Source organism: Onychostruthus taczanowskii, unplaced genomic scaffold, assembly GCF_017590055.1.
Source record: "Onychostruthus taczanowskii isolate IOZ18803 unplaced genomic scaffold, ASM1759005v1 scaffold1, whole genome shotgun sequence".
Lineage (NCBI taxonomy): Eukaryota > Metazoa > Chordata > Aves > Passeriformes > Passeridae > Onychostruthus > Onychostruthus taczanowskii.
In genome coordinates, this window is record NW_024496525.1 from 1,482,287 (window position 1) to 1,626,465 (window position 144,179).

Here is a 144,179-nt window from a genome sequence, read left to right on the forward strand (position 1 = left end):
TTTATTACATTGTGCAATTTTTAACTTTTTAAACTGCATGACTCAGAAAACATTTAAATTATGAACACTTCAAGGGAAAAGCTTTAGTAATAAAAACAGAATACCAGTGACTTTCAAAACAATTAACTTGAAAAGGTCAGAAATATTCTAGCACTACCCTGCTATTGAAGGTACTTAACAGAGCCTTTGTCAGCAATCCAGGCTGATGGAATCAACATTGCTACTTTCTGACTTTTCTTCAATTCACTCACTAACAATTTCTAGGCTACTTCAGAAAAATACAATTTTGTAATATGAACAGAGAAAATGCATCAGGTGTGTGTAGGTAATGACATTTATACTACTGCTGGTCTTTCTACACTTCAATAAATTTTCACCTTTATGTTGTCTCAGATGGAAGAGGTCAATTCAGACATGGAAAAAACAAACTGGCCTCTGTTTTTCAGCTACTACAGATGCTTTACTTTGTCCAAAATCTGAAAAGAAAGCTGCTGCAGTCTAAATAACATAGATGAAAGTGACCTTTGCTCAGAGGACAGCTATTTATTATGTTATGAATGCAAAAATCAGGGGCTTTAAAAGACAGAAGATCAATACGATAATGCCCAGTCTCAAAATTCGCACATTAAAAGGCATCCAAGAAAAACTACAATTAGAAGATTAACAAACCTTTCTTATCATATCACTCTGATACAGGAAGAATTCCCATTCTTAAACTTAGGGTTGAAAAAGGGTCTGTCCACACAAATGAGAAAAAAATGCTGGGACTGTCCTATACAGAGAAACTGAGAGAAAATCATCATTTTAGCCCCTACTCAGGCATAAGTTATCTAATCTTATGTATTATCTTTGATTGCAAGATTCCTAGCATGGAAGAAGCAAAATATATTTCTTTTTACTTTGAGTTATTTATCTGCAAAGGTTTATCTTCATTACACAACAGAAGCAACCTTGAAAGCTTTGCAAAATCTTTGACACTTTAAGTGGAATATGCAGCAAAAAATCCTTATTAGTATCCCAAATAAAGCAGTTGAAAAGACATTCAGAAAAAGAACTTAAATGAAAACCTGGCTTCACCCGGAATATTCCTGTTGACTTAGTGAAGCTAGGTTTTCACCCATTCATACATCAGAAAATACAATATCTGCCTATGACCATGCCCAGGAATATCTTGTTTGCTAGATGAGATAACAGGGAATCTTGTGTGCAGAATATGGGATATTCATAAAATAAACTTGTATAAATTACAAGTTCTGCAGAATCTAACTAGGCTTCTTTCCTCTGACATTTATGGGTGTCTATGATATCCTCAAGTGGAAGACACCAAGAAATACAAGCAGAATTCTGCTAACACAACACAGTGTATATATATTTGTTGATTATATGTGTATTGTGTAAAATATTGTAACAATATATGCTAATAAAAAGGAATTATTATATTTTAAACCAGTGAGGATGACCAACAAGTAGAATATTACATGGATTCTATTAAAAAAGTTATTTCTTCAATTCCCATTTAAAATTTATTTCTTCCAGAGAAAGTAAATCTGGGCATTGAAGCCATATCACCAGTACATTGCTATTAAAATTACAATGACTCAATGCATTCAGACTATGAAAAAAGTCTTAGACTGGGTTTAATTTAAAATATACATATCACTGCTGTATCAGAAGCAATTTATAAAACTGACATCAGGGATGCTACCTAACAGTTGTTTCTTTTTAAACGATCTCACATATCCAATTTTTGTATTCTCTAAGGCCAGAGCTCATGCCAAACATTTTTACATAGAAATATAATCCATACCTTGATTTAATTCAGAAAGTAAATATAACCTGTTTAAAATTACCAGGATTGGTTTTCAGAAGGTTTTCTTTTTGGTGGTTTTGGTTGATTGGTTTTGTTTGGGTTTGTTTTTTGACATGAACGCTGCAAAAAGATTACTTTTCTGAAAAGAACAGACTTATAAAATTTAATTATGTGAACAGTGCTAGCTAGAATCAAGCACCAGCAGAACCTATGGAACCTTTATATTACATAAATACATTTTGAGCCACAAAGCTACTACAGTCTATGTGTTTATTCCTCTTGAACTTCACAGATCTGTGCAGCCCTAGTAATGCATATGTTTGTGTTCTGACTCAAATGTATAGATCATTTTCCCAGAAATGCTGAAAATGGACCTAGAGAATGACATACATATCCTACTTTCTTCATCTGAAAGCCATACACACAGCTTTGCTCCATGTCACACTAATATCCAAGTAACAGGATTATTACAGAACTTGTAAGTCAGTTGTAACAAATGACTTGATGATTCTCAGAGGCAGGCAAGTTAATCATCAACAGCTCTGCTTTAACGTCAGTGCATTAACAAACAACAAATAAAACTCTGAAACAACTGGCCCTTGCTATTGCTGAGGATAAAAAAAAAAGTTCTGATATAAATGATATGCCTAAAATGCCTCTTAAAGGTCTCTGCAAATTCTTAGGTCAGAGTTGGTTCAGTTACACCTGACCAAGCTGTAGAGAGCAGAACAAACCCAGCCGAGGTAAGTGCAGCTGTGTGCAGCATGTGCAAGGCCTTATCGCACATCTCCTTGGCTAACCAGACAACTTCCTTGCTTTAAATTACTAACTGCATCAGGAAGAGGGTTTATTCCATCTACCTACTTGCAAATGTAATCATGTCATGCCTTCTATGCATTTCAGAATAAATGCAGAAAACATACAGTCCCCAAAAATGGAGAAAAATCTGCACCATTGGCATTTCTGCAGCTCGTGATTTTGCTTCTCACCAAAGTGCATTGCAAATGATTACCCAATCAGTGTCAGCACAGTATGCATTTTTTCATAACTTGCTGTTATTTACATTATGCATTACGCATTATTAACAAAACTTAAAATACCTCCATATTTTTCCTCTCAAACATTGTCTATTTTTAGGGCCGTATTTCCTCCAAAGTTCACAATAGAGACTGAAGGCTGAATAAGACAATGTGCTAATATAGTTTCAGGTCATTGTCATAAATTCTTTATCATTCACATTCTGAACCGCATAACAGAAAGAATTTATGCATCAATTATTCAGCCTTCACAGCATCTGTGTCAAAATTAGAGGTAAATGTAAATTTGCCTTAATTAGTGCAGAGTATTACACCAAGCCTCTCCATATGTATATTTTCTCTGCTTAGACTTTGTCAGGCATTTCACCAGTATCTTTCATTACTAGGCTGCCAAATATCATCCAGTAAATAAATATGGGAATCCTAACTGGTTTTGCCCAGTGCTTTGCCTGCATTTTCTATTTCATAGATGCTAATATCAACAGAATTGAAGATTAGAGTGTCAGACATCATCAGAGACAACACCTACCTTCTGAGAATTCTCCACCTTTAGCAGTCAGGGTCTCAGTCTTCTATTTTGTGTAGCTGTGGGTTAACAGAAAAATAAATTGTCTTTTTTCATACAAGGATCTCATTGAACACACTTTAAAATAAGAAGCATAAAATTATTACGATATATATAGCTGTGTTTACTTCTTTAAAAAATTTCAAAATACTGTGCTTATTATTTACACTGACTAAATTTAAGATCCTGATTTTTTAAAAATCTAATTACTTGCAGAAGTTTGTAATAAGAGTTTATTATCACATCACAGCAGCAGCACGGACTTGCAGCCTTTATATTCAGCAACCTACAAAAACCTCTTTCTGAAATGCAAATTAAGTAAGAGAAGTAGTAATTTGTAACATTTTATAATTCAATGAGAATTTTGAAGTATTTACAAAAAAACTGTCTCCTGCTGCAGGCCTTTGAGCCTGGAAAACTTTAAAGGTTGGTGAAAACAATAAGGTATTAAGTTGTGAGGAAAAAAGCCTAACACACTACAAAAATCTAACGTAATGGAAAATGCTAGGCAATTTAAAGAGATGGTTCATTATCAGTGCTTCTAATAATTATTCCACATTTCTTATTTTGTTTCTTTCATAACTAAATTGGTAGTTCACTGTTCATTTTTACTTTCTGCCTAATGAGGTCTATTCTTCCCTTGCAGCCAAAAAAATTGAAAGTCCTTTAGAGGTCTTATCAAAATATGTACCTTTTCAACTTCTAGCATACACGCAAGCTTATGGTAGAGTAAAAGAACTCAGGCTTTTCAATGTAGTGTAATAAATAAGCTTTTGGTCCTTATAACTATCAAAAAAAAAATCTCTATTCTGAAACTGTTATTTTATACTTATTGATGAAGTTTATTTGAGATTTCCTTGAATGTGCTACAATCTTTTAAAGCACTGATATATTTTAGTTGTATGTGCATACAGTTCCCAAAACCCAAAGCCAAGCTTCCAGGTGTTCCTACAAGGGCAAAATAAAAAATAAATAGGTTTTAAGAACCTATACTCAGCAAGTTCTTTGAACAAACATGGATGTCACAAAAAGCCTTCCCTTTTCCCTTCAGTCGTCTCACAAAATGCCATTATCACCATTCATTAATATGTTGTACCTTTAGTAATTCCATCAAAAATAGCAATTGCTCTGACTCCTGTTACAGGAAAAAACAAGTACACCAGAAAGTTTTAAAATTAAATTTCAAGTGGTCCTTTCAAGAAAATTCCTTAAACTCTGAAATGCATGCTAAAGAGCTCTGTGTTTCTTTTTACATGATTAGTTTAAATTTTAGCTGAGAGCAGACAGGAAGAAGATAGTTAGTGCTGGAACATTTACTCTGACTCAAATAGCGAGATGAGTGCGTATGTTAATACTGTTGAAGACGAAAAATTTGTGAAGTGGAAGGAAGGAAGCAGCTCCATGAGTCTATGTAGACAGTAGCTTTGGATAATGATCCCAGAATTTAGCATTTCTGGCTCAGGGAAGCAAAAAAATATGCAACGAGGAATGTCAGAACTGCTTAAATCTTTTGTCTCAGATGCATTATGTTCAGTACACAAGGAAATTTAGGGCAATACCCCTGTGGTCAGGAGTATCAGGAAGCACAAAAAACACTGCACACCCCCAAGCATGTTCGTCAGCTGCATCATTCAGCTAACTCAGAAGCAACCTAATGTGGAAGTATCTACAGTTAATGTGTGATCAAGCTACACAAATTGTAAAACCAATCTGGCTATATACAATTTCTTTGGTTGGCTGATGCCTTTCCAAGATCATGGATACAGACCATAATTTTTACTACCGGACTATTTTCAGGACTATACTGGGGACTGTATTATGCAAGTCTTCATCAGTAACAATTTCTTCTAGGCTGGCTGCCATCAAAAAGGGCTTTAAAAGCAAGGCAGATCTCCTATATGACCTTTTCTCTGAAACACAAGGGCTTACGACAAGCTGCTGTGATAACAGAGCAGAAGCCACCACTAACATTGCTCCCAACAAATGCGCTATGATGATTAAGCAACTTTTCCAGCCTATTTTTGAAAGATCTTTCAGATTGTTAAGGTCTTGTTTATACCTTCACAGGCAGGCCTCAGTGTGTGTCCTTGGTTAAGGAGGATATTCCTTTTGCTTTAAAATATCAGATAGGTTTCCTTCCCTCAAAGTCTTCCCCAGATGAACAATCTCAGCTGATTCAGCATGGCCGATTTTTCAATCCCTTAATCTTCTTCATGGCCTTTCCCTGGACTCATTCCAAGTCCACATTTTTCTTGTACTGTTGAGCCCGGAACTGAATACAGCATTTCAGATTTGCCCTCAACCTGTGCTGAGTACAGGGGAATAATCACTTTTCCTGCGGAGAATAATTTCCTGATGCAGTCTGAGAAAAATGCTAGCACTTGTTGCTGATTCATTCACCTTATCATCCAGCAGAACCCCCAGGTCTTTTTTTGCCAAGCTCTTTTTCAGCCACTTGGTTTCCTGTGCTGCTCTAGTGATTGGGGTTGCTTCTCCCCAGGTGCAGAACTTGGCTCTTCCCTCTGTTGAACTCCACTAGATTCCTGGCAGCCTATTCTCTGGAATATCAGGGGGTAAAATTGAGGTGCACTCTGCCCCCATCATCCAAGTCTTCTATGAAGATGCTAAACAGTATTGCTTCTAGCAGTTCTGGGAAACACCACCAGTGACCAGATTCCAGTTGGACTTAGTGCTGCTGATGAAAAAGCTTTGAGCCAGCAGCTCAGCTAATTTTCACTCCACCCCACTGTCCACTTCTCTAGTCATAACTTACTCTGTAAGTTTGACTTGAGTATGATTTCAGACTCTGTCAAAAGCTCAGATCAAGATAAACAATGTTCACATCTCTAATTTTATCTTCTGAGCCAGTCAACCTTGCAGGCTGTCAGGTTGGTTGAGCAAGAAAGTCCTTTTGCAATTGCATGCCAGCTCCAAATCACATTCCGTCATTAATATGTTTAGAAATTGTTTCCCTGATTATCAGCCCCATGGATTCCTTTCCCTTGAAGCAAGGCTGGCCAGTTTGTAGCTCCCAAGATCCTCTTCCTCAAGGATAAGAATGACATTTGCCTTCTTCTAGCTCTTAGGAATCTCCCCCAAACACAATGACTGCTGAAAACCAATTAAGAGTGAGCTCACAAAGACATCAGCCAATTCCATCAGTGCTTGCTGTCAGGTCTGCTCATGGACTTGTGGATGCCCAATTTATTTAAATCTTCCCTAAACCAACCCTCCTTTACTACAGGTAAGTCTTCCTTGCCCCAAACTTTCCCACTGGTCTGAGACCAGCGAGACACCAGTCTCACTCAACACATTTCCATTTTAAATGCAAGAAGGTGTGGCTGTGTTGAACCTGTCAAAGATGACAGAAGATACCAGTACTCACAGTAGGTGCCTGAATTAACCTTGGATGGGGAATTTGCTAATCCTGCTTTATGCCAGATCAACCTGAATGATGAATGCAACGATCAGAAACTGCAACACAGCCGCAGTGAATCTTCTAGAACATATTCACTGCAGTACCATTTGAGTCCGTGAGACCAAGGGAAGAAAACTGATTAGCAGTTTCATTTCCTCTGGACTGAGGTTATGATCAGGAAATAAACCCTCGGTGTTCAACAGTGCAGAGAGAATTGTCATGCTCAAATTATGTTACCTCAGTGGGCTCCCCACTTATGCTATAGAAAGGAGTATCACTAAAAGAAGAATCTTGTCTTTGTCAGGAATGTAACATAGCAGTGCTTTGCAGAAGAGTTATATGACTTAAATAAAAATTAAATAAGTAATTAAAAACTTGGGGAAAAATAGAGAGCATATAAGATCTCAGGAGCCTTCTGTGGCAAAATGGAAAACAGATTTTGCCTAAGGGAAAAAAACCCACACAAAATTACTCCTTCTATAAGGTTTTCTGGTTTGCAGCAGAAATTTTTTTCATGCTCTTGGGATAATCATAACATTATTCAAATGGTGAGCATCCAAACAATTAGAAACAGGGATAATGGAGCATGCTGAAAAGTTTTGTCTTACAAGGATTCACCATCAAGGCATAACAGGTCATAAATGACAGGTAGCAAACAAAAAGAAAACTTTTTATCTATACTACCTTATCCTTGGAAGAGTAACAGAAAAATGAAGTACAAACATAGGGAAAGATTCTATTCAATTAAAAACATAACACTCATTAAATATCCTTGAGTTCCCCCTTGGAATTTATTTCCTAGAGAGACAGTTGTCACAAGTAAACAGACTTGAGAAACTCCATTTTTCAAAGAGCACATTGACTTCAGATCTCTGCACAGGACACAACACTACTTGTTAATTTCATCTGCTAAGATGTCATTTTTCTTTCAAGGACAAACAAAGCAAACCATACCTCCCCCATGGCTATGACATATTAATTAACCTATCATTTCTAGAATATAATAGCTTGTCAGCAGAAATTGTGAACTGACTTCAATAAGGTTCCCCATTCCAGATGATAAGTATCTTTAATTAGTATTTAAGCACTACTAGGTAGCCATATTTGGATGGTTCAAACTGCTTTTATTAGGCTTGATAGCCATAAGGAGTTTAAAAAGAGCACCTCACATTAAACTTTGTCTTCAAGACAAAGTCTCAAAAGAGCGACTAGCAAGTTCCTGCTGGCCATCTTAACAGTAATTTTTTTCAAGTGCACCTACAATTATGACTTCAGTGTAGGTGTGTTTAATCTAGAATTACATTGAATCAGGAGGTGTAATCAGGCTATAAAGACTTTCACTTTACTGTGATTAGCTGCTGTTTCCCTCCCTGGTGTATTAAAACTATCTGAAGGATATCTGACTGCAATCCACTGAAGTACTGGCAACAGACCACTGAGAAATGGATATACATGATGAACAGGACTTTTCCTACAGCTTCACCATCTTCCAGCAGTTATGGACTAAGGCACTATTACAGCAAAATTCAATTAATTTATAATAACGCAGCACTAATGATAATGTTTTCTTTTTCTCTGAACATCTGTCATGAAATGTTTTCATCCTCACTGAACATTAGTCAAACACCTGCTTCTTTGAGCTGTGATGCTGTGGGGAATCATTCTCCAACAGGGGTTTACTATGTGCTGAAATGGGAATGAGTATCTGTGCCTTTAATTAACATAGAAAACTAATAATACCAAAATCCTCTAACATCTTGTGGAAGCTGAAACAAAAACTTAAGTTTTCTTTCAAACTGAGCTGAACCACTTGAAGACATTTCAAAATAAGGATCAAGACCAATTATGAGGGGTCTCGTATCAGAAAGAGAGTGCACTATCATTAATCTTCAGGGCTCAGAATTCCTCCTCCTCTTTGTCTTTGACACATTTCATTTCCTATAAAATCAGGACCCAACCATATTGGAGTAGTTTAAGTGCTTGTGTTTTTACTTGGCACATGCAATTCAATCTGTATTCCCCATTCTCATTCCTCGTGTATAAATGCTACCTTGTTTTTACAAGAAATTGTCAATTACTTGGATTGCAAATAGATAAAATGTACATGACCACACTTAGAAAACAGTAATATTTTGTTTAACAAAAAACTTATTAAATGATTACTGTTAATAAATGGTGACACAGTATGAACTCAAACATGAGGTTCTTACGTTTCACATATTTTAAGGCTTGTATTACACACTGTAGGCTGAAAGCTGAGTTAGTCCTGCCACTGACCTAATCTAAATGATGTCAGGGCAGCTGCAAATAGAGATCACCACCTGGTGACATTTTCATGAGTAATGTTTATGACCATTAGCATTTTTCAGAATATATGTGCTCAAATTAGGCACATTTCCCAGCCATTACAGCCTTATCAGTGCCAACTTCTGGAGGCCAACGTGGCTCCTGAAAATAGAGAAATAAAGAGAAAACCATAGTATGCATAAATGACAATGCAGCTGAATAAATGATAATGGAAAAGTAGTGAATCAACCTGAATATGAGACATTGTTATAACTTCAGCCAAGAAATTAGCAAGCTGCAGTAGGTGGTTACAACCATACCTACAGGGAGAGCTCAGCTCCTGCTCCTTTATCCCCTTCTGGAGTGAGACTTCTGAACACCAGTTTTTTACAGTAAGCTTCTCCATACACACAAAACCCCAAGGCCCTCATCAAAGACACTGCTACACTTCAACTACCATTTCAGATACTATATTGTCTAAGTGCAGCCTCCATCAAAAAACAATTCTAGCATTATTTATGCACAGGCTATTGATACAACCACTTGGAAAACAAATTTCTGGGACTTCTTCTCTAACCACAAGAATACATGGAACAGTGCTGGATGTGAGGGTTTTATTGCACAACAAAGCAAACTGCTAGCTGAGTTGTCTTTAGTACCTGTCCCCTAAACTTGGGGGAAAATTAAACTAATTTTGACCTGAAACAATTAAATTCTCCAAGGGGTAACTGTTTGGGTTTCACTAATTTGCATTGTTTAATTCTGCTGAGCCAGAGAAGGGCTTTTGTAACTTTTCTCAGCTATATTACCACACTGCAACAACAGCTATGGACAGTGGGTGGCTGGTGCTAATGGACATAAGGCTTTGCAGTAGTGCTAGAATCACTGCAATTATCCTGAGCTATACCTCGTATCCAGTTCAAAATTTTGAGACCTGCAGTTCAGGTCTCCTTAGGGCCTCATGCTAGCATTATATATAATTTAATGCACAAGGAAATCTTACACTGGTTTCAAGAAAATAATTAAGCACGCTCCAGTTCTGGTGAGATCAAAATATAAAACTATAGGGATCTTGGAACCAAAAGAATTGGGGCTAAATGGTAAAAACATTAATTATTCACACTGCTATCTGCACATTTAGAGTGGTCAGCATTGTTTCTAAATACCTGGACAATAAGGGAAAAAACCCCAACATGAGTGACTAAAATTTTCTCATAAAAGGACTCAGTCTGCCCTAAGAATATTCTCTCAAAATACAAAGTATAAAAATAACATAGACAAAATTATATATAAACACATTCTAGAACATGGATAAATAATCTTTAGTCAGTGATGGCTAAACCAGAAAACTGTCACTATGAATTTGGGAAAACTGTGTGGGGAAAAGCATTGCTAATTATTCCATCTCTTAATAAGGCTGTAAGGGAAAGAACTGTCAGACAACTGATCTGGTTTTCTCGCCCTACACCCTCCGAAAGAGCTATTACAGTACAAGTATGTAGTGGCTGATAACTAAAACATCCATGACACCTCATACTGAAGAGCAGAATAAATATATAACTCTCAAGAGAAGAGCAGATGCACAACTATCTCAATATTAAAACCCTAATAATTAAAAATACGTACCCATAAAGTATCTTATTTTTTCCTGATGTCTTGCTACAATGTGCCCTCCACTGGGGCTGGGCAGGTGTTCCTGCACCTAGATCAAGGAAACTGAGGCTCTTCAATTCCTAAGTACACTTCAGAACAACATAAAGGAAACACTCTTTGCTTATTTCTTTTTCATTATGGAGTTCATGAGGTATAAAGAAATACAAAGCAAGTGGAAAGCTGGGGAAACTGGAATACATTAGGGAACAGCACACTATGAACATTAATCTGTTAGAGGCAATTAACTTTTCTCATTCTTAACCTGCTTATTCCTATTCAGATGACATTTAATTTCAATCAATTAGTGAGGTAAGCAATCAGTTCTTTTTCAGAACTGATGGAAGGAATGTCTTCCATCAATCCCAGAGAAATTGTTAAAAATATTTTGAAAAAGGTCTCTAGAGAAGTCTATGTTATTTTCTTGTCCTGGCCAATGAGTAAAGCTGGTGAAAATTTTTGGACTTGCTTGGATTACAATGAGCAGTCCTGTCCTTGATCATTCACAGCACTGCACTCCACTCATATCTAGCTTGAAATTTTCTGGTATAAACTGTAAGACTTACAAAACTCTCAAAAGAGACAAAATATGAACAGCTTAATTCAAAACCAAGTCAAGGCTACAGTCATTATGACACCTGAGCTGTGTATATTTATCAGTATTTTTTGCAGCTTTGGTTAGGATTCAATGAAAATTTTGTAATGATGAAACACAGACTATTTGCATGTGTCTAGGGCCTTCTGAAAACAAAACTTTCAAAATCTCTTCTACTGCAGTCTTAAAAAATACATATCACAAAAAGACAAAGAAAGGAAACACATGCATGAAGAACACTGCAAAGAAAAAACTTTAGAAATTTTAATAGAGTGTAAGACAAAGGATACTGCCTTTTAAGGGACAGAAGACTCTAATTATTGGCACAAAGTAAATCCTTGGAGTGGTCCAAAAGAAAACTATGAAGAAAATTACACTCATTATCATCAGAAGATGCAGTTAAACAAACACCTTTATTTCCATATCTAGGGTTTTTTTTGTAAATATTTTTCCTGGTATTCGATTAACCTTTACTTGAATGTAGCCTGTATAGATCAGAAATGCATACAAGAGCAATCTTCCTAGATGCTGTTGAAAAATGTTACAGCATGAAACAAATACTTTGTCATCAGTCAGAAAATCACTGTTTCCCCCACAAAGCTCTCAGATAATTTGAACTACCCTGTGGACTATTTTTCTTGTCTATGAAGAACTTGCCAGAATAAAATGCTTCAGCTAAATTTCTGACATATTCCAGTAGCAGGAGAACTTTAAGAAATGTTTCCATCAGCACACCTCCCTGGAATCGCAAATGCATCCTCAGGGAAACACGTATTCCAACAGCCTCTGACAAAAGGCTTGTAGCCTTCCCTTGTAAACAGATACATCACTGAACAGTTCTACTGCTGAAAATAAGGATCACTCATCTAAGCAATTTTCAATTGTGATTCCTGGAAAAACATTTTCTCTAATTGCAAGCATGCTAGAGATACTTAACTTCAGTATCGATATGATAACATGATTATGCTCTCAGGCGTCCATTCCAGAGCACTAATAATAATGTATACAGAAGGAAAAATGATTTATGGAATTTGGAACATCCTTGTCTGCTTGTGTATATATTACTGTACTGTCATACACAAATAGAAGCTTGACCTATGTGAGGAATTCTGAGAAAGCATTTCAATATAAGCATTTTTGTCCAATAACATGTTCTTAAGTGTTTTGCAAGACTCAACTACCCTTTGAATATGTCTCCAATAGTAAATGTAGTTCACATTCTTGATTACTCAGCCACTGAGTGTGTGCCATGATAAGCAAGTGGCAGACTTCAAACTAAAACTGTTGGTCATAGATACTGTCCTTTATTGAAAACATCCCAGTTGAAATGGACAGTGATTTCACAAATCATTTGCCAGCCATACTGCTGTGCAGTAAACACTGATACACTCTGTACTTCCTATGACTTGAAAATTATTAATTAACATGACACATCAATGTATTGCCTTGTGCACAAACAGCTGTTCCTACATTTTCCAGATGAATATACTTAAAGTTTTATCATTCATGTTATATACCGCTCACAAGTAGTGATCCAAAAACCTCAAGGTACAAAAATACTAAATACTCTAAGAGAACATCAAGGTAATCTTGTAGTAAGATAAAAAGTCTTGAGATTAAATTTCACAGAGCTGTTCTGACAGGCAGCCAGCACACTAAAGAGTCTGTCCAGCTCCACAGATGCAAATTAATGCCGATTCCTCACAGATAAACTGCAACTTAGATGAGCTGTGAAACCAACAGGGGAAAACCAAATTATAACCCTGTGTATTTCCACTCTGGCACTCTCAGTACTCTTTCATGCAGTTCTACTCTCGGGAATTCAATAAGCTTTCTATTTTCCATTGTTTGCACTAGGGCTAAAATGATTTACTGTTTCTACAAAAGCTTTACTCCTCCTAGAAACCTTTTTGTCTATTGTTTGGGGATTAAGAAGTCTGAACAAAAAAAAAAATTTCCTTCTGAGAACCTAAAATTTAAAAATGTGATATATAGAATATAAAATATGATGAAAAATTTGGATGTGTTTATAATATCTTTGCATTTAGTTTTCTATTTTCAGTTTTTGTACATATGCAGGGGTGTTTTGAGATATAAAGGCACAGAGTAGAAGACCACTCTATGTATAAGCAGAGACAGGAAGGCAATCAGTTGAAAACAAAAGAAATTTGCAATAGGAGTAGGAAACCTGCTGGAGAAGTTATTGCATTAATGAAGACATTGTTGTGCTTTGTACCAGCAGCATGCTAAGAAAACTTATTTACAACTCCCTTTCAGTCAGACAACACTACTTCCTTGTTTCTAAATTCTAAAATTACTTCAAGCCAGATAAAAGAGACTTGGGCAAAAAAAAGTGGCCATGTTGAGAGAAAAAATTGTATCACACGGAATTAGCCCTAACTGGTTCTTGTGGACTCCATACATCTGCTGTCAGGAGGGGTCACCACTCTTTCTCACAGTAAAAAGAGACAGAAGTATTTTCAGAGACTTAAAGCTTGCTTTCAACACCAAATTTTGGCAACAGCTAACAGGAGTAAGCTACTTGCTACAGGAGCAAAGTTAAAATCTACCTTGTGGATTTGTATGCCAGCAAGGCCAATCACAGCCACTTCAGAAATAAAATATCTGACTCTTATCAGTAAAGAATGATATTATTTTCTTCTTTTCCAGCCACTGTGTGTGGCTTCACCAAAAGGAAACCCTTTAAGAGAAACTATTAAGAGGGAGTAGCATCAACAGTGCACTGAGGAAACCCAGACTGTTTTACTACAGAGGCAGTGCAGCAGAAAACCTGCATTAACACAATGCATCTTATCAGAAAGGAGAAGAACGTTCCAGAACCAGTGTCCATCCAGCATGAAGTCACAACAAAATAATGTCTGTCTGTTAAACCAATCCTGAAGGGGCAGTCCAGGAAGAGAAGAACAACAGGACCTTCAGTTAATTCAGTTAAAGACTGGCACACCTTTGTATCAAGCCAAACATTACCTTGGTTGCATCCTGGTCTTCTCAAGGCTTCTTCAGATGCTTCAACAGATTTTATTCCCTCGTATAAGATACATAACTGTCTATGTGTGCAAGAATGAAAAAGGGCATGAGCAAGCTCTAGACATTTCACCAAAAGGTGAGAAAAGCCTGTTATTCCAATGGCTCCTTCACTTACTCTACTCAATTTTAAAAGCACAGAAATTAAGGATATACATTCCTGCTTACTGCCAAAATTATCATTGACTGGTATATACCAGATGAATCAGCATGGAAATGAACCTGTTTCAATTGACAGTTAAGTAGATTTAGTTTACACATGGTCAGTTATTAACTTCCAAGAGGAGTGAGAGCACAAAAAGTACACAAGATAATTTCTTAAATCACTGTGCTATTTCAGAACCAAAGATGCAAATATCGATGACAAAGGTCATCAGCATGTAGGAGATATCTAAGATAACTTCCTGAATCTGACTTCTGATACTTGGATTCCTTGAGAGTTAAGTATTTTTTTTCATACACACATAATGGCAAATAAGCAATATATATAACTGAACAAAATAATAATGATACATAAATAAAAGCAAGCACTACAAAATCATATTGAATTTAGCATTATAGATATAAATGTTTAAGCCATTTTATGGCTACCATTATTAGTCATATTACTGTACTGTCTAGGGATCCTACTGAATGAAGAATCCCACTGAGACAAAGAGGTGGAAACACAAAAAAAGGCAACTCTTGGATCATAAATCGTATAGTTTACACATTGAACAAAAGGAATGAGCAATACACTCAGAAACATACAAACAAGCTAATATGAATCAGTGGATTAAAAAGCAATCATAGCACATCACCAGCCCTAAGGAAACACATTTTGAGCAGGGAGATACATTGCAACTATGAATTTTTAATATTTACAAAATTGTTCTATTGTTTATAAACAAAAGGAACAGTTAAGGGAACAAATCTATCAATCCTGTATCTATTATGTAAAGATTCTCTAGCCCCTGTATAATCTCTACTGATTTACATGTTAAAAAATGGTCAAGCCAGACTAACAAGCTTTTTCTATCTTTGCTGAATAACTGAATCTAATTCATAAGCAACCATCATTTTAAGAAAACCTAACACACAATCTAAGGCGAGAATGAAACTAATTCCACAAGTCTGAACTTACTGTGTATATCAATTTATTCTCAAGTGAAAACAAAATTTTATAGATCTTAAAACTGACCAGAGACTTAGAATTATAAAGAGAATCATCAGAGGTTTTTGGTCTCTTTCCATTCTTCCAGTCTGCTACTCCTTGGAAAGGTGTCAGCAAATACACTTGGCTTCTTTAAGAGACGGATCTTCTGTGGACAGCCAAATTGGACAGCAATCTCTACATTCAGTGGCTTCTCACAGCTGAGCTGCAACATCCCCATGGCTCTGCTTGCAGTGGACTAATTAATGGACACTAGTGCAGCTGGATTATACAAACCCCCCCCCCCCCCCCCCCCCCCAACCTGCCAGAGAGGAACAGTAAAACTAAGTTAATAAAAAGGATTCCAAGGCTGAAGAGTAGCAAATTATCCGTATGGTCCTGTAAAAAGACTGCATCCACATTGTGTCTCTTGCAAATTAAGCTGCAGCCAAAAATGAATAGGGAATGCTATGAAAATACATCCTTCATCTGGTTGAGATACTTGTCATGGTATGAGGTGTAAATCTTATTATTAAAGGCATTTCTATGCCTTGTAAGCCTTCTAAACACTTATCAGGCACAGCAGATTATAGTGTTTCCTCTTTGAATTCTTGACTATACTAATGAGGGACAACACAAAAACGCATTTCTAAAATAGAAAAACAAAAATGCAAATATGCCAGAAATACAATTTCACTTGTTATTATGAAACACCAAATACAGACTTGTCCCTTGGAATCCTGGTCAAGTAATGACCACTGGGTAGAGAAATCAAAATATGTGAAGTAGAAAGGTGTGACGAAGGTTCAAATAACCATGGTTGATCAAGATCAGATACAAGGAGGTGGAAGAGCTAATAGAAGAGCAAAAAAAGTCACCGTCTTCAGGAAACATCAATCTAGCTGCTTCTACTAAAATGGTGCAACTAAAGTATGTCTAAGACAGTTAAGAGGGATGGGATGAGGTCTGTTACAGTTCTTGAAGAAAATATAGCATGTTAAATATACTAAACAAAACCTTGAGTCTGGATAAAGTGGAAAAATCATGCAAAACTGAAAGTAAAACCAGTACATGTAGCCAGCAGCTATAAAACATGTACAGTGTAGTGCAGTAGAGATGGCTCCTTCCCTTAAGAGCACCTCCCAAGGAGCCAGCCTGAGTGTGACATTAATTCTGAGCAATGGCAAAAACATTTTTGTGCAAACAACTGACATGCCTTTGCATTAATCCAAACCTGTTTGAATTGCAGTGGCATTAGGATTCTGCTGACAGGCTGAGTCAAAGGAAACAAGCATAAAAAAATAAAGGGATTCCACTGAATAGCAAATATCACCAGCATTGTCTGTGCACGGTACCAAAAGGGCTAAAGACCAGCAAACATCAGTGGAAAAGATTCAGCAGTAATGCTGAAAGACCTCTGCCTCATGTACCTAGATTCCTAATAATCTTGTACACAGTGAATGCAACCAGTGATGCAAGCAAGCAGACAAGCAACTCTTTTTTACAGACTTGGGAATTTTTATACTATCCTCTTTTTTTGTATCACGCAGTGCCACATTTCACACTTTTTAGAAATGAACAGATTACTATGAAGTCAAACACAACCTGTATGCATTTCATATTTGTAAATAACTTCCTTTGCTTCAGTCTTGCTCCAGGTAAGCTTGCAGGTAGATGGGGAGAACCTTGACAAAAGTCTAGAGACTACAATTACAATTCTAGGGGCGCCTTAGGGAAGTAGAATTTAAGTGAGCTTTAAATGCAATTTTGATTCCATAAAATAAGAAAACCAAACAACCTGTTAAGCCCCTTGACAACCTGCTCCCATGCCACCAAAACAGGAATGACACTGAAGCATAATAACAACCAAGAATCAGAGTATGACCATGATGTTTGTACACGTCTCAGACTGGTATTAGGCAAAATCAAAAGGAAGGTTGCAAATTCTATGCATGATTTCACTAGCAGAGGTGCTTAACCCAGTACAGAAATGTTTATGTGTGGCTTTATAAGATGATGCAGCAACTCATATTAAAAAGCACCGTATCATGTCTTACTAGACTCTCTCTCCTTCCCATTTCCCAAACTAAGCAATTTTTTTAAATCTGGGTTCCCCAGTCACATCAGAGATTACATTGTGAAGAAACAAATTACTGGGAAAACCCAAGTTCCATTCACTGTTATAAAAAGGTTCCAAATGGTAGGTGCTACTCCACTGGCATGAAGAAAAATCTCCCTCCTCCTATCAAGAATTTGTCATGAAAATCATCCACTTATTTTCTATTATGTTCCTAGCTCAGAAGACCCTTATTTTATAATTGCAAACCAAAGAAACATAAAATCCATTATGAAGGAAACATTTATATTGTGAATATCTCTCTGTAAAAAAGGTATCATCAGATCTCCTTTCAGAGAATTGGTAAGGGAGAATAATCTGTTTTCCTTAAAGTTTTCTTAAAATTCAGTGACAGAAGGGTTAAACAAAAGACTTATCTGAAGGTAAACATAAAAAAAGCATGTAAAAACTTTGAAATAAAACATCATCCTTCATGAACAAATCTATAATACTCAGCAGTTCACATGGGCAGGATGTTGGTAGAGAAAACTTGTAAATCCCATGCATCTGACCGTGGGCTGGCCTGAAAATCAAGAACTCAGATCGGTGGTACATCAGTGTCACAGAAGACCACTTAACTGAATCACTCAAAATAAATTTCTTAGCTTCCAAGCAGCGTGTAGAATATGAAGTTTCCAAAGATTACGTGTACCTGAAAAGTAAGTTTTTAGAGACTGTGACAGTGATAACGTAAAATAGCGAAGAACACAAGAGCACTGCTTGGATTGGGTTTTATGTATGCAACATGCACACACACACACTCACAGTTTCTTAAAGAGAAAAAATTTAATTATTCAGCAGCTGTTTAAGGGGATACGAAGGCTTGTTGTTTTATGGATATCAGAGAAGGTGTTTGGTATGCAGCAAAAATGACTGGATTGCTGCAGTGCTGCAAGGTAAACAGAAGAAACATGATGTATGCTTGCTTCCTCACGAGCATTCTGGCTAGTAACTTAATGAGTTCATAGCCTTCAAAAGATTCGGCTTTCTCCCAGGTATTCAAGACAAAATTTTTATTTCCTATTATTTCAGTTTTCTGTGAGCTACAATAAGAATCTGGGGGTCTCTTTTCCACATACCCATCGATCCTCCTATATTACCTGGACCCCACTGTACAGCGAGAATAAAGTCTCAAATATTCATTTTGTTTAATATAAAACAAAATCAGCTTTAATGTACCAATGTCCCAGGATTCCAAAACATAACTAATTGGTAGTCTTAAAGGAAACAAATCTCTAGAAACATGCATCCAGCAAGCAGGGTATTGCTAGATTTCTTCCTCTGAGAAGTACTGAACTTTGAGCACTAGAGGATCATGTGACCCTGGGGAATAAGATCATAGCATCTACATTAGTACATTTCTGAATTGATAACAGTAATGCTGTAATTTTGTATAATTTCATGATCATTTTCTCAAAGATGGTGACCTAAAAATTCATTAGGTACTTAGAATATGTAAGGAGGCATGTGTACCTTGCCAATGTTTTGTCAGATACAGTCTGCTGAGGAATTGCCACATTATATAGGTACAGCTTCCACAACATCAGGGTTTTCAGTTCTCTCACTACCACACCTGTTTTTCCTTTGGGCTCATCTTAGATATTCTGTTATTTCTCTTCTTTCATTGTATTTTTAACTGAGTTACCTAACTATAGGAAAACTTTACTGTCAATTTATTTATGAATACTATTTCTGAATCACGCTCTAAGAAATGAGCTAGAAATTATGGGCTCTGAAGCTGTAAATAAACAGCTTAAAAAAGAAAACATTTTCAAAGTCTATAAATGTATACCAATTAGCTAATGTAGTATTTGTGGAGAAACAATTAAACTAGTTTTTTTTTTTAAAAAAAAAAAAAAAGCATTGACCTAATTGCTGTGGAAGAAATATTCATGGATTTCTATTTTTTTTCAAGTTGAAAAGGAAAGTAGCAGTAGCTTTATATGGACAACTCAAAATAAAGTAAAAAAAAAAATTATTTAGCCTACATTCGTACCTCTGAAATATCGTATTTGCCTGAATTAGTGGAATATTTACCAGTATCACTTAGACAAGAAACTTAAATAAAGCTGCTTCCTTAGCAGCTCCAAAATACAGAAACATCAGTTGACTCTAGGCATCTTTTGTCGCAAAAATTCATCTTTAGCACTTCCTGGCTGCTCTTACTAACTTTAATTATTTTCAATCAGTCTTTATATCTCATTTGGTACCTAAGGTCATTTTCATTGATATGTCTATTTAGCACTATGGTAAATGTCTATTTTTTCCCCCAGAGATTTTCATCTTTGATTTTGTTGTTCTTTTTCAAGATGCAAAGTAATTTTTCAGTTGAGGGACATATTACTGAAGGGGATCTACAGGATCAGTCCTGAAAGTAGTGTCAGGAAGTACTACTTTGTAATTCCTTCACATACCAGTCCAGTTCCATCTCAGCACTACTTCAATTGAAAGCCTGCTGCTGAACTGCACGTTGCCAGAGATTTCCTTTTAGTTTTCAGCCTAAAATTTATTCATGGTCAAGTGCATCCATTCGCTATGTAAACACTGTCCATGGTCTATTCATAAATATAATTAAGCATATTTTTGCTTTGTTAAGGTCAACTAGCCATGCTGTTTTAACCTTTACTCATGTGGCATTTCCTCAGCCTCCCAATAGTAAACACTTTCCACTCTCCAGTAATCCAAATTGGATTGCACTAGAAACTATAAAATGCTATTAAATATTCTTTTTATTTGGAAACAATCTCTTGTCATCTTACATATTATATGTATCTATATATACAACCATCAAATCTATTAATTTATTTGTAAAATTATTTTATAAATTATCTCTCTTCTTAATGAGAGCTGACTGGCAAGAGATTTCAAAATAGTAAGAAGTACTAATAATCTTATGACATGCATAAAAGTTCATCCTTGTATAGTTTCTTGTAACCTACTATTTTTGGGTAAGCTGTTAGATTTTTTTAAAGTACTCCAGACTGACAGGTTCTATAAATGGGATAACCTGAAGTATTTTACTTAAAAGTAATTACAGTCAATGCCAAAATGCTAAGTGGCCATCCATAATACCCTAAATCCTGAATTATTTTCAGAAGAGAAACAGAAAATAAAATAGTGTCAGAGGGTAAATGTAAGCAATTTAGCCACTGAAATAATCCTGCTGCTACTGACTGTTCACAAAGCTGAGCAGCACTGTGCCCTACGCAACTGCTGTACTACACAAGCCTTTTAAAATTCAATGAAACTCTGGATACCTTTTCCTTCTTTTGTGGATTTTGTGTTCTTGGTTTTTTCAATCAAAGGCAATGTCCAGAAATTACCACTACTAAAGAATCTGTTCATGGCATTGTTTACAAAAGCTCCTAAGAGACAGTGACTACTTGATTGTTGAATGTAACCTTTATTTTATTAATGATGAGAAGTAATCAATGGAATGCTAAAAAAAACCCCAAACTTGTAAAGAAATCTAGTCTGAAATCTGAATCTGTTCTTTGAAGCAAGTTCAGTGGTCACGGTAACACCAGATGAAAGTGGACTCTTGCCCATTGTGAAACAGGCATGGCTCTTCTAAAAAGGTCACAAACTTTTCAAATATAGGCACCATGTTTCAAATTTTGCACATACAAAATATGTTCATGTCACTCAAATTACACAATGTGGCAGTGTTATAAGTCTGAACATTATTGTCAATTAATGGCGGAGAAAAGAGCCCAGAGCTCACGTAAGACTAATGACCGGGACAACTCCTGAAAAGAGACAAGAAGTATAAAACAACAGTTTTCCTGTTGTACGTGGGTTTGTGTGTGCATGTGTGAGAGTGCATATAACAAAAATGTTTAAGAGTAAGTTCAGACAATAGCTCATCCACTTCTTCTCAGCTTCTTGTCCAGTTTCATTGCAAAGGCTTTGATTTTAACCGCATGATAAAATGCAAATTCGAATCCCATAGAAACCAATAGTTAGTGTGTTGTTGACTGGTTTGAACCAATCAAAACTGAGTTTTCTTATAATAATTGCTGAATGTCTTCCTTTTAATCTACTTGTCAGCCTCTGGGTATGTAGGATACTTGACTGTCTCAATTTTCTCCTTAACTTTATAGGATGGGTACAGGCCTGTTCTTCCTAATTTCCTATTGATGCCTTTTGAATAACCATCCCAGTGGTTTCCAGCTACTCCAATTATATCTCCAGGTTCCATAGGAATTTCATCAGCAGTTCGTGGATGATGAGCATAAATAGCAATCTGGTTGTGAGCATTCTGTCCCCCAAAGTAGTAGATATCGTCCAAAGAATGGAAATACGCCGAAGCATCTGGATGCAGCGTCTGCATAATTTCATAGGCAACTCGACAAACCTTAGAAATAAAAACAGAAGTCATTAATACTGTGTGTGACTGAAATATACCACAAAAATCAACAACCAATGTATAATAACACTTCTCAAGAATGTCAGGGTCTGGAATGTCTGGGCTAAAAAAAAACAATTAATCAACCAAACAACAAAAATAGCCCCCAAAAAACTAAGTGAAACCAAACAAAAAATCCCACCAAAAAAAACCCCCACAGAATCCCTGCATATTTGCTACTAAAAAGCATGAAATTTTGTAGAATCTTAAGCAGACCTCTGGTGATCAGATTTGGCAAACAAATAAATAAATAAATAGATAGATAAATAATTAGCACAGTCTACTTCACTATAAAATGAAAACATCTATATGAACACTGGCAACTCTGCTTTTTAAAATTAATGATCTGTAACCAATCAAATGTAAAAGCAAGTAAATTTTCTTTTTCTACTACTACCACAAAAAGTGTATTTTACTTCCCTTTGAGCCTTTAGAATTTACATTTTCAAATTTATCCTGCAATAATAGGCCTTGCATTAACTTTTCTAAAGGAAGTTCCAATTTTCACAACCAAGGAGTTCCACAAGTCCAAGGCTTTAAAATGCTGTTTATATTAGAACACTGATAGAATTGCTGGCAACTTAGAAGACAAGTAAATGAAACTGAATTCCATCAAGACAGTAATTATGTCAGTGAGAATAAAGATGCATTTTTACTTGTCATTGTACACCATTTTATGAAGGGAATTTTCTTCAGACTGAACACATGTTCCCTCATCAGAATTATGTTGCATTTCTGAGTTACCAGAAACACAAGAGCATACTACTATATTTAAAAAAGCTTTTTCAACAATGGCTAGAAGGCTCTTCTCTGTCAGGAGTCTGACTTAGCTGCTGTGGGTTTTCTGATCCCATTATCATATCTTTCTCTAATTTCGTGTAAGTTTGATAAAAGCTGATTAACAATATAGCAGATTTCTTCGACAAAAAGAAGCATTTGAGCTTTCTCATAATTTTCAGTCTATGTTAATATAGTAAAGCTTGATTTTACTTTTATTTTCTCCCTTTGAAGATACAGTGAATAGAACTTTGATCAGTCATATGAGACATATTTGTACTTCCTTAACTCCTTTGAGAGAGGCATTTGCTTTAAAAATGTAATAGATTTCCTTTTATCTCTCTGCATCTGAACTTTAAAATAACTTTTGAGAAGTACCTTTCAGAAGATTAGGCTGAAGTTAATTATTTCAAAGTACCTGTTACACATCATAATATAAAAACAAGTTTGATTACCCATATATTTTGCAAATACCCTTTGCAAAAGGCTATTTATTTTATATCCTCTGTGACTGTTTTTGTTTTGTTCTCTGCATGTGTGTGTACCCCAGGAAGTAGAAATACATAATACACAGTATAAAGATTTTACATCTTTTCAGTAGAAATGCTTTAAGCAAGCGTGTCCTGCATATCTGACACAGAACACTCACCACCTTCTCTCAGCAATTGTTTTCTTTGCAGCACCAAACCTGGGTGACTAAACTGTAAACTGTGAGGACAACAGGCAGAACATCCACATGCAGAAACATAGCTGAAGCCAGACTCCCATTTTTTATTCCCAGATCCCATGTTCTGCAGCCTGTATACTTACTTGTACAATGAAAAATACAAAGACTAATAAATTCTGGAAGGAAATGAAGTTATGTCAGTCAGAGAGAGCTATGATTTCATCTACATGAAGAATGACAAGACAAAAAAAATTCTTTGTTCTAATGTGTAATCTTAATTCTCTACCTACTGTGTTATGATTTGTGTAACTCCCATGTGGTTTTCCTATAAAATTAAATTAATCTATTCAATTAATGTGACATTACTGAAATATAGTACCAAGGTAGGTTGTTTCCCTTGACTCTCCATTACATGACAGGACTACCTCCTTAACAACAGAATTTTAAGGAAATACCTATTCTTCAATTTCTACCAATGTTCTTTTAGTTAATTAATTTTAATTCATTAATTCCCAATTAATACAGGGGAATTCTTGATTCTATTCACATATACCAACATTTTTTCTTAATACCTCTGTAATGAAGTTCAGAATCTTTTTGGAAAAATGGAAAAAATAGTCAGCATGAATTGATTAATGAGAAAGTCCAAAACCACAATAGAAATAAATAAGAATACATTTTAAACCTTATTTTCTCTTCACACCTATTGGACAAAAGATGGCCATTAACTGCCTTATTTTGCTTACCTTCAATGCCAAAGTAAATATCAAATAGTTTATTTAATTCATGAAAGGACAAGGATAGCAATTCAAATGTTAGAGATAAGAGAATCAAATTTAAAACTCCTTGAAAGGAAACTTTATGAATAGTGGGAAAACTTGTAACATTAGAAAAGCCCAATATATGAAGATTCTGTAGAGATCCATATCGTTACATGCCCAGAAAAACTTGTATAAAACTATTTTTGAGGAGTTTGAATTATTACAGCACAATAAATTGCCTAGAATAAATTAACTACTGGACCAAATTCATAGTCCAGCTATTGACAGTAACACTGTAATACTGGATCTCCTATACTTTAGTAGAATTGCCAAATGCATGGCATAACCAAATACGTTATCCAATAAACAAGTCTATTGCCAAATGCATGGTGAAAGAGAATGAGAGTGGAGCTCAAAACACCATGTACCTCAAAGGGGGTTCTGTCAGGTACCCTGCAGAGGTCCTGATCAACCTGTATCATATCACCTTAACTGTGTTGATGTATTTTAAACATATATTCTTCTTTCAGAATGACTCTAACACTTAAAATTCGATTACAAAATATTCTGGCCAAGCCATTTGCAGCTATATTTAAATTACATTTATACGCAGAGTTTTATTTAAAGCAAACGTTTATCACTTTTAACACAGATATCTGAATATAACAATAGCAGAAAATGTTACATTTGAAACATACAGCTGTAGGTTTTGTTTCTTTCTCTGTGATATGCATTCAGAGGATGTGCTTCAGCTAAATCAAACATTATTATTAAAGTGGATGGCTCCTCACAGCTCTTCTAAGTGAGGATTTTTACTTTGGATTTTACTCAGGTCCTTGGTCTGAAGCAGCCTGTATTAATAACCTTCTAAATATGCTATAAAATGTCATCTCTCTCCCATCTCTTACAGGATATGGTGAATAGTAAATAAAGTGTATGCACAAGCATGATTGAGGGATAAGAGGCTTTTCTATACTTTTTGTAGCTTTGCTGTCTTCTTCCTACAGCAATTTTATTAAGAATGGTGCCTGTCAAGGTCAATATATCACTGTATTGACCATCTATTAATATTAATATTGTTCTTGTTCTCTATTTGTCATTACAGTGCAGCAGAAAATTTACATTTGAGGCTGTGGAAAACATTTAGTTTTTAAGTGAATTTTAACTTTTGAGTTTAGTATCCACTTCCATGTAACAGTACAATCATGTGTGATTGTGTCACCTAAGAGAATAACGACAACAGCAAGTAAAAACCACTCAATCTGATAGAAATCATATCTTGCCATATGTGAATTAGGTGGATCAGCACATTAGCCACATTAGCTTGGTAACTTTTTGCTGTGCTTTTTATCTTAAAACAAATTTTTATAAAGAGAAGCATGAAGAAAATTAAGATTTAGAACTGGTGCATATAATCAACATTGTCTCTGCATTGCACATTACCTGGGATGAAAACGTACAGACCAGGAAGTCTGCCTGAGACAAGAAGTGAATGTCCAGAATGACACCTCTTAGGGAGTTTTCAGTGTATCGGTTATGGAGTCCTGCTGACCAGGATATGGAGTTATCACTGATAAATTCATAATTTGGATACCTGTGAAAATACAATACACAGTTAATAGCATTTTTCTGTTTATCTTTTTTTAAGAAGCATTATCTCTACTGCAAGATAGGGCTGTTAATTCATTTTAAGTGAGTCTCTGCTTTACAGGAAATTAATTACAATTTTGCTGAACCCTCTGGAATGTCACCGCTGCCTCCAAGCACACCCTCTCTTTATCTAGAAAAAATAATTAAATAAAAAGATCCTGTATATCTGTCAGATATATAACAAAGCAGAAGTGAAAGACACATCAGGAAGTATATACCACATTCTGTGAATGATGCTGATTTTAGATTAAATATACTCAGACCACCAAGTCTTCTCTATTGCTAAATAGGATATGGGATTCTGACGTTACTAGGCTGCACTTACTACCATACTATGAGATACTGACTGGGACACTGTGCAAAAAAAGCCAGTCACCTGTGAAAGGGACATATTAAATAAATACATTTAAACTAATGAAAATAATTAAAAAGGTCTTTCACAGTTCTTAAGGCCGTATGGAGAACAAATTTTGCAATTCACTGGTCAAAAGGAAATAGATTTAAAATTCCATGGCAATACACTTTTCTTGACTTATTACAAAAAAAATTAGTACTATTGTAAGTCAAAAAAATTTTTTTGAAATAGGAAACATTAGTTTATATCATATTAAAATAGATTATTTTCTCACGTAACAATAACTTGAAAATTTTTTTAAATCCTTTTTTTTCCGCTCTTATGGGAACAGGAAAACAAGAAATCAAAAGAAAGTGGGGAAGAGAGATAGAGAGAGTTAAAAATCTTTCCTCCCTGCACCTAGCAGCCTCAGAGAAGGGTACAAATCAAGCACAGTTATGGGACTGTTTCAAGTTTCCATTGGTTTCAGAAGCTGATCAACTTGTTGTGTAACTACAGCTTATCATGGCAGGTGCAAATCAAGGTGAATCCCAGGCTCCTGTTCTCAATTGCTAGGCCTGTGGAAGGGTCCACAACAGGCACTGAAAATTTTCTTCCCTCTGAAAGAAGATTGTGAGTGCATGTGTAAACAGATTGAGTAAGAAATAACGCGTTTTCTCAGGTCTTGCTCTAAAAAAAGTTGGAAAATATATGAGCTGTTCATCAAATTCTAGTACTTTGAAAGACTGCTGAATTCTATACATCAAACACACTATGACTTGGGGTGTGGGAAGGGTTAGTCAAACAGGAGATAGTAGAAAGGGAGAAAAGACATTAACCTGCTATTGTGGAAGAAAATAAACAGTAAAAAAAGGAGAAAAAAAGAAAATACAGATGACTTTACAGGAAAACATTCTGGAAGGAAGAACGTGATTTGTTGAATTTTTGTGCTCATGTACAAAAAAAGGATACCTAAATAGGTTCATATGCAAATCAGAAATATATTCAATATGGTCTCTTTAAGAATTTATGTATATATCATCTGTATTATTTTGAATACCTTAAAGAGTGAGGATAGACTCTAAGTAGTATTATGGACTAAAAATACATGTACTAGACATTCAAAAATTTGCATGTGAAAATGATTAAATCAGCCAAAGAAAAAGCAATTTACACCATCCCTAACACATCACTTACGCAAGATAAATACCACGACCTCTGCTTACCAGAAGCTGTCAAATGCTTTAATCCCCTGAACATTATAGTTGTTGAACTCTCAACCCTGCTACTCTCTACTAAAATTGTTCTACATGATCCCATCTCTGAAAATATATCACTTCTTTCCTTCTTTCGGAAATAGAACACAAACACTCTACAAACTGTTGGTAGTGTCTGCACTATCTTTACTACTGTACTTGCAGTTGGTAGACATCTGACTGCAAGGGAAGTTTCTGAAACTTAAGTCAAAACATTTCTGTTTTTATGACTATGATTAGTTTAAATACTTTTCTTGCTAGAAACAACATGCCTATTCATGTGAATGTTGGCTAAATTTTCTTTACTTAAATGCCAACGCTGTTTGACAGCCAGTCAGTCTCTTGTAGAGAGATACAGTACCTAGGACTTACTAATATTATTGCACCAAATAATGAATGCAACATAAGCTACTGCAATGTGACAGCTGTTTCTATCAAAGCTTGGTAGCTCAATGTGACTAGAACATTTTTGTCAGCAGCGTAAAACAATTTATATTTGATTTCACAAGAAGAGAAAGAAAAGCTTCTTTCCTGCCAAAACATGACCTTAACCTGCCTTCAGAAGCTATTAAATGCCCAAACATCAAATTGCATCCTGCCTTGTGTGAAATCACAAGAAGTTTCAAATGCCTTCTACTCAAGGCATCTGAAGCTGCAAGCAACAGTAGGGTGCCAGCAAGGTAGGAAATTATGTTTCAGTGTAAGCTGTGACCTGAAAACCCAGCAGTAACGCAAAAAAAATTCTTCAATACTTACAGATTCTATGCCTTTTATGAAGAAAACATGAAATTAATGCTGTATGACTGAGCTGTATCTTACCATATTAAAGCAAAATTGTGAATTGGAATGGACTTGAGCTGTAATTCTTAATAAAACTTGGTATTGTTTTACTGAATAAGCTACAGTTAGTTTTTGTTGCTATTAAAAACTTGAGATGATAGGTTTACACAGGTAGAGCATCCCATTATTATTCACGAAAAATGCTAAGGTTTGAAAGTTAAACAAGAAAAAAAGAAAAATGCATAACTAAGACTGTTACATCAATATTGAATTCTGTTATGTTACAAACAATACTTAGAGTTATTTAGGACAATATAATGAATTAAATATTATAACCTCAACTTTGTATTACCTGTCTTTTCACTGTTTAGATTTGCACTTTAAATGCTATAATTGTTTTTGCTATTGTTCTTGCCTTTACACACACAAAAAAGAATTAGGTTGCCATCACCTGGAGCTGAGTATGTTCATTTAGTTTTCACAAAACACCATAATTCTACACAGCAGCCTTTTATAAATATGAAAGAAAAACAGAAACAGCACAGTTGAAATAGACAGGTTTTCAATGCTGTAGAGAATTATTCTACTACAAAATAACATTTTCTCCTTACCTTGCATATGCCAAAGAAAATCTGTTATGTAGTATGTTATCTTACATATTTTTCCAATAACGTCACCAGCAATAGAACAGTTCAAAAATTTTCCACTACTGAGTTGCTTTTATTTTAGAAAGTATTAATCAGTTAATTAGAAGTATTAATTTACAAGGAAATACAGGCCATCTAGGAGTAAATGAGTGTTTACTGTGTACCCATGTTCAAGAGAGCTAGAAAAGGTTACAAGGTAAAAAAAAGGGACATAGACACTGTAATAAGTTGAGAATCCCTATATTTAATAACAAAATTATTCAACATGTAGGATGAAAGTCTTCTATGTTATCACTATAGAAGTCCTTCTGAAAGAGGGAAGAGCTGCATCATATGCTTTTCAACGCACTTACAAAAATTCCTCTGGCAACTGCTCACATTTTTTGGACGGGTTTTATATACTTCTTAATATATTAACCAGGTTTTACAATATTTCTAAACAGTTTCTTTTTAATATGTATGTTCAATAATAAATGTTGTGTGCTTATTATTTATATTTACATTCTTTATATGTACATTATTTTTATTTACCTTCCTTCTACAGCATTGATTGGTTTTTACATAGTCATAGGCATCTTGCTCAGCTCTTCTAGATATTTAACATTAAGCTTTGAAAAGTATACTTGGGAGAAAAAAATCCCAAAAAGGCATATCTGAGAGAAAAATCAAAATCACTGGAAAATTAAATGCAGTCTTAACTGAATAAAGGATTAAAAAAATTATACTAGAACTTGTGGTGTACAATAGTTAGAAATTGTTAAGCTAACCGGAAGGAAGGAACTGTAATATAAACATAATTCATCTTACTTGGATTTTGCCTCTTGCAACAAGGAAGGGTCATCTGTAGCCAAATACACTCTTTTTTTATCAACATGCATCCTCCGAGCAAGAAGCTCAAAGCGCTCTTCCACGTGTACCATGTACTCTTCAATGGGGTGAAACGCTGCCTCGGTCCCCACTTTGTCTGTCCTTCGGACGTGAACACTGGAAAAAGGGAAAAACTAGGAATTATATTTACAAATACTATACATAACTTCAGCAAATGAAATTTTAGACTGAATAAATACATAACATAATGAGGGATTAAAACTCATCCATGTCCATCATGACACACTGACAATATGAAGTCTCTTCTCAAAAGCAAATATAATAATCTGACAAGGAAGGCAACGGGTAACTGAAATAAAGGAATGAAAGACATTGAATTATAACATATAAGGTGGCATTCCTTTTGTGCACAAGGTTAAGTTATCTACTGTAGAGAGATAATGATTGATCAATACAGGTCAAAAGGAAAATAGGAATATTTGCATCATATAATGCATAGTTTGGATTAAGGTAGTTACAAATGCATTTTTTGACCTCCTTGAAAGGTAACAAGTCTCCAGACACAGCAGCAGTGAGGTGCCCTACTGGCTCAAGGTCAAAAGCCAACTAACATTTGGACAACCTACTGTGTACTCCTAGAAAAAGAAAGTTTAAGGGCTGAAGGAAATTCTGGCAAAGGAAGAAGACTAGCACAGCAGCAGCTACATTTTTCAGACTACATGATGGAAAAACCTTTCTCCCACAAGCTGCTTTTTACTGCTTTTCTTCCTTCTCCCCATATCTCTCCACAAAGACCTTTCCAATTCATCATTATAGCTGAGAAACAACAACTTCAAAAACACCAGCAGGGAAAGGAAAGGCACACAGCATGTTCACATGTAGCCAGTGATAAAATTAGTTGTGAATTGTGGCACGTAAATTACAGGCTTAGCCTTTTTTCCTCAATGTAAAAGCTACAGGCATTGGAAAGAAGACACAGACGGTAAAGTGCCTGGAATGTAAGATGTAAAGCAATTACATTAATGAAATTTTGTATTACCAGATGTGGAAGGACATGTTAAAAAAACATCTATTGAGCTGCCTTTTATATATCTGTCCAACTGCAGGTAGACTAGTGTGCTGAAGAAGTACTTGTAATCAACTTGTATTATGCCCAGTTAAAAAATAAGAGCTTCATCTAGAAATCACCCTCTCTCCCCACAAAATACTTAGAGACTCTGATTAGCATCATAAAACAATTTTTCCTGAACAGGAATCACTACATACACATATTAAAGGACAGACAGTTAAAAACAAAACTAAATACCCACCCGATCACTGGATGTTTGAAACCAAGTTTCCTTGTGGCTTCCTCTATTTCTTTTTCTAGCCAAGGCTGCGGACGAATCAAGTATTTCACAAACTGTGAGACCCACCACACTGCAGGATCACCATGTACACGAATTAGTCTATCAGCCAAGTCTTCAGGGACAGCCAAGGGCAAATAGGGTGGCCGTGGGTGTAAGCTGTCAACAATGGGAAGTTCCACCACCTGAACATCCTTATCATTAGCCTCACCTGTTTTAAAATACATATTAAGATTAGTCAAGTAGTTTACTTTATTAATAAGCTTTACCATTGGCAAAAAATATCCCAAACACATCAATACACCTGTATCTTCAATTTCAAAAGGACGACCTAAACCTTGCTCTACTTTTTCAAAAACAGCATTAAAAAATCTAATAAAAATCATAATTTTAAATTAGATTTATATACAAGCTGTATCTAACAATGACCTCAAGTAGAACAAAATTGAAGGTTCTTGAATTCTTAGCAGCTGGCAGTTAATAAAATATAAAATGTGTTCCTGCTTATATATTGATACCTTCTTATATACAACTATACCACTACTGTGTGCAAAGTCTTATCTGGTTATCTAAAATGTCTAAAATTCAGTTACTTGTTTAAAAATTAAACAAATATTTTAAGGCATAGGAAATCGTTAAAAAAATAACTACAGCTCTGCTGCTATTTTGACCCCCTTTTATTGCAATAAATTTCAGACATCATTATAACCACTGAATTAGCTATTCTGTTGTTAGAAGAGGAGAAAGACAATTCCTGTCTTCAAGAACTTAAACTACAAAGTAGTAAATTAAATAACTATAAAGTAGTAAATTAAATAGACCACAGAAAACACAAGTACTGTATAAGCATGTGATGTACAGACAGGTAAGAATTTGTTATGTTTTAAATATTAACTACAGTAGAATATACAGATGGTTTAGATGGGATTTTAATTCAAAGCTAAATAGCCACCAAACATATTTTAAGAGTTTTTAAAAATTACACAAACACAACAGTCTCCATAACTGATAATTCAAAGCTACGTTCATATACTGAAATAAATTATAATACATGACAAGATTAAAAAAAAGCATTACATTTTTAAAGCATTGAACATTTCAGCTAATATTTCTAGTGTGCCCATTTTCTCCAAAATAATGTTTCCATTGTCTGCAGTATTTACTAGCAAAGATGGTTAGTTCTCCCTTTAGTGCTTACCAGCCAGGAAAAAAAAACTGCTTTAAATATAAGCAAATCAAACTCATAACTTTTGATGACTAAGTAAATCTTAATGCTGAAAAAATCAATTCAAGGAAGGAATAATTAAGAGTTTAAGAACAGTTAAAGATCACAAAGGTTAGAACACTTTTGCAAGGCTAGTCAAAATTCTGCAGTAACTCTCTGAGATATGGTTATTTAAATAAGGAATGTTTGTTATGATTCAGGTAGATTTTCAATTCATTTTTACCAGATTTGTAAATCCATCTTCTAAAATGTATCTGTATGTCAGTACTTCATCACTGCACTGTATACCATCACTCCAAGGGATTCTTTAGAAGAACTTCCTATACTACAGGTATGGATGATTCTTTATATTTCAAGAAGCCAGTTCATTTTTTTTTTTGCCATCTATTAAATCACACTCACAGGATTTAATAAAAGTTCATAAATTCAGCAAAAATATTGAGCATTTAAATCTTCTTATAATATGATGGATAATACTTTATTATTACGACTTCAGAAATCTGCAATAAAGAAAAGCAGCGTGAAGCCAGAGAAGTGCTAAATCTGGTGCAGATGCGAAGTATCAGGCAGAAGTTTAGACAATAAATGTTTAGCTTGAGAATGGTATGAAAGAGTTCTTGAGGTTCCATGACCTTTTTCCCCTCAGCCGAGAATGGGAGAAGAAGCAGAGTGGCAAATAAAACAATAGAAGTCTTAGCCAAGGCAAGAAAGAAAATACTTCAATCTTAAGTTACAGAAGGAAATTTGCTGAAAATCTTTTGAGGGGAAAAAAGCAGGTAATGTGAATTTGCATATAAAAGGTAGATTTTTTAAGTACAGCATCACTGACAAGCTTTAAAACTTTGTAAACAGTCATTTGTAAAGTCTTGCTATTGATAAAGCTGATCAAGCAATCTGACCTACTATTTGACATACCTGCCCTGAAAAGCACTCAATACATTGTTCTGTCCTATTTAAAGGATCAGTGTTCTTAAGGTTTTGAAGAAAATGAGATTGGCCAGAAATAACTAGGAAAACTCTCAGCATATATAGCAAACTATATTAAAGTATACCAAAATCACAGAATATCAAAGAAGATTGTGAAAAAGAATCAGATTTCAGCTTTCAACTCTGTGTGATATGTTGTTTGAATAGTAATGAAGTTGCAAATGTATTCCATTAAGGAAAAACAATTTGATTGTTGAAAACTACTAGGTCAAGTGTTGTCTTTAAAAAGAATTACTAATCAAATCATAAATTTGGTCATGGCTATTTCAATGATGTTGCACCACGTTAATTGCTTACGTACAATTATCATCTGCTGATGTATACGTGTAGATATGTGTACAATTGGAAACCTTATGGCAACTCTCTAGATTGTATTACCTATATGATCATATCTGAATGAAGGAAAAACTCCCTATCAGTCTTCATTCACTTTTAGAAGTATGAGATAGTAGATACAGCACAAGGAAAACTTAGAGCAACTGTTTGCTTTTGCACTGGATAAAACCAGTGTAGAGTAACTCTTTAGTAGCCCTGAAGGAGTAAACAGTCCCGCAACAGCCACACAGGCAAGAGACAGCATTCTTACCTGATCACTTTTTTTTTTCGTGCAATATTTCCTAATAGGCAATGAGCTTGTCCTACTTTCAACAGGCATAGTTTAAAAAACTGCTATCCTTTTTTGGACAGCAGGATATTGTTTTATTTTACTCAGAAATAAGCTGCAATCAAAATCAATGATACAGGAGTTAACCAAAACTCAGATCAATAGACAAGCAGATATATCAGAAAACAATAAGTCACATCACTGATTCAAATGAATTTTTCAACTGAAGATAATGAAACCAAGTTAAAAACACAGAATGAATTCTTAATCCAGACTTCAGTTGTTAGCTACATTTTCTCTAATTTGTAAAATGTTTGAATTTTTTCTACTTCACAGATGCATTTTGTTAAGTAACAGATAAGTGATAAAAGGTAATAATCCATACTAATGTTTACATATTTTTCTCATGTTGGTAGTTTAAATCACAGCACCATCATGTCAATCAGGTCTGATTCCCTGCTCACTGGTGGTACAATTTTGATATTTGATATAGAATTGTAGAATTATTTAGGTTGACATGAAAGTTATACATAACTTACATGTCAGTAATACTTCAAGTTTCTTCTTATGATGTGATTTATTTCACTTTGACAGTTGTCAAAATTTGTCACTATAATTCTATTTACAGCTTAACTTTTATATGACTCCAGGTGCTATTTTTCAGTTTGGAATAAGATTAAAAAATTGTCCTCCAGAGTTCTGCAACTTAATCCTGATTTGGATTTCATTCAGTGAGTAACCAAAGATTTAGTGTTTTTGCAATAGTCATAAAATACTGCCATATTGAAAACAATAACTCTTAGCATAACAGCATACTCAGGAGGAAGGTCCTGGACAGAAAATTATTTTAATTCAGATGACCTATGCCAGTTGTACCATCTAGCCCTTATTTATTACCAGTTTTTGGATATGTTCATCACTAATACATCAATAACACAGTTTCAATTTTCACAACACACAATGAATACTTTTTAAGTATTGAAATGAGCTCTGTGTGTTATAAAAAGCATAACTTAGCTTCACTGCAGTATCCCAATGTGCCTTAATCACTTTATAGCCCTCGGGACTTATATAATTTTTGTGATTTGGCATAACCTTACCGTCTGAATACTTCTCCAACTTATTCTAATTTAAAGCCCATTTAAAAACTTTTGCTATTTGTATCTTTCTTATCAACTTCTTTTGGAACCATGAAAAATGTTGATTTGACTCAAAAAGACCTTTGGAATTTTGTCATTTTAGGTAAGCTTACTTCCTGCCATCTGAACATTGGTTCATACCTGCACTTGAATGGGCATTTTCATTGGGTGTTGATTAATTTCTTACCTGAAAGGAGAATGACATTTTACCATGCAATCACTACTATTAGTTAATGTTACCTGAAAACCTGTTTGATCATTCACTCTCCTGATATTTCAAAATTCATCAGCTAACTTTAATTTTTTCAAGAAGTCCTTAAAAGTATGCCACAGAACACCATGCTAAGGACATTCCTGTCTTGTAACTGAGAATTTCAATTTAATTTCAGTTTGTCTTGCTAGAAACATGACTGAATAAACTGATGTAAAAATGTAATAGCTTCCCTGCTTTTCTGTTTCTACAATATACTTAATTAAGTTGATATCAACTTGCATAGACTTATCACAGATCTACTTAACCAAGCTCTACAGCACAAAGACTGACTGCCAATTTGGAACCTTACGCAAGTGAAAAACTCTAAATTCAACTCAGCAGGAGATATGTCAGAGTGCTGGGAAAGCTGTTTGACTAGCACAGGGTATGGTGAGAGGATTGTGCTGAACTCTCTCGAGGCTCCTCAATGTCCTGGTGGTTCCTGTCATGTATTGCAAAGGACAGCAGGTTCAGGGCTTATCCATGATACTTCAGTGCTTTTCACACACAGTAAAAAATGAAAACTGTGCAAAGTTATGTTATGTTATGCTCTTCATGAATATATAGTACCTCACAAGAGCTTTATGCCATGGCTGAATTATAAAATGGAATTGCCATTAGGTAAAAATCATATTTTTCTTTTAAACTAGTCAATGTAAAAAACAATTCATGCATCTAAATGTTTTTTTTTTCCCTAAGTTTTTGCTTTGTACAATTTTAATACAGAAATTTTGAACTTGGTTTCTGAATTATTTCTCACTAGTGTTCCACTTACTAAGTCTTTAATCATCCTTTATGTAATCAAGCCTTTTAAGGCAGACAGGTGTTGAATAAATTTGATGAAATTCTGATTTAAAGAAACTGAATATAGTCCTTTTTTCCCCAGGTTTCACATGCCACATGGATAGTGTTGTCGCATTTGTCATCCCAAGGAGCTGAATCTCGATACCTTCAGGAGTGAATAAACCAAAATGTTTCCAAACATGCCAACATGCCTTCTATTACTTTTCTCAATCCAGCACTTCCAAGGTTTTTTTCCTGCACTCTTTCCTCTCCTCTACAGCACAACTCTTGCAAGTACCCTCAGCTGCTCTCATGTCTCTTACCTCTCTGGGTGCTGTTTGCGTGTTGAAAAGCAGCATCTGTGATCAGTCACTGCCTCTCACTTCCTCACAGACCTGAATGTCGACTTCAGTGGCTCTTTACACACACCCAGTCTACCTATTTTGAGGACTTCTGGGAGACCTTAACAAGACCTATTTATTTTAGTCAAATTTGGCCAAAATTCATCCAATATTCAGGACTCAAACCAAGTTAGGCTTAAGAAGAAAAAGAGCAGATGGAAATGTAAAGCATAATGACAAAACTTTTGCTCTCAGAAAAAACTTGTCTAAAATAAATCTGCAAAGATATTATTTTATCATCTCCCTCCCAAAAAGTAAAACTTTAATGATAGTCTTTTCTGCTCCTGCAAAAACTGCAACTTCCAGAGCTACCGAACTACCAACATGTCTTTGTAACACAAGTGACAGTCTTGCAATAGTATTTATTTTCCCATGTTATTCCGGTTCTTTGATAATCCTACCTATATTCAAAACCATAGCACAAAGATGAACAGTGCTTGCTGTTCTAACAAATTATGAGATTCCAGTAAACATTTCCCCTTTTGACCTGATGGAGGCCTCAACTGAGTGTAACAATTTCTGCATTTGCAATAGCTCTGTCTCTCAAAAAACAAAAGCAGTGGTGCCTTTAGAACCTACATTCCCTTTTCAGCAGCCCAAGTGAGCTGCATTATGAAGACTGCATTACATTTCTGTTTCACTCTATGAAAACTTCTCATCATTTACCAGAAGCTTTGTGCAGCAACTGCCACATCACTTTGAGAGAACATTAAAAAGTAAAGATTTTTCCCATCCTCAATTGTTTAGATACCCAGCATGTCAGCTGGAAAGTTTACAGATGAAGAGACTGCAAAAATGGACTTCACAGAACAGCCAGAAGACCATCAAACTAGGTAGAAATCAAGAAGCCTACTAGCAATTTTTTTTTTCTTTTATCTTTATCTATTCAAACTGCTTTTGAATAATGACCTATTTCATCTAAAGAGCCAATATGAAAGGGGTACCTGTTAAAGTGGAGCTCCAATTCCCTGGCTGCTAGAAAATATCATGAAATATATTTGCAAAGGCAAATACACTTTTACAAATGCAAAAGCGTTTTTCCACATTACCCAAGTCTAGTCATTCAAGTAAACAACTGATGTCTTAAAAGTAAGATCATATTTAAGGATAGTTGAAATTACTCAGTAACACATAAAAAATATCATTACAGTTATATTGAGGAAAACCAGTTTTGGATTTGATTTCAAACAATTGCACTGAAGCTTATTCTCTATTTCAGTCTAATGTTAATTATTATATATTTGAAAATAGTTCCAAATACTTGCTTTGAATATTAGGTTATCTTTCCTGGAAGAGAAAATAGCTTATTTTTACAATAATCCTTCAACAGCTTTTGCATGCATATGTTGACTGGAGATGAACTCAAGCCTGTAACAGGCATGTATAAGCATGTAAGAAACAAGACAACATGCAGACAGTATTTCATATCTTATGACCTAGAAGTTTCCAACAGGTCATGACAATGGAGCTTAATGTTTGCAGCTGCCTGTCCAGGCATCTAATGGAGAAGCACTCCCAGTTTAGACAAGATATTTATTTACTGTCCTTTTGAGATAGTGGTTTATAACTCCCAATCTTGTATTGTTCTAATTTAAACACTTGGAGGACTCCTCTTTCAATGAATTAGTAAAAGTATCTCCATATGCAAGTCCAGATGGAACAGAGCTCTCAAAGTATTTGTAGACAAAAGGACATTTTAGTTGCCCATAAATAAAACAGGAGAGAATAAACCTTCCATGTTGTCTGAGATTCATAGCAGTGAGGCACATGTCACCTTAACAATGCATCTGAAAGAAACAAGGATGCATTCTACTTCATACGGTCTACCAACATGAAAGGAGAAAATCAAGTGTAAGCCTCCAATAATGGAAAAGGAAATTTTTCTTATCTTCAGTCATAGGGGAAAATGTAAGGGAAGCATTAAGAAAGATCACACAGAAATAGAGATGCTTTCTTCATAACTATTACAGTAATAAACTATTATTAAATTGCACATTATTAGAAAATTAAAACCACTACTTTAGTTAAGGGTACTTGCAAAAAAAAATACCTGTTTTGTTCAGATTTGTCGCAGGATTTATGTAATATCAGATAAAGGAAAACATCTTTCCTAAGATTTCTCTACAAAACTTAAGCACAATCACATTTACAGACATGTAGTGCCAAAAATATGGTATTAAAGTAAGTATATTTTTTGCTTTTAATAAAAATATTTATTGTTTCATTTGAAATGCTAAATTAAATTAAATGTTACAATTAATGTGGGTCTCCAAATATGGGTAGGAGATCAGTGCAATAAAAGGCAGCTTTTCTAATTTCATATCTGTTCACAACACTAGAAATAAATCACTGGGCTGAAAGCCTAAATATTAAGAAACAAAAATATAAAATGTAAAAAATTATTTCTGCCTTAAAGGCTTTAGTATAACTTTTAGTTATTTCACATGGTGGAAAAACTTTATTCAGAACCATTTGCCTATAAGAAGCTTTTCAATATGACATTTTAAATCTAGACAAGAGACAGATCTTGAGAATTAGCTGACATTTTAAGGTTCTCTTTTAATTCATTACTCAACCACAAAAAGATAAAACCTTTTAGGCCTTGGTGAAGTTACACTGAAACGAATGAAACACCCAGCCTTGTGCTACTGTAAAGAACTAAGAGCAGCTGCATGAAGAGGAAGAATGGCTACCAAAATAATTGATATATTCCCAAGCACCAGAGCCATAACCCACAGTACTGGCACTGCTCTGGGATATCTCCCACCTGGAAATGGCAGTAGTTGTTTTCAAGAGGTAGGAAAGGTTTGGATGACTTGAATTCAACTCCACACCTGCCAGCTCAGGTTACCCTTGTTTAAAGGTTACTTAAAAATAGGTAATAACCAGTGTAATACATTAGAAAGTTATTCAAAACTTGAATGCAGGTTCTAATTCCCCAAAAACCTAACAATGCTTCAGTTTGGATTGAAATTTATGCAGCCAAACAAAAACTCAGATTAACATTTCAAACTTTGCAGTCTGAGACCTAACTTACTTAGTTTAACTCATGCCATCGCATCATATTAAAAAAAAAAACAATAATTATTCTTTTAATTTGAGTACAAAACACATTATTTTTCCCCACTGTGCACGGTTCAGTACAACTTTTCATGTAAAAAGTTTTTTGAAAAAAGCTTTTCAAAATAAAAATCAAATAAACTCTAATATTGAGCCAATTTTTAGCTCTTTTACTTATTAAACAATCCTTAGAAGGATGACAGTTAAGCAAAAACATTTTTTCCAGTTTGTAATGGACATTTTGTTTACTAATTTGTAATTTTTCATCCATGACTTAAAGCTCATGACGAAAGTCTGCAATTAACCACTAACCTTCAGGTACTAGTTTTGCTACTACATTGTGGGGGGCAACATCAATCTGTTAGGAAAAAGGGAAAGACATGCTTCAAAGTGTAGTAATTCATATGAACAGCTTAAGATCTGTGATTTAATATGAGATTGATTATTCCTACCACTGAACAGAACAAAGCCAAGAATTCTTTTCCCCACCTCCATGCAATCTTTGGATTTCTAAGTTTTCAGCTTCCCGTTATCAAGAAATGTAGGGAAAGAAGCCCCTGCTATTTGGAAAGTAATTATCTTCAGCCAGGGCACATTTAGGTTACCTTCTTTCATTTCAATACAGTTAAAGAATTCTCAGGGAAAATAGTTGCTAATCTGCTTATGGTCCTACCCATGCAAGGAACTATTATCAAACACTCAATGACAGAAAGAGAACTCACTGTATACAAGCCCAATGCTTCTGCTTCTTGAGCATTTTTTGATAGATAGCACAATTATATACATCAACCCTTAAAGAAATCCAGAAATTCCTACTTCTGCTATCAGAAAATTTACTGGACAATAGCTGTATTTAAATGAAACTATTTCAGATTTATCTCCCATCCTGTTAAGAGATGCCACTGACATGCAAAACAACTTCCAAGAACACCATTCTTTTACCAAAAGCAGATTTGATGCAATTCCTCATATAATTAGATGAGAGCCAGCGGTACATTTAGGCCACATAAATGGCTTAATTAGGATCAACTTGGCATGACTGATTATAGCATGAAAGAACACACAGATGTATTTTGTTACAACCTCCTTAAAATACAAATTAATTTAGTTTAGTATGGCAGATTTGGGACTGCACAAGTGAACTTCATGACACAAGTTGTAAGACAATATTAAAAATATCATTACAAAACAAACAAATTTTAAAAACCTCCATACCCACTCCAAAAACCCAAAGGCAAATATTCTTTTGGTTGAAAATCCCCAAAAGAAATAAAGCTAGTTACAAGAAAAGACTGCATCTCCTGTAATTCCAATATCAGATCATCCATTTTTTTTCTTTTCTGCTTCTGCAGCAGTTGCCATAATAGAGGTCAACAGCAGCAGTGAGTTATTGTTAAAAAGCAGACCTCATCTCTAATTAAAATAATCCAGCCACATCTTTGTCTAAAAGTAGAAATATTTTGCATATAGAAATACCTATAAAATGTGGCAGGACCAGCTTTTAAAACTTGCTTTATTTTAGAACTGAATTATGGTTTTTAATCTCAGACTGTAAGGCAGATTTTTATGTCCTTGAATCAATGTAGGTCTTTCTCAGAATCCTTTCATAAACAATATTCACTTTGAAGATCAGATAACAGAAGTAGACAGTGTCCTGCAGCCTGTCTTTGCTCGGCACAGTGAAAATAACTTCTTGCTATTATTCCGTGACCCTCCACTTAGACATGAACAAGGATCACACATACCTCTCGTAGGCCACTGTACTGCTCTGAAAACTCAGACCTACTTCATTAGAATTCCAAGGTCCTTTAAAAAGAAGTTACCACTTCCCAAATATATTTCTGTGTTTACATAGACAAATGTCTTTACACAGAGTATCTTACAGGGCACCTTGAAGACAAAAAATCTACACAGCATCAGTAGCTTGATTTCAAGATTAACACAATTGAAAAAAGGGAAAATTCAGAGAGGTTGCTGTTCCACTCTGTTCTCTCAAATCACCATTCTCCAGCTTGCTTCATAGAAATGGAACTTCTTTGAATTAAAATGTAACTCATGAAGTCACTGTATAAACACAATGTTAAGAATTAAAACTAGAAATTAATCCATTCTTTCTGCAAATTTTTATAAATAAGAGTGAGATGTGGGAGCAAAACATAATTCATACAATTGCATGCAAGTTAAAGTGGTTTTTTTAGGCCAATACTAAATATTCAGCTATTTCCACAAAAAACTACTGTCAAGGAATATCGAGTTCATAGAGTGAAACTTCTTAATTTATTGCAATTAATTCTGTACAACTTTTTATGGTTTGACTTTGCAATTTTTATTTGGTCCTTTTGATTACTGTTGCCAGATAGACTTTAATAAATTAAACATTCATTTTGTGTACCCACAGTATCCTCATTCTTGAATTATACATATAAACATATTAGCTATTTTAAGTTTGTAGTTCAATTAATACTTAAAAGCTGGCACAACCAACAAATGAAGAGCTCTGCCATTTTCTCCCCTCTGGGTATCCCTTCCTCAAAAGCATTAATTCATCAAACCATAGTTAGAGGCAGCAAAATCAATATTCAAGGATAACTGCAGGAAACTTTGTTTCAGGTTTCCTTTTTCAAGTTATCTTTCATCTTTCTGGTTTTTAGGCCTTATGGGAAGGAGCACATACTGTTATTTAAATCAAGTAGATGACTTCTTTACCTCCACATCCCTTCATTCTCCAGCTTACATGCAGATATGACTTCTAACAGAACATTAATCTGTCCTTCCTATTAATCTGTTTTATTTTTCATTTATGATTTTTTGGTCTGGTTATTTTGTAGACCTTTTTCAATTTATTATTGGAGAATGCCACCATAACATCATAAATCAGCAAGCAAAAAATTGTAAGAAGAGGCTCCATTTCAGCATGCAGCAATGATAATAACATTATAACCTGGCTAACTAATTAATTTAAAGAAAATGAATCAAAAATTTTGTGATAAATATGTCTTCACAAGTTCTCTACGTTTTGGCTCCTATTACTAGTAAATCATTCATGCTTCTTATAAAAATTCCTACCTAAATTATTCATAAACAGTTTGACCATAGATATCAAAGGAAAAACAAACTACAAGCAAGATGCAATTACAGGCAAGATATCATTTTAGAACTAAGAAGAGCATATATACAACGATCTCTCAAGATTTTTTCTCTAGAATGACAGTATGAGTGAAACAAAGGACAAGGAAAACTTATGCCACAGTGTAAAACAACTGTTGTTGTATTTACAGAAGTCTGCAATAGAATTCTCAATCATTTCATATGCTTAAGCCAGAAAAGCTGAACTTGATTCCAGAACTACCACATCAAACACAAAGAACAACTCCTGCAAGACATGACGTGGGCTGAGCTGACCCTTAGCTCCTCACCGATGAGAACACGCCTTACTGATCTTCTGCTATCAGGCAAATATCAGCTTGCTCATTCAAAGTCACTCTACTTCCCAAATCCCAAAAACAAGCTTAGCTTTTATAACTAGTTAGGAGAGGACTGGACAAAGAAAATTCCAGAACTATAGATATTCTCAACTAATATAAGCCTCTTAACTTTGGAGAAGGTATTACAGTCTAAATTGTTAAAAAAAAAAATTAAAAATTATTCAGGTCTGTAAATTACATGAAAGCATCTCTCTTAGAGGATACATTTTTCTGACTTGTTGGCCCATTTCCATAGCTTACATTGAACACTTGCTAAAATTATTCATTTGTATGAATATTTTTGAAACATAATTAAAAAAAATTAAAAATCCCTACACTACATAGGAGAAATGTTTTGTTTATGAAAAATGAAAATTGATAGATGTCAATGCACTTTAATACATTTATTTTGCAAATATAGAAAATCCCATGCTGACTTCAGAATTTGTAGAGAAAAAAAAATATTAAACTTGTAGTTTTGCAAACAAACCGCTCCTAACTAGAGCTAAGAATTTCAGACTTATTCATCCCTGAAAAAACAGGGAACAAATAAACAGATATACAAGTAAATTTAAATAGATTTTCACTAAAATATATGACCTTTTGAAGCCATGCGTGCATGAGTGAACTGTTTCCCAGCTTACTGTGCTCAAAAGCTGCTCACAAAACTGCTGCATCTAAATTCTGGAGTCACATAGAGGAGTCCACTGAAAGCCATGTCCAGACTGCAGTCTCACTTAATAACTTTGCCAAACACAAATAGAACTTCGTCTGGAGTTCTCAATATCTGTTGTCCATCTATAGTCGTTTTTATAAAACATCCAACCATTTCTAAGTAGCATTTTTTGCAAAAAAAACCCCAAAAAACTCATTCACAAAACTCACTAGAATTCTCAAAGCCAATTTTGTAGCATCTTGGAGCTCCGAAGAACAGATGCTATTTCAATTCGCAAATGCTGTTACAATGTGTAAGCATGCAAGTTTACATGCAATCTGTAAAATGGATTTTGTAAATCTGATTAAGTTAATTTCAGACCTGTAAAACTTTAATAGTTACTTTAAGATTCCATATGCACTGGGTATGCAGTGTCCTAGTGAAAATACTGAAGATGTTGATATGTTTTGGCTACCAATCACATGGAGAAAGATGTCATTTAAAATAAACATTGTTTACTTAGACACAAACAAAGCTACCTGATCCTCCAAACATCAGTGTCCATGCTGACCCTTAGCTCCTCACCGATGAGAACACGCCTTACTGATCACGCCTACTTACTCTAGGCAAATTGTTCAGTATGATGTTAGAATGGACCAGCTTGCTGATATGCAAATAAAAATTCATATTTAACATTGCAATTGTTTTTATAGCATGAATTTTGGATCTGTTCAGCTTGCATTAGGAGTCCTTTCAACTATTTTGTTGAAATGTTATGTTTATTTTCTTGGGGTGTGACTATTGGATACCATTTCTTTTATATTCCTATTGCTTAATATTATAAGGAAATATTCCTTATGTCTTGAAAAGTTTATTAACAACAGCCTCTATTTAATACTCTCCTCCCATGAAAACTAGATTAATACCTGGCAGCAGCACCCTGCTGAAAAATTGTGTCTATTTAATACTCTCCTCCCATGAAAACTAGATTAATACCTGGCACAGAAAGCAGCAGCACCCTGCTGAAAAATTGTAATTCAAGTCTCAAATACTAAACTTTTGTATTATAAAAACCACCAATGCAGAGCTATCTTATGAAGGAATTTTTTTTTTAATACAGTGGGCAAGTAAAACGCAAAAGGTGCTTACAAACACAGCTGCAGTCACAGTTATCATGCCCCACAGAACACAGGAAAGAGACAACAAATTAATTCAATGGGAAGAAGCCGCAGAAAAGCAGGAGGAGCGAAGAGGGCGGCTCAGCTTACCTGACCAGTGGCCGGTGGTGGAGCCCGCCCTGTCGGTGCAGGTCTCGCTGACGGGCCGGAACACGGTCTCCCAGCCGCCCGTGGCGTAGCGCCAGTTCTGCGACTCCAGGATGAGCGTGCGCTGCGTGCCGTACGCGATCATGAAGCAGTACACCACGTGGTGAAGCTGGCAGCCATAGCCACAGCCTTTGTTGATGTTACACACAAGTTTCTTAGCTTTGCTGCAATCTTTCGGGTTCTGTAAGGATGGGTGAAAAAGTGGAGCTGAAGAGAAGATACGCCAAAGGCCTGCGTTTTTCTGAAAATCTGGCAAATGTCGTAAATCACGTTAGCCACCCTGCTATAACACAACTCCGACTAAAATGGATGAGTAAGCTTCAGCTCCATGAAAATTTTATGTGAATTCTTCACTGCGAACATGAACAGTTATTGAACATACTTCACTATCCTAATATAAAACAGAATATATTCAAGATTTTAAATTACTTTCTCATTTGTAAATCTGTCAGAAAAAGCCAACATTTGGACTCCCAGTTCATCATCAACACGATTCTCAGTGTTAGAATGCTTTTTCCTTTGGCATTGTTTCAAGTTTGTTAGTTCTCTTTCAATAAGCATGCATGTCATCCAATAAAAAAAAATCCACCTGTCTACAATGTACAGAATAAAACAAATGGCACAGAATAAAACAAATGCTTATTATAGGACTGCTTCCCAGGCTAGCTGACCACACAGTAAATACTGAATATAAAACATGTTCCCAAGCAGATTGATAAAGGACAGAATTTTAATCTGCATACACTTTCTATAAAATAACATATTTCACTTCCACAAACCAAGAAACCACAAGATAGGAGGCAAATGCCTACATTGTATGAATGCTATGTTTAAAAGTAAAAACTGAGAAATATTTTTATGTATGTGGAATTTTTAGGTCTGTGGGTGACACAACACCACAATCAACAGAAGGTTTTCTTTACGTAAAAGATAGTATTTTTTTGTATGTATTCATACTTGCAGGGCTCTAGACATAGCTCTAAATTCCAGAAAGGTCTTCTACAAAATCTCCAGGATTAAAGTTTCACATAAGGTGCAAGAATACTAATATTTGAGAATTAATATCAATTCTGTTTCTTTCACATCTAAACTTTAAATAAAATTTCTGTAAATTTGCAACAGTCAAATCAAATTTTCAAAAAACAATGATCCCTGTCTGAAGAACTGAGATCCCTCCTTCAAGTCATCTTAAAGATAACCTGAATATTCTGAGTCCTAAAATACTTTAAAATAAAATTAATTTGTGCATTCAGTTACGTAAAGGAGGGGAGGACAATTCAGATGGAGGAGGGGTGGAGGTAGGGAATAATAAAACATCCAAATCAAATCCAAAACTCTAGAACATGTGTATACAGCATTTTATTTTTTTCATTTTAAATATATCTGATTCAAAGCCTAACTAGGTATGAAAACAATAAATGAAATAAAATTTTCATTTCAAATTTTTATTCCTCAGACCAGTGCTTTTGTCATCACAAATTTAATGGATAACTTGAGACTAAATCCAACAGGTATCTTTTGAAATTATAACAAATGTATTTCCCACACTCTTCCAGAAGAGAAAGAGGGCCTTTCTAGAATTCTGTACAAGTCCACACAGAAAAAATTCCATGAAAAAATAACTCTTCATAGTATAATTATCAGCAGTATTATGTTTTTATTCTTACTATTATCATTAATATTATCATATTTTGCTTAATTTCAGTTATTAAACTGTTCTTATCTCAACCCACAGTGGGTTTTTTTTGTGGGTGGTTTTTTTGTTCGGATTTTTTTTCCCATTAATTCCCCTCCCTGTCCTACCAAGGAGGAGGAGGAGTGTCTGAGGGGTATTTGTTGCCAGCTTGGGTAAAGCCACAACATCATTATTCTTTTTGAAAGGGATAATCTCTGTGAATGTTTAGAAAATGTCCTTAGATAAAGCTTTCTACACTTGCCATTACCTCCAAATGCTTGTGTCCTCTAAAATGAAAGCATTTAATCAAAGGCATATCTGCAGTACTGTCAGGGTATGCCCTTCTCACTTTCTTTCATGTAAATGCAAGCTTCATATAATAGCTTATGAACAATGTTATGGAAATCAAGTAGTAATCACAAAATGAACTGTGACTGCTTACCAATGTTAATATAATGCACTTGGGTTTTACCATAATTTATAGACTTAACTAAAAACTATATATATTAGTATTAGTTTGTGACTTAAGCTATTTAACTAATTTCTTTATGACTGTTGGGGTTTTTTTTTTTCAAATTGCTATACTCAAGTAGCAAAAAAACAAAGCAGTATTTGAGCTTCAATTGTCTATTGAGAATTTTAAAAGAAAAAGAGAGTAGAGATACTTGGATATATTGCAGTTTCAACTGGTGTTTCCAGGAAAAGATGAAAATACTAGCCATTGATAGGGAAGAAAAGTTACATTTCAAGCATCAGAATACCTTGGGTGTTCATAACCAAAACTGCCAACTAAAGCAACCGGTATTGAGCTGATAAAGGATAACAATTTCAAAAGCAATGAAGACTGACAAAAGAGTTTTCCTCCTGGCACAAAGTCACAAAAAAGATTATAAATCCCTGATTTGAGTGGGTAGTACATTCTGTTCTCAACCCTAATGACACTGCTGATCACACTCCTATCTCCAGTTTAATGATCTATATAATCAAGAGAGGGATGAAAGGGACCTCCACGAATGTCAAGCCCTGTAATGTAATAACCATAAAACTTCAGTAAAAAGAAATAAAAAAAAATCCCAAACAAAAATTAAACAAACCCACATAATCCCAAACAAATAAAAAAACCTACAGCTGACCAATTACACAAAACATACTTCAATATACAGAAGATTAGATCATCAAGCCATTCCAGAGTTTACACCTTTTATCTTCCTCAGAATAACTTCTATGAACAACGCAACTGAAAAAATTAACAAATTTTCAGAATAGCAAAATGGTTAGAATTACCTATTTCTGTAGAAGAGAATACCATTTAAAATAAAAGTAGATTTTTGTAACTAGCAAGATGGATTTCATGGTCTTTGATCATGAAGAACATGGGCATATACTGCTGCTCTCTCAAAATTCAGGATTTCCACTGTATTCTTCCATGGCTCGTGGTTGGCCTATTCACAGAAAGCAGGCTCAGGTGGGAATGATATCCCAAGTGCTGCCTCAATACCTCACCTTCTTGCAGTACATTCAAGTGTGTAGTCAGCCATCAAAATGGCAATGGCAAACTGGCCAAAGTAAACCCTGCTCCTTAACATACATTATACTGCATGAGAAACTGCTGTGTTGTTAATGAAGTTAACACAGTTCAGAGAAATGTACTTAATCCAATGAATCACAACAGATTAGAGTGGAGTGGGAAAGCACTCTGCTACCATTTACTGAGTAACCTCATAAACACAGTATGATGCTCATTAACAAATTTGTTCTTTTTTTATATTTTCAACAGATATTTTATTCTTTGATGCTACACAGTCTGCTGGAGAAGAGAGTCCCACCCAAAATCTTTGTAAAACCCCATTTTTTTGAGAAATATGTGAAAAATTGGTGTTTCTCATCCTAGTTATCAGAAATGTAGTTCATACTATCTTCTATTCCCCTTCCTTTGTGATGCTATTTGTAATCCTTCCTTTTCATACCAGCTCCTCTCAAGACTTTGGGGGCAGAAAAAAATCCACACAAAGAAACAAAAAAACCAAACCACCCGAAGTTTCTTCCAGCTGCTGGAAGAAAACATTCTTCTTTCCCTAGTCAAAAATAGTAGGTATTTGATTTGAGAACCAGAGCTCTCAAACCTTCCTCTAATATATATTCCTCTAGTTTGCACCTACCCTCCTGTGACACACAAGTTTCAGCTGAAGTGAAACATCCCAGCATGCAGATGGACTTGAACACACTGTGTTCCTCAGTCCTAGAAAAAACCTCACACAGATATCAGCAGCAACCACACTTCCTGAGGTGGTTATTATACTAAACCGTATGATATACTTTTGACTTCATTGATTACAGTTGTAGGGGGCTGCATCCCATTGCATGTATGCAAAGTGCACAAAGCCTTTTTAATTGTTGTTGTCATTTTAGCATGAGGACTTTTATTAGGAATATGAAACAGTAATTTTAATGTGAGGGAGGGGATTTAATACACTTTAACACAGAAAAATCTAAGTGACACATTAAACCACCAAAAATACTGTGAAGTCCAGAAAGCTCAGAAAAAAGTTGTGACCAACTTTCTTTTCTTTGCATACATACAAAGCCCCAGCTAAACAGTATGGCAGAATATGACCTGAGTATGGCAAACTATGACTAATATAATTGATCTGTTGTTGAGTACTTAGTAACCTTTCTCACCTGATTGTATTTTTAACCTTCAAAGATGAAGAAAAAGTTTTAGTTTCTTTTTAAATCAGTGGCAAAAATATTCTGCCATTGCAAGACTGCATGCTGAATCACAAACTTCCTAAAATAAACAGAACAAAAATAGGCACAAAAGAGAAGGGACAGAAAACTGCTGCCTTCATAATCAGTTATTCACTTGATTACAGCACTACAGGTGCTCTTATCTGACTTCTCGTGCACATTTTCTTCATCTGTTTGATAAAAAACATCTCTGAAAATAAGGCCTTTTGTTAAACATAAAGTCCTAGCTTTTTAAATGTTGCTCCAACTATAGGAAACTAGTTACATGTAGCTTCATTAAAACAAATTTATGGTAATGTCATCCAAATGAAGTAGCTGTCATCACTATTCACAATCATTCAGCTAAATGACTTCCCAGGGAGATGTCCCAAAATAATGCAGCTGTCAATGTTCAACACGTACCAGAAAACAGCTATACAATACTTTCATACTTAACTAAAAAACAATTACAAATATGTCCCATATAATTCTTTTTGGCACCGACTTGAGGGGCAAGGGTTGTTGAATTTATTTTATTTTTAATACAGTTTTATTATTAATAGAGGTATATAAATGTGTGTAATTTTGAGTCACTCGACTGCTTTACATTGGTGTATATTTGTTAAGGCAAATAACTTTGTGATCTTGCACAGTTGTATTACTGAATAGGACAACAAATGGATAGTGAAAGACAAGGGAAAGGTAAAGAAAGGCTACATTTATCAGCATGAAAAGCAGTTACAGTATACTATTGCCAAACAGTGGTATCAAAATGAAAAAATAAGGAACAGTTCTCAGAAAGGAGTTGAAGAAGTACAATAAAGTGATGACTCCTGCACAATTTAGAGATGTGTTTTCCTCAGAAGGGTGTCTTTTTTTATTTAACTAGCAACAAATACATAGCTTGGTCACAGAGAGAGTTCCAACAGCTGAACTGTGAACCAATAAAAATCTGAGAAACAAATTCAACTATTTACACAAGAGAAAAGATCAGGCATTAGGAGTGACCATACAAAACAGCTGGACATATGCCATAAAAAATAGACCAAGTTGGAATAAAATAGGCTACATTAAATATTTTTTTGATCACTACATAAATAGCTGCATGCATTCAGTCATGAGAAAAAGTCCCAACACCTTCAGATCAAGATTTACTTAGATTTTATACACACACACACAAGAACATATATTAAAAAGGTCTTATCAACTCAAAAATATGCGTATCTAGAGAAGTCTCAAACATCTGTTGAAAGAATCTAGGACCAAACAACACACTACACAAGCACTTCAATTTTGCTTCCTTATGTTTTCAAAAATGGGCTGCTAGTTAAGAAGTTTGATACAAGGGCTTTTAAATGTTGTTTTTAAAACCATGCAAACATATTAATGAATTTGGATACTCTAAAGAATAGAATTTAAAAAATCAACCAGACAATTATCTTTTACAATAAAGTGAAGAATTCAAACAGGCAAGTATAGCCCAGTAAAAAACATGAAGCCAAAAAAACCCCCACAAAGAAACAAATAAACCAAAATGACCAACAAAAAAAATACAAACCCCAATGATTGTCTTGGAATATACCTTGCACATACATAAAAAATAATGTTTGAAACAAATGTAATAATTTATTTTCTACATAATTCATTCATATACCAACATTCATTTCAAACTGTGATGTAATTATTCTATTGCAAGGTTTTAGCTATGTATATAAGAAGAAAAAAATGTTTATCTTGATTCAAAAGCTCTATCCTCTTACCTGCAAATAAGTTATTCTTCTCTGTACCAAATCTGTTAGATCTTTGGCCTCTTTTTCTCGCCAATCTCCAGCTCCATCTGTTTGACTGAGGTAGTACAAGTCGGTCATTATTGACCTATAAACAACAATGGAAAAAAATCTTAACATTACTAATTTGGAGCAATAAATTAAGTCAAAGCCAAATTAAAGAGATATTTCTACTGCAGCTTCAGAATCAGTTTCTTCATCCCACCTCCTACTGCACAATTGAAACAGCAGCCAAGAGAGACTGACTACGTCCTTCATCTAACAAATGTTCCACACCCATTAGCAATTAAAAATTAAAAATTCTAAACAGACTCGTGGCCATTCAAGTCCATACTACAAAACATGAATTTTGAGGAACTATCAAATACTAAATTGAGATTACCTAATACATTAGAGCTTCTCTTCTTAGGGTTATAACATTTCATTGGCTAAATAAGAGAATAAAGAACTTATCATCATGAAAATAAAAATGTTATATGACATTTGTTAAAATTTGCAGATAAGTCAAAATTACTGATTTTGTCCAAACAGTGCCACCTTGGAAAAGATTTTTTTTTTTAAATCTCTGTGGCTTTTGGAAAGAAATAGAAAACTAGAGATAAATTATGCAAAGTGTTTCTAGAAATGTTAATGGTTATTCTAAAAGTAAAAGATGGCCCAACTCAGAACCAGTAATTTCAAAGTTGGTTTCATAGACTGAGAATATTTAATATTGCTAAACATTTCTCCATAACAGTGCTAAAGTTATAAGTTTGAACCACTTTTCTTAATACTTTCATCTGAACCTCAGATGCTGCTTTTATTGCCTGAAATTCTTGATAAACCGAAAGTTTGAGCACTAGAAAAAGAAGCAACAGAACAAAGGCAGAGAAATTTGGGAGGTGACCAAAAAATGGTGTGAGGGTAAGAAAAACACCTTTCATAACAACATTTGAAGTGGTCTTGTCAAGCTGCTGGCAGCACTTGTTAGCACTGGAAGCACAAATCCAATTAGCCAAGGCTACCCCTTATCCATAACTGAGAGGAGCAGGCTGCGTATCCCTACTAAGGAAACTACTTCAATGACACAATATTGAAGCAGTAAACATTGAGATAAAGATAGAGCTGCCTTAATTTTTTATCACCAGAGTTATCAGAAAAACTTTTCTTGCTAATTTAATAACTGGATTTATGGATTTGTAATTTTATTCTCATACACTCATTCTGGTCTTTATCCCCATGCTTCTACACAGGGTAACAGAGACACTGACTATAGCATCTACTATTATTTTATTAAATATTTTACCCAAATTATTCAGCAGCAGTAATCCTCACCTTCTGTCAATCAACTGGCAGAACCTTATCTACATTCTAATCTGAAACTATATAGACTCGATTTTCTTTTACAAGGTAATTGAGCTTGAAACACCCTATTGTGGCTTTGCATAAAAATTCATTTAAAGAACCACCGGGTAACTAGCTTTAAATCAGTAACTATTAAAGACACATAATACAGTATCATGCACACAGAGTTTAAAGAGAATTAGAACAGAACTAATGATGGACAAGTTCTAATACAATGCATTATATACAGATTACTGAACAGATAAAGAGTTTGTTCCTCTTTCCCTGTTTATAAAAAACACATAGGCTAGGAGGCATACTAGAAAAAGAAACCAATGCATTTTCTTGGGAGCTTAAACATGTTTTTCCTCCCAATCAGGATGTAACAATGTTGGGTGTTTAAAGAAAAAATACAAAGTTAAGGTTTAAACATTAAATATTTTTTTTAATCCTCTTTCATTAAAAGCAGCTGTGCAACCACATAGCCAATTTTAAACCATTTTCAAATGCTCTTTCATTAGCCTTAAACAAGTCTTTTAAGTACCTGTGATGGAAGTAATCAGTTTACTCTCCCTATTTAACGGAAATATATTTCTGTTAAATATTGAAAAAAAAACAAAAATACAAAGTTTACCAAGTGAAAAACAACAATTAAAAAATTTTGTCAGCTCTTAAGTAATTTTTCCTATTTCTACAGAAAAAAAGTGTTGCCCAAATTTTATTTTTTATATTACTGGCTATGGTGACCACAACAAAGAAAAGGCAGTAGCTTAGTTTTTGAGGTAAGAGAAATGAGTGTCCTTACACAGCCTCAATGACTCACCACATTAACTAAAGGCAGCTTTGCTCAGTAGAAACCATAAAAAGTATCAAATGATTTGCAGGAAATGTTACGAATTCATGAAAGAGTTTTCAGACAGTATCCATAATCCTCTTTAAAAAAAAAAAAAAATAAAACCCTGAAGTAAACCAGGAAGTGAAAAATTCACAGGTGTTATCACACAGAAATTATTAGAAGGTAATGCTATTTTAAGACACAGTCACAGAGCCCTTTTTTCTTTGATTGTTACTGCTCAGAAATGTGCATTTTCTAGCTACATCTGCTCAGGTTTTTTGAGTGTGACAGATCACTGTGATAACTTATTAATACAGATTCAGAAGAGACACAAATACCAGAGACCTGGGTCATGCTCTGTGCCAAGAGTTAAAAGCGCAGGGAGAGGTGATCCGTGAGCCCAAGATAGCTCAGTGCAGACAAAGGATGAGCCTGCACAGGGTTATTAGAGGCTACTGCAGGTGGTGAAATGGCAGCAAACTTCACACAGTGGCAATGCAGATATTTACTGCATCAAACTTGGTCTTTCACTGGGCTACTAACCAGCAACACCAACTCATTGCTGTTGTTGCTTCATATCATAAAATAAATCTTGGAGCTGGACTTAAAAGCATTTTTTTCCTGGAAAGCAGAATGGAAGAAAAAATCTTGCTATGTTTAATCTGTATTTGATTGCCAAAATAAAGGGGGAAGGGTGGGCATTTTTAACAATCAGTCTAGACATTTATTCCAATCATATGAAAAAATTTAAACCTCCTGAAATTTTACATCAACAAATAAAAACTCAAAGGGAAATGTGTAATTCAAAGGAAATAATGTGAAAATTTGTCCAAACACTGTGCATCAAATGTTGGCCAGTTACCACAAAATCCCTGAAGACAGCTACTCCCCGGGAGAAGGAAAGAAACTAACTCAGTAACAGCCATCTTGCAAACAACTTTTGTCAACACAGGAAACAACCATGACAACTAGAGGACTCATTTGCTCTGTTTTAATAACTCAATATCAAACAGTCTTTCCAATGTTTAGATGAATTTACTCTCAACAACCCTCTTCCCTATAGCAACTATGAGAATACAATTATGTAATTCTCAAGGAAAATCTAGTGTTGGGCAAACAGAATCAGTACTGAAATACTTGGCAAAAACATAGGTGAGACCAGCACTGCCCTAGAGAAAATCCATACAGCTCCTAGGGCATAGCCAACAAACAGTGATTAAGGCATCCAACAAAAAGCTACTCATATAAGTAGTAAACCATTTGCTTAGCATCACCAAAATTAACAAAGAACTCTAATGCTACTTGTCCAGAACCACAGAAACTAAAGTTTATCATCTCTTAGAAAGCAAGTCTTAATCTGTGACATAGAAGGCTTTCCTCACAAACAAAACAAAATAAGTATGAGCCTCTTTCCTTACATAGCTGTCTCACCATTTGATACCCACCTCTTTGTTTTCCCACATAAGGACAGCATGAAAAACTCCTTGAAGTACTTATAATTAGCACTAATCTTTCTAATCCAAACAGTAGATTATAATATATATTAAAATTTCTGAGATACCTTTATGTATATTTATGTGTGTGTATATCTATAAAAGTAAGTAATACCAGCTGCACTTGCAGTGTTCCATTTATCTAAAATATAACTTTTTAAGACAGCACTGTAAACAAAAGACCATTTGGCAACAGGCTTAATTCCTTTAAAAAAATTCTCATGTGCACATGTACTTAAAATTCACATGTACTTAAATTCAAAAGTGCACATGTACTTAAAAGACCAAACCAAACCAACAAACAAAACAGGCAGTAAGTAAAAAACAAACAATAAAAAACCCAAACAAACAAAACCCTAAAACAAACCAACAACCCCCGCTCAACAAAAAAAACCCAAAAAACAAAAACAAAGCAAAAACCTGTGCTTCTCAAAGTGAATGACAAACATCTAATTTGCTCATTCCAAACTTATGCTCTGTTCCTTTCAGAGAAGTGAGCAGATGGACAGTGGGGAGGGAAGATGAGACTGCTCCTTCCCTGGGGAGGTACTGTGCATTGGAAGGGCAAAGAACACCCCAGAGACAGCAATGCATCACATGCCAAAGGATGTGCACACAAACTGGGAATTTTCCTGCAATTCACACAACAAGACTGAAAGATTAAAGGGAAAGAAGGAGACAGCTTGACCTCAAAGGTGCAGGAAAAAACTTCCTCAGGACTAGAGGCAATCACATTGTGCATTCTGCAACACAAGATAATTCTACTGCTTGAAGGCAACATTGCAAATGCACCAGGAACACAGGCTGAATATCTTAGAAACATTTTTTATCTGTTCTTTTTCTAATGCAATTCCTTTGAATTTCTACACTGTATAAACAGATTGTCTAGATTTGGTTTAATAAGAACTAGTTTATGCCTGTTTGATTTTAGCTTAAATTGCTTTATTCTTCTTTGAGGACGTCACCAGATAGGAAGGTCTACACAGCTTATTACAAAGACTAAATACACTTCAGATTATTCTATATTTAATAACCATCTTGACAACTGAAAGAATACTTGTACAACACCAAAATTCTTAGAGGGAAAAAAAGGAGCAGTTGTGATTGCTTGCATCATACACAAACTTCTTTCAGTACCACAGTGAGATTCATCTCATAACTTCCAGAGGTCTACAGGGCAGTTTCATAACTCCACGCAAAGGAGTTTATGCACCTCTCGAACGGGTTTCACCTCATCCTGAAGTATAGTGACATGTGAACATAAGGGTGTCAGAAATGCAGAAACTGGAAAATTAAGACATAATGAATTATAATCATTGGTGTACAGTGGAAAGGACTAAGGAAAAGGACTCATCCTGGGAGGCAGCAACATGAGAACCTTCTGGCACCAAACACACACAACATTATTCAAGGTTTCACTGCGGTGACTGCCTCATTCTGGCTTTACAAACAGAGCAATTACATGCACATAAGTGATCCTGTTACCATGGCAAATGTAAGAAAGTCTGGTATTAAACTACTTACTCCAGTTTTAGCAGAGATAGTTTAAAAGGTACATAAGAATCCATGACCTAAAGTTCAAGAAGACCAGATGGAAATAAATTCTGTGGAAAATAAATATTTCTGAGAGGAGATAACTATTGAAACAAACTGCACAGGAAAGTGACACTTCTCTGCCAATTCACTGTTCAAGTGAAGATCTCAAGTCTTTTGGAAAATTCCGTTTTAGCCAAGCACTACTTTTATTTCAGTCAAATATATAAAACTGCACTTGGCAGAGAACTAATTGGATGAAATTTAATCATGTCTTCTATATAAATAATAACTCTCAATAATTGAATAGTCCCTTCTCGCTTTCAACTCAATCAATCTGTGACAAAATGGATTTTGGAATTGTGGAATATTAAATTACAAAATTTAATGGACTATACTATTTTCCCATATTAATAATCAAATTCATATTGTCTTTCTGTTTTAAATAATGTTTGCATTATTTCTAAGGAATTTAAAATTCTTACGATTTTTTTCCCTTTACTATATTATTATTTTCAAAGGCTCTTGCTTTATTACAGATGTTCACATATAGAGATCACAGCTTTTTTCAGGGCATTGATTTAAGGTATTGTATTTAGTTAATTCAACTATTTTTGTGTAACTGTTTACTGATGAGACACAAACTGTCATTGCAATCCTGTTGGGAACAGAGTTATAATATGCTTAAAGACAGATGTCACTGAATTTTTAACAGTTCCTGGATTAATTTTGTTCAGCACAAACAAAACTCATACAGAACATTTTAATATAATACAAAAGGTACTCCAACAATAAAGAGACCTGATGATTGACAACAATGAAAAATATAATTGCCACACGTCTTTGAACAACACAGTGACAGTTAAATTAAAGGTCAGAACCAACGAATGGAAGTACCTTTCCTGATGACCCAAATCAGACAGAAATTCATCAATGCGTGTTTGCAGCTCACTTCCTTCTAGATTTTTTAACTTCTTCAGTTCACTCTGGAGGAAAAACCAAAGTTCCTTAGCCCCATTTTCAATCCTCCTTCTCAGTATTTCGTGGTCTTTTCCAAGGCCTTCAACTATTTAAAAAAAAAAAAAAAGGCATAAAAGCATCAGTACTTGTAGCTGAATTACTTGTTAAGAAGCCAATACATCTGTGATATGAAATACCAAAACATCAAAACTTGTTTTAGAATTAAAAGAAAAATTATCTACCAACCATCTCCTGTCTGCTTCTTATAGTTTTCTATCTGTTCTTTGGCCTTTAGAAGTTGCTCCTCTAAAGCATGTACCTTTCCTGCAGCTGGTCCCTGATCAATGGGACCATCTGGTATCCTAGGATACAAAAAATAAAGAAATTGCATGATTTATAAATAGAATTATTTGATAAATTATTTGCATTAACAATTCAGCTCTCCACTCATTTTTATTTCATACTGTTGTACTGATAAACCTTCATCACATTTCCTTAAAACCAGAAGAAATTAAACATATTAACATAAAGAAGATTTTAAAAGCACAATCCCATAGGAGAAAAACTGTGCACAACACAGCTGCAAGGAAATGCAGCCTGATCCTACAATGTGTTGCTTACAAGACTTTCACTCACCAACAAGAACAATCCAAGGCTCTGCTTGTGAAAATAATATGGCAATTTAACTGTTAACCTGACTGGCACCCAAACAAAGCCATTCTGCTCTTGAACCCTGGCCACAACTTCTAGGAGAACCCGGCCTCCAGCACTTGATCTCCAGTTAAGTCTTCGTACACATCCACACAGGATCATTTCAGTGTATTGCCTGGACTCAGAAAAAGATCCAACCTTCTTAAATGTACCACTATCGTGAATTTTTTATGACAATGCTAGTATTCTAAAGTGTAGATCACCTAAAAAACCACCAGCAATTGTAACACCCATCTGTTAAATTTCTGATATGTGAGCACAGGAGAAGTATGGAAACACATATCCTGAAATCTATGAGCCATAAATCTGCCTTGAGGGCATTACTCAGTTTGTTCATCATCTCTACTTGAATCCATATATTAATAAAGCAAAATTATTAACGTTTAAAAATTAGATGCTAACTTCTTCTTGCCTTATAAATTTAATGCAGGGAAAATAAAAACCTTTTTCATTTCAAGAGAAATTACCCTTCTGGTTAAAAATTATTCCACATTTTATAAGGTTTTGTAAGAGCTGACCCCAGAAAGAAAAAGAGCAAGCAGACGTGCAATGGGAAGTTTTTAGAACTGCAACAAATACAGAATTCTTGCAGAACATGAAGATTCTTCCTTCATAAAGGAATACAAGCTTAAAAAGAAACAGATATTCTCTCCACACACAAACACACAGAGTTTCACAGCACCATACACAGGAAGAGTCCTTGACAGACAAAAGACGCCTCTGGCATAGAGAGAACAGTGGTTTGAAGGAGCACCTTCCCTGTAAAAAAGAAATGAAAGCATTCTAAATATCCTACTGAGATGCTATTTCTTTAATGTCTCTCAAGTCTGGATAACTAAATGCTGATAAAATTTCAGGGACTGATGAAAAGTTCATTTTCCCTGGAACAGCTGAAGAGAACAAATACCTGATGTGAGCATCAGAAAGGTGCATCACTTGAAGCAAAGCATTTAAGCATCTTTTTTCAGAAGGGAGCAGGAGAGGTGGAGGAAGAAGCTACATAGCCTGACAGAAATACAGTAAAAAAATTCTGCAGTCTTAAAGCTTCCTACTAAAGCTATCGTATCCCTATCCTACTAGGGATAATTAAATTACTGAAAAAAATATGTGTGTTCTAAAACTACAATGGTAAACAAAAGGGAATTATCATTAACTGTTCATACATCTGCTTTTTCATGCACTGATGGAACAAGCAGTCAGAATTGTGTAAAATATCCTAATCTTAAACATGTCAGAATTGTGTAAAATATCCTAATCTTAAACATGAGCACTCCCTAAATATAATGTTTCAACAATCAATTTGTACATTTGTTTCTGCAACAAATGTGTTATATTCTACTGAGATAGAGGAATGGATTGCCATGTACAAGACAATACAAACAAGCCTTTAAAAACTATATTGAAAAACATTTACATTCTTACACTAATTTCAAACCACCAGATGGAAATGTGTTTGTGATCTGCCAGCTTGGTACCACAATTGGAATTGTGAAGTAACAACTAACCACAAAATTACCAGAAAAAAATTGAACCGTTTATCCCATACAAGTCACATACCCTAAAGGTAAGTCTGTGAAGAACAATAGGGTGAAAAGATAGAAAATCATTACCATAAGAAGTCTTGAGACACTGCACACATCCTCTTAGCATAAGTCTCTAAAGTAGCAATTAGAGAATCCTACAGAAGGATGGTTGTGGATGATATGAAAGAGGCACAGTAATGTTGATAATTTGATATAATTAAGATCTTAAAAAGAAAAGTACCATTTTGCCATTTAACATTCATCTTGCTTTGGCACACTGCAATAAAAATTTTTATTATATTTAGACTGTTAGATAAAAGAGCTGGGAGGGGGGGGGATATTCTCTAAGCTAGTTGCTTAGACTTCCAAAAATTACATCTTTTTAGGATGAAACTAAGATAGCTTATTCTTTTTTTCAGTTGTATCTCTGCATCTGTTACCTCATCAGATTTGGAATTGCTGTCTTCCTCACTTTCATCCAGTCCCAAAATTAAGGAAAAGATTCTTCTCTGCAACCAGCACAGCTTGGCAGTTATTACCCTCTACAAGTACTTCAGCTGAGCTGGATATAACGTTTGAGGGAAAAGTGTTTGAATTAAAATCCTTGTCTAGTCTCATGGCATCCTGTATGCAGGTATTCTGTATTCTGCACATCCAGTGCTGAATATCCTACTAATTATGCATACTCATGAATAAGAATGCATATTGAGAAACAGGAATTCCTATGGGAAAAAAGATTCTTACCAAAGTCCTGACAACTATTTTACTCCTTAAAATATGAGAAGTGAGTTTAAAGTAAGTTCATCTAAACTAAGATGATTCTAATCAGTAATAAAAAAACACATCAGAAAGCATCTAGTACAGACTATCCTTCACTTATTACTATGGTAAAACTGTAATTAAGTTATGAACACAAAATAAACACCACTATAAGCCACTTAAATGGTCAGTCAAGCTAATAAATGAAGTCTATTTCAATTTTCAATAGTTACAAGGTGTGATGTTTGCATGCTGCTTCCTACCATCTGATAGCAAATATAAATTATCTTTCCCATAACAACTCATCAAACAAAGATATTACTGGATAACTTTAAACATCAAAAATCTTATGTTGTAGGGATAAGCTGTTTCTGCCTTGTCCCTTGTTAGTAATCCAGATTTAAAAAAAATAATTCTGTGTACATAATCCGTATGACTGAGGCCACTTCCTCATCACCTTTAGATGCAATGACAAAGGGGCAATGACAAAGCAATGGATCTCTAGTCTGGATCTCTGAAGGCAAAAAGAACCCCTTAAAAATTAATCATAGTGACATTCAATTTAGCTAGAAGAACTGCCATACTGTGTAAAATAATTGTAAAAATAGTTTTTAAAAACCCATAAATTATAAAAACCATTCTAACCTTTTCCTATTTCCAAGATATCTAAAAGGTTACAATAATTTATCAGCAAAAGGAAAAATGTAAGATTTCACAAGTTCATACTCAAATATTTTCTCATTCTTTCATTTATGTCCAAGTTCTTTGTAAGGAGCTGGAAGGTTTATAACTGACTAAAGCCACATTATGATTGCCTTTTCCCCTCTCACTTTTTTCTTTTCCCCAATAAGAAAATCATGTTCAATTATTAATGATCACTAGCACACACAAAGAAAAAGAATACAGGCTGTCACTTCATCCTCCTTAGATAAAACCTCCTCAGTAAATAAAACTGAAAGAAAAGAGTCAGTGTTATCTGCAAATAAAAGGCAAGCATATCCCTTATCAATTTAGATCAGCACAGCCCTGATCAGCACTGATTTATATCCACTGCATGTCTTCCTTCCCTTAACTCAGAATTGCACAAAAAACAAGTAAAAAGAGCAGAGGTGGCCACCATTTAGTTCAATTATCTTTATTCTTCCCACAGTGGCCTGTGCAATACCCTCAGCTTCAAACTTGAGCTATTTTAAATACATAAAGTAGGAAACTGTACTTTAGTATTTAAATTTTTATCAACCCAAACCTATTCTTCTATCCAAGCCTCTTTATTGTTTTCTACAGGTTTAAAAGACCCAAAAACTGCCCAGAATAATTGACAGAACTACTTTAAGAGAGTTGCTTATGATTAATTGATCTTGAGTTTGGATTCTCCACCAGCCTCAACACCAGCTACATTAAAGCACCTCTAGTGCTCTTTCAAAATTAAATCTGATCTCTTCTTTCTGAAGCTACACTTAGAACTGTAAGAATAATGTGTAGGTGTTTGGTTTTATGTGTTTGATGACATTTTGCCCTTTTCCACCTCTGTTCTGCTTTATAACACATGCTTTTAATTCAGAGTAAGAAACAGGTTACCATATTTATCAAAATAATTGCACGCTCTACAAAATGCAATATTTAAAAGACTCTAGGAAGCAAATATAGTCCAAATGTGATGTAGTCATAATATGAACACAGTATGAATCCATTTAACAAGATTCTCTATTTTCCTAAGGAGAACTCTGAAATTACTGCTTCCTAAACTGCCAGGTTTATCTTCAATCAAAATACCCTGAAATAAAACATTTGACTACCACCCAATAATACATAAAGAAGCACATGAATACTATGAAGCATTCATGTATTGCAAAAATAAAGAAAGCCTAGGATGAAGGCATACACAGCTTCACAGTTTCCATCCAACAAAATGGGACATTACAAAAGGTGTAATTTACAGCTCTCCTATTCCTAAAAGCCTTGTATCAACCATATGCAACAGGGACAGTCTTTAGAAGTCACATCATAATCCTAATAGTAAGCAAAACTTTTAGGTAAAACTACTGGTTTTAGGAAACAACATTATGTAATACTTTGATTTGATCATTACTTCCTCTCAAGTTTCCCTTAAATAACTACAAAAAATATAGTAAATATTTCCAGTTTTGCAGTCACACCTACTACACCTGTAATAAGTGTCCTTGAAAGGGCTCTTCCACGTCTACTGGATATAGAATAGTGAAAAAACAACCTATAAAAAACTCAGATTTATTATTATTTTACACTAATGAAATCTAGAATGCTTCTAAAATCAATCCAGATCTGCTCACACAGTATTGTTTATAATCCTATACAGACTATGGTAACTCTCCCAATGCACTACATTACAATATTCGTGCACATAATTTCTAAAACTCAGACACTACAAAACGCCTTTAATTCCATTTATCTTCTGCTTCATTAACATACATCTGTGCCTCTTTCTAGCCCACAAGCAAGGTTTTTACAAAGCATCATACTGGCAAAACTATAGTAACTTCTCACCTAAGGCTTTTTAAATATACCATCAAAACTATGTGGTACCTGATCCAATTTCAAGTAATCAGAAGTGCAAAACAAAAGTGTACTCAGTTCCTAAAGGAATTTTTTTTTTATTTCAGGCCATTTACAAAAAGATGTGACTGTTTCAACTTGCACTCTTGCAAAAGTACTTCTTAGAAAATAAGTATAAAAAAATATCCTCACCAAAAATCCTTGCAAAAATATGAGCTACTCTTAACCAATATGGGTAATAAATTAGAAATATTTTAAAAATCATAAATTCATAAGAACATATTTTTTGAAATCAAACATACAAACAGTTGCAGTGGGTGGGAACCAGAATAACCCAAACAAGTACCTACCCCTACCCTACAACTCTAATTCTATTCCTTACACATCTTGTGTGAAAAGAAGCAAGTAGGAGAAAATTACAAAATCAATATCACAGAGGAAAAAAGGGTTAAGAAAGATTTTATAAAACCTTTTCATAGATATGATCTTTGTCAAGTTTGAATGGTTGGCGTTGCATGCACACAAGGTATGTTTCATAGGGTAGATTTTTGGTTTTCTTTTTTGTTGTTGTCTTTGGGGATGAGAGGCTGTTACATACTGACAGCACAGAAGGATTCAAATCTCAGGGTGGAAAGATCACTTCTTGTCATTGCATATTGGCATTCACAGAGAGATGCAAACAAGCACAGTCCAGCTCCTGTTTTCAACCATCCCAGAAGACCGACGCTTTTGTCAGGTGATAAGGAAGAAGAATCTCAGGAACCCATTATAATGGGAAAGTCCAGTCCAGGCAATTCAAATGTACTGAAATGCATTTTACCATTTCAATTAACAATTAAAGATGTGATATCAATTTTCTATAACTTCAAAATGGAAATTGAAAACCAACTTACACTTTTATTAAACTACTAATTCTTGTAACCACACCTGCCTTTTGCCCCTTTCTACCTGCCCTAGCTAGCTATTATTAATAGCACAACTATTCATTATGATAATTTTCTAACATCCACAAAACTTCTTTGCCCACCAAGTTAAATTCTATTAACTTGGAGCTTTTTACCAGGCAAAAGTTTTATCTAATAGTACCAAAATACTTTCACTAGTATAGTTAAGCAGATGTTTGTCTATTGTTCCAATTTTACAGATAGACACTTTCATCTTGTATAAACTCCTCCACAAGTAACTTTAAGATCTTATTTTGAATATTCCTAATTTCAGGAATTATCTTAGCCCTGTTGCATACCATAATATATTCTCTGGCTTAACCACAAAATTTTTAGCGTGCTGTTTTGTTCTCTAGATACAAAATCTAAGTGGAAAAGGGCAGCAAAACCAATTTTTTACCTCATGCCTGTTATGAGCTCTGTTGATGTAGAGAGTGTTGTCTTACTACTCAGATTTAACTGACACTATCAGTAATTGGAGTTTCCAGTACAACACAAATATTCTAGAAATTAAATCATATTCAAATAATAGTTCCAGTCTTTCTGTCTTTGATCAGTAAAGCCTACAATTACATCTTTACTTTAAGATGTAAACTGGAACAAAAGTAATATTTTCTGTCTAATTGGATCTCTGAAGTTAAGAGGTGTTTTGTTTCTATAATGTATGCTCACAGCAGCAGTGATCTCTTCCAGGACACAGAACTCAATCCATGGACTGCTGGTTAATGCTTCATTTTAAACAGACACACTGCTACAAAACTATAAATGGGACAGTTTTAAAGCTAACAGCTATTTTCAACACAGCTTATTCTGCCTGGCAAACAAAGAAATGAGATACTGAAATTCTGTACCACATTATAATACAATACTTTAATAACACAGGCTGACCAGGATATTTCTAAAACCTATTTGTGATGTTTCTATGTAAACACTACCAAGGATTTGGCACAGTAAAAATAATGAAAAGGCCCTATATTGTCATGCATCATTTCCCTCAAAATCCAATATTTCACCAATCTCATGACTTCCAGCAAAAAACTGTGCCTGAAGATCTTCCAGTCTCAAGCTGGCTCACTCCTGGAGAGACTACTGAACCTGGCTGTTCAAATGGTATTTAAAGTCATTTAGGGTTTCTCATGCCAGATTCTCCTGTGGTTATGATATACAAACACTCTGAGGAACTTCTCAGAAATATTGTTAAACAACATATTTCCAAAGAAGCTGAATGGAGGCCAGTGAACACAGTTTTGCATCTAATTCCTGCATCCTGACACCTTTAATGGAATCATAGAGAAGGAATGTGGAAATACTGTAGCATGTTTAAAGTAGATATAAACTGAGGTTTTTCTTTTCATAAAGCATGGAAAATTATCAACAGCATAAGCTATTACTTAAACCTTGCCCACCAAAAATGTAATATTTATCTGAATCTAGATCTTCCACTAAACGTTAGTGAAATATTGAAAGGTATTTAGAAAAATCATGACTGCCTAAAATTTAGTTTAGCCTCTACTTAGCATCTCCTGCCTCTACTGCCTCCATCTTGAGCAGTAAACAGCACTCTGCCACCAGTAAAATCATTTAAATCAGTTACTCTCTTCTAGCCACTGTGTAATTTGAATGGGCTATATTTCAATGACTGTGCCATTGTAAAAAGGAGATGATCCTACTGTTTTACAAGAGTTTCTACAAGTTTAGCAGCAAGGCAAGGAAGAAAACTTAAATAAAAGAATTTGTATAATGCAGCAATCTATTGCAGATCATCTTCAGCTAGTCAGCATTTATCTTCAACAAGCTGTACAAATGTTTTCAGCAATTTTAAAATGAGCTCTTCCAATTACTGCATGCAGAAGTATAAAGAACTAGATGTTCTAATTTGTATGAATGTCATAATAATTGCACTTGTTTGAAGTTGGCATTGAGGGGTGAATCACCTACAGAACTCTGTTATTGCGACAGTAACACTTCCACACCATTAAATGACTCTTAAGTAATGATTACATTAGACCAGAACTAAATGTACATCATTTATTTAAAGGTTTTGCAATATGTTTTCATCTACTTATAGCACAGATTAAAACATATATACTTTTAAATGTAAAATATAATTTTGCAAAAACTCCCACAAACAACCCTTGCAATTTAAATTCCACTATTTCATATTTCAAACATTTTCTGAGCAGTTTTAATTACTTTGAGATCCTACCTGAGAGATTCTGCCATGCGCCTTAAGTCTTCATTTTGCTGCTTTAACCGTTCCAGCTTAGCAAGGATCTTGGACAGCTCCCGACTGGAGTGATCCGGGTGCTCGCTATCTCGTACCAGGTGCCCACCAATATAGAACAGCAAAGTTCCCCAGGCAAAGAGGATGAGCATAATCCAACGCCAGGAACCAGTCCATGGCCGCATTTTCAGAAGTTCAATTCACTCCAGAGCTGCTTCCACTCACAAAATAGCAAACATTTTCTTAGCTTGTACAAAGGTGGACAATTCCAGCTCCTCTGCTTCAACACATTGTACCAGAGAAAAATTATTTTCAGTGTTTGTCTTACTGCAACTCCTTAAAGAAGAATCTTATAAGGCTGTACATAGAAAGCATTAATATTGCATCATTCTTCATTTATATTCTGTGGGGGAAAAAAATAAAAATAAATCTGAAATTATAATTCTGATATGTAAAAACATAGTGGACTGCAACTGAGCTAAATGTATTGTCATTAAAATTCAAGAGTGACAATAGGCAACGTTACTGCTTTCTGTCACAGAGACAAAGAAAAAAGCTTTTAACTTTCCACAGAACATTATGCCGAATTCACGAATGAATGATAAAGACTATGCAATTAATCTTGGCTTTGAAACAGACAGAAGAAATGCTGCTTTTTGTAAGAGAAATATTTACCATTTCATGTGTCATTTCAGACTTTAAAATAGCTTATAAGCCACTCTGGTACTTAAAAGTCACTCTTTTACTATCAACAAATAGCTTTTATTTAAGTACAAATACAGCTTCAGTTTTTTCACTTTCATTACCTTTCTTCTCTATTTTTATCATGACTGCCACTCTAACAAATGCGTTATAGCCGTTTTAACAGTATATTCTGTTATTTGCATGCATTTAAAAATCAGGCAGGACTTTAGAAACACTTCTCTGCTGCTGCAAAACTATCAAAACTATTTTGACAAGTTGTTATTATTAAAACTATTAAAAAAAAAGAAAAAATGCTCCAAAGGTAATACCTTCTGTCACAAAAAAAAACACCATGCCATTTTAAAAAATGCCAAATCACTTCACCTCATTTGCTACTTGGAAAAATATCATTCTACTAGGGAACAAATTTCCTCATCTATCTAGATCAAATTTTAACTGACAGCAGGTCCAGAGTCTTCTTTAAGTACTTCTCCCCTCTCTTCCTCTTTCTCAGCAATGTAACATTTTTACCTTTTTAAAGAGCACATATATGCACATATATGCCATTCTGACACAATTTTCAAAGTAACCTATTTTTTGAAATCTCAAATCTCTAAATCCATGGTATTTCCTCTGAGATACCATCCACATCTACCTTCTCCCAGATTATTCTTTTCTGTTTGATCCTTCTTTCACCTTCTTTTTAATTTCATTTAGTTATTTTACTCTGTTCCCACTCATTTGAAGTCTAGAGCAAAATCTTCCCAAATTGCAATAATTTCCAAACCCATCCAGTTATGGAAATATGCCAGGAGCACACACTTCCAGATACAGTAACTCTAACCTTGAAAATGCTTGTGTGAAAATGCTGAAAAATTTCTCAAGTTATCTTGAGAAGAGGGGTAGTTTGTATACGTCCTAAGAGGCAAAAAAAAATCCACTTATGACTAGTAAGATGGGGCACAATTGTTTACAGAGTACTTTGCAAGCAGTCTGTTTTTCATAAAATATAAGCTTAAGCAGACTCACAAATCAGGTATCTTCTTCATCAGAGGCAGTGTTGGTCTGTCTCAAACAACAGTGTTAGCAGATCAGACAATCAAAAATCCACAAAATTGATATAAGAAGTCATCAGGAACAGATGGTATCCTTCCAACAGTTCTAAAGAAGTTAAAGAATGTGATAGTTTAATTATTAACAGAGGTGTGCAACCTCTTACTCATAACGACTTTGTAGCAAAGGAACGGAAAATTTAAAACATAAACTGAATTATTTCTAAGGTCTACAGCATAGAACCCTGCAATTACAGACCAGGAAAAAAACATATTTGTGTCAGCCAAACTGGCAGAAATAATAAGATGAAATAAATCTGCAGACATAAGGATGAAAGTAATCAAAGTAAAAAAGTACTAACATTACTTTTAGAAAGACAAATTGTGCCCCATAAATTTATTAAAGTTCCTTTGAAGATGTAAACACACACACAGGCAAGACAGAACCAGTTCTAATTGTTACACAATTGATTTGGTCAATGTGAATTTTCAAATGGCATTCAACAAGATTCCCAAATTGTTCCAAAAACCTAAGCTGGATAGAAGAAGAAAGATTGTCATGTGAGTGCCCACCCCATTAGAAGAGAAGGAATGTACAGTAAGACCAGACAATCAGTTTAAGTGGAAAGAGTGAGTAGGGACCTCTCTGAACTCAGGGCAGATTCTGTACAGCTTGACATATTCCTAAGTGTTTGGAAGAAAACAAGGTGAAACATGAGGTGAAAGTCTGATAGCAATGATCCGGAGGTCATCAAGATGTTTAATGAGGAAAAAATCAAAAATGGAGAAAAAAACAGTTCATCAGTGTGCAGAGTTGTGTATAAATGACCTTTGGGCCCATTATGAATGGGCTTTAGCTGGAATTGGTAATTCTATGAAAAATCAGTTCAGCATTGGGTTAAATGCAACGAAGTCCTCACAGGTTTTATCAGATTTCTATCAATCTCTGAAGATGTCACTGTTCTTTTCGTAAGTTAGGTCACAGTAGAGTTAAATACAAAGTACAGATGCCAAACTAGCTGAGTGAATAGGAAGAACATTCTGAAAAGAACATTAGAAAGCCTGTATCTCAAATGTGGTGTATCTAACTGCACATGAGTTCCAACAGCACTTAACTATCAACTCTGTACTGTAATGTGGTTTTCACACTAATTCTTTTATTTCATCCTGTTCTGGAAATGCAAAATGTCAATGTATTTGACATTTTGTCAAAGTATTTGACATTCTAGGGATGAGATATCCAGTGTCCCTGGATGTGCCCTCCCTGGAGGAGTTCAAAGCCAGGCTGGATGGGACTTTGAGCAACCTGTTCTAGTTCTAGTGGCAACCCTGATCATGGAACTAGATGATCTTTTAAGGTTCCTTCCAACCAAACCATTCTATATTCTGTGATTAATTATTTCAAAATTCACAGAAGATCTTTATATAAATCAAAACAAAGGAAAAATCAACAGATTTTTAAAACTGTTCAATTTTTATAGCCTGTCCCGGGTTTCTGAAAGATCTCCACATGCAGACACCACATATGCCACAGCTATCTGCCTGACAAAGTCAAGATGTAATGTCAATATTTATACTTGTTTAATTTTCCACAGCTGTTCATGAGGTTTCATACTGTAAACTAAGTTCAAGACTGCCAAGATTGAAAGTATGAGCCTTGAGTTAGAAAAACGCCCCACAGCAGCAGCCCACAAATGCAGCAATTCAAACCCGTCACGGATCATAACATGGCTATTAACACCATCTGACAATGAACATCTAAATAAGAGTCCACCAAACTTAAAAGGTGGGGCAGAGCAGTACCAATAAATGTATTTTATTAAGCAGGAGAAAGAAAAGTACCTAAATAGCAGTCGTTAGTGTTATTATAAATTTATGCTATAATTATATAGTGGAGGTCCTTTATCTGAGAATATTATGTTAGTTTTATTTCACCAGAGAAAACCATGAATTTTAATTTAGTAGTTAGTTATCCCCTGAGATTTACCAGGATTTCTTGTCTTACATTTGATTAGATTTACCCCTAAACTTGCATTTTCCAGGGTATAAATACATTACATAGCATATTGGTGATTAGCTAATTTTTTTCCTTCAGTTTTAGAATAGTTCTTGTTTCCTTTCTAGGGGATCCTGGGAATGGTTGACTACATTCTTGCAATGTTGCTCTTTAAAATAATGTTAAAAAAAATCTCTCATGTCTTTCAAAAGGCCTACCCTGGATATATGAAAAAGAATGTGTTCCTCTATTCTTCCCAGCACCTCTAGAGCACTCTTTCAAGCTAATTTTCTTAACAAATTTTATCACTACACACAGTACCCCTCAGGTAAATCATCTCCCATTTTAAGAGCCCAGCTAGCAACCACAGAAATCCCAGTCACAGGTGCTAGGTATGGATGGAAAGGGAAAGCCCAGTACAAGCAGTAGCTTCCATTAGTATAGCAAATCAAAGCCAGCTTTAATGTCAGTATCAGTGTGGGACTGCAGATGCCACAGTGATATTGGGAACTTTCAGTCATCCCTCAATGCGTGCTTGTAAAGACACAACTTTTAGCTGCCATGAAATAAAGCAATTTGGTATGACATTAACGGTGCAAAATCTTCCATATACAACATGAAAAGGTCTCCTGGTTCCATGAGAAACAAGTTAAAGAGACTACAGATATCTATAAAATTTTCTCAACATAATGAGAAATAAACAGCACATTCATGTTGATTAAAATGAATGCTTTTTGGTTTTAAATGTAGAAGTTCTCTATCGCTCCTTACAAATTGATTTTTTACTTCAGCTACTAAAGACATCAAACCAATATGAGGAAAAGGTTTTGTAGAATAAGAATGAAATAACATTAAAAGCAAATGCTGAGTTGAAAGCATCACGTACAGTAAGCTATTTTTCAGGTTTAATTGAATCTTGTAGGTTTATTACAAAAAGTCACTAAAAAATGTGCAGCATTATCTAATGAAACAAAATAGGTCTGGTAAGTAGTGGCTACCATAAATCATTGGGAATACATAATGTTCAATGCATCAGTTGAATGAAAAATAACACTGTGAGAAAGGAACCCAAGTTAAAATTTATTCATTGTAAGTGCATAGCACAGAAAATGTGGTTAGTGTCACAAACTTATTTAGACTCCATGAAGAGAAGAAAGAATATTTGCCTAAAACAAGGGTTGAAGCCTTAACTGGGAAATCAAATTGTGCATGCTACACATGTAAACCACAGTTGATTGTAAGAATGTGAAAATGTTTTGTTGCCAAATTAACAGGAAAAATTCGGCTAAAAAACATTGCTGCAATGGAATGCACTGAATGACTAAGTGAAAACAACTAAATGAAGCATAGCACCAATATCTTAATGAGAAATAATGTGCATCCATGTTGAAGTCATTTTGCTGTAGCAAAAATGATTAATCAAAAAAAAAAAAAAAAAGAAGAAAAAAATACTACCTTTCTTCATCTTGCTCCCACAAAATCTTCAAGTTATTTTAAAGTTTTAAAAGGTACTTAAGAATTAAAAAAATTGAATAGCTCAATACTATATAATTTCAAATGAAAGGACATCTTCTATGGCTTAAATAAGGTTCTTTTTCATGTACTATTTCAAACATGCTTTCAATAGTAAATTCAGTGACGCAGTGTATATTTTCTCCTTGTGTATTTTCGCTTCCTACAGAATTACGGCCTCAGAATAGCATTATGATTTTTCTTGGCAATGTACAGTTTCAAGTTATTTTAGATTAAATTCAAAGCAAACCAAGCAAGTCTACTTTTGGCTCAACCACCTACCAGCCTAGGAAAAAAGTGAACCTTATGTAAGCTGAAAAGGAGAAAATTACTCAAAAAGTAAAACACGCACATCACTATAGATAACATATACAGGACTGTATTTAAGGCATGTACATCACCTAAAATTGTACAATGTACAAAACATGAAATTCATTCCACTCTAAGAGCTATCACAATGACTTACCACTAACTGAGAAACACTCAAAAACTATGTTACACCAGACATACAACTTAGATTGAACTCTCACAACATTGTTAGTTTCCCTTAAAAGTAAACTTAAACTAGTATTTTTAAGATTTCATATTTTTAATACTTCACTAACAAAAACTACCTTCTTAGGAAAGCATTCTACTCTAAGTAATGTTAGCCTGTTGTGCTCTCATAAAAATGAAAATTAAAACCAACTTTCTGATTCCAGTTCCTATTTAAGAATCATGTGATGGCACAGCCTCTGACAAAGGATTAGAGCCTAAGGAAATAATCCTTTTAGGATATTAAAATAAAACTAAGGATCAAAGGACAAAAGTAACAAGTAAATCCTTCTGTAGTGTTTGATAAAAATAAGCAAACCTTACAAATATTATTCATGGTGTATGCAATGCATTCTTTATGAAGACTTACACAGTAATTGAATCAAAATTCTGCATGTAACACAAGGCATTGCTGGTGTCTCATATGAACCGAATACTTGCTTTTCCCTCTTGGACCTGCCTAGTGTGATGTATCCCAAAACAGGATTTCTCTTTTCATGGCCACATTGCTCTGGCAGTCAGCAACCATTTTACAAGGACATAATATATCCAAACCTTTTTGCATCTATCTCTTTTCAAATTTACAAGCTCCTATGTTATATACAGAAATTCCTATTTTTCATCCTTTTTATGTTATTACACTTTATCCCATTCTACCACTGCAGTATACCATGTAAAAAACTCTTGTACATTTTTCTGACCCCATCAGAAATCTACTCTATTTTGTGCCCTATATTTCATTATAAACTATTATATTTTGTGACACTGTCACTAGTGAAAACATCCAAGATGAATAACACATGTAATCCACTGCACTAACAGGGTCTCTCCTCCAGGTTGATACCCTTCCTTGCAGCACAAGTCCCTGTCACTTCATCCCTTCAGCTACTTCCTTTTCCAACAAATTATTCTATTTTTCATCCACAATTTCTCTCACTCGATACAGAAATTTCCATGTGCCAAGAAATGCTGAAAGGGATACATATACATTTTCTCCCCACCTGTGTTTCATTTGGAAATTGACCCCAGTGAAACAGTTAGTAAGTACACCAAAATAACGCAGATCAAAAAATCTTTGATAACAAATCTATGCTGCATTTATCTAATTTCCCATTTATATGTACCTCTACTTTGTTAACCATCATTTCTTTGAAATTTTTCTCCAAGCTTTGCACACTACTGTGATCAAGCCAGGACTGGTAATTATTTCTAATTCTAGCATTCATATATATCAATCCCAAGAGACCTTTTCCCATTTAGTTACAAACACTTTTAGAATCGTGACTGGAAACAATTTGGAAAGCATTTCATTCATCTATAACTCTTTAATTACCTTTATTAACATACAAATTATATCTATTGTTTTCTTCAACCAGAGAACAGAAACACAATGACAGAGCATGTATTAATGTTTGTGTTCTAGAAGTATCCAAAATGAAGTTCATGTAGTTTTCTAGTCAAGCTCACTGGTTTAGTTATATTTTTTCTCCCCATAAAAACTATCCACTTCCTCTTTTTTCTGGAACAAGGACATACAATTCGTAGTATTCCATACATACACTTAATAATTGTAGAAATTTACGTCTTTTTTCTTAACTTCTATTCACATATATCACATATATCAGAGGCCATGAGTAGACATAATCATTAGACTCACTCACTATTTACTTACACATCCACAGCTCCCTCCTTACTAGTGTTTCTCTCTGTAAAAGTCTAATTTTGTATCCGTACAGATTGCTCTGAGCAATTTGCATGATATTCTCTTATACTTGTACATGAATAAATACGGTCTATGCATCTGACACAATCTGCAGATTACTCCCAAATTAAACATCTGAGAAGAAGAGGTGGTACTGAGAGACTTCTTTAAGTGCGTCAAAGCTCCAGGTCCACTCATTTGGTTAGAAAACAAAAACTTAACCAATCAGAACAAGCTTTGGAGAAAGACACAATGTGATTTATCCTTCCTGAAATTTCACTGAAGAGGTTCTGCCACAGAATGTAGAAGCTAGATGATTTTTCAGACTTAAAGAGATTACGAAGAAGGTAAATTAAGAGGACTTTAGGAATTAAAACTTCAAGTCTAAAAGCAAGATTATCAACTTGAGAAGAGTTATCTGAAGATTCATTTAGAAGCTTTAGCACAATACAAAATATAATACAGACAAAACATTCAAAGCAGGGGAATGTAGGGGAAGATTCTGGTATTATTTTGGAGCTTATAGTGTGTATTTGATGTAAAATGCTCAGCTGAGAAGCCCAGAAACTATTTTCAATTTAAAAGGCATTTTATACCTGAAAACAACTTTGCGAAAATTTGAAATGAAAACACCTTCAGAATGGAAGGCAGAGGAATAAACAGACAAATATTCAGAATGACCAATTAGTAATCTTGTGCCAAATTTATTCTTCTCTTATGAAGTCAATATTTACTGATGCAACAAAAATAAATCAACAGGATGAGCACATATAGAATACAAATTAAGAGATCATCAACAGCTCAAGAGTTGCTGCATTTTCAACCGAAGTAGCATCAATAAATTCCCTAAAAAGACTGATGATCAGCAAAGACATGACAGAGATCACTAAACCAAGGTGGCTACTGCTTTTTTCAAGTTCTTAAGGTGGTGTGTAGCAGAAAAACTGAAGGTGAGAGAATAATAAATGCAATTTTCCTCACAAGTCTAAATTCAATCAGAATCATGTAGGAAAGTAATTAAGGAATGTATGAAATTATTTCCTATAAGCCTCCTCCTCCTTCTCCATCAGTGATCCCTAACTACAACAACACCTGGGCTGTTATCAAGAATAATAAACTTTGAAGCACTGAACAAGGTCTTAGTTCTTCCAACCCAAAATAATTTCTAATATTACTTTCTATTTTATTATATTCCTTTACATTATCTCCTTGCTGTTCAAAATGGTACAAATTACCCAGGTCATTTCTTGATTTTTATCCTTCACAAGTCTAAATATCCACCATTAAGAAAAAAAACAGAAACAAAACCAAAACAAAATGAAGCCAAAACAAAGAAAAAAAATCCCACAAAACCAAAACCCACATACTTAGGAAACTTCAGATCAATAAATCAATCAGATGTTAATGGAAATTATTCCTCAAAAAAAAAAAAAAAAGAATGGTTATAATAAATACAAATGCTTGATGGCAAAATTTTTTAAAAAGTAGAAAGTAGAAAAGATTGATTCAAAATATCTAGAAAAATAAATCTGCAGAACAATTGCAGTTGTTTCTTTTTCATGATCAAATAACCAGTTCATTATTAAAAATTCCCCTGATAGCTTATTTTATACAACATGTTACATTGGAATAAATTCCGTGTATTCAGTATATGACATGGTCACACTGGTGAAAGTGCAGCAAAAAGTGTCAGTGAAGCCTTCATCCCAGGAGTCTGGGCACAGACTCAGGCAATGCACTCCAATCAACCCTACCTTGATCACTGATTGGGCTGGAAGATCCCCAAAGAAACTTCCTAAAGCCAGCTATGATGTGATTCCATGAAATAAAATAACTTTTACAGCTTTTGGTACGTAAAAAATATTATTCTAAAAGGCATAACATGCAAACATACAATGTATTTTATCAGTCACATAAATAGCAGTACATTTTAAAAAATCCTAACTTCACAACACATACGAAGAACAGCTTACCCTGTCCGTGACAGAAGGAAGGAAACACAACTGCATCATGGAGGTTGGAGGATGACATCTAATTCCACTGTTCCGTCAGTCAGTGAAATTAGTAACTGAAAGAAAAAAAGAAATCCCTTTAATTTCACATTCTGTAAGAACAACTTCCTTTTGATTTATCTTCATCATAACTGTGAGCAAGAATCTAATGTTTTCTTTTAAAATACCACATTTTCTACTTGTTATTTAGCTAATCACATATTATCCACAAAGATCAATCACTCAATCAGAATATTTTTAACTACCATCTTTCATTATATCTAGATTAAGATACAGTGTTCTAGCAACCAAAGAATTAAATGAAAGAATATTTTAGTCGTTGTATTGATTTTATGAGTACATTATACAAGTCAGTCTCACCAGGCCCCATTTTCTCTTGTTAATATTTGCCAACTTCAAAATTATGTTTGAAGTTGATTCATTAATATTTACAGATACCATCAAATTTGCAGCTGAAAGATGTTATACATGTTGAATGAAAGATATAAATCTGCATAATCAATTAAAGCAGTTCAGCCATTTAGCAGTTTTGTCAAATAATTGTTTACCCATCTCTAAGCATTACTCCCTGATCAAAATATCAGGCAAAACTTTGAAATGGAAAGAAATAAAAAACAAAATCCAAGATAGAATATTTAACATTAATTTTAATAAAATTAATAGAAGACTATTCATATATTCTCTCACATATTTTATCATTTATGTATTTTTATGATTTATAAAAATTATGAATATGTTAAGGAAACCTTGGAAAAATTTTCTTTCAATCAAAATTCTAAAAGTCACTGGAATAATCACTGGAAAAATCACAGATCTGGAAATTTGGAGAAAACAAAATACAAATAATTTGAACAGCTCTTTAAAAGTATTCCATAGCAAAAGAATACAACTTCCAAAATTTCAAGGGAATTCCTGCTATCTCTCAAAGAAACATAAGCTTTCTTCATGCAGACCAAGGCTTAAAGGCACTGAATTAACTGTGAGCAAGTAGAAGCAACAGTACACTCACAATGATAATGTGGGCAGAAAAAACCTTGTAAAAATTTTTTCCCTTTTCTTCTTTCTTCCCTATTCACTGAGTTTGCAAAACTTAAAGTGTTAATTATCCTAACTGTTACTCTAATAAAACGGAGCACTTTTTCAATTAAAAAACATTTGGTTTCCTTTGAAGAGCTAATTACATAGAGAACGCCTAAGGTGAACCACATAAAAATTATGGCAAATTCAGGGTCCTATGCCCCTGTAGTTACTAAATTTTTTTCTACTGGAAGAAAAAAAAAAAAAAAACGAAGCACACACACACACACAGTAACAAAAACCACAATGCACAATGGAGTTAAGTACTAATCCTACTTCAACTACATAGCTTCTGGTCAGAGATAAAAAGCAAACACCAATTTAGTTACTTTTAGTATCAGAGACCAAATATTCCTCAAAATTATGCTACATGAACACCTAATGGTTCAGTTATCACAACAGCAGTGGCTCAGAGGAGTCCATACCCACAGCACTTGGGGGCTTTTAAGCTAAACCTATACATAGAACACTGACCTTGAAAGAGTTTATCAGGAGTTAGGAATCTAATCAGAAGTAATTACTTTTCCAAACTAGATAAAAGAATCAACAGTACATCAACAGCAACAAATACAGTTTGAAAATAATAAGCACTTCTTCATATTAGATACAGTAATAAATATAAGCGGTCACAGTTCTTGTAACATATTACATTTAAAAGCTTCAAAAAAGATACTGTAATTTCTCTTTTTTTTTTTAAATCAATGTAATTTTGAACAAAAGAGGGAATTGTACCTTAAAAGAAAAAGAGCAGCGTACTTGACAAACATACAAGATTTTCTGTCAAACAGACAAAAACTTATTGGTGATTCTTCTTTTAGAATGATAAAGGAGTCAATTACAGAAACAATGCACTCCTCCTAGGAAATTACATATATGGTTTCATTTTAATAAGTAATGGATAAAGCTGTCTTCACTTTTACAATCCTTTTAAACTACTAGGATAATGTATTAACCAGAAGCACAGTGAAGTGAGAAGTTACCTTTGTTTAATCTGAACTAATGAAATGTCTTTGTAAGATAAAAATCACCTCAGAAAATGAACAGGACAATCACACGATAGCAAAGGTTTATTTTCTCTTTTTTACTTACTGTATTGACTCCATAGAACCCTATTCTAATAAAACCACAGTTGATGAATAATAAAAATTCAAGCCTCTAACATGAAGCATGATCTTCCTCCACAGTAGTAAATTAATAATCTACTGATAATCCTTGCAGAAGCCTCATTCCAAAAAAAAAAAAAAAAAAAAAACCAGGAAGAGAATCTTTGGAAGCAATGAAGTAAAAGAACAGACTATGGAAGTTAGAAGGACATAACTTATGTGTTATAAAAAGAAAGAATTTGTGACATTGATTGTTCGCACACTTGCAAATAAACACATAAAAAACTGAAGATTAGGAGTTCCACCTGGATAAATATGGCTCATGAGGTAGGAGAAAGTAGCTCCTAAACACGTAAGTGCAAAACAGATGAAGGAAACAGGCACTGAAATAGATGATTTCATTAAGTAAAGGATTCCCAATTGCTTATTCCCTTTTAATTAAAGCACCAAAAATGCTTTCAAAAATATATAGTAGTTGAATCAAGAAGCTGGACAGAATAGGGTTTTCTGCCCTGCATTAGTCATTTGAGAGTTAAGAAACAGAAATGGTGCATCCCTTTCTTAACAGAACTTAATAGAACATTTGCCTCCCGTTTCAGTGCTCATCTGGGACTAAAGTACAGCTGCCTCTTCTTGGGGAAAGTGCACCTTCCTATCAGTAGAATAATCTGGATGCCCCGGGAAAGGAACAGAGAGGGAGAAAAAAAAACAACCTTAAGGTAATATTTGACTTTTCCATTCTTGTTTCTGCTGAAGCGCTCCACTAAACTTTCCTTTCTTTTGCACTTGCTTCCCCACGTCATTCCTTAATGGCTGCAAACATCAGAAGCAAGATCAGAGGTAAGATCTTTTCTCTTTTGGCTGGCATCAAAGCAACATGCAAAAATCTAATAACCAGGAAACTTAACATCAGTCTGTTCACAACTCAGCTGGATGTTTATAAATCAAGATGAAAGACAGGCAGATGAGAGAGCTGCTGAGTTTGTAATAGTTATGCAAAAATGCATGACACTTGGCAGCCATAAGAAAACTGAAGTGATATTTGCAACCAGGAGGTTTTGCAAAATCAAAGCATAGGGAAGGCTATATGGTATTCAGATGCTGGGGGTGGGGGGAAAAATAAACAGTCACAGAACTGAGCTAAAAGACTTTCTTCTTATATATGGCAGGCTTGGAGACTGGGTGATTTGACAGAAATGTGGAATACCGTTTTGAGCGGGCCACATCAGGGAAAGAATGTCAAATGGGATCATTAACTAAATAATCAGATTTGCTTTTTTATCACCATTTTCTAGTTCAAATTGAACCACGTTTTATGCAGTACTTTTATTAGAGCAAGACAAAATTTAATGCGGATTGCAAACAGTATTATTGCCATATGATAAAGAAGCATCTGCCTTAACTTTAATTCCACTGTGCCAAAATATGCGAATCTTAGCCTGCAAAAATTTCCCTTGGCACTCCAGTTTTCTTTTACTTGGGATACAGTACTTTACACACTAATAAGCATCAAAAAAGACACCTAATGAGCTAATTCAAGTATGGGAAGCAATTTACTTGCATTAGCATACAGGTTCATGCTGTCTAACTTACACTGGTTTACAGCTTTTGTAGAGCTCCACGCCACCAAAAGTTGATTGCTTTCTGCATGTGATCCTCACCATCACCATAGCTCAAGTGTACCACTGATTTAAGATCTATTCATTTATTTAAAAGTGAAGGAACTGAAAAACTCAGAGCACTTTGTACAATAGTAAGGCTAAGAATAAAAGAGAGCTATGAAGTTGCAAGTCAAAACCTCACATAAATGCTGCCAATGCCTTTTCCTCTCAAAATTGGCATGACACATTATTAAAGAAAAATGACAGGTGAGTTTAAAACTTGCTGAGTTTAAAACACCTTTGAAAGTATTAGTTTCTTGCTTAGCTCCTGTTATGTCCTTTTAAACGTAATACTTTAAGTTTACACTGTTAACCAGAATTACCATTTTTATTTATAACAATGCATAAATTTGCTGTCAAACCATGGCGAGTGTTAGCAACTATCAGCTTTAATGAGTGAGCTATTTTTTTTTATTTGTAAGGTGGGATTTTTGTGTCTCTGTGCCCAGATATATATAACTTTTTCTATAGCAATTAAAGCAAGCTTGATTTTTTTTTTTACCAAAGAACACTCTATTTTAAAAGGTAAACATTCTAAAAATAAGATTTTAAATTCATTTTCCATGTAAGGTCTGTAATTATTAAAGAAATATTAGTACGTTAGAGTAACAAAAGACTTAAAAGCTAAATTTGGGTAAGTTCTCGAAGGTAATTCTAGTGAAATCCCATTCAAGTATTCCAGACTGATAATAAGTAACAAAATGCAGGATTTTAAATCACCATTTGAATCAATTTGGAAGTCAAGCACATGTAGGAAAAACCTAAAATTGTAATTCTTACTGTTTCCTAAGTAAACCTACACAGCCAGAGAAAAAGCCATTTCTTTCATAGAATAATTGTGTATAAATTCATTATTTGTGAGAAAAGCAGTATTTTCCTTTGTGGTGAACATGATATAATAAGGATGTGACTATCATAGCCAGCAGCTCCTATGTTTAGCTGCTTTACAGCAATATCACACAATTCCTTAACTTGCAAGTTAGGCTTTTCCCAACTACTCTTTTATAATAGGTATTACAGTCTTGCTCCTACTCTCAGTGTAGGCTTTTTCTAGCCCTTCAGCTTCCTTCACTTCTGAATAGCTCAGGCTAATTTTAGCAACAGTAAGAAGAAAAACATCAAGGATGCCCATTATTCCCCATACTGGAATTTAAAAGAGCTCTCCATGGTTCTGAGCTACCTCCTAGCAGAGTCACACACACTCCACAAACTCTTTTTTACTCGAGTCTGGCTAAGGCCCAAAAACAGATAGTAGGCTTTTGGTTTATAAATCTTTGTATTCTTTTTAAAGCAAGCAATCCTGCTTTAGGAAATTGAGTCTCAGGATGGAATTTCCTAGTAATTTAAAAGAAAGTCTGGATGGCATTTAGAGTTCAGTTCCACAAGGTAGGGGGGCATAAAGGATCTACATCTCTAGCCCTTAAGTTACTCACAAAATCAAAAAGCAACAAGAAAACAAGAAAATCAGTCTGCTCCCCCACTTGAAAATTGCAAATGAAGATAACAAATGGCAGCAGTAATTAGAAGGCAGAGGCTACCCTATCATGCTGCATTATACACGATTATCTACACAGAGGTAGGCAAATGAGAAACTTAAGTGAAACAATGGTTTTTGAAGTTGGTTTTGCTAAAAACAAAATATTCTAGACTGACAAGTAGATTCATACAATCATAAGAGTTTTTAGGTAGGAAAAGACCTCTAAGATCATGCAGTCCAACCATTAACCCAGCATTGCCAAGGCCACCACCAAACCTCGTCCCAAAGTGCCACATCTACACATAAGTACAACAAACAATTTTTTTAATACTTTGAGCACACTCGGCTCCCAAGAAAAGGGGACCTCAAGAAAACTTTGACAAAATAAATGGTCCCATAAATAGATGATACCGACATCCTTCTTAGGTGGAGACTACCAGGGATTCTAAAGGACAGAAGGCAGGTTATAAGGTAAGGTATAAAATATCACCTGTATAAGATAACAAGCTGTTTAATGCTACTGAATGCTCTGTGGTGAAATGACTGCTGAGAATAAAGACAGAACTAGAAACCTAGGTCGTCTTTTCGAAAACACTGGGAAGGAGCTGGTGACACAATCACCAGAAGCAGCAGAAAAGAAGTCCGTGGAGTACAATTTAAGCTGCTTTGTAAAACATCAATGACCAAGTTTTTGCTCCCCATGACACACATAAACCAAGCAGAGAAGTGGTGATGAAGCTTAATTAGAAGATACTAAAGTCTACAGAAATTTTGAGAAGTCAATACTTACATGCATAAAAGCTATAGCAAATATTTTTAAAGCACAGTGGAACTGAAAGACTTGACACAGATGCCATAAGTGCAAATTATGTTTGAGATTATTATTACAGCACATTAAATGCAGGACTACAGCGGGAAAGTTAAATGAAATAAATGCACTCACAGTTACTAGAAGGAACTTTCAATGCCTACCTTGAAATCTTTATTCACAAAGAAGATGACAGAAGAATTCTTGCAGCTAGGAAACTACAATACTCATCAGAAACAATAGGCACATCAATCAACACCAGATGCCGGGAAATAAAGGACATTTTTTTTCTGAGGGACGTCATGCCTCAGAAGGTGACTAACTTTTATAAACTAAATTAGCATGGAATTAGGGAGACCTGGTTGATGTAAAATATTAGGATTTTCAGAAGGAGCTACTGGATTGTGAAATTCACTGTAATTAAAATGTTTTGAGTTTAAAGAATTTGATTTGTAAAAGACAGCAGACTTAGATATTCTTTCTACAAAAATCCATCCGTGGATACTATACTGCATCTGTCTTAGAACAACTCAAGTCCTGGAAGCTCAGAAAGTAAGCTAGAAGGGTCATGGCTACTTGCTTCCACTTCTACAGATAACTGCTCCTGACATTTGAGTAGGACAGGGAGCCTTTGCAGACAAAAGCTCCGACCACATTGATTTTAAATCTGACTTTTTCTGACTGGATCTTATGTAGGCATGGTTATTGCTTCAGTAAGTGAAGGAAAAAAGTGAAGAAAATTGCAACAAAATACAGTAAATAAAGAGTGTCACAAAACTCAGCCCATTCTGATAGAGCTCTGATACTGTTCTTAAGAGTCTTCAACATATCTAATATAATAAACTTGAACTTCTGAAGCACCGGTTAGGGAGAATATTTTTACAGCAAGAATTTCAAAAGCAATTATTTAGGAGTTGGCTGGAATGGTACAGTGCATGTGTACACATTTAGAAGTAGGTAGCGAGAGCTGAATTCTGCAGATATACAACAAACCCATACTGCTGGAGTATTTAGGGAAAACTTTTTCAAAACTAAGCCTTACCAATGTCAATGTTAATACACATTAAATATACATAAGAGAAAATAAATTTTACTTTTAAGATTGCTTTCTCTCAAACACTTCTTTTTAGGAAAAGCAGCAGTAAAACATAGAAAGAAAGAAGTCACAATGTGTGACCAGTCATGTGAAAATGGAGAAAGATGAGACAAGCATTTCTACCAAAAAAAAGTTATGAAAGATACTTGGATGGTAAACTAAAACATGAAACATAACATTTTACCTGTAGTTTATAAAACAATCAGTATTGGAGCGTAGAAGAAACAAACTTACTATGTTTTGTCTGTAACTTTGTTCTAATCAGAGAGCTTTCCATCCCTCATAAAAAATTTATTTTAAAATCCCAATAACAAGTTTTGTAAATGCAGAGATTACTATGTTCTTCTACAAACTAACAGAGCATTATTAGGACAAACACAGTTAAAGGCTCCAAAAAGCAGTCTATTAGGAAAAGAAGATTGAAGAAATTTTGTAATTGTATGTGATTTTTATATCCTAATGAAATCTGTGCATGTGAACACTTTGTGTTCATGTTTAAACTTAGGAACCTCACCACTCATCTGTATATGGACTACTTAAAACACAGGCAGACTGCACTTTTCAGAACCGTGTAATAAACAAGGGCTCACAGGGTGTCACGTGCTGCTGCTGGTATAATTAAGTCCTTCTGTATTCAAAGGACTTACTGTTCCTGCTTTGCACCCCTAACTTAGAGCCTGATCCTGCAACCAGCGTTCACAGAAGCACCCATACACATCCAAAGTGTCAGCTGCAATCAATACAGGAGAATTCTCAGAAACAAAACACAAACCCATACCACCTATGTGATTTCAAACGTTTTCATTTTCTGAAAACTGGTCTCAATTATTGCTAATCGTTTCAGATCCAATCATCAGTTCAGAGGAAAGCTATTCATTTTTCCTTTTTTTAATTTACATATATTTCTGTAACTGATGTCAAATAAATTAATTATTTACTAAATACACTTTCTGGAGAGGGAAAAGCCCACAGAATGGCAACACCGCCTTCTCAGGACAATAGTGCCTCACCCATTTTCTAACCACATTATACAGAGGAAAAGAATTAGATTGCCAAAACATCAAAACCCAGAGACTTCACTTAAAATATAGGCAATCATAAAGCATTACATTTCAAGTCAGAGGGGAGGAAAAGTACATTTAGATAATACTAAAGCATGTTTTCGAAGTTCAGGGAACTATATGTTTTAAATTTTAAAAATTCTTTATGTTTGCTATTCAGATACTCCAGAAGTGTAGTATATAGGGAAACATGGACTGAAAATTGGACAAATAACACTGATAAAGTGGTTATTTTCTCCCTGCACTCCATCCATCACTACACAATACTACCAACATAACTAGCACTGGAATTCTTACTTCAGAACAGATTCCTTATGCTCAATTGAACTTTTCAGATATACCAGCCCTCCAGCAGCTTTTGCCTGCTGCATATAAATGTGCTTTCATAGAGGCTGAATCAAACAGCCATCAAAATTCTGACTACATTTTACAATCTGTAAACAATGGTAAATTTTAAATCTGTAAAATTCAATCTGTATTTTACAGATTTAAAATCTGCAATATAACCTGTATTTTGCAATCTCCTTTTTCTCAACCTCTATAACTTGCAAATATCGACTTGTTTGCAAAGACAAGAGAATCAAAATATAATTACAGTATTTCAGATGCAATTCTAATTCTGTCTCCTCTAATCACAGTTAATTCAAATTTAATATAAACCTAAATAATCTTGGATGACATACATTTGCTGTTTTCAGATTTTTCATAAAGGCACCAACTTGAAATGCAATACTAATATGAACACACTGGTGTCCAGTTTTTAAGATGCTAAGCAATAATAATAACATCACCTGAGGTTGAAAATGTTATAACTGGCTCATCTGAAAATAAGTTTCATGGTCTGTTCAGCCACCTTTCCAGGTGTTGACTAATTCCCCATAAACGATTTCAAGACTGTTAGTAGCAGCCACTACATTTATTTGGAGTAAAATCTTAGCCTTTTCCTTGATGAAGTTAAATAGCTTGTCTGGCAGAAGGAACGTTCACATTGAATTTCTTGCAGAAGGTGTGCAAAATTTTTCAATAACATTTCTCCTTTTTAACTTCAGAACAAAATGAAGGGATAAATTCCTTCAATAAACTATACACCAAGGTTAAACAAGAATGCTGTGCCTTTCATTTGCACCTAGAGCAGCACCACTAATTAATACTCTCATTGCTATCTTGCCTCTCACTACCAAAGTGTTTGTTCAACACAAGTGAATGATAAGTCTTTTGCTAGTCAGTAGAATTCTTTAGCAGTTTAAAATATTTACAGGTCTGGTTGCAAGATATTCTACTTCACAACATAACCTTCACTTTTCGAAAGCATAGTGGTGATGGACATCAGTTTCCTTATATCAGGAGGTTAAAACTAATGCAAGCTTTCTTAAATAAATGAAATTTTAAAAAACAGCTACCAGAATATGACAGCGAGATGATTTTTTCTATCTACTTACTAAATATATTTCAAGTCAATATTAAAGACAGGAATATTGAAGGAAAGACAGTCAAGAATAACCAGACATCTATTAGAAAATTTCACATCCTGTTAACTGCACTAGCCCATGATGTGTTTATTAGCAAGATTAGCTAATTTTCAAATACCAGACATGTAGCAAAATATTTTTGTTTTCTTTTGAAAAACAACAGAGTGGTAAGCATACAATTTATGGTTGTAAGCATTTACTCATTATTTCACAGAAATATATAACATTACAAAAAGGTTCCCTAATGACATACAAAAAGAACCACCACTTCCTACTTCTATACAACATCACTTATAAATAGTCTAAAGACTTATTAATTGATTTCATAAGACTTCCCTAAGAGAAACTCTCTATGCAACAACTGATGGAAGAGAAATTTCATACACTGTGTTTATCTCACTGTGATTTACACAGCTGCTTCCTGAGATAAATAAATAATTTGGATCCAGAGTTGAGCTTAAAGATCTTTATTCATTTCAGCCATACACAAGAAGTTAAGCTTTTTTAAAACAGCATGCAATGGAATATGTATTTTAAATATACTAATAGTATACCTTGTTTTTTACAGTAATGTTGGTCTAAGATGACGATGAAAGTCTAAGATTTTCAAAAGGTGATCAAAAATTTAACACTGGTATTTTAAAAGAAAACCACACAACCCTGATTTGCTTTAAATGGATCCATTACTAGACACACTGTACCAAGTAACACATACCATGTATCTTCATGGAATGCTACACGCACAGGTTCATTTAGTACCATTCACAATTTTTTATTCAATACATGACCACAGGAAGAGCTCTTCCCAAATCTCAATAGGTACTCACTTCCAGCTTCCTTCACTCCCCGTGTATATTAGAGAAGCACACACACACAAAAATAATTAAAATGAAAACATTATGCCAAGATTATTTGGTCATAAATACAATGCTGAAGTGTCCTATATAGGTTCTATCCAGAAACTCTCAAGAGACTCTATTTTCCAGACAATTTATTCTTATGATGAAGTACACATGACCCAGCACAGGCCCTTGAGCAGGATAAGATGAAACTTTGCATTACACTGTTACCATTACAAAAAATAACCATATATTCTGGTTTTTTCTATTCCATTATGGGGCTACAAATTCACAAAAAAAAAAAACCTGTTTCTCTTTTCTCCCCAAAATTTCATTTTTCTAAAAGCAATTGTTGAAGAGTGTTGCCAAAAACGGGCAATTTAATTATAGTTTATTGATAAGGTCACCTCTGCATTGGCTCTTCTGCAACATACCATAGTTGAACACACATCCAATAACTCTTTTCATGGTTGTGTTTAACAGGAGTTAAACTTAGAGATCTTTTAACTCAAAGACCATCTTCAGAATTCTTGTAAAATAATGTTCCATTAAGTACAGCACCTTCCAGTTTCCTGGTGTCGAGACCAACATAAGCATCATTTACACGAGGAAGTCAGTTCTATATATGCAATCAAAAGGATCTGATCCTAGTACAGAACTATAGTCAACTAAGATGAAGGTGTAACCTGTGAAGGAATCACATTTACAGGGAGCGATGTGGGCCAGCATTTTGTATTGCTGTTGAGAAACGTTTCTCACATGCAATAGAAACTTTTGGAACAATTTGGCTAAGGTTTTTATTTTTTTGTTTTCTTTTTTTTTTTTTCTCTCTCTCTATTTTTTTTTTTTTTTTGGGGGTTTTTTTTTTTTTTTTTTTTTGGTTGGTTTTTTTTTTTTGGGTTTTTTTTGTTAGTTTGATTGTTTGTTGGTTTGGGACACTTGAATATTTTACGTGTTGAGCTGACTCTTCTCTCCTGCCCCATTCTCTCAGATATTCTCTGCTTGACCAAAAAAATTATAGATCAAACACACTGAAATGTTAGGATACCAATAAAAAGGCATGAAAATGGATGTTACATTACAATCACACACTGCCAAAACATTCTTAACCTATAGTTCTGAGCTTTCTAGAAATGAGAATCATTATTTTAAAATGTTTGAGGAGACTTATCAACAAGAAAATGGGGGAACAGAAATCAATTCTAACAATAGATAAAGAAAAACATTATGTTCCCACAAACACTTTTTAACCAGTTCATCCAAATAATTCAAAAAATAATATATCTGATATTAAAAAACCACAACATTTTATGAATTATCTCATTATTAGCTTGGTATGAAATAATTTGTCTTCCTTGTTTGCTTAGGAAAAATAAATTTTTATACTTCATTCCTTAATCTTGTCTAATTAAATGACAGGTGGAGAAAGATAAAACATGCTCACACGGCAAAAAAGTCTAGAATCCTCTCCACAATTTGACTGCATGGACTGGGCCAGAGGAACAGAGGAAAAAAAAGGTAAAATTCTTCTTGCCTTGAAGAACACTGAACACTCTTAGAAACAGAATTGAGAAATTTAGCAGCTGAAGAAAGATAATCAATTCATAAACACAACAATCTTACTAGATGAAAGAAACACTTGATTACTCATCATAACAGGCCAGGAATTAGACCATAAAAAGTTACATCCTTAAGCAGAGTACCAGAATAAATTACATTTTAGAAAAAGTACTCTAGATGTGAACAAAACAGAAAGCAGAAAAAGTCGTACTATGACTGCTAAAAAGGACATAGATAATTTTTTTTTAATTATTTTCTGTGTGCATATGGATACATGCTCCTAACATGTCTAAAGAAACGGCAGAGTTTAAAATACTGTTGAAATACAAGACAGCAACAGAAGTAGTTGGCCATTACTTAGTGAGCAACTTCATGGAAAGAGCACATACATGCACAGAGTACTGAATTGCATCAAAGTTCTGATTACTTTCTGTATCAAGCTATCAATTCATTTTTCTGATGCTTCTTTACAGAAGAGATTTGAGTCTCAGTGCACAGAGATCTGGAGAAAACCCATATATTTTTAGGAAAACACACAAAACCTACTCATTATATTTGGCACACACCAGGAAAAGATCCCATTCTCTCGGCCATCCACTCCATCTCTAGATGACACGTTTACAACAGTTACAGCTACTCAATTATGAAAAAGTTGATGCAAAGGAATAAATACAAGACAAATGGAAAACCCTCAAGTTCTGCCAAATTTAAGGGATTTGCAGAGTTCAAGACTGAAAGATCAGTGCTCCAAAAAGGCATGTGGAAGAAAAAAAGCTGAACAAGAGGTGGAAAGCTTACGTTAACATACTCTCTGAAGTCTTTAGAATGCATGAACTACATTCCACTAATTTTCTAAACAGAGCTCAAGTTATCAGTTTTCTTGACCTTGCTTCAAGCTATGCTTCCTGCTCTAGTGAGACACCAAAACATGAGTCCACTCTAATATATGCTGCTGTAAAATTCTCCCAAACTCAGAGATTATTTTTCACTGGTCACATCCTAACAACATTCTCTGGAATATTGCTATTGGACTAAAGAGCCAAAACTAAATACAAGCTGCTAGATGAAAAATCTAGGGATCAGTAGAATACTTCTGATTTAGTGGCTTTTGACTTCAGGTGTATGCTTTAGAACAGTTTTCAGAAATATACCATTTCAAGTAAACACTGTAGCACTGTTGTAGAATGAATGTTAAATTTTCGGTTTTTGCAAAATAACTTGCGAAAATATCTTCCAAAAATATTAATTTTTCCCATCCAATGGAGCTTAGTAATTCAGATTAATTATTTTATATCAGATCACATTTTAAGAAGCACGTATTAGTTAACAGCAACAACTATTTATTGAAAAACAGAGATTTGAGATATACGTAAATTAGTTTCCTGGAATATCTGGAACACTAGGATAAAACGTTATAAAATAATACAAAAACATGTAGATCAGCAAACTGAAAACAACTAGATAAATTGTTTGAATGGAAACAGTGGGACAAAATTAGTGCAAACATTTTTAATATGAACATTCATTTAAAATAGAAAGGTTTTAGTAACAGAAAAATACAAAGATCATAAAATATTTTTTAGCAAAATAACTTAAGAACCTATTCTAATAATATTGCTACATTGGAAGAAGTTTTATTCCATTTACTCTTTATTCCAGAAAGCATTAATTGTCATACTGCTGCTAAGAGTGGCCCATCACAGCACACATATACTTGTTTTTGTAAATATTCTGGCCCCTGTTCACAAGATCTTGTAACCACAGAAAGGTGCACAATACAGCTGACATTCCAGAGCCTTCTTTGTCACTGACTATGATGAATGAATGGTTTTACAATGCTCTGTGGGATGCTAATCACAGCATTCAGGAAATTATGAGGACTCAAGAGTCCACTTCCCCCAACTTCATTAGTGGCTTTTCAGTGTCCCCTTTATGAAATACATGTGGCTCATCACACCAGTTTTCATTCAGCCACTCTCCAGAAGATACACGAATTCTTCTCGGAGGAGTGTTATGAACACATAACAATAGCATACATAATTTTTCTGTATTTTTTTGACTGCAGCAACTACCAAAACACATTGAAATGAAGATAATCAAGAAGAAAGGATGCATGACACAGATGGTGCACAAAAACCATCAACTGCTTCAAGTGTTCACTGACCACCTGCACAGTGCTGAGTGGTGCTTTCGGGTCTGTGAGTAAATCTCCGAGCTGTAAGGTCACTCAACTACAGTTACAGGACAATCAGCAATCTCCTTGCACCCTTCAGACTATGTTCATGCCAAACACAACTGCACATAACGCTGATGACACAATCCAAGTCATTTGACAACGGTGCAAAATGGAAAGATTGCCCACCAGAAGCTTGCAATTCCAGACTACTATCTGCTTGAAGGGAAATATAAAGCAAATAGCTATTCTCATACATTTAGAGACACTAAAAACATGACCTTTGCCCAGTGCTGCAACTGTAACATGCAGGAAAAAGCACATTTTAACACACGAGAATTTCTATACTGTGATGAATCAAGAGAAGAGAGATATACAGTAGTTCTGCCTTCCTAAGACAATCTTAAGTTTAGAGGAGAAAGGAGTACTTTTCCCTGGTAAAAAAAAAGGAAAAAAAAACCAAACAAAAAAAAACCCCAAAAAAATAAAACCAAACATATAAACAAACAAACAAAAAAAAAAAAAAACAAAGAACAAAGAACAAAAAAAATAATATTAATATGGTTGGGAAGGAAGGTGCAAAAAGCAGTCTTTTAAAGAAAGAACTTTGTGAAAACATTAGCATATTTCCTGGAAAGGAACCTGTTGGAAAGCCAACATTCATTCAGAAGGATTCTACCATTAGCTCGACAGGTGAAAAATCTATACACCATCTAGAAAGGAGAAAGAAGTAATACAACCACTGCATAAGAAGATGCAATACAATGCTTGAAAATGCATTTGGCTGGCAGAAAAGGAGCTGGTAATGCCTTGAGACAAGGATGGATTTCACAGATTTATATTCCTGTTACTGTGATACATTGTATTTTACATGGTGTTTGTGACAAAAGTGTTACCAGTAACAGGCTGACTTGGGTAAAGGTGTATTAACAGCCTGCTCCCAGAGGAGCACAGGACACAGGGAATTGGGCTGGGATTGCTCAGCAGTAGTCTGTAATATCTTCATTTCCCGAGCCACAACATGAGGTCTCAGCTCCATCTGCAAGCCCAGTGGCAATCCTTGCTTTCTTTCCATCTAATGTGTATATTCTGCTATACTGTCTTGCTGCACTCTAATACATCATGACTACCATCTTTGCTTTGTGAGCCAATGATCACACACTTTCTCCTGTTTCTTGCATCAGGACCACACATGCTCTCCAAGAAAAGGCACACATTTTACTAAAACCATACATGAGGTTCAAGCACATTGAAAGAGAAAATGAGAGAGAACAAATGATTCCCAGATAAATTGCTCAACTACTTGGTTACCAAACGTCTGTTTTCAGCTCTCACCAATGCCTTTTCGTTTAGGATTAAAGTTCACATCTTCAAAACTGCTCAAGTAACACTTTAACAGAACAAGCTTCTTAAATCTCTAAAATGAGATATACTTTCCCAGAACCTGCATTTTTACAGCTCTCCTCTAAACCTCTTAAGACTATTTCTGACTAATCTTAGGAACCCCAAACTAGCCATTATACACTCACCACAGCCCATTAATATTGTATACAGCAGTTAATATCACCTCCCCTACATCCCTGCTACTGCCCGTGTTACTCAAAACCATTGTCTCTAATTCATAAGTGCAATCTACAATATTGGTCTCTAGACCTGAGATCACACATTTGGCTCTATCCAAATACTTTCCAGTTCAACTTGCCAAGCAATTTAACAGTTAGTGATCTCTTTCTATCAAATTTAGACATTATTAGGAGCAATGTATTCTTCCCAAGAGCTAAAGCCAATGACCAAGAACCTCCTGCCATGTAGCAATGAGGAAGCCTTCCTTAGAATTTGAAAGTTCCCTCTTTACTGACAGGTTTTTGGATTCATTAACCAATTTTAATACAGTTAACGTGAGTTACGACAAATATGCTTAGGCAAAATCAATCTGATTAAGACAGTATCATTAGGATCAGTTTCAAGTGAATCACCCTGCAATTAACCTCTGTCTTGATTAGATTTTTTTCCACATACTGGCAAACATCTAATTTTTCTCATTCCCCTTAGACTTGGCTTATTTCAACATTTGTTTAAGAACAAAAGAAGTAACAAAAAAACCCCACCAAGACTGAAGTCAAAAAAACAAAAAACAAATTAAATTAAGATTTTCTTACGCTAGCAGGATCTGCTAATTTCAGGTGTGTTTATTAGCCACTATTTAATATAATCCAAACTATAAAGAAGTACTGAATTATCAATGTAGTATAATTACATCATTAAAAAAGAGCAATGCCAAAACAACTGCAGAATATTTCTATACTGTAGATGTCGCCTTGACACTGACCCACATCTTGTTCTTCTCCCCATGACAACTACAATTTCTTTCACTCAACAGCAAAAAGTGTGCAAGACTATCACTCCCTCTTACCATTTCATCTAAAAATTACAATATTAAATAAAAATTCATAACTCACAGATACATTTATCCCACATACACTATCTCTCTGTACTTCATACTATAAACAAAGTTTTAAAAACCTGTGATGTACATCCTCATCTATTTAACTGAAAGAACTTGTGAAGCAAGTTGTGAAACTTGTGAAGCTTGCAAGTTGTGAAACTTCTTCCCTATTTCCTGATCTTGTCCTGTTAAACAATTTGTCATTACAAAAGTTTAGTTTCACTTAACAGACTAATCCTAGACATTTTAAAAGGTATAGACTAGCAACGGTATTTGAAATTTGGCTTTTCAGGCACTGTAAAAATAATACTAATTTAGAGCCAAATAGTATCCACCAGGTTATCATGTCTAGTTTTTTTTTCAAATTTTCAGTTTATATTTTAGATTTGGACTATTTAAGTTTAAAATTAGATGCAGTCAAGATAAAATGTTACTTGGTCCACTGAAAGAAGTATTCAAGCTAAAAAAAAAAAGAAACACTGCAATATGCAGAAAGAGATCCTATGCTCCTTCTCAGCAACATTTGCAAAGCTGTTCTCCCTATGCTTCATTCACAAAAGAGAGAGACAATTAAGGGGGGAAGAATTTTTGCTCCTTAATCAGCCTCTTATTATTTCAACCTCTCTTCACAGGTCTTGGATCAAACCTTTTATTCTCAATACTATTTTCTCCTGGACTCTCCACTTCAGCAAGATAATTTTGATTTCTTGGTGTGCATTAAATGCATGGTTCCAAACTGGACACAATGACCCAGCTGACTCCATTTCTACCCTAGCTTGTGCAGAAAGATCTACATCAGTTTTACAGTGCTGAATGACAGCACTTTCATTTATCCATCCTGGTGTGATGTTACATTCTCAGAACTACTTTTGGTGCATGATACTCTTGATTTAAGGTAGCTCTTAACCCTCAATTTCTTTCTTCAGAACTCTCAGCCATTCCTTATCCTGGACTCCCCTGTTTTCTTTTCCTTTAATTTAAAATCAGGATTTTAAATTTGCCCTTAATGGCTTGAATCCTGTTTTTCCCTGCTCATTCTAATTTCTTGCTTCGTGTTAAATTCTCCTCCAGTCTTCCAACCTCTCTGCAGTGTCTCAGCCTGGTATCATTTTTCACTGCAGTAAAAATGTGTGTCAATGGATCCATTAGCATCCTCTTTTCTTGAAAAGAAAAACATAAAAGACTGTTGTTTGTGCCTCTGCATCAGAAATGACTTATCTAGAACACATTTTTAATAAAGAATATAGTTCAGAGAGACAGAGAAGCAGGAAGCAATCTTTCAAAGAAGAATCCAAGCTAAATGCCTACCAGGATAGAAGAGCACACTGAAGCCAAATGTTAGAACAAGAAACACTTTGCTGATCCTCAGGCAAGAGGGAACGTAGCAAGTAAGATCAGAGATTCTCCAGAACCACAGAGGCAGAGTTCTAATAAAATGGCAGGGCTAAATCAGCAACATACCCTCCTGAAAAGGTATTTTCCATCAGGAATCATACACTGATCTATTTAGATATGTTGAAACAGAGAATATGTATCTGACATTTTAGGTGCCCTTACAATAAATAAAACTCAAGATATACAGGCCTTTTCCAGAGATTAGTTTATCTTGAAAAGCCCATTGCAGATTAATCTAACTTACAGAATATCCAAGAAAGGATAAGAAAGTGTTATAGAATGCAATAAAAAATGTTGATTTTATCTTTATTTCTCAACAAACTACAAAACAGCAGTTCATAGATGGAATGGATTAGACTAAGTGTGAAATATGATTTGGGGAAAAAAAAAGGAAAGGCTACCATGGAAACATTTTTATATCTGAAAAGAATCAGGAAAAAATATCAAATAAGTATATGGATGATAATACAGTCTCCCCAAGCCATACTGTGATAGCAGAAAATAATTCCAAATGCAGTCTATTACAAAATCTGACCAGAAGCAGGAATCCAACACGATCCATGGATTGCATAATCAATATTACGAGGAAGATTTCACCTCACTGTAGCGCTCAGTTACTTGTGTCAACCCACCAGCACGACCTAGATCTTACCTAGACACTGAGCCCAAATCTGCTTTCCTCCACTGCTCAACCTCCCTCTGTAGCTGAGCAATGCATATACCAAACCCCTGGCTTAACTATAGCTCCAGGCACTGCAGTTTATAGACCTGCTCAAATCCTTTTAATTACCCTCCCACACAAACTAAACAGAAAAGGCAAGAAGAAGTTTTCAACCACTGTGTCTCTTTCTTGCTACAGAAATGAGCACATCTCTGCTAAAGACAGTCACACCATCACCACAGCTTCCGGACCAAGCAAGGTGGTGTGAACACAGAACAACAGGAAGTACAGAAGCAAGTGATTACATATGCATGCATGCCTGCAAGCAGGCTCTCACAAGGAAACAGATCTTAATTTACAAAACTTCAAATTAAGATACAAATTGTTCTGTTACATAACATCATGTACAAGGGACCAGCAAATTCTGATACAAGTGAGGTTTTGAGAAGTCATGAAAGTTCTTCTACCTTTGATTCATTTTCAGAGCCTGAAGCACACATATACTACACATGGGGCTGGACAGTTGGAGCATGGGGTGGGGGAAAGACTGTTACAGATTTCCTAGTTACCTGTTAGGATTTTTTTCCCTCTGAATCATTGTTTCTACTCCACATCAATAAACCATTCTGACTAACTGCAATGGCTGGGTGGGATCTGGCAAGATTAGCCACTTCTAGTCTGTGAAGCTTCCACAGAAGCCTGTTTTTCTCCGAAGTCAAATCATGTATTCCCAGCCTAACAACTTCAAGCAAGTGTTACCACAAACTGCTGGGCAAATCCACTGACTGGCAGCTGCCTGAAGGGACAGGTTTATGCTCCCACACAGCCACACTTTGCTCCTGCCTGCAGAATCTCTCTGCTTCTTCTGCACCATTTGGACACTTCTTTGAACAGTCATCTGAGCTGATCCATCCCAAAAGCCAAGAACCAAAACCTTTCCTCTGGATTTGTGAGGTAAATCAGTTAATTTGTTTCAGTAGGAGTCAGAGAAGTATGCTGGGTTCAGGAAATGGAAACAAGTCCTCTCACCAAAAGGAAGCAGTCAAAACAGCTAGCCCAGTTTCAAGACACCTATCTGGACAATTGGAAAGCTATCACCAAATTCTTTGTTCTGGCCTGGCCAGAAGGTCCCTAGAACATTATCTGAAATCCCACTTTCGTTTTCTTGGTTTCTTGTTTGTTTTTGGTTTTTGGTTTTTTTTTTTTAATAAACCATTCATTAAACTCTACAATACTACAGTACTTCTAAAGTTATAAATGCACAAAATAAATCAAAATAATTGAGAGCACTTTAGATGTTGCCAGCTTGACAACCACTAGTGAAGTTGGGTGACCTGTAAAAGCATCAAATCTGCAACATATTTGCTTGAACTCTTAGTCTAATTTGTTCAATTGTAGAAGTTTAAGAAATTTTCACAACTTTCTTATCATAGTCAAGAATACTGATCATAACAGTCTTTTCTACAGTTGCATCAAAAAAAGAATAATGTCACAATATGCTTGGTTTTCAAGTTCACACCCGGATTCATATTTCAGTGAAGTTCACATCATTCTTTAAGCATTCTTCTCAAAATGAAGAGAGTTACCTTTCTGCTAAGTTTTATTTAAATAAAAAAAAATGTGTCCTCAAACATGACTATTATGGTACTTGCCCAGACCTTCAAAACCATAAGAATCTGAAGCACTGGATCTGGGATATCCAGAGCACACAATACTTTCCTCCCACAACACCTTAGTTGCTTATAACTCTTGAAAAACTTCATGGAGTGTGGCCTGTGCGCAGCCTCTGCAGAAGACAAGCTTACGTCTGAGAAACACATGTGACATCTGCAATAGAGATGGAAAGGGCCCAGAAATACCACCACAGAAATACAGGATTTTGTACGTAAGACAGAGGGTACATAACGAACCTACCAAAGAATTTATCTTTTCAGAGATGAGAGGCAAAGAGGAGAAGGGAGAGAAATAGGTGTACAGAGAAACAGTGAAATGGGTATCTGACTGACCCACTTTGTCAGTGATCACTGAAAAGTGAAGGACCTGACTGACCTCTCTTTTGCAAAGTTTCCTCTTCTCAGCTGACAAAGACTTATCAACAGAAGAGCACTTTCCAATTGTGAAGGCAACATCATAAAGGATGAGATGTACTTACAAGCAATAATTATTGTTCAAATTAATACTTTCAAGGATTCTTCTTCCTCACTTTCATTTTGAAGCATAGGCAAGTCTCTGAAAGTAGAAGAGGAAAAGCTCATTAGTTTTTATCACAGAATCATTTAGGTTAGAAAAGACCTTGAAGATTCTCAAGTCCAGCCATAAACCTACCACTACCAAGTCTACCACTAAACCTTGTCCTTAAGGGCCACACCTACATATCTTTTAAATTCACCCAGCCATGAAGGCTCAACAACTTCCCTGGGCAGCCCGTTAGAGCACTTGACTACTCTTTCAGTGAAGAAAAAAACTGCTTTAAACAAAATCTTACTTTGTGGTTATCAAGGCAAGGAGTTAGTCATTTCCTAACAGTTGTCTCACTAATTCAGAACGGCAGCACACTACAAAACTAAACGTTGATTCCTGGCCATTTAAGAAAAGCAATCAAAAGCTGCACTATCAGACTCTGAAACAGCAAGAAATTTGTTGTTGAAAAAGCTTATTTGTGAACATGATGGGAAAGGGGAAGGAGAAGGAAAGGGAAAGGGAAAGGATAAACAGGAAATCGACTAAAGCAACAATAGTACCAGGAACAAAGGAAAAAAAATATAAGTGCTTCAGATAACTGACTTTTACTGCAATGAGAATTCGACCAAATTAGTCTTATTTTTGAATGAAAATTAAGTGATTTTCTATTTCAAAGAGAAGCTTCAGCAGCTGTACTGTTAAAGGTGAATTGGCAACGTTAAAGCTGTCAAAAGCATCAACAGTGATAAAAAAATCTGAATTCTCTGTTTTCCTATTCATGTAATAAATTGTTTAAAGTAATCAGCACCTACAAAGTCAGAGCCCATGAACTTCCAAAAATTGAAAGCCTGAGGGAAACAGGGAGATAGCCTATTTTCACTTCTATTTAAGATTGATAGTCTGGGTCTTCTTTGGCTAAGGCACTCAATGAAAAGGTTATAGGTTTTGCTGTGATAAAGTATCTCAGAAACTCTAATCAAAATAAATACCACCCAGTTGCTCCATGTATAAAAAGCAAAATCAGAAAAAATAAACTCATTATTTTATTGTAGCTCTCATCAAATCAGCTGCACTGCCTGCTTCACAAAAAATTGAAAAATTTCAGCTGAAGGTGACTCAAGAAGCCAAGCAGAACAAAATTCAGAGTCCACATGCTGCAAGAGGTAGCCTTACAGGGAACATATTACCGCATGGTCTACAATGATGCTTAGTCTTACTTTTGTATGAAACATTAATGATGTATTTTCTTACAAGTTCATGCTTCCAACCTCATTAACAAGTAGAAGGTAGCACATTATGTGAGCCATACATATGGAAAAATAGATTTAGACAGATTGACTCATGGTAAACATGAAATAGAAACATTTGCATTTCATATAATGAAAAGAACTATTACTAAATTTACAAGTTGATTTATTTGTAAGCAACAGAATTGCAAGCAGTACCAAAAGGCCTTCCAGTCCTACCAGGCTGGGCAAATCACCATGCCCTACATTACTAATAGGACAGAAATAAAGCTCTTTGGGATTCTTCCCACAGTTCCATAAAAAGAATACAGCCACTTTACATAAATTGTGATTATCTTAAAACAGCCAGTCTACTCTGAAATATTCAAAGCTATCAAAAAGTTTACAATTTTACAGCCCAGTATTGCTAATCAATCCCTGAGATTTTAATTCTATTCATAATGTAAAAACTGGAAGCATTTAAAAAAATCTTTGCATTTCTGCTTCAACCACCTCAAGATTATTTACAAATATCACTCATTAGACAGCAGCTCCTTCCAGATAAATTTGATCTCTTACACAGATCTTTTTGGAGACAAAGGTCATGAAGTGAACTTATGGATAGAAAATTTTAGTTATATGCCCAGTTCTGACTTTAAATTGCTGGGTGCACAAAGACTAGTCATTACCTTTTTTCTCTTTTTCTTTATTTTTTAATTAATCTATTTATTAAAAAAAAATACATATATATATATATATATTCTTATAAAGGATTCAATAATGTCTGCAGTGTTCAATCCAGTCTCCTGCATGACAATCAAAATCAAGTTCAAAACATTTCATCAACACTTTTCATGTAATTTAAGTTGCATTTCAAAAAGACACAAAATTTGAAGGCACAAGAGCAAGGTAATAGAGTTCAAGGATGCCACGCTTTAGTGATTGTAACTACAGATATGTTCGACAAAAAATACCTGCATCATCTTAGGAATACAGAGGGTTGCAGCAAGGAGGAAGAAAAAAAGGAAACACTTTTCCCATCCTTTCTCCATTTGACTGGGGCAAACTGATTTAATTCTGAACAGAGACACTAGACGCATATGCCAGGCCAGGACTACTGTCCCAATACCACAGGACAAATCAGATACATCACTCAAAATCCCACCTTTAGAGAATGCAAATTGTCTCTGCTCGGAAGAATATAAAATGTGCACTAAGAAGAGAAAAAATAAAAACAATAAACATTGCCTTCAGATATGGACAGGATACCAGTGGTAGATCTGAGGAACAGAATTTGAATAAAATCCTGAAAACTTTATGACAAATAACAATCATATATTTCCTTACCTGCTCTATCCTCTGAGTCCAGGATCAACCTCATTATCTTACACAGTATTCTTAGATAAATACATAAAAGATCATCTTGAGCCACTAAGTTTCTTTCTCCCCATTTCTGGGACTAGACCTCATCCTCTGATTTTCAAACCTCATCCTCCGATTTTCAAATACGATTTCTCCATAAATTTATGCCTCAGATAAATTTATTTTCAGATGTTTCTCTGCCATATATGCCCTCACACCCAGTAAAGACTACTGTTATTTCTTCCCGGGTCCTACTTGCCAAATGCTTTCTTTCTCCTTTAAGAAGACAAGTTCAGCTTAATCACACTACCAGTTCTTTCTTATCCAAATGACTTACTCTTTTCTGAGTGTGACTGTGATCAGAGCTAATGCCAATCTAAATGTAAATCAACGAATGCTTTATTGGCTGGTCCTAACAATCTGTTTTTAAAAGCTAGAAGCCAGCTGGTGTGGTTTAGAACCATGTTACTCTCACCAAGCCACATCATCTGAGAAGGAAGCGGATCAGGAGCTGGGTCATACAACAGCAATCTGCCCCTGATCACCAGTCTGGGTCTATCCGGAGTTCTCACCAGTGCTCAAGTATGTGAATTTGCAACCTATTTTTTATTTATTAAACATTTTCTATTACTCCAAACACATAAATCTACTCCCAAGCATGATAATTCCTACCTTCTCTAGTCCAAGCAATTTCTGAAGCACACAGACCAGCTTTTTAATAAAGTCACCCACATTTTCCACTGCCAGCTCTACAGTTTCAAGTTTCAAGAGAAGTGACTGAACCAATGTTAGGGAGAACACTACATGAAAGGAATCTGTTTTAAACAACCTAAAACATTTAAACACAACAAAACCACTTCCAACAAAAATCAGTACATTTGTAGAAAAAAAAAATAGAAAATTATTCCTTTTGTAAGCCCAAGTGAGGCTCAGAACATGATTTTTCCAGTTTTAAGTGATAATGTATGTTTCTAATGGAGAAGAAGGCATATAACTGAAAAAGTGAATTTCATTTCTCCTATACCCATCAATCCATTTGCCTGGTAGCACTGCTAATTGCTGGTACTAAGCAAATTTCCTTATACAAATATGGAAAGAAAAACATCCCACGGAGACAGAAGGAAAGCTAATCTTTTTAATGTATATATTTAAAAAAGTCATATAGGGTTTTCTATATACATTACATAATGGTTTGGGGTTTGGTTTTGCTGCTTTTTTTATTCAGAGTCCTCACTGCTAAGAGCTAAAAAAGCTGGCATATGCAAGGTACAAAGTCAAATCATCAAACTTCTACTGCACAGAGAAGCAGCTCCCAGGAATCATCTGTTTCGCAGAGAAGGGCGCAGGATTCTTTCTGCAGTTCAATTTGGTACAGGAGATTCCCCTTCAAATAAGCTTTGATTACCACTGGTTTGAGAAGGACATAGAAGTTGGTCAATGAAATTCCACTTTCAGTCAAGCCAGATCTGGGAGCATTATTCCTCCATATTCATCAAAATAAGCAGAAAATACAAAGATCTCCCCACACTTGTTTTTCTTTGTAACACAGTACTTTGCCACTTTGACCTTGTTCTAAGAGCACACCATTTTTAACAGCACAAATAACATAGAGGAACAAAATTTATTATCATTAAGTGCTTATCCTTTAGAGAAGAAAATATAAAATAGTTGCTTTAAGGTACAAAGGTTCTTTGTGATATTGAAATTTTGACACCTAATGGTTTTTCAAGGCACAAACTCAGAGCACTCTACAAAACGGATGCAGTACACAGAACAGTGCACAATCTGCTGACTTCATTCATGGACGTATTAAAGGGCCAAATGAAGAATTAAGTTACAAAATAACTTCTCAAATATAAGCACATTTTTAACCTATCCACCTGCCAGGAGGCAGGTGACTCAGAAGGTAATAAACCTATTATTGCACAGTTCTCAAGTTCTTTCCTGCTTTTCTCCTTCAAGACACAATGGCCCAACCACTTGACTCATTTCTCCCTTTTATTTACATGGCCCTAGCTGACACATCCCATCATTCCTGGAAGACACATCACTGTTGCTCAGTGTCTGCAGGCCTACATTTTTCACTTTACAGAGTTTTCTGTATGCTAGAGTAACATTGCTAACGCATTACACTATTGCATGTGTAGTGCAAATTTGGGGAAAATTTGGAAAAACACTTCAAGCACTGGACCTCTTTTCGTTCTCTCAAATCCAGGAAAACATATGCTTCTTTTCCCCAGAGTTCCACTTTTTCTCAGCCATGTGAAGTGCCATCTGTGCTTCCCAGCCTGGCAGGCTAAAACTCTGCTGTCATTCAAATCACCAGTGAGCAAATTAAATGCAAAGACTGTCCTCTTTAATAAAATAACAAGACTTACGAATGGCAACCTAGATCACAGCTCCAAAGGAATGAGTGGCAAGTGTGGGTAGCTAAAGGGTCACAGGGAGGAGAAGGTGGCAAACAGTAGAATATCTCCAGAGCTTCTTTGCAAACTTCTGTTTCTCAGCAAACTAACACAAGAACTATGGGAATAAAAAAAAAGGTGGCTGCAAATCTCGGAAAGTAAACAAAAATGTAACTCAACTGACACAACACATCTCCTGAGATACTCCATCCTGTTAGAAGGCATACTTGGCTCAGGGAGGACAGATAGATAGGGTGGGGCAGGAAGACTTCTCTTGAATATCTTCAAATTAGTCTCCTCTGAAATACAGAATGTAAAAGAAGCTAAACACTCCACATAACATTAGAATGGGGAAGTTACAATGAGCAGGAAAATGTAGACCTTCTATAAATTACCAAACCAGAAAATTTAAGTGGATGAGGGAGTTGGATGGACTGTTGAGATTATTTATTTCACTGTTTTGTGGGGTTTTTTTGGTTGTTGGGTATAGTTTGAGTTTTTTTCTAGACAGCTGGCAGAATCATTCAAACCATAAGATTTAATATTAATGATTCACAGAGTTAGGAAGCAGATCACAGATAAAACTGAATTAACCTCTAGCTAGTAACTGGCTTAACTATTGCATTTACAAAAGTTAACCTGAAAGGTTACATCAATATATTAACGACTAAAACTTTCCCAGACACTGAAATGCAAATCATCATGTCAGAACAAGTCCTGAAATACTTTTGATAAAGGCTATCTGCACTCTCCCAACCTCTGGGAACAATCTGAGGGTTATCACATGGCTGGGAAAACTTCCAACAGCACTGCGCACACAGCTACCTGTTTTAAGGCTGAAAGATTAACAGAAAGGACAAATCTCAATCTGTGCCAGCTGCCCTCAGAAACAGACAATGGTCCACTTTATTAGTGATGATGCAGTCAAAAGGGATTTGAAATCAAACCAGCTTAAGGAAACTAAAATTAAGTGCAGATAAAGTCTGGAAAAGTACATTTTAAAAAAAGAGGAAAAAGTAGTAACTATCTTTAGAAATTCAACCAAAAGAATGAGAAAATTTAAAGGAAAGAAAATCACACAGAAAGAACACTCTGTAGACACTGGCTAATGAATGAAAAGACTGAAAAAAGCTGTCAGGAAAACCCAGTTAAGAATGTTGTTAAGTGAGAATACAGTCAACATATAGAAGAAATAACAATCTACAAGCTGAAATGCTGGCAAAACTCATTCATTTAAAATCAGGTCAAGAAACAATTTTTTTTTTAAAAAAAGGCTTTGAATTTGAGGGAGGAAATTGTTCATTCAGCACAGCCTCATTTTTATTTGTTATCAGTTGCAGTAATTAGTTCAAAAGAGAAAGTCCATCCTACTAAAAGACAATGTTTGACAGTCACAGGGAAAAAATCAGCAAGCTTCACAGAAGAAAGATAGTACCATACATTTCACTGAAAAACAACTGTGATGTTGAAAACACAACACAAAGGAACATGGCTGTAAGCCAATAAAAAAAAAAGTCTTATTTGTTTCTGGTTCATATTTATATAAAAAAGGTAGAGAATCTTGCTATTAATTTTGCAGAATCATTTTAAACTGTGGAATTTTAATTAATACTATCAAAGTTCTCTCATAAAGCAGGTGAAGTTTTTTAAAAATTAAAAAATATACACCTTACACTACAAATACCAGCTACCCCTACAAATACCGTTACTCAAGTCTTTTACAGTCAGAAAAAAATTCTATTCAAAGAGAGGTGGACACACAAAACGAATTGAAACAATTAATTTAGTAAATTAAAAGAAAGAAGCCACATTTTTTATTGTGCCTCAGATGCCTCACCATTTTGTTTCTTCATTTTTTTCTACCTTCTGAAAAGGTAAGTTCTTCAAACCTACCCACAGTGAGCACATGGTTTGATTTTGCTATGGAAATTATACTAGGAATTCGTATGTCATTTCATCTTTTCTTTAAAGCTTTTCAAACAAGAACCAAATAAAAATCATAGCACTTTATTTCAAAGTCTATCATCGATCAGCTTGAGTGATTCTGCTTTTATTAACTGACTGGTCAAGTAGCAGTGCATTAACAAGATTGTGGTCAACCTCACTGCTGTGACTCAGACCCATACCAGCAGCTGAGCAGATTTCAAAGATAGTATCAATTCTGTACTGCTGCCACTGCTCCTCCGTGGGAAGGGTAAGAACAGATGCAAGCAGCATTCAGCAACCAGGAAGCTCCGAAAAAAAGAACACACAACACTGCTTCCCTTGAGAGCAGTGCAGCTTCATGTTTATCAGACATGGTAAATGTTCATGCTTATCAGAGAGGTTAATCAAAGGTAGATCTTCAAACAAATCTTCAAAAAAAGTCAAGACGACTATCAAATTTAAGATTTTTGGAATTAAGATCAAAGAAGTGGTCAGGGATTTTCAATAACAAAATCTGAAAGGCCTTTCTGCAATGTCTGTTAGGTGCCTGATAATGAAGGAAGCTGAAAATCTGTATTAAATATAATTCCATCAGTATTCATATTATACAGAAAACCCATGTAATTTATATCATTCGGTGCAGCGGAAAATGCCTTTGAATATATTCCTTGATACTACACACCAAGTTTTACAAAACCTAAATGTTAGGGAAAAAAACATGTACTAATATGAGAGTAAATTTCATTTCAGAGAGATTTGAGGTCTTTTAAGTTGCTGGTATTTGAAAAACTTTTGACATCTTTTCCTTGAGCAGGCTTCACCACAAACAGACTAAAGCAGCATGATACTAAGAGACTATTCCTTCAAATGTACACTTCGATGTTCCTCCTGAAGTGGTTGTTATTTTCCTATCTCCCACTTTTACTATCCATTGTATAACTTTCTTACTCCTCTCATGCTTAACTTATGAAATAAATATTTAGCAAACTATACATATGTCCTTCCAACTTAGGGATAAAAAGCAAAAATGTTGATTTTTAATCGAGCTGAATTTCATCGCAAACTATACATATGTCCTTCCAACTTAGGGATAAAAAGCAAAAAAGTTACATGTTGATTTTTAATCGAGTTGAATTTCATCTTTTTTTTTTTTCTCTTTCAGTTTATACTGTATGAAGGAGAGCAGACAGACACTGCAATAAATTTATAATGGGTTAAAGGCTCTACAAAAAAGTGCTTCATTCACACCCAAAGCAAGTATAGATTGGTAGTTTCAAGTCAGGTTTCCCTACAATACCCAATGACTGTGGTACAAGCCACCCTATGTGACCAGCGTAATCTGGTATAACTACATATTTTTGTATATACCTCTGCCTATATGCACATAATATGGATAAGTTTAATCTACACTATACATATAACCCAGTTTTCAAACAGCAAAGAACTTTATAAATTGTACCAAGCACCCCTTCTGTTTCCCTTTGTAACGGCTGCATCATTTAACCATAGATCACCCTTTCCCATTAGTCAAGAGATGCTGGCAGACACCAAGCAAAGAAAACAAGGCAGTACTCAAACACCAAGAGATACAGAATCATGAAAATGGGGTTTCTGCTAAATCCTGATCCCAATACAGGACAGTGGGAAAAGAAAAGGTAGTATATGGAGGAACTCTGGGAAACATGAAAGAAAAGACATTAAGAAAACATAAAAAAAATGTAATATGTAATCTTAAACCTGATATACAAGCAAAATTTGTAGCAGCTTTCACTGTACATTTAGTTTTACAGAGACACAGTTTGACATCAGTGCTGTCCATCATTGAACTCATTAGAGAGCCTACTGGATAAAGAAAGACAAACTTGTCACTACACTTCATACATTTCCATCAGGAAACAGAAAGTCTAAAGCTCAGAAAGTGCAAGACAAAAGACAGATGAGAGACAAAATGTTTTGCTGAAGCTCAAAAACTAATGAGTCTGCCTTCCAAATATCTTTTCTCTACACACTGTACATGCTGTCACCAATTACACATGTGTAATTACTGTAATTAAGGGGAGACAGACACTTGTAATAGTACAAATGTCATTAGAAATCCGTTCAAATGACAATATTCCATGTTGGTTTACCATTGTTTATTCTTATATACTGTCACACTGTATTTTTTTATGTTAGCACATACTAACTGCACATCTGGGACTATCTACCTTCAAAATAACAGTAAGTCTTCACACAGCATATCCAAACACAGCTGAAGAATTCTCAGATGGGAATCCATGGTTCAGAGCATTTTTTTTATCTACAGTCACATTTGACCTAACATAAGAATAAAAAAAAACCATAACAGAGTCCTGAACTCTAGATACAATTCAACCCAAGTGATGGCAGTTAATAAACACCGTATTAATGAAATCTTTGCAAACAAAAACCAAGAAAATAACTGTCCAAAGGAACATTTCAAATGCTTCCATTTCACAGTACTAATGATTTTGAAAAGAACAGTTAAAACTATAACCTTTTTTGATAAGATATGTTTAAACCACAAAAATAATCAATTTCCTTGTGGTTGCTTCTTCCAGGGACAGTAAGAAGTTAAGTACTACACAACAGTAGAAGACTTCAAGAGAAAAGCCACTAACAAAAGGTTAGCAATCTAAAGATTTCCTATTTGCTTATGACTTCAAGGAGGTCTTGCATAACAAAATGGCACAGAGAACATTAGGTACACAAGCAGGTTTCTACTGTCCTAGAAGTCAGATCACAGTAACCCCTTTAAGAAACAAAAAACTGGCTAAATATGCTTGACTTACAGTTGCCAGTGAGTTTTACCTGCTATTTACAAACTTCTCAGCATGAAACAATTTTCAGGAACACCCAGGTTGCACCTTTGCTGTCTAACATGGCATGACCATATTGCAGCATTTCACATCAGTGTCACAAGGAAATATATTTAAATGAAAATTCAGGAACTGTGAAAAAGTGTTTCTGTATTTACACTAGCTATATGAACACAAAGAAAGTCAGAAGGCCTGACTCAGCATCAAAAGGCCTGCATGCACCTTCAAAATAGCACTGTGAAATAAATAAGATACAATTCTGCTTACTATTTTTCCCACTTATTTCCAAATATAACCATGTAACTGACACCTTGGTTAACATTTCTGATGGAACACTAAACTCTTACTTCCATTTACTAGCTCAGATTTTTGAAAGCATAAAAATTAGTCATATAAATCTATAAAATCAAATGGCCAAGATTACTCATTTCATTTTCTAAACGATCTCTAGCAAAACACCTCTCCTATGAGAAAAGACTGACAGATCTGTGTTTGTTCAGCCTGAAAAAGAGAGGGCTTCAGGATAACCTAGTTGCTGCTTTCAGGTAGCTGAAGGTAGTCCAGTGAAAAGTATCCCTGGCCATGGCAGGGGGGTTGGAACTGAATGATCTTTAAGGTCTGTTCCTACACAAACCATTCTATGACTCCATAACATTCAGGATATCAAACCAATGCCTTAATCAGCATGGCATGACTTGAAAACACCTGAAAATCTGAACTATATTGTACCACAGTCAATTTTATGCTCATCTTCCAAATCTCTCCTCTAAGAAGAGGGCTCTCCACCAGACAAAGAAGGATGTTAGGTAAGCAGGAGAAAACATGGAATCAGACAGGCCAAAGTACTACAAAAGGCATCCCCAAAGTTAACAAACATGAAAGGACCAATCAAAGGTCAGATGGGGTGGAGAGGAAATACACATCACATCAACAAAAAACTGCAGCTAAAAAGGACTTAGATTTAATCTTTTCCTAGACAACTGATGTTTGACATAAAAAGTTGGATAAAGGGGTATTTTAACCACAGGTGAAACCCGTAACTGTGAACAAACCAACACTGGAGACATGCATGCAGTTAACCAATCCACTCAGCAGGCAAAAAATGTGTCAGTTCCCCTTCCATTCTTGTGAAGAATGAGCAAGCCCACCCCAAAGAGCCACAGCAACCAGACTGATTCCAGACTGATTCAGTTGGAATAGTAAATGTACTCACAATCTGCATAAGAACACGAAAGGCACAGTCTTGGAAGTCGTAACTGAAAATACAGTTGTTCACAAAACTGTGACTGTCTCTTCAAAGCCAGGACAGCAGGATCTCACCTGCTGCAGGACTTCAGGACACAGTGCATTTGGAAGAAAGCAAAAATCAATGCTCTGTAAAACAGTATTTCAAACTCATTCTTTGGAAAGCCTAGCATCAAAACATCCCTGGTGAAGAGATACCAGCATAGCCTGCTACATCTCAACACATGGTTTTATGACCCTATGACAGATTTCAGTCCTTGGGATATTTCCTATTCTTGTTCCAACAGCTTGAAGCAACTAGATGTGTTCAGTGTGCCTAAGGATAAACTCTGAGTGAATTTGTGCACACATAGAGAAGGGTCTTAAGAGCAAGCGAGTACAGACCATGGTCTCTCAGCTCTTCTGTAGACACAGAATCTGCAGAATTTTTAACATCACCTATGCATGATGCTGCAGTACGTTGTACAGGAAAATCAAACAAGCATTTTAAATTATGCTGATCTCTCTGTATCTCATATGTACGCCTGGCTCCTTGAGAGACAAACATTTCTCTGCTCTACTTATACTGAATTCCTCATCTGTTGTAATTAAGTGAAGAAGGATAAAAGGGCTTTCTCACATGCATTACAAGGATCCTGCTGCCACTGTAAAAAAAGTTACCTCAAAAAAAAAAACAACAACCTGCCAGGGGTCATCCCCTGCTCCCTAGGAAGTACACAAAGAATATATCTGCAGAATTTGAAAATACTGTCACAGGATGTAATGTAAGCTGCCAGACTACCAAAATTGCCATCCATCTTTACAGCCTGGCAGAGCAAACTCCAGAGTATTGATACCTAGTCCAGCACCACCTCCTTGACGTTAAAAGACAAAAACCATAGCAAAGAGAATGTCTAGCAGTGCAGTCCAAAATCCAGACTGCTGAGTAGGCATCTGCAATGAAGAATAACTCAAGGAGAACATCTTTCAATGCCACTGAATGCCTCCAGTGGGCCACGTGAAGAAAAAGGTGTAATTCATGCTGTCCTAGCTGCTATAACTTAAAAAAACCCCAAGCAATAGACAGATCAAAAAGTCAGATTCTGTACTGTTAAAAAACAAATTCCCAAGAAACAGATTTAGTTATTGAACAGAAATGTGAAGATATGCATCGAGAAGACTGTAAACTGTGAACAAGTCATTCTAAACCTCAGACTACAGAAAAAGGAAGGGCAGAGACTATGTAAGCATACTGAGACACGGCACAATACCACAAATGTATCTCAGTGAAACCCCCAAAAGTAAGGAAAACATTGATGTTTGGTTTTAAATTTTTCTCCTGTATATTCAAATCTTGCCCTAAATAAGAAATAAATGCTTGCCTAGGCAGCTGAGAGAAACTAAAGACATAGGTGCCCCACCATGAATGGTTTTATACAACTAGGGGTGGAAGAAAAACAAAAAGGCGGCGAGGGGGACAGACACATCAACACATTACAACCACATGACTGTGTCCTTGAGAGGGAAGAGTTTTTGCTGTTGCTGTGTGAGCACTGATTGTCAAACAAAGGAAGTTGTTTAGCAAGCACCCAAAAGGAGAAAAAAATATCAGCTAACTATAGCATATCAGGTATACTACATGTTTTATCATCATAAATAGAGGCACAGAGGTAAAGGCAAAGGTTCCAGGCAATCTGAAAAACATTCTGAACTTGGTCAAGAGGATTTTTCTTTAGAGGCAAAGGGTTTTAAGAAGAAATTTTTGTAACTGAATACATTAATAATTTAAACAAATATTTTTACTATATGTTTTATGAAGTCTTCAATAAACAACATATTGGATAAATACTTTCTTTTATATTTATTACAAACATTCAAAACAAAACTTAAAAAAAATACATTCCAAAAAGCTTAACAAATATACTGGTAGCTATACAAATCGGATTTACTTTGAAAAGTTACTGTGTCAGTGCACAAACAAACCATGGTGAAGTACAACAAAAGTAATATAACAAACCAAAGATGAACATTGGGAGGTTATGGGAAGAGAATTCCTACTGCTCTTCTACAAAACCTTTTGTAAGAGCAATGCTTTGAAGAAAGAGTTTAATTCACAGCAAGTCAAAATTGATGTCCATAAGATATTCACAGCAATGTTCCACAAGCTTCTAAAGAGTCTGTAGAATGCAGAATTAATAATGTCATGGTGATATTTATTGCTATTAACTGCCTCACAAAAGAAATTCTCTAACATTACAGAAAATTATTCATCATACTATAAGATTATGAAGCAAACATATAATGAAAGCACACTCCTAAAAAGCATTTACATTCAGAATATTGCTACCACAAAGCAATTGTAGCAGCACAAACTTCATCAAGCTCTAGAATGACCAATAGATGAAGTATTTATTTTTACCATGTTATATATTCTGAAAATAAATTATGCACATTATGCTTATAAATATCTAATATTTGAAGGAACCAAATACAATCATTTATTCATAGAAACTATGCTTTGCTACAGAAATCACCATTTGTTTTAGGGAGGATATCTAAAGAGGACAGGTTAGCACACACAAATGAAGAGGCAAAAACCTCAGAAAAAGATCATTCCTCATATAACATCTCATACTTAAATAACAAAGAAGAAAAATAAATTTTAACTATACATATACACGCAGTTATTTCACAGTAGTTCTCTGCAACAGGCAACTCTTCTGATTTGAAGACTTTTAGCCAAAAGTCTTCCAAAACAGTTACTGGGCTCCTTGCATCTTAGGGCTACATCTCTTCCTTTATTTTCCCCACCCTGAGAATGTGGCAGGGGAGGGAGAAAAGAGCAGGAAGAAGCAATAACCATCTGAGGGATCTAGTATATAATATTTGGGGGTGCGGAGGGGGTGGAAATCAGAATTGATTGCAACTGATTTAACAGGTTGTCAGAAAATCATCACCTTGAAATGATGCATTATAAGCTACATAATATGAATATACATACATATCATGACAAACGACCAAGAGAGATCACCAATTTTTTAAGGTTGACAGATACTTCCTTGTACAAGAATAATTTTTTTAGTTTAAGTTGCCAAAGGCTTTTCAAGATGAGCCATTCTGTGCAGGTGTCCATGTCAAAGCTGATTCAAAGTTTACATGATATGCAAAACATATTTTTCCTCCTTCCAAGGAAAGCTACATAAAAATACACTTTTGCCTCATTACAAAATGTTTTCTTCAAAAAGTCTAATCACTCATATGCTTTAAGCTCTACATGCATCTTTCTAAGAGACAGCAAAATGCTTACCCTGACATACAAGTGATGCTTTTGTCAAGCTCACTGTAATGTTACTGTTACTGATTGTGTTTTGATATGTTGCAGCTGAGCCACCTACATATTCTGTCTGTACTTATTCCATTCCTGTAAGGCTTCTGGGAACTAAAGATCCACAGCTGTAGACTCACAGGATAACATAACCTAGAAGGGATCTTCACATGTCCCTCAGTCCAATCCCCCACTCAAAGTAAGATATAATGAGCCACCTACATATTCTGTCTGTACTTATTCCATTCCTGTAAGGCTTCTGGGAACCACAGCTGTAGACTCACAGGATAACGTAACTTAGAAGGGACCTTCACGTGTCCCTTAGTCCAATCCCCCGCTCAAAGTCAGATATATGAATGGGTTGCTCAGCTTTCCTATTTGGATCCTGAAAACCTCTAAGACAGAAGCTACACAGCTTCTCAGGGCAATCTCCTACACAGCTTCAACAACCCCCATGGAAAGAGTTTTTCTTTATATCAAGCCTGAACCTTCTGTGTTTCAACTGATGAACACTGCCTCATGTCCTCTCCCCAAACATCTCAGTTAAAAAGCCTGACTCCACCTTCTCGGTGATGTCCTCAAAAAAAACCAGTATGTTGTTGTTTGATCCCACTGAGATCACCTGCTTCTCCAGCTGAACAAACCTATCTCTCTCAGCCCCTCCTCACAGGACAAGTGTTCCAGCTCCCTAATCATCTTGGTAGTCCTCCACCAACCTCACTTCCATTTATCAATGTCTTTCCTGTATTGAGAATCCCAAAACGGGGCACAGCACCCTAATGCAGTCTAATGAACACCAAGTAGAGAGCAACAACCACTTCCCTCCATTTGCTGGCTATGTTCCTTCTCATAGAGTCCAGAATGTTGCTGCCCTTCCCTTCATTAGGCTGAGAGAGTCAGGGCTATGGAGAGTGAGAGGGAAAGGAAGAGGAAAAGGAGAGAAGGCTCCTGTGAAACCTTATAGAGCACTTTCCAGTACCTAAATGGGGTCTACAAGTCAGCTGGAGAAGGACTTCTGACAAGGACATGTAGTGATAAGGCAAGGGGAAATGGCCTTCAGCTGAAAGAGGGAAAGTTTACATAAGATACTAGGAAGAAATTTTTTACTGTGAAAGTGGTGGAACTCTGGACCAGGCTGCCCAGCGAGGTTGTGGATGCCCCATCCCTGAAAGTATACAAGGCCACGCTGGATGGGGCTCTGAGCAACCTGCTCTAGTGGAAGGTGTCCCTGCCCATGGCAGAGCTGCTTTCCAGCCTGTCAGTCCCCAGCCTGTATCACTGCAAGGTGCTTCTCTTTCACCAGTGCAGGACTTTGCAACAGTTCTTGAATAAAGCTCCAGATGGGCCTCGTGTTCACAGTGACAAAGTCCCCCTGAATGGCAGCCCCATCATCAAGCACAACTGTCTCCCCCCAGTTTGGTGTCATCTGCAAGCACAAGAGCATACTTTGTCACTATTCAGCACAAATCCCTGCAGTACCCCTCTTGTTACCAAGCTCCCTATATGACACATTAAGCACTTCTTTCTGAATCCATCCATCCATCCAACCAGTCCTTTTTATATCTTCTAGTTCTCCAGCAATCTGTAATGTCTCCATCCGGATACAAGAATATCATTGGAGATTGAGTTGAAAATCTTGCTAAAGTCCTGGAAAATTAAATCCACTGTTCTTACCTCTTCCAAATATTCAGTCAGCTTACCATAGAAGGCAATCTGCCTTGTCATGCATGATTTACCTTTGACAAATCCATGCTGATTGCTCCCATTCACTTCCTTCTTGTGACCAGAAATGTGTTCCAAGAAAACCCATGTCTTTATTTTCCCAGGGACAAAAAGGAAGCTACCCAGTTTGTAGCTCTTTGGGCTGTATTTTGGCCTTTTCTGTAGTGTGCAACATATACATTTTTTTCAGCCATTGAGAGGGTCTTCTGGTATCCAAGATGCTATGGAAGGACCTCACTGTGACACTGGCCAGCTCTATCAAAGTTCACAGGTACAGTCCTTCTGGCCCCATGCACTGGTAGGATTTGAGTCATCTCAATAACCCCCACCTGAATCCTCAGCCACTGCTGGCAGCTGCTCTCCTCAAACCCTTGTTAATAAGCACAGAGGCCTGGGAGATCCTGCTGGTGATGCCTCACTAAGGAACAGAAGGATCAGGATACGCCAGCCTTATCTGGATCCACCGTCACAGTGGCACATCACATTTCAAAAGAAGCTCGTATTTTACTTGTCCTGCTTTTCACTACTCAAGTGCTAGAAGAAACTCTTCTTGCTGCCCTTGATCTCCCTCCTAAGCATCATCTCTAGGTGAGCATTGGCTCTCTTGATGTCATCCCTACATATCAGAGCAATTTTTCTAAATTTCTCCTTTGTAGCCTGTCACAGCTGCCCCTGTTTGTATATCCCATTTTTGCACTGCAGTTCAGACATGAGTTCCCCACACAGTCAAGCTCATCTCTTGATAGGCCTGCTTGCTTTCCTGACTATCAGGATGGATCACTGGCATCTAAATTTATTCTCAATAATACCCCTGCTGGATTCAACAAGTATGAAAACGCAAGCTATCCATGTAAAGAAAAGGGTGGAAAAGAGAGGAACCAATAAAATTTGACTAAAGAAAGAACTGCAACGTGGGAAAAAGCTGATACAGTTGACACAACGAACACAATCTTGAATTTGGGATAAAGACCAAGTCTGTGACAGCTGGGAAGACAGGCAGGAAAGGAAAAAAAAAATCAGATGAGGGAAGCCATGAAGAATGAAGCATAAAATTGAAGGGGAAAAACTACAGAAGACAGAACAGGAGCCAGTGGAAATGCACAACACAGAGAGGAGAGATCCTTTTTATGACAGAGAACTGGATGTGAAACTGAGGGTAGTAGACAGAAATCTGAGACCAGCAGACAAGACTGTGAAAAGCTAGGAGTGATTCAAACAGTGAAAGAAACTGGGATAAACAATTTATTAGTTAGAACCTCTATGCACAGCAGTACTGGATGTCAGATAGAAAGCCCTTTAGCAAGAAACAAACTGTTTACTTGGGGAAAATAGAATTGCAATAAAAAAATCAGGATAGGGCAAAGAAGATTAGGACAGGGATATCACACAAGGAATAAGCAGAAAAATCAGCATCCAACAGAATATGTTCACTCCTAGAGCCTGGAATAGAGCCCAAGATTACAGAGTTTCACCTCTACTTTCAAACACTTCAAAATCTCAGAAAACATCAAAATCTCAGAAAACATCATTTGGAGCACGGCTGAATTACAAATTACTAGCATCACATTCCCAGCTAGCTCAAGTGGCATAAATCTCATGGCAAAATAGACAAATTTCAGCATTTTTAAAGACACATATGCTATATGCATATTAGTCATATGTGCAATCCCACAGGACAGAGGGTATCCTCCTGTCCATCATGTTTTCTGACTTTTTTTTTTAATCTAGAATGTTGAACATTTTGCTTATGCGCAAAGAATTTCATGGAGTTTTAAACAGTTGACTATCAAAAAACCTAACCATCAATTAAAAAAAGCATATATAGTCACATCACTAAAATTAAAGGTTATTTGATCTTGTTCTCTGTGCCCTTGTGCTCAAGGTACTGTTGCTGTGTTACTGAACAACGTGTTAGAAAAAAATAAATAACAACATTATATTATATAATATAAGGACCTTGCCATATGCACTGCAAATGTTGGCAACTGTGTTGTTAATAAGACAGGTATTATAGGCAAAGTGAGGGAATTAATACTGTCCTGGAAATTATTATTTTCTTCTTTCTTGCACACAAATTATCTTTAAAAGAAAAAAAAATATATCAAAAACTTCAACAAACTTTTAATGAGCAATCCACTCTTCATCAAAATTATGGACTTAGTACCTTGGGGTTAACACTGCAACAGATCCAAGTATTTATACCTGCAGTCTAAATCAACACACACCATGCTACAAATCAAGCAATGAGGTCTTTTCCAGATATGCATTCATGGATCCCTGTTGAGGCGTTTATTAAAAACAAGCAAAAAAAGCCAAATTATTGTTAGTAAATTAGACCTTTATGGGAAAACATCTTAGAACACATAAATCATTAAAACACGGATAGATTATTTTGAAAAATCATATCATAAAGGTCCTAAATTGGATATTCAACACAAAGGAATACATAATATATCTCTGGAGATTTATGTGAAAATATTACTAGTGAAACTTGCAGGCACTAGAGACTGAAGGTAATGAAACAGCAAAAGAGGAAATTAAGAAAGTACAGTATGAACAGCACATAAACAAATATTGAGGCCACACATTATTTGATACCAAGAAAAAGGATTCAGTATGGCACACTGAACGCCATCTATGCCATTCTATGCTATAAACTGAAAGCAACATTGCAGGGAAAAATGTAAAATTTAACCCTACATTTATGGGCCACATTACATGTCTACAAGAATCTCTGATTCTGCCATTTCATGATGTGTAGGAGCTTGATCTTGCAACTTAGAAGTTCTTTGGATACAGTTTTTGTTGCACAATAGCAAAACACACACTGTATTTCCCAAAAAAATAATCACACATTACTTCACTTGCAGATGATTTTCGTCATACAAGAGATGCATATTAATGCAATCATACATAGCATGCATCATCTATATTTGTTTTCCTTATTGTATTAGAAGCATATTCTACGACCAGACAACAAGCTTTAATAAAGTCACTTTTGCTTTGACACTAGCTCCCCCTCCAGACCAGCCTAAGATTCTATAATGAGTTTTTACTTTAATTCTGACTCTGCAACAAGATATAAATACTCGAATCCAAATCTCCTTCTTCTTTATCCACTAAAATGTCAATGAACAGACTGATCTGATAAAATATAAATAAAATTATAATTTATTATTTTTACGTGCATACATTCCAAGCCTGGGAAAATGATTTGGTTTAGAGAAGATCTGACAGATAAAGCAGCTATTCCATACAGCCACACAAAGACAGAAATGGACCAAAAATGAAATTTTTACACTGTGAACAGTGTGCAATATTTGTAATACATAAGCATTCAATTATATCATCAAGTCTCTGTTTGAAGTCTCAATAAAGTGATCATAAACCACAGATGCCAAACCAAAGCGAAGCCCCTATGTGGTTCAGTACAACCTTCACCCATTCACTTAAGGTGAAGTAGCTCCATTTCTACTCCAGCAAGTATAGCTAACTTTTTTTTTTCTCGTATTACCTAGAACTAGTATATTCTCAGTTGTTCAGCTAATGAAACCACCAAAATGTTAAACAAATGTAGACAATAGACTAAAAGCGAAAGAAAGCTGCAACTTGCAACTGATCTTCTGTATTTCCCAGTTGTCAAAAGTCCTGGCAGCTACATCACTGAAAGAGTGAATTTGCCTGATTCAACTCTCCAAGTTGATTCCTGCCTTTCCCTCATTGTTGAACTTTTTGCTCAGAAAATATGAGTAATTAATTATACTTCCAACTTTGAAAAGGGCTGTCTTATTACATGTAGTTGGGAAAATACGCAAACTTTGCAATATGCTACTGTGCCTGCTTAAGGTAGATATACATATAAAACCCTAACAAGCATCACTAAAAATCTGTCAGTAAGCATACCTGCAATAACCGGAGAAACAGACACTACTGGAAATACATCAAAGCAGAGTCACCAACTCCTCACAACCAGTTTTCTCTAATAATGAAAGGAATTGTAACAGTCATCTGTAAAAGCACCTCAAGCACCAGAGCACAGGCAAGTTGGCCACTTATTTGCCTTTGCAGTTCAGAGTTTTCTGAAGTTTTTGATGACTTGCAGTGGAAAATTACTTGGAAAAATAAATAAGATTAATACTATAAAATCAAGAAACCTTTTCATGCTCACTTTGAAGTATTTACTCCAGTAACTTTCAGGCCTAGACATTAAGATCCCGTACTTCGGGATAGAAAGAGTATGTGTGTTTACATATATATATGTACACATGTACACTGAAACATACAATTTTCAGCTGATGTGTATGTTTCAGTATACAAACACACACAGAACAAGAGGTGCCAAGTGCTAATACAAGATCGCAGATAAAGTACACGATTGTTGTGAGCACAGGGTTGTTTGCCACATCCATGTACACACAGCATGTGCATCACAGCCTACCATGTGTGCGTTGAAGGCGCAAGGACAGCAGATACTGCCCCGAGGAAGTTACAGTCTTTCAACAAGCAATTTTACAGCTCATGCCTTTGCCCTTAGGCTTCTTGGTACAATCTGCACCACAGCACTAGAGTTTCTGCCTCTTGTACCCTCAACCAGGAGCTTCTGGAAGCAGAGGGTCGCTGCCTGGTCTTTGCAGTGCATCAAGAACACAGTGCGCGCACTATTTACACACACGTGTGAAAGACCTGAGCATACATACTCGCCTAGGGGTAAATCGCCAGAGCCTACCAGTAACAGGATCCACGACCAAAGCCAGTTGTGCCGAAATACAGGAAAGGTCGCCGTGGGAAAAGCCCCAGGCAACAACCGCCGGCTCTGTACCCGTGTCAGGCAAGCACTTCCTCGAGCTACCGGGCGGCCCTAGAGCGGGAGGTCCACAGCCCACGCTCCCCGTGTATTCCTCCCTGCCAAAAGCAGGCGTCCCCTCGGGCGGCCGCAGTTCCCGGGACAAGCAAAGTTGGAGGCCGCCCCCCGCGCCCTGCGGCCGCGGCGCACGGGACGGCGGCAGCCGCGCTCGGCGCTGCGGGAGCCCCGCTGCCCGCGCCGCGCCCGGGGCAACGCCGCCGCCCGGGGCTCGCACGCATCTCCCTCCCGGGCCCGGCCCGGCCCCGCCGCCGCCGACGGTGATGCCCCGGCCGCTATCCGAGCCCCGGCCTCCCCTCCCTCCGCCGCGCTCTCCGGCGGCCTCAGGCCCCACCAGCGACCCTCAGGTGAGGGAGCCCGCGGGGACCCCGGCACACGGCAGGGACCGGCCCCCTCCCCGCCATCACCACCCCGGCGGCGGCGGCAGCGGTTGCTGAGCAGCGCCCGAGTCGCAAAAGCGGCGGCGCCAGGCCCGGGGGAGGGATGGGGAGCGCCGGCCGGAGCAGCCCGGTCTCGCCTCGGTACCCGCTTCCCCGCCGCGGCGGCTGCCGCTGAGCCCCCGCATCCCCTTACCGGAGTGCCGGCGCCGCCGGCGGAGCCCCGCATCGCCGCGCGGGGCTGTCCCCGCCGGGCGGGGGACCGCGGGAGGCGCGGGAGCCGCCGCATTTACCCCGGCGATGGGCGAGAGCGCGGAGCAGCAGCGCCCGCTGAGCGCCGCCGCGGCGCTCCTGCCTCCCGCGGGGGAGCGCGGCGGAGACGGGGCGCGGGGGCGGCGTTGCAGGGCACCCCTGAACTGCCGCTTGATCCCGCCGGGAAGGGTCCCTGCCCCGGCGGCTTTGTCCCCGGCAGCGGTGCCGAGCCGTGGCAGGGCCGCCCGCAGCCCCGGCAGCGCTGCTGCCGCAACAGGCTGGTCCCGCCCGCAGCGCCGGCGCATCCTGCCCGGGAACAGGCTTAGTGGTTTTAATGCAAAGATCCCTAGAAATCTCACGAAATTTTCTATAGTCGGAGAAAAAGGAGTGCTCTGTGTCTGCTGGGTGACAGCGGGACTGGGGAGAGGCCCGCTCTCGTACAAGCACCCTTGACTGTTCCGCCTTTGTGGCTTAACAAAACCCTTCCCAAAAGTGCACATAAAGGGGTGAACTCGGATGGATGCGGAGTTTCAGGCGTTTAACGTAGCTATAATTTCCTAAAGATTCCTCTGGGGAAGTCACGTGCATTTGAAAAGTTTGCAATGTGCTCTGGTAGTGTTTCAGTGCGCTTGGGAGACGAAACGGCAGAGGGGGGAAGGCAGCATGAGAAGTAGAAATAGTAGTAGGAGTATGCTCGAAGACACTGTGATTTCGGTAAAAGCCAGAGCTGGTAAGGATGGATACTTTGTAACTATCTCATCCTTTTTGCACCCCCTCCCAGAGCTCAGAAGAGCTGTCCTGCCTATTGGTGTTATGTCCTGTATTCCGTCACACATGTCTTCCCTGGTTTATTTCACTAGCCCTCTTGTTGGTTTTTGTTTTGCTGGTTTTTTGTTTGGTTTTTCTTCCCCAGAACTAGTAAACATTCACAACTGTGCTTGTAAGGTGTGAGACATTATGCCAGTGTCTGTTGTTTTTTCTTTTTTGACTTGATGCGTTCTGGAACAGCTGCGAGCTAACGTGGAGCTTGGGGCACAACCACCACCAGCATTGTCTGGGGGATGCCAAGAAGTGTTACAATATTCTGTGCCCATAGCAACCTTCCAGAGCAATCTGGAAATGCAGAAATAATTAATATATCTTTTTTCCCCTAAGGTTTTGATTCCTAACTGACAATAATAAAGATGAGTTGAGAAATTGAGATGATAAGCAGATTGCTGATGGTTGTCAAGTGCTGAGTGCAGTTGCTAGCTCCTGTGACTGCGACAGTTGTTATACTACTAACAATTATATTGCTTACAAATTTAGTCAAGGATTTATATTCCAAAATCCAGTACATTTTAAAAGTCAAGGTACATGCAAAAGGGCCAAAAGTGTGTGTAGTTCATGGAAGGGAAGGAAGCCTCCATGCCTGGAAATATTCAATGTCAGGTTAAACGGGTCTTTGAGCAACCTGATCTGGCTGAAGATGTCCGTGCTTATTGCAGGGGGTTTGGACTAGATGACCTTTAAAGGCCCCTTTCCAGCACAAATCATTCTGTGACTCAAAGCTGATGATCCAGAAACCAAGGCATGGCTTTCCGAATGATACCTTTAACTGTATGTTGCCTTTGCTTGGAGGATGTCACCTAAAGAAGGATTCTAAAAGAAAGAAAAATTGTTCAGGAGACTTCTGAAAAGTGCAGATCTTGTGGTGGGTCTTTTCTGTCTGGTATATATAGGAAAATACTATTTTCTAGACATAAATCTGATCACTAACCCACAAAATATTAGGGTACTTTCAGTGCAAACAGTTATTGGATACAATGTTTGCAAACTGGACAAAAATCAGGCCAAAATAGATGGGCTCTTTCATTGATACACTCGTGGTGATTTCAGTGGTACTTACCATGGTGTGAAATTAAGTTCATTTCAAGTGATTGTTTAGTGCAACGAGGAAACTACTGCTGGTTTACTTGCTTGCTTTCAAGCCCATGATATTTTGTGCTACAGGCATATGATCTTAAATTGAAGAAAATTACACAGTACCATGCCCAGTATCCACTGGAGATACCAGTGGGTAAAATGTGATCGATCTGTACATAACTTGTACAGTTAGGAGTTATTTATATTTATATTGCAGTTCTAACCATGTTATAGCACCTACTGCTATCAGCCTCATTTTTATTTTGAGGAATTTGTGACCTGAGCTGTGCTAAGCCATGAACATAATGGGAGAAAGAAAATTAAATTATTAGGGAGAGAGATGAAAAGCTAGTGAGGGGAGTGCTGTCACAGAGCGCTAATTTTTACAAATGCTAAATCCAGCAGGTATGTACAATTTGAAGTACATTTCCCAAATTATACTGAAATGCCAGCAGCTAATTTTATTTTCACCACAAAAAGCTCATTTTTAGGTGCAGAATGCCTCTTGTGACTCCAACAGGTTCTTCATCCCATGACCAAGGGGCAGAGCCTTAGTTTGTTAGTGCTCTGAAACGTTTGGGAAGGGAAATTTACACTAGAATATGGAACTTTTCACTACCATGGTTAGGAAATTAATTTTCTTAAACAATTTTAAGGTGGAGGTTTCTAGTGCTAGTTGTGGAGTGTACAGTTTCTAGTGCTCAATCTTGCAGCCTAATGAATCACTTTTACCTGATACAGACCCAAAATCTGCTGGAGTCAGCTAATTCGTTCCACTTGGCAAAAGGTGGTAGCACTTTTACATAGCAGGTGGAATCTCAGCAGGGCAACTCTAGTTTCACTTTGATGAGACATGCTGCCACCTGTCTCAGAAGTTCCTCTGATTAGCAATGTGAGTTCAAATGGAATGTAAAGGTATTTTGACTTTTTCCCACAAATGCATGAACATACACTGAAGTCCACATTTAAACTTCCCTAGAAACAAAATTCTACTTTTGTGAACTTTTTCTTTTTCTGTGCAATGTTAACAAGTTGTCTGTTATTCTTCACTATCTCTGAACCCCAGAGCCATAAAGCAGTCTTAATGGATAACAACAAGTCCTCCAAAAACTACCTTAAATCATTATCCCTTTATGTTAAAGTATTAGAAGATCATTCAGGTTTTTTAGCTATTGCAATAGTAAAAGTAAACTTAAAAGAAAGAATCACCAGAGCTGGAAGGGATGTTAAAAAGTACTTGTCAAATTAATTTGTTTGGTTTTTTTTAATTAAGCAGCAGTTAGGGGCTTTGGTTACCTTAGGTTTTGTAGACACTTTTTATTTATTACAGTATAACTGTACCTTGGAAATACTTCACTTATATTCTCCAGGTGACATCAGAGTTATAACACCCACTTACCTGAATCCTCCCATATGCAGGTTGGTGCTGCAAATTTGCTTTATTTCATACCAACTCTTCTATATTATCTGTTGCAGACCATTGTAAAATGGTAATACTCAAGGATCACTAAAACTTAGAACAGGAGAGTGTTACAGGTATTTTTCTCTTTGTTTGCTATAAAGAATAATACAGTTTCTAGCATCATTTATCCAAGCTTTGTTTTGTCTTATGAAGTAGGAAGACATGGGTAGGAACAGCTCAAAAACCAGTATATTCAAGAAAGAAATGTAGAAATTACATTTGAAAAAAAATTGCAACTGGAGTGGAAGGGTATTATGCCTTTGTCCCTCTTAAATAAAGACTGTATATACTGCGGAGGATAAGTTGGGGAAAAAAAAAAAATCTAAATCAGTTAATTTTTCCTCCATGTAGAAATTGACACGCTATGAGTACCCAGACATTGCACCAGTCAGGAAACTGCAGAAATGCAGCTGTAACATAAGAATTACAGAAAACATGTCACAAGGGTACTTCAAGACACAATAGGAATGAGATTACAGAAACTGCCAATACAACTTTAAAAAAAATCTAGGACTACTACCAATCATTTAATATAAAACAAAATTTCTAAAGTTCTAAAGAACATTTTAAAGGATCCATCAAATATTTCTGTTGTAGCCCTCAGAATTTTTCCTGCTTTTTCCACTATCTTGAATTCAGGTCTCATACTTGTTAGGTCTCAGCTTTACGTAGAAAAGAATTTCAAATACTTGAAACACCCCTCCCAAGTTACTAATGTTATATGAAAAGTTTTTAAACATTTTTACTAAGACTTATATCTGTGTCCATTAAAGGATATAATGAAAATTTATTTCTGCTTTTCCAGGAAATGCCAGCAGGTACAGCCAGTCACAGTAAGTGCACTACAAAGCAATGGTTCCTCCTCTGTGGGGAAAAAAAAAAATCCGAATTACTGAGATGCATTGCTATTACAAGATGTGAGATGGTACTTCATCATAACATACAGAAGTACTTGCAGCTGGAGAGCAACTCAAGAAACTTTTCTGTCCCATTAACCAAAACACTTTCAGTTTCCAGCTTGAAGCAGGTGAAACCATAACAAACATTGCACAAGGACTGTTTATCTGTGCCCAAAGCATTTGAATAAAGTGTTTATATGAATCAGGACAAACTTATTCTTTCTTGATGTTTCTACATTTACAATTCTTCTCCTTGAATTGTAGTCTGATTTGATGTGGCATAGCAGTTTGTTTCTGTCTATTTACTGGTTTTATTGCAAGCAAAGGCTTAAAGGTCAAAAGGAGCAAAGGGCAAACACAATTAAAATGTGCTGGGTAGGTTGTGTAATCAAAAAATCATATTGTGGATGTTCATTAAATATCAGAGATGCCTATGGTTATGTGGAAAATGCAGTGCACAGTGGTATCTCTTCTGAGGAAATGAAGCAGGTACAGCTTCACTAACAGAGACCATTCTTGTGTTATATTGGAAAGACAGTAATGTAAATGCAAAGGCAAGAGGATCTTCTCCATGTGTACATTCTTTCTTTAAATTGAGCCTCAAGTAGTACAGCTGTGTAAACACAATCATTTGTCCCTGCAGATGAGTAAGTAAAATGCAGAATATCCAAAACCTGTGATTTGGATTATCCAAAACTGTGCACAGTAAAAGCTACTTCAGGATTAATATCCAACAATGTAACTTGCATTACAAGCTGGATGAGCTGCAATGTAGACACTGACACCTGAAGTTGGCCCAGCACTTCCCACTTTAAGATCTCATTTCAGTTGCTGACGGCAGAAATACTTGTTTTCATAAACTCTCAGCCACTTGGACCAGCATTTTTAAAGCTCTGTCCCTTTTTTCTCAAGTGTCTTAAGTTTCAGAGTGACAGTTTCAAATATGTCAGGATTATGCAGGTAAAAAAATGTGCCTTAGTTTTTCCTTTAAGAATCTATGTATATTTAGCCAGACTACTCCTATAAAGCAAGGGGGAGGATATGACATTAAAAATCAGATGTTTCACGCCCTCAGAACTGCCATATAAACAAATTGAGTTTTACAACTAGATTTTCGTACTAAATTTTTCAAATATGCTAATAGATATGGCCTGCTCTTTTTATGGGATCTAATCTGAAACTGAGTTTCTGGTCTAGCTGTATATGGAGACAAAAAGAAAGAAGTTCTCTCTCTCATGTTTCACATCATTTCCATGCATTTCTTATGTCTGGAGGAGCTAGGATATCCTTACAGACAGAACAACTCATCACTTTTTCTACTGTAAAATACTAGAAGAAGCGGCATTTCTAGAGCTGAGTAGTAATTACAAACTTCTAAATATGTCATTGTGGTGTTGCTAAGATGCTAATTGCCTCAATATTTCAAGGTTTACTTGCTCATATTTATTTTATAAGAACTAAATGCAAGACATTCAAAAGAGTGCTGGTGTCTACACTATTTTCATAGTACTTTACAGCTGTATTAATTCTCTCTTCTGGACTTCTTTCCATGTAGGGAGAAAATGCACTTGTTCATCACCAACACATTTTCACATGAAAATTTCCTATCTTTACTCAGCTGCTATTTCTGCCACAAGAGGGAAGGGGAAAATGCTAATTTTTTTTTGAATGCTTGACTCTGCAAGAATGTTTCTTCAGAGTAGTTTTTCGTTTGTATACATCCAGAGGGGAATAAATAAAGCTACTGGGTTGCCAATGTTTTTATACAACAGGTCAAGCTCTCTTGCTTTAAGATCTTAACCCTCAAATTTAGGTTCTTGATAACTTGTTGTGATTTATTGCAGATTGATGATTTATCCTTGCATTGGACTGGACATTAAAATCCCTACTTGCTAATTTGCTTCCTTTCTCAGATCAAGTTCCCAGCCCTAACAGATTTGTGTAAATAAATGTATCATTTCTTGTAAGATTTTCAATATTGGGATTTAACAATAGCATTATCAGATAATTTCTAGGTATTCATGGAGAACAAGAACTTATCTGAGAGCCTCATCTGTGTGCTCACAGGGTGTGGTGATTCCATTAGCTTTCCAAACAATGGATTTCCTGTGAAGGTAAACTTACACTCAAGAACAGCCCGGTCTGGTTTACAGCCTGAAATAGAAATGTGAAACATTTTATCTGTGGCTTATAGAGAGAATACTATCGGCTTTTCAAATAATAACCCCAGCTGTCCTCTTTCTGAGCACGGCCTTTGAAAGAGGTTTGTGCACGCAGTTTCAAAGAATGAGCAGCCAATAAAAGATGTGCTGGAGAAGGACAGTCTGCTGCACTGGCCTGGCATGTCACGTGGAACCCTGCTGCATTCTGGACATAAATACTTCTGTAAACTAAAACTAGGCAAGACCAACACATTTTATTCAATTAAGCTTTCATTAGACTCAATTATTTTGTTTTTCTTTTGACTAATTTATGTGAATTTATTATTACATCAGTAGCTGCAATTGAAATAGTTCTTAAATTTCCCGAGGGCATTTCATTGTTATTGCGTCTATCAGCATTTGGCGCAAATGGAAAAACAGCTAGTAAGCAAGCAAATCAATTTCTGGGTGCAATTTACTTATCAACCCATTCTCACATCACATGTCCCACACCTAACTTGAACGGCCAGTTTTTCCTTCCATTAGCAAGTAGATTAAGAAAAAGGATCTACCTCCTAGCAAGCACCAGATAAGCCAGATGCTGTACCCCACCTGGAAATTTAAAAGTCATATGCAGGGCCTTCACTAGGGTTTCATTCCTGTTTGTAGCAGCATTGACACAAAGACTGTGGCTAACAATTAAATATGGCTTTGTATCTCATAAAAAAAAAACAAACAAACAAACAAAAAAACCCACAAAAAACAGAAAAGAAATAAAGCCTTCACTTCCACCAGCTCTTCTACAGTTGAAGAAAAACATCTACTTGCAAGTAGATCTGGAAGTGGGTCCTGCTACGGTGATAGATGTACCCAAGACTTTATTTCTAACTTATTAAACTGCATTAACTCTGGGGGAAAGAAAAAAACCCACAAAAACAAAAACAGACAAAAAAACCCCCCAACCTCCAGATGGTATGTTTTTAACATACCAGGCTCTTTGCTGGAAATGAAAGGCTGTAGGGAATGAAGGGCTGTTGTAAGCAAGCTACTCTGGTATGCTCATCTGTGTTGTTTCTCCACCAAATGCCAAGGTTGTTTAAGGTTTTGCTTCTAACATCCAGCATTCCCACTTGGTGGCAGCTCCCTTAGTGTCCCACTGTAATCACAAAGCTGTCAGCTAGTGGAGAGAAACAAAGCTTTTGTCAGTAATGCTCAGAGGCACTGCACTGTTACCAGGCTTTAGAACTGGCTATCTCATTTCATAGTTTTCTCTGGATTCTTTTGATAATCTATTTACTTTTAACCTTTAAGAAGGAAAATTATTCAATATAGTTAGAAAAGCCAAATAATTAAGGCTTCTCTAGTAATTTTGAAAAACATTATATTGCATGATATGAAGAATTGAAACTGTTTTCCTTGCTAACCTTTCCCCTTTCTTGAATTAATATTCAAGTGATTTCTTCAGAGCATCTCTAGCAGTCAGCCAGGGGAGTTCGATTCCAGTAACGTACAGGTACACTTTTTGTAAAGTCTGATAGTTCTTAGATTAAGTATGTAAGCATTGCCTAAGGCAGCCTTCTCTCCTCAGTTGTGCCAGATTAAGCAGAGCTGTTGCAACGCCTTTTAGCAACACAGAAAGCAGCAGAGCAAGGCCCAGGTTAGGACCTGGTTACTGCCAAAGGCAGTTACTGATCTGGCCAGGGCTGAAAGAGGATTACAAGACGTACTTTTGCTCTCTAAGCAAATATGTGTTTGGCTACTGTAGTAGTGTTTATTTACACTAATCATAAGCAATCTACTGTTTGCAAGATTTTTCCAGTTCTGAGGTAAAATTTGGACATGAATATGGTACATGTGAGATTAAAATTTATTTTATCAAAACTGGTAGCACAAAACTTTAATTTGCACAGGGAATCAAGAGAGAAGCAGTTTGGGAATTATGCCCAAACTAATTTGGGAATTATGCCCAAAAGTCTGCAGTACATAAGTATGGATTCCTGACTCAAAAGGACTCAAAATGGGTGAGCCTCTTTTTGTGCTCTTCCCTTCTCCTGTATGCTGCAGATGGTAGATAGACTGAGCTAGGAACACATATATAATCTATCTAGTCTTATCTTAGGAGAGGTAAACCAAAATTCTTTCCTAATTCTGCCTAACTGAATTTATCTTTGCAGGGTGGCCACAGAACAACTGATAAGTTGCAGCATTTTATTCCACCCTCCATGATGGCTAGTGAAGCAAAGCAATCTTAAAAAGCCAACATGGTCTGCATTTATACTGTGTTCAAATAAGGCTTGCTATTTGTCTGAACTCAGGGAGTTGCCTCCAGGGAAGAGCTGAAGAAAGCTTTGCACCTCTGTCATTGGAGACATCAGGGGTGAAAAGTTTACACAATCTTTTACAAACATGTTTTAATACAAATTATTACTTCCTTTTGATGTTTCTATTTCCTCTTGATCCTACAGCCAAGTTCATATTTGATAAGAGAAATAGGAGTGCCATGAGAGAGAACTGGTAAAAACTGACATAGGTAAATACAGCTTAAACACTGAGGAATCAAAAACACATTAATGGCAGCACAGATCTTGGAGCAGAAAGATTTATATAGCAGGCTTCAATCATTCCAGGGCTCCACTATAGCAATGCCATAAAGGATGGTCACAACCCAGAAAACCTTCAGACCTGTAGTAATTATTATAAGATTGTTTTTTATTATTTTCTCTTTCACACTTGAGTAACACAAAACTTTACATAGCTAAAATAATGCAATTAGAGAATTAAATAATAAATTGTATTGTTATGAAGTACCTGCACATGTATTCCCAATCACTGCAAATATGTCAGTCAGTCAAAACCCAAAAAGGATTTGGATGCATAAGCAACTTAGGAGTACTCTAAAGGCAGAGTCCCAGAGGGTGACCAGCAGCAGCTCATGGAAAGACATGTGTGTGCCCATCTGTGCCCACATTATATTTTACATATCCAGGGTAAGAAAAGCAGCTTCTGTTCCCACCTAAACAAATGATGCAGGTCATGTTTCATCTGCCAATGACTTCTCTGAGTTCTGTGTGGCAGTCAGCCATACCTCATTCTCATCATCAATACAGCTGTAAAAATATGTACAAAACCTTTGACCATCTCACATCTTAAAATAGTAGAGCTGTTCTTGTTAACAAGTTTCTAAATACTCTGAATCAGAATACGCACATGTAAAAGAACATTTTAAATCTCTACTGTAATAGTTTGACATGTTTCAAAATATCCACTGCCATGAACAAAGTATCTGCTATTGCCAGAAATTATTATTGGTCACTAGTGAAGAGAAACTTTTGTGCTATTCTGTTACTCTGAGTGAGGGTAGTCTCTTTCCAAAGAAAGAGAAATATGTGAAGTGGCTGGAAGATAAACATCTGAAGTGTCTTTTGCTAGTTTTGCTGGATAATCATGCAATTCATGCAATTGCCTTTCACCAAGACCAGCTGCCACCTTGGGCTGAAGTACCTAGCTTTACCAGCACTGTAAAACTGATCTGGATTTCCTGTCTAAATCTTATTTATTTCCAATCCACTCTTCTCCAACTTATTCTGCCCAGATTTTAAATTGGTTTTTGTCTACTTTTGAAATTTTGTGCCAAGTAAGTGGTAAAACTCGACTCCATCACTCTGATGGGCCAGAGTGGAAGTGGTGTTCTGGAGTGCATGGCTATAGTGTAGCTGTGCTACACTATAACCCATACACCACTATAACCCATATACCCATACAACTGTTAACCCAAACCTCTGGCAGGGCAGCCACACAAACCCTGACACATTTTGTATACAATAACCCGGCAGCATAACCCCGCTGTTAGATATACCTTGCAAATGCAGACAAATATGGTTACAGTAGGTGAACTGGATGATGTTTCTCCTGTCAGCTCTGCTGTTGATTTTTTGTGTGAACTTTGATCACTTTATAACTTATTCATCATTACTTTTCCTGTTCTCATCTGAAGAATGGTGAGACAACAACTCTCCTAAAGGCAGCGAGCCAACATGTGCCGAAGAGATCTGAAATCTCCAGATAGAAGGTGGCTTTCACAGGACAGCAATGGGATGTATCAAATATCGATGCTACAGTTTCTTTTAAAATAGCATTGGACACTGGATTTTCATCAGAATTTATTGGAAAGTTTTATTTCTCTGTTGGCATGACAAAGATGTTCCTTTATTGGTATCTTGGGGAGGTTAATTGCATTGGAGTGTTTTGTTTTTAAGTTCAAACCTTCAGTGAATGCAGGCAAGCTGCTTTTTTATCATAAGATTTCATCACACACCCTGTTCCTGGGGGACTTTTTGGCTGTTAACAGTCCTATTGGTTCAAATTTTATTTCAGTAGGTTTTATATTCTCTGGTATTGCCACCTCTTTTCAACTCTTGAACTCTTACAGACATGCACCCTATGTAGGCTCTGAATGTAGGTTTTATTGAACAGGTGAAATATTTACTGAGCTGTAATAAGCCCCATACAGTGCTCAGTAAATGACACATGTATATTGTTTTGGAAAGTGCTCTGAGATCCTGCAGGGTGAGGAGTTGAAAATACTCCCTGTTACATGGTTGGCTTTGCATAATGGACCTCAGGTACTACAGCATCAGTTTAGAAGCCAAAAGAGAATATAAGGCCACACATCCCAAAACGCTGCTATGTGCACACCTGGGGAATGCTCCATGGCTACCAGTTTTCTAAAGGAAAATGTCAGAAATGTGGACAGAGAAAAATATAAGTATAATCCCTGTGTTCATGTAAGTGTGAAGCATCAAGCTTCGTGCAGCTTTTTTCCACCTGGCACACTGTGTGCATTTTTAAATAAGGTTTCACAAATTAGATGATCATGTAGCACAGAAGGCAGTTCATTGCAGGAGGCTAACCAGCTTAATTCCAGCTAATAGTATGGTTTTGGCAGTAATTTCATAAGGAATTGGTCCTTTTCCTTGACATCAAGAGGAAGACATGGCCCAGAATCCACACTGAGGGGTGTGACTGACAAATAGTTTGGAAAAGGTTTACATCCTGTACCATGCATAATTTAGGGAAACTGGTAGAAACTTATTATTTGACAACTCAGCTGATTGTGTAAGTAACTAAGAGACAGCAGCATAGGTACTGATGTCCCAAACTGGCACTATGAAATAGCACAGAAGTAGTGAAATTATTCTGGAAGTGTTGGAAACAATAGAACCTCATAGTAATTTTACTTAATGGTTTTAATTAACTTCTAAATTAATTGTTTGCTTGTAACCTATATATATATATATATATATATATATATATATACTGTGTTATTCTTAAATTACTCTTAGCCGGCATTTAGCAAAGTTGACATAAGCAGCTAGTGTGGGAATAGAACTTGGGAAAATTAATGAAACTTTAAGTTTTGCTAAGTTAACCTTGATATGCTGCAATGAACAAGGTCTGGCAGAGAATGATGTATTGTTGAAATTGGATACAAGAAGCACAGAATTCATGGACTACAAGGACGTTTTGCAGAAAGCAGAAGATAGAGAAGACACTAATAAATACTCACTATATGGGTGCTGAAAAGTCCCTACCTGGAAAAAAATATTAAAAAAACTGAAAAATATAAACTAATTAGCATGAGAAATGAGAAATCAATAACGAGTAGAAAACATAATACTGATTAATGAAGGACAATTATGTAATTTAGAACCAATGAACACTGATTTCTTTGTTTGCTAAAAACATACAAATAAGTGAATGAGTTTTGTATCTGCCTTTGTGTAGAGGCCGGAGTTTTGTTGGCCACACACACGCCTCCAGGCTAAGAATAAAGTAATGCCCCTCTCACTGACACTAAAAAGACAATGTTAGAGAGTCTTATTTATCCTGACAGTTTCAGAGGATTTGGTAGATTAAACATCCTTCAGCATTCAGGGCCCTGCCTCTGCTGTGACTCGCCGTAGCCTCTCAGCATTCCCTGTGTCTTCTGAAGACGCTGCTGAAGGTTCCCTGTAAGCTGAGACTAATAGAGCAGTGGCAAAGAAAGATCTGCAACTGGCCAAAGAACCAAACAAGCTGCCTGCCATAGCAAATGTCTCCATGCTCTATTCAGTAATAAAAGACATTTAATTAGTTAAGTGTGAGAGTCTATATCCCTGGTCAACCTTTCATTTCACTGTCTTAGCAAAATCAGCTGGTTAAATCTGGACATCTGTATCTCTGAAGGACTGCAAACTATGATATGACATCAAATTCTCCAGGCTCTCACCTTCTACCCAAAGTTTACTAAGCCAAAAAGAAGCTAAAAACCATTCTCATAAAGGCATACAATTTGTCTCAAAAGGCAACAAGGAATGACAGAGTTGTTTTATATCTTAAATGTGAAATACAGTTTGTCATGTGACAGGTTTGAATGCAGAAGTCAGTTATCTGACTTGCTTCCTGTTAAATGTTATCTCGTTCAGAAATTGCAAACAATATCTTTATTGCATTATTGTCTCAGATGTCTGTTTAAACTATTGAAAAGGGGCATATGTGTGGCTCAAAGTTAATATTTATGTACTGAATTCGTGCAATAGTACTGTGACCAGACCTACAAAGCATAGCCCAGCTGTGCACTCTGTGTGCCAGTTCCTCGGGTGGTGCTTGCACTCTTGCAACATTGCAGTGCTGATATTCCCCAAAGCTCTTGCTGGCAGTTTTAAGGCATGATGTAACAGATCTTCTGCAAGTGGAATGCTGCCCAGCTCTGAGGTAGTTTGCTTGGTTTGGTTTTTACTTCTGCATAAACAATTTGCATGTTAACATGGTAATTAAAAAAAGCAGAGTGTGCCTACACCTTTTCCTGTTTCTTCCACAGACTGCTTGAATAAAGCATTTAGTCAGCTTCACTTTGCTTATTTTATGATCTTCCTTTGTTTCATTACAGTTCACATTTAATTTGAATGCTACTGAATATTTCTTCCAAATGTACACAATGTAAAGGACTTTTAATTTATAGAGGTTACTTGTCCATGACAATCACTGTTGTCAGATTTGCACTGAAGTATTCACTACTGAAATATGCTGTGTTCTCATACTACCCATGGAATAAATTACGTGAGGCACTCCTGTTTCCATAATCCAAATTCTCACCTGATCAGTAATATCAGACCAAAATCAATTGGCAAGTAGGCCTAAGCCCAAAAAGGAGAAAACACAGCTCTACTTTGTTTTACACACTTCTCTTTATCCTTTAATTCTGTACAGAGATTATACTGAAGATTCCGGTTAGTGATTATCTTTAAGGTAGGCTACAAAAGTTGTAAAAATCTTCAAACACCTATTAAATTTATATCATCATCAATAAACAGAAAGGCAAATCCCCAGTGACAGCTTCATTTGGTCTAAACAGAGCTGCTTTGAAAACAACAAATTTACAGATTTGCACCATTCCAGAATCACACATACATGTACACAGAATATACAGATTTTAAATATTTCCATGCAATAGAAGCTGTAGAGTCAGTTGTTCTAAAAGCTACCAAGCAATTTCTATTATGAAAGGGCAGAAATGTCTAATCTAGCAGTAATGCTGAAAGGCAAAAGGAAATATTTCCATTTAGACCATGATTTAAATTAGTTAGGGCTCCCATGTCTGGAAAAGTATGGATTGGATTGGATTGGATTGGATTGGATTGGATTGGATTGGGGGGGACCTCATCTAGAGAAGAGGCTAGCAGCAGCCAGGTTCAAAGCAAACAAGAACGGTCATTTTTCATGTGACAGGTAGTGGACCTCTGCAACATCTTGCCACAATTGCAAACAGTAAAGCTCACAGAGGCACAAGGAGATATCTAAGGGTTACTTAAGACTGCCAAACAACATTCAGCCCAAGGAATGATGGCTGGAAACAGCTGAAGTTCAGAATGTGTTAGGAGAAAGGTCATTCCTGCCTGCCTTGTGCTTTTTTCCTGGGCCTCTCTGTATGGCCAGTGCTGGACATGGGGCACTGGGCTAGCTGGGCCTCTTGTCTGACCCAGTACATCCAGTACAGGTTCTTAGATGACTCAGGTTCTTGGGTGAAAACATCAGTGATGGACTTCAGAGTAAATGAAGCCTTACCTCCTTGACCCCATGTAATAGTAAGCTTAACCATCTCTTCCAATTCTAGCGCAGCACACTACCAAATAAGCCTGTTTTACAATTTGTTGTAAAATGAGCCCTCATAATCACAGCATAGCAAGATCTGGATATGCTTATTTTTAATCAAATAAATTACCAACAAGTGCAAATTTGAAATACCAGCAAATACGTAGCCTAGTAGTCTGACATCCTCACACTCTGGCTAATTGATTCCTGTGAAACCCCAGAGTTAATTATACTTTATATGATATACAGAATACATAACTGTTGATATTCAAAGGTGTCACCACCTTGAATTTATATTTGGTTATGTTTTTCTTGACTGAGTTATGCAATTACTCAAACAACGACAAAAATTTACATGGTGGTGTGGTATAAAATCATGTTCATATACTAACAGGAGACAGAGCGAAAAGGGATAAATAATTAGGAAACAGTTTCCTGAATAATTAGGAAAACTTTGATTCAAATTTGATTTGCATTCAAATTGCTTTACTTGTAAAGTGAGGTGACTCCATCATCACAAGTTCTGCTGCAGAATGGTCTGGGGAAACCATTAACACACTAACAGAGACTAATGGGCTTGTCCAAAAGGAGTAATCAGTGCACAATAAAGCAGGAAATAAATCCACAGCATCTCAGCCAGCTTGCAATAACTGTTATAGTCTATTTCCACATGCAGGAAAAAATTAATGTCACAGTATCTTATACCTGACAACTTAGACTTACACAAAGTCATAAGTAAGTGACAGACACTGTGAGAAGTATCATGGTCTCTAACTGCTAAAAACCTTCTCTCTACTGTCTAAAAATCATCTTTAGTCACCTGAAGTCTTTCCACCTTCATGTACAGAAAACATTGTAGTTACTCATATGAGGCACTGCACAGAGGTTATTTTAATAAGGAAATTTTGCATATACAGAAAAACATTTTTCTTTGAAATACACTTTCAAAGAGGGGGCTGTGTTGGGTTTGACTGGAAGAAAGCACAGATCTTTGAAAGTCATTCAGCTTGTCTTCTACAGACTGTTCATACACAAGTTGCATATCCGTGAAGAAGCACAGTGTTTCCTTGGTTAGTAAACCAGGGCAGAAGAAGAACATCTATGAACAGCACCACACTGAACTCACAGCCTTAGGAATAGGTAGAAAAAACAGATCCTCAAAGTCAGTCTTGGTAGGTGAACTCACCTTTGCAACTCTGGGAGAGTTTTCAGGGGAGCTGCAGACTCAGTATCAGTCTTCTGCCAGCTTTATGAGACTAACAGTTTCCATTCAGTGGGTGTACTTGGACACATATGCACCCTGAATAACAGATCACCCAGAGACTCTACAGTGTCTTTTACAAGTATCATCAAAATCAGCTCAATATCTCAGAATGGAGATTAATCAAAAAGATGTTGTGATGATACTGAAGCAGGTTTCAGTGGTCTGTCTGGTCCACATATAGTGGTCACGTGTTCCCAAACAACCCAGACCCAAACAAGAACAAAACCACCTGTGGATTAAATATTTTGCCCGTCTTCTGGTACAAGCTGATATGGATCTTATTTGTATCTATGAAAGAATTAAAGCCATTTCAGTAATGCCACATTTCATTCAGTATGCATTTGCAGGTTAGCTATCAGGTAAAATCTTTTTTTTCAGAGTAGATTTTGTTAAAAGCCTCCATGAAAACCAGCACTATATCTTTACTCTTTAGATGGGTTTGGCTGACTCTTGTTCTTGCTCAGACTGTAAAATAAAAGAGGAGCTTACTGGGATCAGTGCTATAAAACTGGGGCATTTACTATATCCTTTTACAATTTTTAGTCCTAAATTATGTATAGACACTTCATCTTATTATGGATCTTTGTAGGATTATGACCCAGAGAACCCTTGTTTTGAAAGGAATGTAAGGCAGAGAGGTAAGGCAAAATTCTGGCTTAAATACTGTTAAGTGCTGTTGAGTTCACCTCATTTGGCAACATTTTTCAGCAACCCTGGTTGCACTGCAGTTTGTAGCAATAGTTATTAGTTATTAGTTATTACATTTCCCACAGTGTCTTATATTATATTAATACAGTAATACATGTGAAGATGACAAAGAAGGGCTCATTGGCCAAAAAAAGATAGTGGTAGTAAGCAAGAGAACTGTTCGCAAACTGCTGGGTCACAAACTGGGGACATGAAATACACACAAGGCTGAACTCTGCTCAAAGAGACAGAGCTGCTTGTAAGAGACAAACCTACTGTAAGGAATAACATAAAACCAGACACCCAGACAGTGTTACTTCATGGAGTCAGAAGTCCAGGAAAAGAGTTTGTATATCAAGTTTTCTTGTATGTACACCAAAATAAACCACAAGCAATTTTGTGTAGATAATTTCTGGCTTCCTCTAGCATGCATGTTAATTACTGCAAGTGTTTTTAATTAATCAGAATTTTAAATATGGGAAACATGCTTTATGCAATAGTAATGGGGTTCTACAGAAGCTTAAGCTTTCAACTACTCCAAGTACAACATAAAAAGGTTGTGTTCCATTTTAATTTACTGTTCAAGGCTTTGCTATAATTTTGTGCAAACAGGCAATGGGGGACCACTAAAATGCAACTAGTCCTGCTGGCACAACCCTGCAATGAATTTAACATAAAGGTCTGTTTCTCTAATGCTAATTTAGTGAGGCTATAATCTGAAAGCAGAAACAGATTTAAATGAGATAATGGCAGAGGTTTACACTGCCTTTATTTTCTGCTATGGAAGATCTGGGGAAAATATTCCACCAAAGTAGTTGCATTTCACTCAGTTTCCCGGATAAATTTTATTGAATAAAATCCCACAAATTTAAAAGGAAATGCCAGAAAATTGAAATCAACAACAAACAGAAAACTGAAGAAAAACAAAATAAATCAAGTGAGGAAATGTTTGGCATTCAGTCTAGGGGTAAGGGAGATTTTGAGAAGACTTAAGATTATAAGGCAATAAAGCAAGTATGCTTCTTTACTGTTTTCACTAAAATAGTCTGGAGCAAAGAATGAACATTGTGATATCTGAGGTACAAAATCAGTGCTATTGAGATGATATTAATCAAATTACCCTTTTCTTCCAGCAGCTGATTCAGTGTGTCTGCAACATCTGCTGGATTCCACTTGAAATGTTCATATGAAGATTCTCTTTGACAAAATATGTAGGCCTTTTATTTTTGTTTAACCATGTTTATATGTACCCATAATTGCTTCCCCTTTCTCCTGCGTGTTTCATACAGTCAATGTTTCCTGTAACTAAAGTAGGCACTTTTTAACTACTTGTCTGCACAGACTCTAGAAAAATAGTGACCTGAAGAATCTCTCCACATTTCACTGTAATTACATAACTATTATTATTAGCCTCAACTGCTACCCACTTCCATAAGCTATTTTATCACAGATGGATAATTTCATGGTTCCCTACAAGCAGTGCATAAGAAGCAGTTTGTGACTTAACAGCAAATAACTATTCGACCAAAACACTAAAATTTGATGACAATTACATGAATGGTAGTACATTACAAGGCAGCCAGCTATTACAAATTTAAAGCATAAACTGTTCTCCACACAATAGGTTTTGACACATATATTGAATAATATTTTGAGACGGTTTCTTTTTCTAGCCTGACATAAAGACTAAAATCCAGGTAAAAAACAATATTTCAAAACTCTCCACCTATTGGTCAGAACTGAGGTTATTGCCTGTCAAGTATGATGTGCCCATTTATCTCATGTTAGTGTATGAGCTGTGGTCTGATCCGATGGTACACAAGCAAGCTGCAATTTCATTGCTCCTATTTACTTGATTTCCTTTTGGTCAGTTTAGTTAGGAAACTGGGAGCTGAACCTACTGTCACTCAGGAGCTCTTACTGGTTGTGGAAATGAAGCTATCTGTCGTAACTCTGTACCTGTAATACTTCATAGGCTGAAGTACTAAGAAAATTTTCTGCAGAAATTGCTCAGGGCAAAATCAAATTCTCACTTAGTACAGGATCTTAATTTCACTCCTATGCAGGCAGTTGTGTGTGGTCTCTGGGATTTATGAAATACAGTGATTGAAAATTCTGCTGGAGAGATTGCTCTATGTGCTCCTGGACTGAAAATGAGGAGCATCCCTCATAACCAGGCCCACTTGAGAGCATCTATTACCTGCTGCTTTCCATTATCTGTCACTCAATTAGAAAATATTTCTATCCTTGATTTTTTTTGCATCAGTTACATTTTTATTTCAGGTTGTAAGAAATTTTCTCTGCAAGTATATGATTTAGGATCTTACCTCTGAAATGCTGAATTTAACTCATTGTTGGTATTTATGAAACAATTCAGATGGTATTCCATGATGAAGAAACAATTTGTCTTGCTCTTTTTTTCATGTCTCGTTTTTTAACAGATTTACATGCCAAGTATTGATATTCTTCTATTCAGAAGGTCCCAACTTCATTTCCCACTATTTTTTAAATACTGTTGAGAGGTCATTGAGAATAAAATAAGCAAAATAAGACTTGTATGACTTGAAAGCCATACAGCCTTCTCACTGCATGAATTACAGTGCAGAATAATTTTACATGTCTCAGAAACAGATCTGCGTAATAAGAGAAAGATTTCTTCTGCACATGACAGAACTGTGAACATTTATATGAAAATTTATCAAGTCCGATAAGAGGGCAGATCAATTTTCACTGTGGCTATGATTTAATTTACAAGATTTCAAAAAGGTTCTATATTCTTCCCTTCTCTTCCAGATGAATCAGTGCCTTTTTCTTTCTTCTTTTTTTTTTTTTTTTTTTTAAGTTCTGCATTTAAAAGGCAATTTTCTTCTTACAGAGGCAAAGACTATAAAGAAGGTGCTCAGCGATGGTGGCAGTCACCAGCAGCTACAAAACTAAGGAACTGACGTTCATGAGAAGAGTCCTCAGACAGAAAATAAGAGAAATAGAAGCATTAAGGGAGAAGGCAACGCATAAAGGTGAAAGGAGACATGAAGAGGGATACCTTGAAGAAGAAGCCAAGATGCAGAAAGAACAGATTCACAAATGGAGGTCAAACCAGAAACCTGAGTGACTAAAACTTTGTATAAGACATTTTGATAAAACCAAGATCAAAGTAGCTAAACATAGATATGAAATAGAAAAGTAAAACTTCAAAGTTAAATAATGAAACACTGGGTTAAAGAGTGAAAAAGGAGCAGTTCTGTGAGCAACAGAATTCCTGTTGTCTGATTTCTTAAAAATATGTTTCTTATGACTTCACTTTCCTTTGTTAAGGAAAATGCAAACTCTGAGTGAAGTTTTTTCTGGTGTTGACAATTAATAATAATTAATAATTGTACATTCACTGGAAGAAGGAGCACATGCTGCAGCCCTTCCAGCAGGAAAGGCAAGTGCAAATCTTTTTTCTTCGCCCAGTCATCAATCTTCATGAAAACTGCAGGAAGATGGTATTTTTAAGATCTTCACTGTTATTGCTGAGGTTTCAGCTTACCAATGGGTTAAAGAATGGGTCATTAGATTTAGATGCTCACATAAACACACACATAGCTGAATCAAATAAGCCTTAAGAAATAAGACAAATTGGGTGGAACAAATCCCAGTGGAGGAAGAGCTGAGGTTATGGAGTGGAAAGGAGATGAATGAGGCAAGACAAAGAGAAAACTGACTTTGTCATGGCTCCAGGAGAAATGGTGAATGAGGAGGTAAAACATATTAAGACAGTGTTTAATAGAGACCTGAAAAGAAGGCAGAAGAGACTGATTTATTGAAAAGCAGGAGAAGAAGGGATGGGATCTGAAAAGGCTGTGTCTGACTGCTTCTGAAGTAGGGAGGGAAGAGGAAGCTCTGGCTCCCCAGTGATAGGCAGTATGGGAAAAGAGGTTTAAAGGCAGAAGAGAGCTCAGTAAACTGAAGGAGGAGATAATGAGAAGAAAAGTGAGCATATGCAGCAGTGGAAAATACAGTAGTGCCACCTTACTGAAGTCACAGAAGGCACAGGCAGCCAAGGGCAGAGATGGGGAAAAGATAGGCTGACATAAGGATGAACTGTGTGAAGACAATTGGGTAATGGGCATTAGATCATTTCTGCCTTGCAACTGTGTGCCAGGGCATGAGGATGAGGCTGGAAAGGGCTGGCAGGCCTGCTCAGCTACTCTGTGCTGTGGACACTGCCAAAGGGGCAGGTGGAGCATAACTGGTAAATGCTTTGCTCATGGGAGAAATATTGAATTATGTCTGGTAATTATACAGCAAGGAAACTAATGATAATGATGTGCCTGTGTATCAGCGTCTCTGGGAGTATCAATTAATAATTTTTACCAGTCAAAGATGGTTGTGAACTCTCCAACAAGACATGGCTTCATCAGAGCAGGCTGGTATCAGCACTGGGATGGATCTGCATCTTTGATGAATCATGGAGTGGGATTCCAAGAGACTGCCAGGCATCCAGCCCCTACAAGCAAGGCAGCCAACTGGCTTGGGGGCCTAGAAACTCTGAAACTGCTTCCAGAGGGCAGACACATCCCAGCAATCTAGACCTGGGAAGGGAGCAAACACTGAGCAAAATTAACACAATCATGAAAGTCACAGCTGCTATTCAGGAGGTGGGCAGCACTGAGCCCACTGAGCACCACACCAATTTCAGCCAGCAGCTGCCAGGGGTCATACTTCATTTCAGAAATTCCATGTGTTGGTATTTGCAGACTATCTTTTCAACAGAAATTCCATCTTACAGGAAACATCAGAAAACAGTGTCTTTCCTAGTCTAAATAAAATATATCTGTATTTCTAAGATTTGGCCAACTTTGTTTGCAACATATATTTGCTATTTGCAGGATCATAGGTTTCTGAGTCATGGTGAATCATTAAAAATTTTTTGCACTTGGAAATTTGTGCATCATTCTTCAACACACATCACTGATTTAATAATGGACATAAAATCTTTCTGGCATGACTTGAGTCTTCTCAAATGCAGTTCATGCAAAGGGGAAGAGACCCTCAGCTGACGCTGTTCCAGATCAGCAAAGGTGCAGAACAGACAAATACAAACTGAGTCAATGAACTGTAAACGTTCATCATTGATGTTTTCTGAGGGAATATTTGTTCGTCAACTCAAGAGAAGTTTCAAAAATTTAAACCTACGATTTACTGCACTTGTATTTCACCATCTGTAAATTGGAAACAGGCTTGTATACTTTGAGATGCAATCCCATAATTTTAGTGTATACATAGGCCAGAAGATGCCTGTGGATCTTTTCTCGGGGACAGCATGGAGGAGAATTCTTTTGTTGTTGTTTGGATACAGCTTCACTAAAACCCAAGCTTTCTAAACACACAAAAGAAGACACCAGACTAAAAAAAGTTACTTTTCTTCCAAAAGGTTTCTTCAGCTAATTTTTCCTCCCTCTCACTATTTATGGTATTGCATTTCTTGATTTCTCTATCATGTTCTCTGAGGTTGCTGCAATGTCCTGTCCTTCACACAGTCAGAGGTTAGCCACAGTGACGTTACAGCAGCCTGCACAAGGACGATAAAAAGCAGATTTGCTTCTCTGTCAGCCACTGCTAAAACACAGACATTGGAAACTGGTTAAGATCAGAGGGTTTCTTTCTTGCAGTGACAAGCTGGCAGGAGCTACTCTCCTGGTTACTTATCAGGAAGAAGTTAGCTGTCTTTAACATGATCTCTCCTGGGTGCTGTCTTACCTGTTCTTTCGGTATCATTCAGACATAGACCAAGTCTAAAATGCCCCCTTATCATGTCACATGTTGTAGTTTAGAAAGAAATATTTCTATTACAAGAAAAAATAGCCTTCTTGATCTGGTTGTAGGATGTAAATATAAAATGGATAATATAGAGAAAAATATTTAACCCTCAACTGTGAGTACTATGTAACTGCAAGGTTATCTTTACTAGTACCATTACTGTCTCACATTTCAAGTATTTATAACATAGAATCATCCTTCTAGATAGAAACATTTTCCCTCTATTATTTATGTGTTTAGTGTTATACATAGATGAGCTTTGGGACAAGGATTTTATAGCAAGTTTCTGGTCTATGACAAAACCAAAATAATGACCAAGCCCTTTCTGAGCAAGGAACTGTAGAATCATGGCCATCTGGAAAAGATTATTTGCTGATATAACCACATTTGTTTTCTCTCATGGGTCTCACGGTCAATTTTAATCTGTAGCTCTGGATTTCTTATATATAGGAGAGAAGTGTTTTACATAGCAAAAAAAAAAAAAAAAAAAAAAAAACCCAAAAACAGTATTAACCAGTGGTTAGCTCAAGGAAACACACAATGCTTGATGCAACCTTGTCCATCTCGTTCAGTGCACAACCTTGGATGGGGTAATTTCCAAGGAAGATATACTGGCAGGTGAGTCCAAAATGCTCTGATGAATATAACTGGACTAATGACAAAGACTTCTCAACTATAATTGGAAAAAAGTGTTCCACCTGCCACTGGCTGCTGTTTTCTTCCTGTTCCCAAGCAGTTTGAATCTTGTAATCAATAAATAAATAGGACTGTACAGATCTTTTGTCTGCAAGAAGCACGTACACCTGTGTGGGAAATGAAGCTGAAACAATATAAAACTCCCAGCTAAATACAGTTTGAACATTTGAATAAACTGGGTTAAGCTCCCTGAAGAAAATCACAAGTTAACTATTAACGAGTCTGCAAAGCTGAATGGAGGAGATCAGCAGGATACAATCAGCAACGACAAAACAGTGACTAATTGTGTGCAGTCGTGACATTCAATAAACAGCAGGTTAGAAGAGGATGTGATGGCTAAATATAATATATTAGTGTCACAGCTGCCACTGTCTATATCACTTTTCTTCTTGTTTTCAAGATAAGATTAACTGTATTATCTATAAATAGACCAGACTCTGCAAGTCCTTTACCTACAAATAGCACACACAGTTCTTCCCAAAGCACCTTGCTCAGGCTGCTCTGAGCAAAAGGAAAGATCTGTTGTAATGGTGGAGAAGATGCTGGTGATGATGGCTGCTGAGGCTGAAATCTTCCATGCAGCCACAAACCTGCAACAGCAGCAGTACAAACTTCTTCCAGACTTTGCTGTTATTGTTATTTTATGTTGATCCACATGAGATAACTCTGCAGGTGAAAGATATATCTATAAACCTTGGCATCTTATTTCCTTGGTTACTAAGTGTGACCTTGATACTACTTCTAGTTTCTAGCCACTAGAAAATGCATTGCATAATCATATACCAAGACAAATGTATGCCCTTAAGTAATCAAACCTGCTGGAAAAAAAATGAAGTAGTTGAGAACACAGTGAGATATTTTCCAGCAGGAATAGAGAGCCAGTTCCAGCAGTTGGCAAAAATCATCCAGAAAAAAAAAAAAAAGTGTTTATTTTTAATCTTGCACATATCTTTTCTATCAGCACTTTCTGTGATTTTTCTGCTTAGTTGGGTCTCATAGTCCTCTGTACACAAAATCCTGTCATCATTCTCTGATGGCCATAATCGTCAAAAATCAAGAACCTCTTTAAAGCTAAGTTTCTTCCAAGCAATTTATTCACTTTCCCAGAATGATACAAGAGTCTCAGCTTGTATTTCATGCTTCAGAAACGACCTTCTCCTTCACCAAAACAAAAGTAACACTTGCCTTTTCCTCCAAGTGAAGCAATTCAGAAGTCCATCCTCCCTTTCTCCTTCCTATGCGGTTCAATCCCCTTGCTCCCTTTCCCATGTTACAGAAGGCTGCATTCAGAGTCCAGTGGAACAAGGTAAGCAGCCCCTGGCCAGAAGCAGTAGTAGAGGAAAGCCTTTTGTACCCAACACCATGGTCAGCCAGGCTGTGCTCATTCATAAACAGAAACAATCCCCATCCCTCCTCACCCCTGCCTTGGGCCCAGGGAAACTGGGCAGTATAGTTCAGTCACATCCCTTCTGCCACAACAGCAGGCAGGATGTCAAAGTTCAAGACACCTGGGCTTTGGTCACATGCATCTGACCAGGAAGACATTGGAGTTCCATCTCCCTGTCTGCTTCCTGCAGGAGTGCTGAAAGGAGCTACAAATACATTTGTACCAGGGTAAAATTCTCCCTAACCTTTGTTTCATTGGCATTATGCTGTGCTAGAAAAATATATTTATTTTACAGTGTAATTCTAAAGGAAGTCAGGAAGAGCTTCCCGAAAAAACACAGATACTCCTTCATTTTAAAAATCTGGAAGAACAATAACTTGTTACTCAACAGTAAGTTGAAACAAGTACTTTTTCTAGATCAAAGTGCTGTCTATTCATATTAATAGTTTCATTATTATACAAACAGAAGATACTCTGATCTAGCAAACAGATAAAATTTCTCAATCATTACGAAATAGCAAACTCAATTCATTATTTTTGAAATAAACACAGCTCTTTTACAATCAAATATGGCAGAAGTAACATAAAACGTTCACTAGTAGTTAAAACTTAGGGAACAAATACACTAAAGTAAAACATCCTATGCTAAATTGAAATGCCACAATTCTGAAATGAATTTTTACAAAACTAGTTTTCCTTTTATCACATTTTCCTGGGGAATATTTACTGAAATTTGGACGTTAAAAAAAAAAAAAAAAAAAACCAAAACAAACCACATTCTTTTGAGACATGTAACTGCCAAGCTGTTTTGATTACACTTTTTGGCCAGTGCTATACTGGAATTTTACTTTACAGATCCTTATGTGAAGTGCCCCATTCTGCATGGAAGAGGAGAAATCCTCATTCAGCTTTATAGCTGCAGTGAAATCAGCTGTTCCAGTCTTAGGTCAGGCATGTTGCTAGCAGCTCAACAGCATTTCTGCCTCCTAAAGGCAAATGATCAGTAGCAGCCCTTGTCTCATGCCAAGTTCAAATCCAGGTACTGGGGAGCCTCTACTACCTATGGACACTGCTCTGGAGATGGTGAAGCTCCCAGCCCTTGATTCTAGAGCAGCTCTGCTCTGTACCACTTGAAGTATCCATTAGCACCAATCCAAGAGGGAGATGACTAGTACTGGAGGTAAACTGAGGCATGAAGTAATTAATCTTCGGTGGTAAACAATGTGGTAAACATTACCCTGAAATTACAGAAGTCTAAACTCTGAGTGTCCTCTTTGGAAGACAGTTCTGAATTTGGTATCCCTTGCAGCTTGACTGGAGAGGCTGTCTTAATATCTTCTCTAAAAAGTGCACACAAGGTGATCAAACAGTAAACAGGAGTCTGGATGTCAGGGCACATGGCAGACAAGATGGAATTCAGGAGACCTACTCTTCCCTACTTGTGTCTATCTTCTGCCCCTTAACTCCTGGTCAGTGTGGCATGTCAGGAAAGCAAACAAGCTCCAGTACATCTGAACTCTGAGGGACTGTCTCCAGCTTGAGACAACTCACATGGGCAGTCTAGCTGACTTCAGCAGGGCAGCATTTTCATTACAGAACAACATTCAAATTGAAACACTGTCATTTGTTGATCCACAAATAGTTGCTTATAAATATTTTAGGCTAATACAGCAATCAATGTCTGTACTCCTGGAGGCCTTCAAGTGGCCTCAGTGGTCCCAGATTCATAGGCATGGAAGCAGAAAGCTGTGCCATTG

At 36.1% G+C, this 144,179-nt stretch overlaps 1 protein-coding gene across 2 annotated transcripts; it reads right to left on the minus strand.

The window, feature by feature from the left end:
* Window positions 1-21,041: 21,041 nt before the first annotated feature.
* On the minus strand, window positions 21,042-118,036 carry FUT8 (fucosyltransferase 8). Of its 2 annotated transcripts, XM_041399058.1 has the most exons (13): window positions 117,991-118,036; window positions 96,501-96,577; window positions 75,484-75,578; window positions 67,744-67,875; window positions 66,013-66,433; window positions 57,584-57,699; window positions 57,275-57,443; window positions 51,167-51,281; window positions 44,948-45,185; window positions 31,073-31,319; window positions 29,742-29,918; window positions 25,711-25,861; window positions 21,042-22,011 (listed from the first exon to the last, which is right to left on the minus strand). In XM_041399058.1, exons 5-13 carry the CDS (start codon window positions 66,213-66,215, stop codon window positions 21,694-21,696), a joined length of 1,734 nt encoding a protein of 577 aa, XP_041254992.1. In that variant the 5' UTR covers window positions 66,216-66,433; window positions 67,744-67,875; window positions 75,484-75,578; window positions 96,501-96,577; window positions 117,991-118,036; the 3' UTR covers window positions 21,042-21,693. The 2 variants fall into 2 exon arrangements, with proteins under 2 accessions (XP_041254992.1, XP_041254999.1); XM_041399065.1 differs by lacking the exon at window positions 67,744-67,875.
* Between the last annotated feature and the right edge of the window lie 26,143 nt (window positions 118,037-144,179).

Bases quoted from the DNA above. Each gene is read 5' to 3' on its own strand.
- FUT8 (XM_041399065.1), bottom strand. From the start codon at position 66,215: ATGCGGCCATGGACTGGTTCCTGGCGTTGGATTATGCTCATCCTCTTT. The intron at 57,444-57,583 runs GTTGGTAGATAA...TTTTTTAAATAG, and splicing joins TAAGAAGCAGACAGGAGATG to TTGAAGGCCTTGGAAAAGAC. The intron at 31,320-44,947 runs GTAAGCTGAGCC...ATTTTAAAACAG, and splicing joins CACCACCGGCCACTGGTCAG to GTGAGGCTAATGATAAGGAT.